The sequence below is a fragment of the Blennius ocellaris genome (genome assembly GCF_963422515.1).
Source record: "Blennius ocellaris genome assembly, chromosome: 5".
Lineage (NCBI taxonomy): Eukaryota > Metazoa > Chordata > Actinopteri > Blenniiformes > Blenniidae > Blennius > Blennius ocellaris.
This window is the reverse complement of record NC_137654.1, coordinates 7,004,955-7,129,718: the sequence shown is the minus strand read 5'-3', so window position 1 is coordinate 7,129,718 and position 124,764 is coordinate 7,004,955. Positions and strand designations below refer to the sequence as shown.

The following is a 124,764-nucleotide window of genomic DNA, read 5'->3' as shown; positions in this document are numbered from 1 at the left end:
ATCAACTAACTATGAAATGTACACACCGACTAGTTGAACATTGAACTCATCACCCTTCTTCTTGAATGACAGCTGCTGGCTGCTCAGCTCTCTGCTGCCCCCCGCTGCCAAAGTCTGGCTACTGCATTTACATTATACACATTATAAAGACATTTTTACAAGCAGATTTTTACTGTCTTTTCCCACATTTTTCTCGTTTTTCATTGTGCTGCAAATCTGACGAAGGCCCTCAAAAAGAAAAACAAATGATTTATTGCGAGCCTCCGCGTGTACATGTGTTCAACACTAAATGTCACTTTGTGCAAGCCTTCTCTTCAGCTCTTCATTCTCTCTCTGCAGCATTTTATTCTGGGGGACAAGCGAAGAATAGAAAAGAAAAGTTTAAAAACACTTAAGAGAACTTTGAAAGCATTTAATGTTTAAAAGTTTGTAATAAAAAAGACAAAATGCCTCCCATGTCCCACCTTATGTCTCAGTGCCTCCACTATCATGTCTCGGCCTCCTCTGACCGTCTCCTCCTTTTTTGAGGCTCGGAAAGCATCTCCAATCACTGAAACCAGCACGTGAGCCTGCACAGAGTTAAAAACAGAAAGATCTTCCACTCAGATTTGGCCCCACTTTGTTTTCCAAGTCGTCTACCAGAACCCCAATACACTATTGTTATTAATTTTGTTATAATACACATTCCTTTCTAAACAGGAACTTAAGTCTCAAGTTGAAGCTGCAGCCAGACTCACGAAGGCTTTGCTCTGGAACAGGTAGCAGTGGTACGTGTCTGCAGCAGGATGTTTGGCCACGAAGCCGAAGACTTTGGCCGAAGAGGGCAGGACGGCGCAGAAGGACACGGTGGTGAGGGGGCAGGAGTACAGCAGGAACTGGGGGGACGAAGGACGGAAGGCTCAGTGACTCCTGTCAAATGCAGATTTGATGTGAACAAAAGTAAAGCCACCGTCGGTCCCTCACCTTGGTTTTATTTTCCAGAACGTCGATGGCAGTTATGGACAGAAAGAGATGGACTTTGCTCTTCTTCGCTGCCTTTTCCATGGAGTAATCGTCTGCTGTCTGAGTGAGACAGTGGCAAGATGAGATGTGTTAAATAACATCATTCATTCAGACTGATCTGCCATGAGGAGTACAAATCGGCGCTTGTGCAGCACAGCAGTGAGTCTAAATGCTCACCAAGTGTTGATTAAATATAAAGACATGCAGCCCGACTATCATCTGAGTCTCTAGGTTACCAAAGAAAGTACTGGGAAAAAAGACAAGCAGGCACATAACAATCCCAAATAAGTTGAATTTAAAAAGCCTCTCAAACTCACACCAAACATAATAAAACAAAACACGTCATTCCTTATTCTGGAGAAATAAAATGATCTCTGAAGAGACTCAAATCTACCAGAAATAAAATCATTCATCCATTTATTTTTATTTCAAACATAAGTAAAGTAGGAGGAAGCAGAAGGATATTAAATTCTACCCCCTCTAGCCATTCACATATTTACAAAACAAGTGAGTAACAGATAAAATAAGAAAAGATAAAAAATAAAAAATAAAAACAAAATACTGAAAATAAACCAGAAATTTTTTTTTTTTTTTAAAGCAACCTGAAAAATAAGCAGAAATGATATAAAATCTCTAGATCATGAATTGAAAACAACCACAAATCTTTTGAGAAATGACCTAAAGCAAAAAACGGAATTATATAAAAGATATACAAAGAAAAATCCTGAAAAAATAACCAGAAGTTATATTTAAAAAATGATATTTAATAAATAATGAAAATAACCACAAATTCTAGTTTTCAAAAAATCTAAAGAAATATTAAAAACAACCAGAAATTATGTGAAAGATAAAAAAAAACAAAAAAACAACAACAATACAGACAACAACAAGGACATATATTAAAGCTATTTAAAAATAAATAATACTGGATAAACAACACAAACAACCACAAGCTTTATGTCAAGAAAGCTTAAAAAAAATACAGAAAACAACCAGAACTTATAATAAAAGAATTGAACAAAACATCCTAAATCAATAAACGATCTTCCCAGAGACTTCCAGGAACCAAACACATGTAGAAAACAATCCAAAAACTGACATGAATCAAAAGCAAAGCAATGAACGTCGGCGGAGGTGAATTCCAGGTCATTTGATGACTTTATATAGACGAAGTTCATAAAGTGAATAAAGACCTTCAGACTCTGAGCTGCTTCCTCCAGGACCTGCAGGCCTTCAGGGCGAACCGCCTCCACCCGGCCCAGGAACTACAACACACACACACACACACAGGCCTCTCTTCATTTATCTTATACACACACACACACACACACCCAGCACATATACACACACTTAAAAGAGAGCAGTTTACCTTCACCTGGAAGGAGATCTCATTGTCACTTTCTGTGTCGCTCATTTTCACCACTGAAACGGAGACGAATCAGAAGAGTTCAGGTCGCAGAACAAGTGAAATCAGAGAGAATCGTGAAGCGCGACTTACTGACCTCCAGTGAATGAAGACTGGACGAGAGAGAGAGAGAGGGAGGGAGAGAGGGAGAGAGAGGGAGAGAGAGAGAGCCACTGGGTGTAAAGTCTGGGGGGTTAATGAGTTACTGAGCAATCCTCATTATTGTTTTCATCAAACATCCTGGATGTCTCTCTCTCTCTTTTTAAGACCTTTAATAACAGAAACAAGAAGGCCGTTGCTCGGCTAATCCCCCGCCGGAGGGCTTTATATTTTCTCACAAAACAGCTCTAAGGCAGCACACTTGGTACACTAGAGGGTGTTCCATGGGTCCTAGTAGATAATTATGTAGAATCTGAAAGGTCTTCTTCATAAGCTATGTCAAAATACGTCTCCAGAGCCCAAAAGGTGTTTTTATGCACTTAGTGACCCTGTGACCTGATATGCAAATTAGGTCCTGGTCACCATGGTGCCCCTTCTCCCCAGGTGGAGTGTCCATGTGTGAAGTTTGGTGACTGTGGGCCCAAGAACTGCTGAGAAATGAGGAGAAATGTTTATATGAAAATACATGTATTGTGCAACCATGACGAGCAAACTTCAGACCCTACCAATCTTCAAGGTCAAGGTCAGGTCACTTGGTGTACTGGAGGTTATCTCTGGAGTGTGTATCATGTGTGTATAACATTTCAGAGCCCTAGCTCAAAAACCTAGGCCTCCAGAGCCCAAAATGTGTTTTTAAGCACTTCGTGACCCTGTGACCTACTTGATATGCAAATTAGGTCAAGGTCACCATAGTGTCCCTTCCCCCTCTGAGATGTATCCACATGTGAAGTTTGGTCACTGTGGGCCAAGGGGTTGCCGAGATATAGGTAGAAACGTTCGAACGTACGGACGTACGGACGTACCTACAGAGACTGTTTCAAGATCCCCCTTCGGGGCCTATCAGCCACGGCGGGGGATAAAAAACCTTTGGATCGTTTTTGGCCATTTTACATGTAATAAAAGCCGATTTTGTAAAAACCTGGAAGACTACATTAAGAAGTAGCATGAAAACAGTGATAACAGTAGCGGATGTAATAATAGAGAACTGCTTTATTACACTCAGGATGCTCTCATACATTATTACTTGCTACATATTCACACAAAATGTTTTTGATAAGCACATTCCTCAGTTTTAAATGTCCTCTTTATAATGCAATATGAGCTGATGGCAGTTGAAAATAAACATCAATCGTCTTTAATGTCATTATGCTGTCGTGCTTTTTTTGCCTCCCTCTGATTGGAACAGCCTCCGAACAGAAACCAACCTGGCTTCTTTAACAAAATCACCATTTGTTTCCAAACTTTTTACAGTGAACTAATGCACTTCAATTATTAGCTTTTGCACTTTAGTCCAACCTGGTTTTACAAAATCGGCATTTTATCGTTTAAATCCGTCAATATTCATCTGCATTGCGTCATGTTAACTATTGTATACAGTTTGATGTGTTCAGTTTTAAATGTTTTAATTGTGAGGATGTGATTGGCCGGGGCTCCTTATTCAAGACGTTTCTATCTCAGTGTTTTTATTCCTGCTTCAATAAAGGTTAAATATACACCCTTTTGTGATATAGTACAACAAAATTGAAAACTGAAGAGGGACATCCGATTGTGAAAGATAAGCATCCAGATATGTCACTGAATTGTCAAAAGTAATGTACAATTATAAAGCCGATCAAGTAAAAGCATAATAATGATCATGTGTATTATATATAAAAACAATATATACATTAAAACAATCAAAATTAATGTCTATAGACAACTGGGGCTGGAGAAACTATGGGAAATGTCACTAAATGTAGTTTCTATAACACCTTTAAATATAAAATATGCCGACTCAACGCTTTTCCATATGAAGTGTATTTATTGTTTTACAGTGAGCATCACATCGTTCAATCATAGACTTCTTGGTATGGTTGTACAGCGAGAGAGAGAGAGAGAGAGAAAGAGAGAGAGAGAGACGACCGGCCCGAGAAAACGAGAAGGAAAAAGCCTAAAAACAGACGGATGAAACACGCCACCCTTTCCAAAAGCTGCACTTTTATTGGAAGATTTCTTTTTTTTGGTCTCGTTTGAGTTTAGAGTCGTTTTTTTATTTTCTTTTTAAATCAATACAGGTGTTGGATGTGAGCGAACGATGAGGTGGAGGAAGTCCCCTGGCGTCAGGCTTGGTGGTGATGGGAGATTTTGGCGGGGTGGGGGTGGGGGGAGGGGCCTATGAGTCGTTGACGGACATGGTCTCCATGGCGGTGGGGAGCTCTCCTCCTCCTCCTCCCTGCTTCTTCTTCTTCCCTCCATCCTGCTGTTTCTTGGTTTTCTTCGTCTCCTGGTCGATGGGCGCCGGCTTCACGAACTTGATGACCTCCGTCAAGCCTGCAGGAGGAGAAAGACCACGGAGACGTTCGTGTGTGGGAATGAAAGAATTAAAAAAATGCGAGGATCAGCGACCAGAATTAATAGAAAAGTGTTTATTTTATTCCTGCTCCCACACGCGTGTGGGAGCAGGAATAAAATAAACACTTTTCTATTAATTCAGAGGAAGAACATGAATATAAGCTGCACACACCAAATTTAGAAAGAAAGTGCAAAGTTACGTGATGCACTTGAACGCATCACCCCAAACGTAACTTATCTGCATTGCAGGATTCAAAGTGTGCGAAACAAGTAGTGGCTTATAGTCCAGAAATTATGGTAATTCGTTTCTTATGGTTCAGGACATTAAAACATAAAAGTTCCAGCACTTTACCACAATTCATTTTAAATGAAATGATTCAGATGCAAGTTGAAGTGTGAATTCAAGAGAACTGAAGCCCTTTTTTCAAAAAAAAATAAAAGTAAAAATTCCTTCATTTCAAGCCGACAATGCAGGGGGTGGAGTGGAGCTCGTGGAAATCAGCAGACGCTCGCTGGGGTTTCCTCCTTTTTAACGCTCTGCCTCTACTTCTGGTTGGTTGTGAGTCTTTGTGGCCCCAAGTTGAACTTTTCCAACGACCTCCAGAGAAGAAAGTGTCACATTGGAAGGAGCTCAATCTCCTAAACCAGGGGTCGGCAACCTTTAATGCTCAAAGAGCCATTTGGTCCCATTTCCCACTGACAACTACACCCAAAGAGCCACACATTTTATTTTGACACTCCCCCAGGCAGACCATGCCAAGATGACACGACACACAAAACCTTCTCACTGCTGGTTGACAACTTACAACTAATACACTAAACTACATGAACTAAGCAACAAAAACACAACACAACACAATTATTAGCAACACTACAAACCTAATATAACCCCCAATAATTACATTTAAAACGCGACAAACAGAAGCTCCCATAATGCATTGCAGCTCTCAGCTCCTTTATTGCTACACATTATTAAAATGGAAGATAAATGTGGGAGATCTTGGATTGTTAGAACCATGAGTGTGAGTGGTGTGTCTTTAATGTCCTGTAGTTGTTGTGTAATTCACTACAATGTTCCGTCACTCTCAACAAGTCTGCAATGAACCTCCTGGAACTGTCGGCGCGCCACAGTGCAGCAGTTTTACTGTGAAAGGTACAGGAAGCTCCCAGCTTCAGACACCAGTTGAGCCGCTGTCATGACCTGCAGCCGCAATTCTACATTCTTCATGCCATTATTGTTGTGTAATGTTTACATCGCTGCGTCGTTCACGACCCTACATTTGACCACTCTTTGTAGAGGGACTGCGCTCTGGGTGGCCTTGCCTCCTTACGTCCCTCCAGGTTGAACTGCAGTGGGGCCGAGGCTCCGGAGCCGCGGGTTGCCGACTCCTGGGCTAAAGCCGTCATCCACTTTGAATGTGGACGTCCTCAAATAAAAGCCCAGTCTGCACTTCATGTCCACTATAGAACTGGTACTGGAACCTCTTTCACCAAGCGGGGAACAAAACCACCTGGTGTAAACAGTCCAGGTGTTTCCGGAGCGTTCTGGAGTTTAACGGCAGCACTGACCTGGAGGCATGAACGGCCGCAGAACCTCTGGAACCACGATGCCCTCCTCCGTCTGGTAGTTCTCCAGGATGGCGCACATCACACGGGTGGTCGCACACATGGTGGCGTTCAACATATGGACAAACTCCGCCTGAGAGAGAGAGAGACAGACAGACAGAGACAGAGACAGAGACAGACAGAGAGATAGAGAGAGACAAGAAGAGACAGAGAGAGACATGGAGACGAGGAGAGAGACAAGGAGAGACAGAGGGAAAGACAAGGAGACATAAAGAGAGACGAGGAGAGACAGAGAGAAAGACAAGGAGACATAGAGAGAGACAAGGAGACGTAGAGAGAGACAAGGAGATGTAGAGAGAGAGACAAGGTGACAGAGAGAGAGAGACAAGGAGACAGAGAGCGAGATCAGATGTGTAAAACAAGGGATATGTTGGGCTTTTCTATTTTCTCTATAACAGCAAATTGGAATGACTGTAAAGTATTAAAAAAAAAAAAAAAAAAAAGACGTGTAAAACAAGGGGAAGTGATGTGTCCCCACCCATGGTCAAAGTGTCCCCCCACCTTGTCCATCATCTTCTTGGTCTGGCCGTAGCGGATGCGGAGGCGGCGGGCCTGGTAGTCGGTGCAGTTGGAGCAGGAGACCAGCTCCCTGAAGGCCCCGGAGCCGGGGAACCAGGCCTCCAGGTCCAGCTTCTTACTGGCGGCGTGGTTCAGGGCGCCTGCGGCGACACGGAGACAGACGGACATGTTGACAGCCTCGGCGTCTGACCCCTCCCTCCCCCCCGCCCCCCGCCAGCCGCAGGACCCACCTGAGACGATGTTGACGATGCGGTACGGAATCCCCAGCGTCTGGTAGAACTCCTCGGCCGTGCCGATCATCTCGTCGAACATCTCCCAGGACTTCCCGTCGTGCGGGGAGGCGTACACGAACTGCTCGATCTACGAGGACAAGACGTTTTGGGTTTTCCCGTCGTCTCGCTCGGGGGGGGGGGGGCTGCTTCGGCAGGCGGGACACCCACCTTCTCAAACTGGTGCACCCTGAAGATGCCGCGGGTGTCCCGGCCGTGGGAGCCCACTTCCTGCCGGAAGCAGGTGGAGTAGCCGGCGTAGCGGATGGGCAGGTCCTCGGGTTTGAGCCACTCCTCCCTCAGGAAGGCCGCGATGGGCTGCTCCGAGGTGGCGATCAGGTACTTCTCGTCGACGGCGCTGTCCTCGGACTTCTCGCTGCTCTTACCGATGACCTGAGTGGGGGGAGTGGGGGGGGAGGGGCGGCGCCAGCCAGGTCAGAGGAGAGGGACACTGTGTCGTTTGTTCTACCGATTTGTTGGAGACGTTTTCCACTCCAGAGATTTAAAGGTCCTGTAAGACAGATTTTCTACTATTTCCCTTTGGTGTCATTTGTCCAACATCGTAGTTAAAGTGTATTTTATCAAATCCAGTCTTGGTCCTGAATGTCCTCCAGTTAAAAAGTCCAGGATGTGTCTGTCCACGTCCACTCCAGACCGTCTTTTTAGGAGAAGAGCTTTCTAGTTGTTTCCCTGTTAACTGGTGACTCTTTGTCCCTCGTTGCTGCTAACAACAGAAGTTAAAAACCCGACAGAAATCCGTAGTTGTCCTGACGAACGACGTTTAACAGCTTCATTTTAAAAGCTGTTAAAAGTGTCGTAGCTCTTGTGAGTCTTATTTTAATATATACTGTTACTCGCAGTGACGATGGACGCTCAAGGATGTCGGTCACCATTTACCAGGGAAAATACCTCATTTGAAACGCCAGGACAACGTGCTCATGTTTACAGTGGATTTATCGCTATGACTTGTAGAAACACCGTCGTTCAACCAGTTTGAAGCAGAACGTGACAGAAGGAGAGGCTCCTGAAGATGGTGAGTTAAAAATATTGTGTCTGAATAATTTATAGTTTGGGCGTATGTGTTTTTACAGTTACTATAGAGTAGCTAACAGTAGCGCCTGCGAACTGTTACAGTTTTTCTTAATATACTGAATTTATTCAGGATATCAGTGAGGCAGAGCTCCACTACCAGAGGGAGCGGTCATTTCCCCACATGATGTCATGAAGGGACAATCTCTGAATCTCCCGTATGAGCACTACTGTGAGAAAACCAGTCGAATGTGAATTTGCATGTCAGTATAAAACATTAAATGTTTCTTTTTCCCCTCATATCGGCCCACTTGTTATCTGCTGCATAGAAAATGTTTCATTCACTGATGCAGGTGTAGAAAAAGTACACTTTGTTCAATTTCAAACAAACGCTGTGTTTTTACCACTACAAAACACTAAACGCTGTAAAAAAAAAAAACCCAGCTTTTAATTAAAAGCATCGTCGTGTGAACCAAGCCTCTAAAATATTCAACTCAAGCAAAAAATAAATAAAAAAATCATTATGCCATTATCATGACTTGAGGAAATTGGCTTTTTCTTTTTGCTTTATGAGGCACACATTTAAAAATATGTGGAGAATTTGGAGGCCTTCTTTTCCATCCCTATTGGAATAATCATTAAAAAAACAGTTTAAATGTAATGAAAATCTGTCGAAAAGTATAAATCTGATGCAGAAAAAGGTTAAAATTCTCACTGTACGTCTTCAGAAACTAATTATTAATCCTCTCAAGTGTCCAGTTTGTTTGTTTTTTTTTTTTAAATCAGACAACTGACGTTATCAACATGAGGAATTTTAAGTTCTACAAAACTGAGAAAAAGCTGAAAGGGCCCATGTTTGATGATTTGGTAGAACGAGGGGACTACCTTGTAGAGCTCCTCGTCAAACTGGCTGAGCTGCGCCACCTCCTGCATCACCTCCTTCCTCATGAAGAAGGGCGTGTACAGCATGGTGTAGTTCTTGCTGTGCAGGATCCTCATGGCGTAGTTGATGAGGGCCTGCTCCAGGAACACCAGCGGACCCTGAGCGCAGCAGAGCAGAGGACCAGTGCGCTTTTAACAAATGTTGTAAACATAATTTGTTTGTTTTTTTAAATCAAACCCCGCAGAGCCCCAACCGCCTCACGCCGAACCTTCAGGAAGTAGCCTCTGCTCCCGGCCACCACCGCCCCCCGCTCGCCGTCAAAGCCGTCGATCATGACCACCAGGTCCACGTGGGAGTACTTCTTCTGGCCGCCGCAGTCGCCCCAGGTGCGCTCCACCTTGTTGTCGGCGTCCTGTGGAGAAGTTGGGAGGCGTGAGGCTCGCCGGCGCTTCACGTTCACAAGGGGGTTGGTGTTCACCGGTATCATGTCCATTTGATGTTTTATAGCCAAAGTTATTGTTTCCAAGCGTCTGCCTCCTGAATTAAAGGACCAATCCCCCATTCTATTCTTAGCCCTCCGCCTACCCCTTAACCCTCCGCCTACCCCTTAACTCTCCTCCTACCCCTTTCCCCTCCGCCTACCTCTTAGCCCTCCGCCTACCCCGTCGCCCTCCGCCTACCCCGTCGCCCTCCACCTACCACTTAGCCCTCCGCCTCCACCTTCCCCTCCAAAACGAGGGCAAAGGCAAAGGGATAAAAGTTTCAGCCCTTAGATTTGGGACCCCCCCCCCACCCCCCTCTTCTCAGCCCCGCCCCTCTCCCTCTGTTCAGCCCCTCCCCTCTCACTCTGTCTCACAGTTATGACGTCATAATACGGCGCCGTTACATCAGCGGAGCTGAGCCACGGATGTTTGTTGATTTTCCAGCAGGAGCGTCGTCCTGCCGTCCCAAATTCAACGTGTTGCAGCAGCTTGGCTGCTTTGTTTCGTTTTCCACCTTTCCCACATCAAGGTGAAGAAATAGAGGGAGACATGGATTACTTCAGTTTTTGTATTTTGACTTCAGAAATATTTCCTCATTCACCATGCGAAAGCGGAGGAGCTTCCTGGTTTGCTCGGGGGTCCCTGTTTTCAAAACACCCATATTAGAAGACTTTGGAACTCTACAGTGTAATAAAATGTTATAAACACGGTCTCTACCAAACAACTACACACGGAAGCTACATACGGCAGCACTACTGCCGTTCTTACTAGTATCAACGCAGCCAAAGTCTGTTCAAAGACGTTATGGTTATCTAGAACAGCCGTCTGCAACATTAATGACCAAAAGTTTTTTAATGATTTTCCACTAAATCAAATTTACCTGGAGCCACAAAACAGCTTCTAAACTCTCATATGTACAGTCGTTTTAAAACATGTACGAGAACTAGTTCTTATGTTATTTTATGAAGCTTCAGTTACAATGTAGGATGGGCAACGTGCAGTTGTTGTTTTCTACCTGATTTTAGTAGTTTCATCCTGATTTTCCAGCCAATTTCGACATTTTAGAATACGATACATTACGTATGGCTCCACACAAAATAAATGAAAAGAAAGTTGACTATCAAATGGGACAGGATCAAAACTAAATCACTAATCGTGTAAATATGTACAAGACGTAACGGTGAATAATATCAGCACAGAAAGGATGAAATGAACTGAAAACACAACAAACACTACTTACAGGGAGGAGTTATAGTCTTATGGCCACAATAAGGAAGACAGTTTAACCATTTTATCTCTTTTCTCAGCAGTTTTGCTCCCATTTTCCACCTTTTTTCCATCTTTGAATATTGTTATTATAGCATTTTTTCCCTTTTCTTGTTATTTAAAAAATGAATAGAATAAAAGATAATACGTTTGTTTCGGTATAGTTTATGCAATGCAGATCAGATGTGATGAGTGAATCTGTGCAGCGCCCTGACGGCTCTGTAGCCCCCCCTGGTGGCGGACGACTGCACCCACCTCGTCGTTGCTGATGGGCACAGACGGGTGCAGGAGGTTGCCGATCTCCCTCAGGTACTCGAAGCGCTCCGCCTCCAGCTTTATCCTCTCGCCGTCGGTTTTCTCCGCCGCCTCCTCCACCAGCAGACGCACCTTCTTGATCTGGGTCACCGTCAGGGCCTGGGACGGAGAAACGGGTGAGCTGGGCGAGAAACGTGACCCGTGGCGCGTCGAAAAGGCACCGCGGCGGCCGGCGGTCGTACCGACAGCGTCTCGGCTGTTAGAGACTCCACGTCCTGTGCTTCCTCGGGGACGGCGTCATCGTCCCCGACCGGCTCCTTCTTCTGCAGAGACAAATAGCAGGAGGTCAGAGACACGCCCACATTTCTCCAACGTGACCGCAGGAAGCAGAATCTGCTACTTTCGTCAAACAGAAACAAGGAGTGCAGAGCCGTCTGTGGCCTTTACCTTCATCTTCTCCCCGATGCTCTTGCTGCACAGGTTCTTTGCTTTGTTGAGGTTGTCTGCGGTGAAGCGGCCTGCCGGGGGAGAGGGTCATCACGGGGTGTACGTGCACACTCACACTTTTCTTTCCCAACAGAGACTTGCGGGTCAAAGTCGTGAACGTACGAAACAAACATTCACCGATCCAAATGCTTTAGATAGAATACGAGCAGGAAAATGCAATGTCTTCAATGGAAATACAGTTTCTACATCATGCCAATGCTAAACCACGTATCCTGGTGTAAAGTACAGTGAAATGTCTCTTTCAAAACTGCTGCAATGATCCCAGACCAGACCCTCTGGTGGACCAGACCAGACCCTCTGGTGGACCAGATCAGACCCTGTGGAGGACCAGACCAGACCCTCTTGGTTTTGACCAAGGACCACGTGTTTGAAGCATCTTTAGGTTCAACGAACATTACCTGGAACTTGGGAGTGTTTGAGCCTGACATGTAACAATGATGTAATAAAACCTGAAATGTAACAACTGGTCAATAATAAACAAGACGCTGAGTCTACAACTTAATATTTCATTATGGGGGAGGCAAAATATCTCTCCCCTAATAGTGTAAAAATTTTATTACATCATAAAGTGAGTCAATGATCTACAGTTTAGACTTTAACTGCTTCACTTTTTATAACATTGAAACAATGAGTTCTACTGGTTTGGACTATTTATTTATATACAGTTTATGGTATACATAAATGATTGCTGTTGCCCAAGTTATTTATAGTCTTCTATCCTCCATAATATGTAATCTAGTTCCCGATTAATCAGTACAAATTCATGTGTAACATTAAACATATTAAGATCACATTTCAACTCTTGTTAAATCTTTTAACATTATTGCCCAGCTATTACATTTTGGGTTTTATTATTACTATTTTTTTTTTTATTGCATTTCGGGCTCAGCACTTTTGTCACATTAACACCCAGGTATTGCATTTGGAGTTTATTACATTATATTTCATAACAATTCAGGTCATTATTACATATTGGGCTCCAACGGGGCTTTAATTAAGCAAACGTATGTTGAACCAGATTGCTCGATGGAATATACAATAGAAAACTCGATTACCAAAATACTCCATAGCTGCAGCCTTAGTTCCGATATAAACGATGTTGCATTTATTTTTCAATATCGATATATCGTAAATTTTGACACAACGCCCAGTCCAGGGAGAACGCATCTCAAAGAGATTGAACTGAAACATTGTGGAAATTAATTCAAGATTTTATATATAAGGATATGAGCCAACCTCTTGGACAAGAGACAAATGTGACAGGTGTCATCAATAACTTCATCTTTTCATTTAACACAAACAGAAAAGCCACAGAAGTGACAGACTTAAGGTGGATCTGAGGTTGTGTGGCTGCAATGCAGGGTGAGGATGACTCTTAAGGTGGATCTGAGGTTGTGTGGCTGCAATGCAGGGTGAGGATGACTCTTAAGGTGGATCTGAGGTTGTGTGGCTGCAATGCAGGGTGAGGTTGACTCTTAAGGTGGAACTGAGGTTGTGTGGCTGCAATGCAGGGTGAGGTTGACTCTTAAGGTGGATCTGAGGTTGTGTGGCTGCAATGCAGGGTGAGGTTGACTCTTAAGGTGGATCCGAGGTTGTGTGGCTGCAGAGCAGGGTGAGGTTGACTCTTAAGGTGGATCTGAGGTTGTGTGGCTGCAGAGCAGGGTGAGGTTGACTTGACATGTTGCTACCCGGGATTGCATCAGATTGCACGTTCACAACCGGCATCGCTAAGCTAACCCAGAGTCAGCAGACCTCCCATATAAAACTATATATGAAGTAAGAAAAAGGAGCCTGAAATCGTTCATTGACAAGTGTCTGACCCTGTAGTTAGAATATGTTAAACAGCCACAACAACGACGGTGAAGAAGAATCACTCGGTTCATTCAGATTAGCCGATGCTAACGTTAGCTCGCCCCGCTGTGACAGCAAACCATGCGTCAGTCAGATCCGGTTAGAAATCATTGTTTAACATACCGGGACATTGTTGCTGCACATTACGCACACATGGGCTTGTTTATAAATTATTGTTTGCTCAAAAATACGGCACTATTATAATACTGTTAGCAGCACGTAAACTTCTAAAATTGAGCAAAATAGAAGTGGAAGCAAAGATTTGCATCATTATGGAGACGTCACTTCATATGGTGGCAGAGCTCATAGTTAATGAGAAAAGTTGCTCTTAAAGATTACTTTATGAATAAGAATATTTTACTTTAATATGCCGAATGAAAAACAGCCTCCCTACAAACGTGAACACATGTTGAGATCTCCAAAATTCTGAAAGAATTAGGTATAATCGAAGAAGAAGTGGAAAAACAGCCAGAACTGAAACGGGGTTCGGGCTACGCTAACGATAGCAGCGCGAGCTTTGCGGATAGCAGCGCGAGCTTTGCGCTATAACTTCATCAATTAAAGAAGGGGCTCACATTTTCTCCATTCCGTGTCCGCGGCCATAAGCTTATCCACCAGCGTGACATCTTTAAACCGCTTCCTCTGTGTTTCGCGGACGAGCTCAGGGTCGCCGCCTTTGTCGGTCCGGAAAAGGTCCAAGTCGAGCACCATGTTTCCACGCTCCCTGCGTCCCTCCTATGCCTGTGGGCTCACTGTGCTGAGTGAGTGTGCGCGTGCGTGGGCTTCCCTCACAGGCTGAGCGACGTGATGACGCAACGGCCGGGATGCCAGGTCTGATGATCTGGACACGAACCCGCAATCACAGAGCAATAATGAATAAAAAACGTTTTACCAAGTGGTTTTTTTTTTTGTTTTTTTTTTATTTTTTATCTCACACCAAACGTAACATGTGAAAAAAAAAGGATAAAAGAAGATTTCTGGAAATTCTGATATCAAAAATGTTGCCCCCCCCCACCCCTTTCCAGGTGTATGATAAAAAAAGTGAAGTTCCTGAACGGTTTATTTCAGTAAAGTGCAAGATAAAACTGTGTCATGACAACCGCCAGGGGGCGATATACCCACAGAGGCATAACTATAGAGATCAAACCAAAACTCTTTTCTCCTCATCAAAACCTAAAATTCACGCGCTGTTACCTCGGACTTAAATCCAACAGGAAGTCTGCAATTTGCTTTTCGAAATAAGATTTACAAACGCTGCCTCCTCCCTATCTCAGTGTGAATATCGTATCGGCTTCAAAACTCTGTTAAGTGACAGAGGAGACACTCTTCCTCAATAATTATGTTGAGCTTTTTCACTAGTCGAGCGGTTTCCTTTTTATTAGCCGTCAATTTCCGAACGACCAATCCTTCCGCCTGCCTCATCTCATTCAAACACATGGGAAAACCAAAATGTCTCCTCAAAAAAAAGATCAGTGAATTACGTTGGTATCGGAACCGTTTCTGATATTGGATGGGATTGGCCCCATCCCTACTTTCAGTGAAATGGGATTCTGGGGGTACCTTGCTGTAGCAAGTCACATATGTAACTCCCCCAAATGATCAAACTTTACGCTGGACCAGTCCAGTGTGCAAAGTTTCACAAAAAGTGTAGTCTGTTTGGGCTGACACAATAATAATAACAACAACAACAAAATAATAATAATAATAATAATAATAATAACGATAATGATAATAATAATAATAATAATAATAATAATAATAATAATAATAATAATAATAATAATAATAATAATAATAATAATAATCCCTTCAGTTTCAATTGGGTCCTATGCAGTGTCAGTGCTTGGACCCTAATTATTCCACTATATATCAAACTATTTCTTGGTCTGGTGATGCATTTTTTTCATCTGTCAAACTTTCCCTTCACAGTCTGACTTTGACGAGTCAGTTTCACAGAAAAAATTGATTCATGACATAATTAATTAAATAGTGAAATAATTCAGTTCTTAATTTTTTTTTTTACATTAAATGAATTGGTATTTTAATGGATGGATGACACATTTATGTATTTAATTCCAATTTTAACAACGCATTTAAGTAAATTTTGAATTCCATACAGTATGTATGTATGAATTTGATTATTTATATATCTATTACATTTTTACCAGTAAAATCAACAGTATCAATAGATTTCTTTACCGTGAATGAAGAAAATTATGTCCTGTTATATCTCAGTGTTCTGGTGTACTGCTGGTATTTTGCTATAAAAAGCAACAAAAAAACACTTTTAGAGTGTATGTAGTTTTCGATATTTAATGTCTGATTAATGGCCTTTTATTCTAGTCATTTGGGTTTTAAACGTGGTCTGTTATTTAACTGAGAAAGAAGATTTTGTTGTCATTGTATCCCTTTTCTTTATTTTCACTTTGTGATTGATCATTCTACTGTGTCAATACGAGCACTTCCATGAATTTACAACGTCGCTATTTATACGTCTTGTTGAAACCTGAGGAATCAGATGCAAAGATGAGACGGAGAACAGTTGCTTGCATTTTACTTTAATAAAGTTTATACGAACCGCATGGAATCAAAACTTACAAAAATATACTGTAATAGACAAGATAATGATATTTAGAATTTTTAAAAAAATGACATGACTTACTTATACATTCTTATGCAAATTGGATATAAACAGAAATAAATAATGAATATCTGTAAACATGCAACATGTACAAAGTTAATTTTGTACTTCAAAGAGAAATATTCTCATAGAGTAACTTTGCTTTTCCAAGATTGCCATTATATATTTGTACAAAGTTGATATTATTTATAACAATATTGACGCTATTACATTACGGATGTGGACACATTACTGAGGTTGTGGGGTATACCCTCTGCAGCGAAACTGAGGATGCGCCGCTCGCGCCAGAAATCAGTTGTAAGAGATGGGTTTGAATCATTTCCCACCCAGTTTCCCATATGAGCTGCTGTCAACTCAGTGTGTGTTCACCGTGGACTCCGTCACATTCGGACCAACAGATCGGAGAATCACGAATTCTTCATGTAAAACATGCTGATGATACCCAGCAACTACAGTGCAGCTTCTCTCTCATCCAGTTTAAACATATGGGCTTCACACAGGGGGGGGGGGGACGTGGCCTATTGAAAGTCTTTTTTGCTGGTTAATGGCTCTTAATTTGAATTATCTTGCCAGTTCCACTATTAAGCTTTTTAAGAATAACTCATCTTCATACTTGATTTTAATTATCTCCATCACAGATCCAACAAATTCAGTTTTATTGAATAATTAACAGTTTTATCTTCCAATTATGTGTTTTCTATATTAGAAATTCTTCTTCTACTTCATTTTGCAGAGATTTCTTTGCCCTCGGTGTGGACTGGTTGGTTGACTCTAGCCATGGCGAGTGTCCTTCCTCCATAATTCTGAGGTGAACTGAATTCATGCACAAACAAGGCAGTAGGGGATCGGAAAAAAAGGAGCCTGTGAGTTCACACTGAGGGTAAATAAAACCCCGACTGATAAATAACCTGTCAGGAGAGAAATAAAAGTTATTTGTTTGGACTGAGATCTGAGGCCAGATGTCTACTAAAAAACAAAACAAAAAAAAAACCTAAAGTTGAGTTTTAGGTCTTTGTTTTGATGGATGAACTGTCATCACAGCAGTCCCTTGTGGTTGGGCTGTATAGAGGAATCTCAATACTACGACTGCGAAACATCTGGTTTGAAATGTTACCAAAAGAGTTTGAATCCTCATTTGAAGTTTATTGCATCTATTATAAAAATCTTCTTACACTAACCGCAAACTGAATAAGATTTCAAATTGACCACGCCCCCTTTACGCAACGTTCCAAGTGGAAACGCCGCGTTTGTTTCAGAAAAGTTTTGCGTTTACATGGAAAACACACTGAAAACGATGTAGCTGCTTTGCTGTTGCTTTGGTAATAAAACCACACCGACATGTGTGCGGAGAACAACGTGCTATAAACACAATGGAGAGAAGGAATTGGATGCTATTAGAGGTGAATCTAACTTTCCTCACTTCTTTAAGTACTTGTTTGTTTGATGAGTAGTTTCATGTTTGTATCTGGAAAGTGCTGATGGGGTTCTTTTAGTTTCACAACGGCTTCACGTGTCTAGTAAGTGAAACTGTCGCCAATGGCAGAGCGCTCTAGTTGGATAGTTGTTGGACTGGTTCTCCTTCCGCCACAGACAGCTGCTTCTTGGCGTTCTTGGCCTCCTCCGCCTCCGCCTCGCACATGGCCCACCGCAGAGCGGCTCCGGACGCCACCTCGGCGAAACCGTCCTCCGAGATGTGGTTTATCTTCAGGTAACCGCCGGGCCTGTGCAGCGCCACTCCGTGGAGGTGGGAGAAGATCAGCGGCAGGTCCCTCATCAGCGTGTAGTGAGACACCAGCCTCAGCTCCGCGGGGATGTCCGTTTCCTCGGAGTACCCGAATATGGCCGCCATGTATTTGGACAGGTCCCGGCCCCGGGCCTTGGCGCGGCCCACCTCCTCCCCAATGAGTCGGACGGCGACGTCGGAGCTGTGCGCGTCGGCCTCGAGGTCCGGCTTCGTCTGGACGTCGTCCCCGCCGCTCCTTCCTTCGGGCCCCGGGGGGTCGGGTCTTCGGTTGAGGCCCCGGGAACATACGACCAGGATGAAGTCGCTGTCCCGGATGTGGCGGCAGTGCCACGCCATGCTGCCCTCCTCCGCCACGCTCAGAGAGTCCCACAGGTCCAGGTGCACCTGAAGACCACGTCATCTCAAGTCAGCGGAACAAACGCAGCAACAGTCTAACAGCAGAGTGTGAGAACGGCCTCTCGTGACGGAAACAGACTTTAACCAGAAATGGCTTCTATACATCAATCTACTGTTACGGTTTGTTAACCAGTGTCATTTGCATGTTCTACCTGAGCATATGTAGGGTTTTTTCGTACTTGCACCAGCGTGTCTTACTCATAACCCGAAGGTTGTGAATTTTTACCGTACTGTGTCCTTGAGCAAGGCATAGGTACCATATACACCAGTGTTTTTCAACCTTTTTGAGCCAAGGCACACTTTTGTCTTTGGAAAAATCTGGAGGCACACCACCACCCGAAAATGTTAAAATGTGAACCTCTGTAGCCTCTATTAACAATATAAAGTCGTTCTCACCAAAGTTTTATCAACAGGAATCAAGTAAATACAGAAAAAAGTATTTCCCAATTTCTTTTTTTTATAGTGACTCCCTCAGTGTGAAACCTGGACCTGATGGATGAAGAGCTGAGATCCTGGTTCACATTCTTCCTTTTCAAAAACTTCTCCATCACTGTCACTGACACAGTACTTTGATACAAGATGGTAGCAGGAGGTGGAGATTAACCACACTGACGTCTGTCAGTTTCCATTTCACCGGCAAAGTTCTGTGCTGCCATCTATTGGTGAAGAGTATTTATACATGATTACTCTGCAACACACTGCTCTCACAGCTGACAGCGGCTGTGAGAGCAAATGATGTGTTTAAAAACATTGTTATATACAATACCAGCATATGCTGGTGACAAACCTGCGATGGACCAGCGTCACATCCAGGGGGAGACAGAATCTCTCACTCGCCGAGCACGAGGATGTACTTTTTTTCTTAAAGATATTGCTTAATTGCTATTGAGATCCATAAAAGATTAACCTATTCATGATGGTTACAGACTTAAATTCAATATCTGGTTGGTTTTAATGCATCTGTTGTTACACTATAGTCATAATACAAACAAAACTTAATGCCGTATTTTCCCAACTATGAGTGGCGTGTCAAAAACATGTGTCATGAAAAAAACTGAATTAGAGAACTCAGGAATAAAGGTATTTCTGTGGTACTGCAGCAGCTTTCCGCTGTCAAACAGTGGCATCTAGTGGTCACAGATGGTATGATGGCACTGATGCCAGCTGCTTATATCAACCTCGCTAACTGATCAGGTAAGCTAAGTGGCTAAGTGCTAAGCTGTCTAGCGCCTGTTGCGGTGTGGTTTCTGTACTGACAGCTGTGAACTGCGATGGCTAGTTAGCAACAGTAACTAAGGGAGGGCGGGGCTTAGCCAAAGGTCAATTATACTGAGAAATAGTCAATTAATTTACGACACCATCATCCGCAGATACGACTATCAGAGGGTGTCGTATTATTCAGCTTTTCAAAACTTTCACATGATCACGTTTATCCAAAAACATTGAATTCAAAGTTTCCAGCTTCTCCTTGATTTTCCTCCATTTGAATATTGGATCTTAGGAGCTGCATTCAGAATCTGCTGTGTCTGTGTGAGCTGGACTGGCTCCGCCCACACATGCCCATCTATGGGAAGAGGAGGAAGTACTTCCTCTCGTGGTGCCATGTGCCAGAGCAGAGCTGCCTGATTGTGGGAGGAGTCAAAGGGGAGGAGCCTACCTTGATTGTGATTGGCTAAACCCCTGATGACACTATATAGGGTTTGATTTCTGATTGGCTGGTTGGAGCAACACACTTTTTAAAACCTGGAACAAGCCAGGGAGAGGGAGGACACACTTTCTTTATCTGGGGCGTCGGTCCTGGTATGGAGACGATTAGTACTGCTGGAAAACCTTTAGAAAGTGAATTTTGCACAATTTGACCCCTAGAAAGTAGTTATGTCCTTCTATGCAGTCGTACTCTTTCCACATCAAAAATTCTTTACACGAGCCAAATTTCATACCATTCTTTCCCTACCTGAGCGGCCATGTGCTGCTGGATGAAGGCTCCTAAGTGCATGACGGCTTTGACGTGAGCCGGGCCGTCAGCGCTGCTGTAGCAAATCAGAAGCCGCGGAGGACTCGACCGGCTTTTGGACAGAAGAATGATTTCCTCCTGAGCCCCGCTCTCTTCGTGATGTTTGATAATATCTGAGCAGGAAACACAAACAGGTTGATATTCTAATATTCCCGCTATTGTATTTTCTTTGTCTCTTTTTTGACTTTGCACCTGGTTTTACGTCCGAGGACTTGAGTTTCTTCATGTGGAGCCTGGGCCTCATCCTGAAGAACGCCACCAGCATGACTACGAGTGCAGCCAGGACGATGAGACACAGAGGAAGTATCATGGCCAGGGAAGAGGAGGTGGAGCGCGTCGAGGTCCCGCCTGAGGACGGAAGCAAAGGGTTGCAGCAGGTCCCGAAGAAAAGGAATGGGAAGTTGAATGGGAAGTCAAACTGACACTTAAAGATGTCCGTCACGACCATAAATACTATTAAGATTGTGAAAAACCGAGAGAAAAGAACTATAATTGACTAAATAAGAGCGACGGTTGTCCCTCACCTGTAGTTAAGCCTGATATTTTTTAATACTACAAGCACACGTGCTATCAAGAACCACTTGGCCGATTAAAACATCCTGTGGAACAAAGCAGGAGACACAGTGAACCAGCAGATTCCTTCACCTTTGTGAATGCGCATGACCTGAACATTGAAGGTTTTCCTCACTGCGTCCACCTCGTTAGCTGCAATCTGTGACAGAGGACACGTCCAGCATTAAGTTCGTACAGAGAAATAAAGAGGGGCGAGTTTTTAACGTGTGGAGAGATAAATGACAAATGACCATCATTCTATCACATTTCTCCAACTCCGCTTACAGCCTGTGACTTGATGCCAAAATCAAGCTAAAGTGAATTATTTATTTTAAATAACATTTTAAACAAGTGTTATTTGAATGGTCAAAATCAAAATAATTTGAATTTTCGATTGAATTTGAAGAAAGAGCCGTCATGTGAGGACTTAATGTGCCAAAGTGTAATAAATAAATTAGGGGTGAGTTTGACAGAAAAATAGATTCATGAAGCAGCAGACCATGAAATAATTAATTAAATAGTGAAATAATCAAATATGTTGTTTTTTTTAAAACATTAAATCAATTGGTATTTTAATTAATTAATGACACATTTAATTAATGATCTAATGGTGTATTTAGTTAATTAATTTTGGCACATTCAGTCCTCCATACTAGAAATTAACCATATTTTATTTGTTATCGGTTATTATATGTATATATATATTATATAAAACATAACAAAACATTCTGACCAATAGAATTCTTTTTTTTTTTTTTTTTTTTTTTTTTACAAACACAGCTTGACTTTGGAACACTGATATAGTGGTTCGTGCAGCTTCAGTTTATTCACAACATTAAAATCATTGGGGTTTTTTTTTTATTGTTGTTTTTTTTTTTTTTATTCAAAGAGGAAAAAACACAAGTTTTATGAAATGGTAAAATGGTTATTTCCTTTTGGCTAAACTAATTCCAGGATGACACATCAAGGCTTAGTGCCTAATAAATGTTTTCTCTTACCGCACAAGTGTAATTGGTTCCTTCTTCCAGGCCCTTCAGCTGATACGTGTGGTGGGTTTGGTTTTGGGTGGAATTCTAGGATGGGAAAACATTTTTTTATGACAAAAGTCATACAATGTGATATAAACTAGGAGGAGGCGTCGGCGGCGGTGTTCTCACCGGCGTGATGTCTGTGTATTTCTTCAAGCCGTTGGCGTGACACAGGGAGAAGTAGCTGCTGATGCCCAGGTCAGGGGGCGCCAGGTTAAAGGTCACGGTGATGGAGGTGCCCTCCTGCTGGACCTCCACCTGGTTGGGGTACCAGTCTGCAGGCGGAGCCACAGAGAAACAACAGTCAGACGTGTGGTGGAGGGAGGAGGGAGGAGGGAGGAAGGAGGGAGGAAGGAGGAGGAAGGAGGGAGGAGGGGGGAGGAGGTGGGAGGAGGGAGGGAGGAGGTAGGAGGGAGGAGGGAGGAAGGAGGGAGGAGGTGGGAGGTGGGAGGAAGGAGGAAGGAGGGAGGAGGGAGGAGGGAGGAGGGAGGAGGTGGGAGGAGGGAGGAGGAGGGAGGAGGAAGAGGGAGGGAGGGGGAGGGGGAAGGAGGGAGGAGGGAGGAGGGAGGAGGGAGGTGGGAGGAAGAGGGGGGAGGGGGGAGGAGGGAGGAGGGAGGTGGGAGGAGGGAGGAAGAGGGGGGAGGGGGGAGGGGGGAGGAGGGAGGAGGGAGGAGGGAGGGAGGAGGTGGGAGGTGGGAGGAGGGAGGAAGGAGGAAGGAGGGGGAGGGAGGAGGTGGGAGGAGGGAGGAGGAGGGAGGAGGAAGAGGGAGTAGGGAGGAGGGAGGAGGAGGAGGGAGGTGGGAGGTGGGAGGAGGGAGGAGGAAGAGGGAGGAGGGAGGAGGGAGGGAGGGGGAGGGGGAAGGAGGGAGGAAGGAGGGAGGAGGGAGGTGGGAGGTGGGAGGAGGGAGGAGGAGGGAGGTGGGAGGTGGGAGGTGGGAGGAGGGAGGAGGAGGGAGGAGGAAGAGGGAGGGAGGGGGAGGGGGGAGGGGGAGGAGGGAGGAGGGAGGTGGGAGGAGGGAGGAAGAGGGGGGAGGAGGGAGGAGGGAGGAGGGAGGAGGGAGGAGGGAGGAGGGAGGAGGGAGGAGGGAGGAGGGAGGTGTGAGACACCAGGAGGCGCCGTGCTGCCAGTCCGTGTCCTCACCTCCTTTACACTCCTCCAGACTGTTCTTCTCTGCACACGCTGCAAACAAGGAAACCCAGAAAGTATCAGTGAGCCGGCGACATTCAACCACCGTGTTTTAATCACTAGTCACAATAGTATCTGTTATTATTGTGTTGTTGTTGTTTTTTTACTGCATGCCGTTATTACATTTCTAGTTTTATACATCTGTGAATGGAATAAAATCTGTGTGTGTGTGTGTGTGTGTGTGTGTGTGTGTGTGTGTGTGTGTGTGTGTGTGTGTGTGTGTGTGTGTGTGTGTGTGTGTGTGTGTGTGTGTGTGTGTGTGTGTGTGTGTGTGTGTGTGCTGGTTCTCACAGCGGGTGGAGATGATCTCACTGTGGTAGAACTTCTCCCACTCCTCCGGAACCGGCAGAGCCATGACGGTCACGGCGAACTGGGCCCCCAGGGAGAGACCGGGGAACGGGTCCGACCTGTACACCTGCACCACACCAGCAGGACTGGATCAATTTAGGTTTATATTTCTAAATAAGCTGGGACACTGAGTCAGAATGCAATCATTCAAAAGACCTGCGAAGCAACACTTGATTCCCATTAGAACACGTGTGATGCTTGATGGCAGCGAGACGCCTCAAAGGAGATGGACGACCTTAAGTTATTGTCCTTTTTATGTCGTTTTTAATCTCTTCTATTTGGAACAGAGTTGAAAACGGCTCCTTGAAGTGAATCATGGCTGCGTTGAGAGCGAGTTTGCAAAGAGCGAGACGTGTACTCTGACCACGTGCTTGTTGGTGGTTTGACACGACATGTTTTGTATGTTTTCTTGATTTTCTAGTGTTTCTGGATTTTGTATGTTTTCTTGATTTTCTCGTGTTCCCTGGATTTCCTAGGGTTTTTCCAGATTTTGTTGTGGTTTCTGGATTTTGTACCGTTTGTGGAATTTGGATGTTTTCTGGATTTGCTAGTGTTTTCTGGATATGTATTGGTTTCGGGATTTTCCAGCTTCTGTTGCAGTGTTTTGCACTTCCAGGCCACCGTACCCATCCAGAGAAAGTCTTCGTAATTCAGGAGGACATTGATCAACACGTCCTGCGTTCGTCACAGCGGCTCCACAGCAGCAGAGTGGAAGTCCTCACCTCACACATATTTACAAAATAAAGTCACTTTATTGTGTTCAAGATGGCACACACGTGGGAGTCGGAGTTAACCGTGTGGGAAAGACTTTAAACGATATTGGTGTTTATTGTCACGCGTGTTATTGTGCAGGATATGCCTGTTAGAGCAGGGGTAGTAAATTATACGCTTGTCTGTTGTGGTTCCTCTTTATATGTAAAGCTTTAGGATGAAATTCAGCATAAAACGCACACAGCTGTTTCCAGTAAAGCGTCTGCGCTCAGCTTGGAGGAGTTGAGAATATGGGAACGCGCCGGGAGGTGAAACATGTTGAGAAAATTACAGGTCTAATGAAATTTAAAGTGCACGCAAGAAAACTATAGATTTTTTTGTTGTTGTTTTAAAAAAAAAAAAGAAATAAAAAGAAAAATGCTTGTTAGCATTCCTGTGAATAAATCGCGTGTGTTCCTCCTCCAGTATCTTTACCTCGACCTTTATGAAAAGCTGGTCCGCACATTGGCTGTGTTCTTTATTCACCCCACATCTGGATTTTATTCTTACAACATGTTCGCCTTGTTTCAGGTCTGAATAAATATCTGGGTTTTCATTCATTTCTTGCATCAATTCCTCTTGCTGACCCTGTTGCACAAAGCATGAAGTCCGTTATCGTCACTTTAACCCGTTATAGGGAATTAATTCAAATATTAATAAAACTACAGTGTAATCTACAAATACTTTATTTCTTTAAACTCTGATGATGAAACGTAAAAATCTATTAAAACTGACAGATTCAGTGAAAACAGTGTTTTAAATATGACTTACCAACACGGCAGTAATGGGGGGGGGGGGGGTTAGCCAAAGGTCATTGGGGTCATATGTTTGGTATTTTACCAGCAGCACCTATCTGACTGTTTGACAGAACAATCTAATCAAGTTTTATACAACTGTCATCAATTTCAAGTTTGTCAGTTTGCAAATATGGTCGGTGAAGGGTGAACGGGTTTCATGTTTTGGAGTTCAGCTGTCGGCTGCACCTATGAACCAATCAATGAAGAGCGCAGCGGGCAGCACGCCAGCACGCCGGCAGTCTCCCTCAATGGCAGGAATCAGACTGATTGGCGGGCTGAACATTGCAGTGCCGGCGTCTTCGCCCCGTCCGTCTGTCTGTCACGGCCTGGGAGCCTTTTCACAACTTATCCAGCAGTCAACCTGCATTAAACACTGATTTGCTCCGTTTAGTTGCCAGGAAAGACAATCACTGTGTCGCCACTCGGTAACGACACCCGCCGCCGGCAACGTGGACCAGCCGCATGCGGACGCCGCGAAGTAGCGATCTTCCAGCATCTCCTGTGAGAAGGAATCGGTGAATAAAAGCTTCTCGGGGATGGCTGAAGTGATGAAATTGTGCTTGATGAGTGAAGTCCATTTAATATTGACTCTTTCAATTCCTCCCCTGGTGATTTCCAAAAGAGGAAACGCAATTATTAACAGTGTTTCGGATCCATGGCTAAGAAGACGAAGTAGAAAATGTGTCACATGCCCAGAAGAGGAGTTTACTGTCGTCACCATGGTAACAGAGATGTTCAGCTCATATCAACGTCTCTGGAGTCAAATTGTGTTTTTGCCCGATTGAAGCGAGGCCACGTGGTTTATTGCTAATATTGTGACAAAGTCGTATGGATTGGCGATAAAAGCTGAATGGGACATTAAAGGGGTGGAAGCTGCCTCATATCTGATCATATTGACTGGAGCAGAACTCGGACCGCTCGTCTCCTACCACCTGAGTTCAAGCTGTTGCGCAAGCTTCATGCCCGTGGCAAAGAACGGATGTTGTCAAACAGCATGCCGAAACGGAAAACACGACAAACACCAAGAGCGACCGGGTGGCTACGAACCTTCTGAGCGTGTGAAGCCGGCAGGGAGACGTTGCGGTGGAAGAGAAAGAGCTGACAGGATGAAGTGGAGCCTCCCAGAGCCTGGAGCGACACCTGAAAGCCTCGCAGGAAGGCGATCCCTGACACCAACACAACAAGACGCACATCAGCGGCCCGAGCATCACACATTCCCTGTCAAAATCTGTGTGTGCTGCATGTGTTACGATGTTCCTGTTGCATGGTCTGTTGAACGCGTGACGTGACAGCTTATCATCATCGTCGCCGTCGCCGTCATCATCATGAGTCACACACACACACACACACACACACACACACACACACACACACACCGTGGATGGGGAAGGATTCTGCAGGAGCTTTCATGATTTACGGCCCGTGACTGAATAAATCTTTTATGTGTCAAATGGTAACATGAGGAATTACCCTGAAGGGGACAAGTTGAGCTTGGGAAACTAATCAGCCTTCAAAATTGGACTGACTCTTGTGTAACCCTGGACCGACAGACACGCCATGCAATTCCACAACTACTGTGGCCAAAAGCGACCCCTGAAGCAGTAGGAGAGGGACGGGCTGTTTGTCTTTTAAAGACGTCTTAGCAAGTTTACTTTTACCGGAGACTTCTCTTATTATAATGTATAATGGAAGGCCGACCTGTTTTTTTCTTAAACATCAATGAAAACAATGGTCTTCGGGTGGCACCATTGGGAACCATAATATAGATCTGGGGGTTTTGGCTCAGTCCTCAAGACCTACCTTCATGAATCTTGAGGTTAAAATGGACCTAAAACTTGACACCCACTTGAGGGCTGTGGTAAAATCCAGTCTTTTCAACATCACGTCATCAAAATAAAGCCTCTTTGAGACAACACCTTGAAACGGACGTCTATACTGGATTATTTCAAGGCTCTATTCATGGGGCTCAGTTAGCTTCCACTGGTCAGCTCCAGATGGTGCAGGACGCCGCTGCTCACCTTCTGACTGGAACCACTAATGAGCATATCTCACTCATTTTACCGTCTTTCTACTGGCTGCCAGTACATTTTAGGATCCGTTTTAAAATCCTTTAATTTGCTTTTAAATCTGTCAACAACCGTGCTCCAAGCCACCTGTCAGAGCTCACTGAGTTTGACACCCGCTCTATCAGGTCAGCCGATCAGCTGCTCCTTAAAAGGCCTAAAACCAAGTGTAAGATGAGAGAGGACCACGCCTTCGCAGTCATTGCCCCGAAGATGTGGAACGACAGGCTCCTTCTCTGTGTCTTTTAATAACAAGCCCTGTTGGCTGTTGACTTTTTTACTCTACATCTTTCAGTGTCTTTTATATCACCCACATATCAGGTTACACTGTTTTTTTTAATAAAAAAAAAAAAAAAAAAAAAAAAAAAAATATATATATATATATATATATATATATATATATATATATTATTACCTACGTATCAGGCTACACTGTTTTTTAATATAAAACAAATTTATTAAAAAAAAAAAAAAAAAAAAAAAAAAAAAAAAAAAAAAAATATATATATATATATATATATATATATATATATATATATACATAAATAATATTACCCACATATCAGGTTACACTGTTTTTTTTAATAAAAAAAAAAAAAAAAAAAAAAAAATATATATATATATATATATATATTATTACCTACGTATCAGGCTACACTGTTTTTTAATATAAAACAAATTTATAAAAAAAAAATAATAATAAAAAAAAGAAAAAAAAAATATATATATATATAAATAATATTACCCACATATCAGGTTACACTGTTTTTTTTATTGATTTAAAAAAAAAAATCTAATTAAATAAAAAAAATTATATATATATATGTGTGGAATTTTATGGAATTTTATGGAATTATGTGGAATTTTAGTGGTTCTTTTTTTATCCTGGTCAGTGCCCCCACAAGTACCTGTGCTCTGCCGTCTGTGTGAATGGATTGCTGCCCTCTTCTTCAGAACAAATCTACCGATAAAGTCAACTTGACCTGGAACGTGATATCTGCCTGAACATACCGTAGGGACTGGGCCTCCAGGAGACGACAATCGTGTCCGATTGGGGCTCAGGGTCGTTGAGGAACTCCACCTTCACGTCGTCCGGCGCTTGGACGTAGTGCTGACAGAGTTTGGGGTCCTCTCTCCCGACCAGCTCAAAACACGGCCAGGGAATGCAACCTGAGGACGAGAACCAGCAGACACATGGAGATTATCAATCATTTCAAATGGATCAGGAATATCATCAAATATCAATCACATTTCATGACCAGTCAATCAATGGAAAGAAAAAGTCATACGGCAATCATAGTGAGTAATAATCGAGTTGTTTTAACTCGGCTTTACAAAAAGATGTTAATTCTGTCAGCGGTCATTTGTGATTAAACAGGATTGTGACTTTTTGTGTAATGAAGAAGTTGATATGCAACTTAAGCATCACAATAATATTTTATCATGACTCAAGTTATGTGATGTTAATGCTATTACAAATTAAGCTTTATATACTGTATATAGTATTAGGTTTTAATGTACAAAACATTGAATCTCAATTCTGAGGCTGTTCTGTAAATAATGTACCGATTTAAGCCCCACCCAGTTTCCCTTGAACCACGCCCACTTTCAGTTTAGGCCCCACCGGCTCCGAGGACGGATACGGATATAGATCATTTAGATGGTTGAACAGGTACATACACAGAGAGCGGTGTACTGTGGTTTGTTCTGCATGTATTCGCATCAAATATTTGCCAAGAGATTTTAAAGACTCTCTTTCCCATGTGCTGTAAAGAAAAGCAGGGTTTGCCCTTCAGGCTGGCCTGTGTGGGAAACCTCATTCAAAGAGCAAACTTTGTCACATCGACTCCTTATACCATTTTATGGTAATGTTGCTGCTGATGTTCGAGGAAACCGCATTCTGTGCTTGAATACAGGTGTTTTTTTCCAGCGGGCACAAACAACTGCAGGATGGTGAAGCCTGTCCCGGTTCCACTTACTTCCAAATGGTCCGATGGAGCTGAAACCCAAGGCCTTCCTGACGTCGCCTCTGGTCACTCGGCAGTACTCGCATGCTGCTCCACCCTGTAGAGGAACAGCAGTGTGAAGTCAGGCTGCACACTTCAGCTCCTTCCTCGCCCAAGACGCAGGTCCATCACACGTCCAATACTGGCATTTATAGTCAAGCAAGGTCTGCCAGACAAAGCATCATGAGTACACCGAGTTCCCTCGGGCCTCTTTGCAACCCAACATACAGAATCGAGGACGTGTCTTTCATTTAGGTCCATAAAATGCACCATGATCACTGTTGGCTCTGTATGCCTCACTATCCACGTCACCTTTATGAGCTCCCACACTTTCCTCATTAAATCTGACTTGTGGAGAACCAGATCTTTTCCCATTTTTACATTGAGTTTATTCTATAAAATTGTGAATGTACAAAATGTACAGATTCAGTATTTAAGATATAGAAGCCAATGATTCAGAATTAATGGACTGTGATTCAGCTCCTTTAACTTTTCCCTTCCCCTCGATCAAAAGTGTTCAAACGATTGTTCACGGACCAAAATGATTATAGGAGCCATTATTATCTGGCACTATTGGTCAGACTGGGTGACCTACCGTATTTTCCGCACTATAAGGCGCACTTAAATAACTCTAATTTTCTCAAAAGCTGCCAGTGCTCCTTATAACCCGGTGCGCCTTATATATGGAAGAATTGCTCTACTCGAGACTGCTATTTGACAGCTGAACAACCAGAAGCTTTTATTTTGAAAACTCTAACTTCGCAACCAGATCTTCAGAGCGGACGACACTCCACACAACACATTCATCACTCATGGTTGCACACCAACATTCTAACAAACCAAAATAAACTAGATGAAATAATGACTCCCTAAACTGGGGAACAAAAACACATAAACACAATCAACACAACACCAAGCCCAACAACAACCCACAATAACCTCCAACAACACAAAACATGAATTCCCATCATGCCTTGCATCCTGAGCTCCTCAGTGCAGCCGATAGCTGCAATGAATTATGGGAGTTTCTGTTTGTGGTGTTTTAAATGCAATTATTGGGGGTTATATTTGGTTTGTGGTGTTGGTAATAATTGTGTTGTGTTGTGTTTTTGTTGCTTAGTTCATGTAGTTTAGTTTATTACCGGTAGTTGTAAGTTGTCAACCAGCAGTGAAGAAGGTTTTGTGTGTAGTGTCATGCTGGCATAGGCTGCAGGTAGGACTATCAAAGTAAAGTGTGTGCACCTCTCTGGGTGTTTGAATCAGTGGAAGATGTAACCTAATGGCTTTGAGCTATAAAGGTTGCTGACCACTGGTCTATTGCATGCACCTTGTAATGCGGTGCACCTTATATATGAACAAAGTTGTAAATTATGTCAATCAATATAGGTGTGCCTTATACGGTACACTGGTCACAGCAATAAATTCACTGTAAACATTAGTGCAATGTACCGGTGTTTCTGATTACCTGGCTTTCAGCATCCGTTGTTGCTACTAGCAACAGCATATATTAAAATAAGACTCAAGCATTGGAAATGCTGATAAACAGCATTCGTGAGGACCGCTCTGGATTCCTGTTGGGTTTTTAACACCTGTTATTAGCAGCAACAAGGGATGCTGAAGGGTCGCCAGTGAACAGGGAAACCACTTAATGTGACACAACCAGAAAACTCTTCTCCTAAAAAGACTACGGCGTGGACGTGGACAGACACAGACAGAGACATCCTGTTCTCAGCAGAGGTCAGCAGAGGGACTTTTAGACTGGATGACATTCAGAACCAAGGCTGGATTTGAGGAAAAAACACTTAATATTAATATAACGTTGTTGGACAAATGGCACCGATGTGAAATTGTCGAAAAACTCTATGATGTGGGACCTCATGTCTCAGGGCGGCCGTTTGGTGTCTGTGTGATTGATGTAAAGAGCATGAAGACCTCTGAAGCAGTAACATGACACCGTACGAATGAAGTCCAGTTGACCTTTGACCGTCCCCAGGGCGTTCCCCCCCCCCCCCCCCCCCCTCTGGTCCACACATTTCCTCACATTCCCAAACACTTTCCTCACATAGTGATCAGAGCTCCTTCACCCCCAGACCTGACAGGACAAGAAAAGCTCTCCCCTCTACCGAAAACGCTCACACTCACATCCTCATTAGTACATTTTGAGTTTCCTTTCTTTTCCAACAATGACACCATATTCTCAATAGCCCGATCCAAATGGAATAAATTATATTTGTTGACGGTTTCTAATTAGAGGCGTTTGCTTTAAAAATATAAATAAATATAAAAGTCTCCGCAACCGCACACCACTGTAACATTTATTACATCTCGCATTTCATTTTGTCTGCGTAACGCCACGCCAGTTATTATTTCTAGTTCTCCCCACACATGTTCCCTCCCCCAGCGAAAACATCCCTTCTGTTCATCACACATCATGACGGTGCCAAAAGTTCTTGTAAGATTTACGGAACACATAAAACTCCTTTCTGTAGGAACGATTCACTCTTTGCCTTCACTTCGCACAAATTCAGGAATTTGCCAGACATCTGATGGAATGTTTTGCTAATTTCTGCTCACTTTGATGAGCAAACTTGTGATTTATCACAGTTTATTTTAATGCCAAACCAACATGACAAAAGAGCGGATGCAAGGATTTGTGAGTTGGACGTATTCAATGAGAAGTACTTCTGTTGGCCTACCAAGAAAAGCCCTGCAGGAAAGGAATGTTGCACAACTCAAAACAAGCCAGGTTTCATCTGTTCATGCTTTCTGACATCAGTGAGAAAAACTACTGAAAAGCCATGTGGAGTCGAAGCGAAGGCTCCTGGGAAATCGAACCGTGAGACGGCCTCCAATCGAGTTCCAATTTCCCGTCACGACAACATCATTAAAGGTCCAGGCCGCAGTGTTGACGGTATCGAACCCCCACAGTCTCATGGGAAGTCGTGTAAATAATCTAGTTTTACTCATGAAAGGTAGTCCAGTTCACGAGTTACCTGTTGATCTCCATGTGATTTCACAGTTTATTCCATCTTAATTAAATCTCAAACAAAAGGGTTAATTCAGATAATGCCACCCTCTGCTGAGTCATAAGCAACGTCTGCTTTGACTCTTCGTTCCTGTCCACTTCATTAAACATTAAAAAACACTTTGTACATCAGAGAGCTCATTTAAGTGAAAACATCTGCGCGAATAACATTCGATTTGACCTCAGGACATGCGAAAATAAAAACAGTGACGGAAACCCGAGCTACAGTAGAACGTCGCCTCTAATGAGCCGAGACCGGGCCAACAGAGGCTATTGCCTTTCAAAACATCTGCATGTACTTACTAATCCCGGTCCGAACACTGGATCTGTGCTGACGGCCCGTCAGAGCAAATCATTCCAACGTAACTCAAAATGTATGTCTTTTTCAGTCCGCACCAACAGCACAGGTCCCGTTCCAGAGAGTTTCCCCCTTCTGGTGATTAGAAGATAAAACAAACCAAAAAGAAATAAAGTGTTGAGCTGTAAAACATGATAATAATGTTGAGGTTAGGACATAGGGGATAGTCCTTTCTTTAAGCTGATGAAGACATGACCATAAAAACCTTGACAGCCGCGAGTCACGCTGCTGCTGTTTGTGTGGTTTTAACTAAACGTTGACGCTGAGCTGTGCACGCGTATTGCTCCTCCTGCGTACATTTAAAGAAAGTATTTGGCTTCTAAAAATGGCATTTTGTGTTTTTCCAAAGGTTTCGTGGTCTCACTGAATATATTCCAATAAAATGTCAAATAAATCTTTACAAATGACTAAAAATTCACTCTTATTTAAAAACAAAAAGCATTAATGAAGTGGCCCCAATACCAATTGGGGCCATTTAAGCCAATTTAAAAACCCTAATCCAGAAACCACAAACCCTTTTCTAACAACACTAATGCTTTAAAATGTAAAACGAGTGAGTCAGCCTGGGTTCTAATCATCATGGTAAAGAAATAAGGACATTGCTGAAGTTGTGGTTGTGTGAGGGACTGGTGGCCTGATTTGAATCGCCCGAATTAATGTGAATTAACTAGTTTATGAAATGAACAATTTTCAATAAGTTTCCCCTGCGACGTGCCTCGTTGGGTCTAACGTCAGCTCGCTCTTCATCCAGGCTTTAATGTGACGCTAAAAACAAATTTAATCTGCCGACGTACTGTCTTTCTGAATTTTAGATTCCCACATATCAGAGTCGCCCCCCCCCCAAAAATCCATAGTTGAAACACTGAAAGCTGTTTTCTCCGGGGTCGTTACATCAGTCTGGGGCAAACGTGTTTTCACTCGCCCACACAGTGTGTACTTCGTACTAATAACTAGGTCTCAGTGGCGCATTAGGAGGACAGCAGTTTCTTTTACTGCAGAGTATTTGCCTTTTTGAATTTTAACACTGCGCCGTCATGCCAGGCATGACCGAACACACCGGGGTGCCTCATGTTTCGCTCCGCTGTCGGCTAACAGCCACATTCTGACACAAACACATTAGTAAAAAAAAAAAAATGTATATTAATAATCTGCATCAATAGTTAGGCAGAGCCCTCAGATATACCTCGGAGCCTTTCTGTGTGGAGTTTGTATGTTCTCTCTGTGCGTGCGTGGGTTTCCTCCACGTACTACAGTTTCCTCCCACATTTGCAAAAACATGTACTGGGGGTCCCTGAGCAAGACCACCCCCCCCCCCCCCCCCACTGTGGGTCAATTCGGAGAGGAATTTCCCCTCTGGGGCTTAATACAGTGCTGTAAATATATATTAATAAAATATGCAAAGTCCTCTTTTATTGTCTTATTACGTCTAATTGGTTTGGATTATTACATTCAATGGGTGATTTCAGTTTATAAAAGTAAACAAATGTTTACTCCGCCACCGTTGGCTCTGTGTGTGCAGGGTCACATCTCCACTGACAGGTGGGAAAAATGAGTCAGGAAGAAATACTGCGTGAGCCTCAGGCGTCACCGTGCGTGTGTGTGTGTGTGTGCGTGTGTGTGTGTGTGTGTGTGTGTGTGTGTGTGTTTCACACAATGGCAGTTAAACTGTCAGGCTCAGCAATGGCCGTCAGAAAGCCTTTGTAGCCTAAATGCTTACTTTGCACGCTACGGGAGGACGTAAAGTCGCGTTGTGAGACTTACATAAATAAGATGACACGTGTGAAGTTGTACCTGCAGGCCCGCCGACAGAAAGCCACAAAAGCCACTGAAACTCGAGGTGTTCTCCTCTTCTTTTCAAGGTGTTGACTTATTAATTTCCAATTAAAAGATTATGCGATTTTTTTTTTTTTTTAATTCTTTCTTTTTAATCTTTGTCTTTTGGGTGTTTGCATACAGGAGAAGGTGCAAAACGGCGTGCCGAGACTCACACCTGTGATCAAATCACAATGTCGTGACCCGGAGCGATCTCGTGGAGCGTGCATGTACAGCATCCAGGGCCTTGTGTCGAGCCACAACATGCACCGTGGAGGGGCTCCAGACGAATTCTTTGTGCTATTTTCAGCAAAGCTGTTTCTCCTCATCTTCACAAAGACCGCTCAAAGTATATATTTATTCTGGGAAAACACTATTTGTAAAAAGATGGAGTTCGCCTGACACCTCATCAGTGAACTAAAAACTGGCCTGGCCCATAAGAACAACCGCAGATTGGGATCGCCTTCAAGGACCATCGCCTTCAAGGACCATCGCCTTCAAGGACCATCGCCTGCAAGGACCATCGCCTCGCGGTTCCCAACTGGCCAATGAAGCTGCGACTGACAACGTCCAGACTGAAGGGTTTTGGAGGCGAACGCCATTCAGGACTAAAGTGTGGATGAGTTCTACAAGACGAGTTCAAAGAAATAATTGTGGAAAGGACGGGAAAGAAGCTCCTTGACCAAATCAAAGCACAGCTGCTCCCTTCATGTGTGCAATCACGTCACAATGAGCGGATACATTCTTGAGTTACGGCCACATTTTGAATTTCTTACACCATTCAAATCCAATCGGTTCATTCTGCAGCCCTCGGGTAGATTTTGGACCAAATTTGATAGAAATGTCATCTTTCATTCACAAAATTGAGGAGCCGTGAGTAAAAAACCTTCTCAAGTCAAACGAGTTTTACAAAATATTTCCATGACTGCTTTCCATCAGTGGGGTTGTGACAGATTCCTGTAAGGAATCTTTCTCATTGGCAACACAAACATTGTTTTTTAATGGACTACATTGTGCTGGATGGAGCTCCAGTTACCAGAATGGTAGTTTAACAATCAGATCTGTTGCGAACACACCAAGAAAGGTCTTTAACTTTTTTAGAGGCAACATAAAATACGTGCAGAGGATGTGCCTGAGTCTGTCACACTAAGTACCTCCGGTGGTAAGGTGATGCAACTCCTCGCTCTAGTGTATTTTAACCAGCGAGGGAAAGCTGTCAATCCTGTTTATTAGAAATATCAACTTTTGAAGCAAGAGACTGGTGTGACTCCATTAAAACCTTCTTCTTCCCAGTATATGATAGCTGGCGAGGAGAAGAACTGGCTGGAAAATGTTAAAGCATTTTTATTTGTGTGTAGCTCAGCAGGTCCGCCTCGATGAGGAAACAGGCTCAGGAGAGACGACACGTGTAAAATGTGAAGAGGATTGGATCAAGATGTTCTTTGCCGTATAGCAGCAGGTTGTCTGACAGCGAGAAGACACGCTACTGCTGTCATCTGCAAAGACATCCAAAAATAAAAGCACAACCACTGGCCAGCCACCACACTGAGACCACATGCCTACGATCGTTTCGGTTCATTGTCGATTGTCACAACAGAACTGAACCATAAAGAAGCTCCACTCGTTCTCCGAAGGTGTTCTGACGTACCTGCCGCCATGACGCTGGCGGCGTATTCTTGGAATAATGGATTTCAGCTGAAAGTTCTGGAGGGTTTTGGAGGCCACAGGCCCACTGGAGCTCAGGTTTTAAAGCCATTTCTACCCAGTTCAGCTATATTCTGAACAACAGCAACATAATAATAATAAGACCTGGAATTAATCTGACACATTTGATGAGAATCAAATTACAGTCTTTCTGATATATACTGTATAGTATAATATTCCTTCCTTAAGTTGTCACGTCTTTCCGTGGAACATATTGCGATATGTGTGACGAAAAGTGAAACGAAACGGGCATTCTCATTGGTCGAAATCACTCATCCTCAGCCAATCACTGATCTAGTCACCGATTTTTTGTGTAAGACGCGATTCATTTCCCGTTGTTCGCGAGACAGTCGCCGAACATTTGGTTTTGATACGACTGAACTAGAGTTCTACCAACTGATTTAGACATTTGAATTTCAAATGGGAGGAAATCCACACCCCACAGATGTGAGGAATTTGAAGGCCAAGTCAACACCCCAGACTGGATGAGGTGCTCTTCAAAGTATCCCTGAATTTATTTATTCATTTTTTGACTTTATGGCAGGGTGTTGAAAGAGTCCACCAGGAAATACTGTGAGTGGACACATGTGGTCTGCAGTAAAGCTCCGGTCGGCGCTATGTGTCCACGTTCCTGGGCAGAGCTTTGCCCCGAGCGCTGCCTCAAGCGTAGAGTATGTGGATTACCTTTTGATCAGAACCAGCATGAGCTCCTGTTGGACGGGACCACGTGGGCCAGCCCTCGCTCACTATGGATCATTGAGATTTAGCTCTTCTTAACTCTGAAGCCCGTTCACTGCTCTTCCTTCACTTTTGAGAGATGCGGATCATTTTAGACCGAAACTTCCCACAAGTCAACTGTTCTGAAGAATCATCTGACGGAGACGTTCGGCGATCAGTTTGGTTCTTGTCAAACCAGATCAAATCTTCCTACATCTTCCTTGTTTTAAGTACAAAATGTTCTCTTGCTGCCGGCGATATCCCAATTCACCTCAATTCACCTCAATTCACCTCAATTCACCTTATCTACTGTTATGGCGGATTGATGTTTTCATCAGACTTTTTCAACTTCAGTACTTGAGATTCTTTAGATTCAGGCAAGACACGACATTGAAAACACTTTATAGGCCACAACAGAACAAAGTAATGATCCAAAACATTGACATACGTCTTGTTTTATAACGTCCAGAATCATGAAAATACAGACCACTTGAGCTCCACTTTCCATCAAGACAAACTGCTGTATTATTTTTCTACACATCCTTACTTCATCATAGTGTCTGTCACTACCAGTCCAGTCCAACAGTGCACTTACTTAGTTGATGAGTTTAACTTTAAGAAAAATATCCTGAAAGATAAGATAAATTTGTCATTTCATATGTTGTACACGCCAGATATTACTATTTGCTAAACCTTCTTTCAAAGATAACTCCAATGCATCGAGTGAGTCATATTAAACAATGATTCATGTCAAGATATTGTGGAATGATGGTACATAATACAGTCGAGGTAACCTGAAGGAAATCCACTGAGATGTTATTGTATTGTAGGATAATAAAGGCTTGAAATCTGAGTCATCAAATTACCTGCTATGAATACAACAACACACGATTGGATAAACAGGATATATATCCGTGCCGCAAACAATCGGAGCATTTTGCCCGTGGCTCTGATGCGTCCTGTATTGTATTCAATTTCAATGTGTTTATTTTTTTTTTACTTGGTCAAATCACACATGAACACATCATTCGGTGCAAAACGTCAAACTCAAAATGTGTGCATGTTTCACTTTCTGCAGAGGAGTACTAACCCAGGTTTTAAAACCGTTGCCTCAGACAGGGGCAGAAACAGTCTTGTGTAAAGACTTTTTGCAAGAGTCCTAAAACCGTCCACCGTCTTGTAACGTGTCCCGGGTGGCTGGAGCCAAATCCAGCCCGGGTACCTGGACAGGTCAGCAGTCCATCACAGGCTGGGGCCAAATGAAACTCGTGCACTTGGATTTGTGTCATCTAACCTCATTTTCAACCCAAATATGCAGTTATTTATTTAATACACTAATGACTAGTGGAATTTTCTACCTGTCGAAATCGAAATAGATCCTGATTTGATTCCATGTTAATTCAAATTTTCTGAAGAGGAAACAGCTGTAAATGTCTTTTAACGCATTTACAGGTTGTTGTTGTTTTGATAACCACACTTTTGGTTCAACCTTCTTCAACACAAAGGACATTTTCAAAGAACTTAAACCATGAAAGCAGTACATACATGCAAAGCCCACTTGGGTCTGATTAGTTCAACCAACCAGAGGCAAAATCATTGTGTTTGTGATAAAATAGGTCAGTCATGATGCAAGTGTGGGCTACAGATAGGACAGGTGTTGTTTTCATCGTGAATAAGTTTTCTATTTTAATTTAGTTAAAAACGCCTTGTGGAGTATACCTAGTGTTTTACTGTATATCCTTTTTAACTACGACAAGTAAAGGGAATTGAAAAACAACCAATGGAGGTCAACACTTGACAAAAAAATTCTGTCAATCAAATACATTTCTGCAAATACTGAGAGCTTTTAATGTCTTTGGGCTCCGGGGGGGTGTTGTTGTTGTTGTGAGACTAACTCGAACTCTAACCCTAAAGCTGAGGGGTATTAACCTAAATACCTCCCACCTCCTCCTCCTCCTGCACATGACAGTCAAAAGACAAACAGAGAGGGAGCTTAAAGCAGACGCCGCGTTTAATAACAGAGACGACCACACCAGATGTTTTCTCGCAGGTGAGCAATCGTGTCTTTGCCGCTGGAATCCAACGCCATAAACCCGTCCAGAGAGAGTGGCGAAGGCGCCTCCTACCTGTCGGATACAGTCCAGGCTGCAGTCCTGAGGGGTGATGGCCCCGGCCTCATCCTGAGCCCAGAGGGTCGGGGCCAGCAGCGGGAGCAGGTAGAAAGTGAGAGCCGCCCTCCACATGCTGCTACAGCCGGCACTGCATCGTCCCGCAGAGGGCCGCGCTCCACGATCGGGCAGAAGGAGACGACAGGTCTGAAAAGCCGAAGCGCTGAAGCGTAATGAGTTGTTGTGTGAGAGTAAGTGACAAGGAGGTAGAATGAGGAGGAGGAGGAGGCGGAGGAGGAGGAGAAAAGAAGAGGGGAGTGGTGTCTTCAGGCTACGGGTGGAGGTGCAGGCGGCCCCTTGAACAGTGGTGCTGCCGAACGAGTTGGAGGAGATCAGAGCTCAAACAAAACACACACCAAACAGGACAAGAGCGATGTCTTGTCTCCTCCACGTCCACGTCCAAGTGTCCAGGTCCACGACGTCTTGGGAGTCAGAAAGGAGGGGACTGGTGTCCAGGGTTACTTTATTCAGCCCAGACAGGCCGACCAGCTCACACTAACTATGTACAATGAGCGCAGGGTCATTTACATCACAGGAGAATCAGAGTGGAGAAGAACAAACATGGTCAAATGACTGAAATCAACACAACAGTTGTGTCTCAGATTCCAGAAGCTGGAGATGCTGGTCTTTTCACCGGATCTGCAAAACAAACAAGCATCCAGTTACTCTGCAGGAACGGATCCAACATCTCAGGCTGAATTAAAGATGACAGCTCTCGTATAAAATTATATATTTTGGGGGTATTTGTTGTTAAAATAAAAAAAAAAGTGATCGCTGCTGTTTAACCCTCTCTGAGGCTGAAATGTTTGGACTCACGGTGCCAAATTACTCTCAAAGGTCTTCAGGGGGAAAAAATGATTTGGGAGTTGAAGAGTCTGGAAAGAAAGCTGAAAACAGGGACTAATTATTGAGATCAATCGCTCCGTTGTTGGGAAAATCAGCAACGTGTCGTGTGGATTTCAGGCGACTGTCAGGACTGATGGCGGCGAGTTCAGCAGGAAATCTGGACGTTTCAGAGTCCCCATGAACTTGAGCTGCAAAAACCTGTGGGAGAATGTCACGATGCATTAACAATGCACTGTTTTTACCTGATCGGCAGGAGTCTGGGAAAAAAACAAAACACATTTGTATATTTCTTGGGAAATGACCTCCAATATTTCTTTTTTTTGGGACATTGAACAGTAAAGATTTTTTGAGCAATGTGTAGTTCACAGATAAATCAACAGGGAAACTCCTGGCCAAAAGTGAGAGAGGAGGGATGTCTGTTGCAGCCTGAAGACGACCACTTCTCTCGCCAACTGTAAATCACAGAGGTGGGATGAGGTGAGACGCTCCCTTGTGGAGCTGCTCCTCTGCCTCTGGGACCGGGCCATTTCCCCTCGCTTATCCAAACGAGGCTCCTTATCCAAAATAGTTTCAAGATAATGTGAGAACAGTGAAAAACTAAATACTTGTTGCTTCTGCTGAAAAGGAGAGAGGCCAGCGAGGAATACTAAATTAACCATTGAAAGTTTTTAATAGTAGTCGTAGTCAAGTTTATCACCTTCATCTGTAGACAGCTTTTGAAAAAATAGGACCAACGGCTCTGCAGTGCAGCGGACTATAGATAGTTTATATGTTAAAGTTAATAAGTATGGGACTTGAAATGATATAATCCCAGCTTCCGCCTGATTAGAATGCTCCTGCAAGAAAAAAAACTAAGTCTATGAAGAAGTGATTCAAACACAATGGTCATAGTGGTGCTGTTGGGTTTTCTGTCCTCATTTACATTGTTTATTAGTCATCCCATATTACAAAATATATGGTGTATTTGTTTTCATATGTGCTGCTATTATAAGTTATATGATTACTTCATGTAATGTAAATACCTGCCCGACTGTCGTAAATGTGTTTTTTTTTCCTCAATTTACAACAATTTCCGTCTGTGTTTCTGAAATCTGTCAATCTGTAGTCACTGACGTTCTCCCGGTGCTTCAAAAGAATGAAAGACAGTGAACACGGGCGTGTATTACGTGTAATCCTTCCTCAACATGGATGAAGAAGCAGGAGGCGCAGCATGTTATGTACCCAGGCGCAGCACAGGAGGAAGATGGCAAAGATTAGTTTTCGACGGAGATGAAAACAATGAGGAACTTTGGGAGGTAAAGTTTGAGAATAATAAGCCTAAAGGACACAAAACTTTCTGATGACCCAGACCAAGAACTGAATGCACAATGCTACGTGGAGTTTTTACAATTCCTCGACGACAAAAGCCTGTCGTTGTGTGATGAGAGAAGCGGCGGATGACGGCAGCAAAGCTCTTCAGATCCGACGGAGCCGTTATGCCGGCCAGGGTAAACCCAGAATGATCATACTGTACTGTTTACAGAACTGACATACTTAAAGAAGGAGCCTGACGAAACGATAAGCGGCTATATTATCCGAGCTGAGAGAGCAGAAACTTCTCTGAGAAATCCGAAGGAAGTTATCGGTGACGGGTTAATAACGGCTACGATTCTGAAGGGACTTCCAGAGTCATACAAGGCATTCGCCATTTCACACAACTCAGAGCGGTGAGGAATTAACGTTTCCTCAATTTAAGAGCAAACTACGAAGCCGCGGCAATGTGATGAAAGTGGACGTATCATCAGTAACCGGCTGTGGATGTGGAAACCGTGGGAACATTGCCAGACTGTCACCAACAAGGAGCACCAAAGTGGTGCAGTTACCACAGAAGCTCCACACAGTGATGAGACATGCAGGAGAAGAATTACGCAAAAACAGACCTCTGAAAGACACGACAAACAGAATGCAGAACAAACATTCGTCTTCAAGGTCAGTCAACAACATTAAAGGAATGGGGCTGACGGTCGACTGTGGAGCCACATCACATGTCATAACTGAGAGACACCAATTCCAAAGATTTGAGGACACATTTGATCCAAAGAAACACTACATAGAAGAGTATGAGAGGCTATACTACCTGAAAACAGTAACTAACTATAAACAGTGTGTTGATGCTTCAGTCAATGACATAATGTGCAGTGACAAAGTGAATTTAACTTGTGATGTCAAAACACGGCATGGATTTCTGGGACATTGCAATGTACATGATGTACTGAAACAAACAATTGTGTTAGAGGGAATGAAGATCACAGGCTGTACCAAAAGAGACTGCAGTGTCTGCACAGAGGGAAAATTCACCGACTGCAGAAGCAGGGAAACATGTGCAAAAGCCAATAAGCCACTAGAGCTGGTCCAAGCAGATTTAGCAGGCCCCATTGAACCGACCAGTCAAGATGGATCTAAATGTGCTATTTCATTCGCAGATGATTGCGGCAGAGAGGTGACTAAGCCCCTGGTAGGAGTCAGGTGTGCTGCATCACCTCTCCGCCCATAAACGGAGGAGCCGCCCGGGTGTTGAGTGTGGTTTTTATTTACTTTAATAAAAGTAATGTTTGTGAAAAGTTCAGACTCTGCGTCTCTGTGGGGGAACCCGGCGGTGGCACGGTCAATTTCTACAATGATCGTTCGGGGGCAGTATCAGTTTACTTCTTGAAGAACAAGAGCGACACGACGTTAATAACAGAAAAGTTCCCTGCAGACTGTGCACCATATGGTCCCGTCAAATGTATCAGATCAGATAATGGGGAGAGATTTAAGGGCTAAAGGTCTAAGATCCCCATATTCTCCCCATCAAAAGAGTACAGCTGAAAGACAGTGGAGGAAATGGAAAGATGTCTGTTACTAGAGAAGGGATTACCAAAAGGTATCGTGGCCTTATGTTGTTCAAAATGCAGCTCACATCCGTAACAGATATTACAACAGCAGGACTGAAAACATTCATTACTTCATGTTAACAGGAAGCAAACCAGATCTCTCAAGAATGTGGCTGTTTGGCTCTGATTGTTATGCATACAAAAATGAGAAACTGGACTCTGGATGTATCTAAGAAGGATTCAAAACACAGACTGATGAATTTCATTGCAAAGCACAATGTTGACACAAACTGATGACTGTGATTCATAAAGCCCTCAATATGAAAACAGAACGCCTGATAATGAGGGCAGTACAGAAAACACAGTCTCATTCGATAATGGGGAAAATATCAAAACTGATGTAGATGTGTCCGAACAGGACGAAAATGCAGAAAATGTGATTCAGGATGAAAATGAAAACAAAACCGATGCAGAAACTATGCATACACACCGCCGCTACCCAAAAAGAGAAAAGCAAACTCGCACATACTGAAAAGACATCTTAAAAGATCAACTTGACATAAAAGTCAACGTCAATGTTGATCATCGTTATGGGGCAGTGCGTGGAGTCCCCCAAATTGATAGCGAAGCCCGGATGTCCCCCAGATGGGAGCAAGCTGTGAAAGAAGAGATCGAATCACTCAAAGAAAACGGCACATTTGAACTTACTCCTTTACCTGAAGGGAGAGATACAGCAGGAGGAAGGTAGGTATATACACTAAAGGAAAATGCTGAAAAGGAAAAGATCTTTAAAGCAAGATATGCAGCCAAAGGATACAGTTAAACAGAAGGCATTGATTAGCATGAGACTTTTGCCCCAACAGCCAACATCACATCAGTACGGGCAGTGACGTCAGTAGCCGTACAAAATGACCTCATTATTTATCAGATGGATGTTCAAGCAGCCTATTTTCCATGCTCCAATCAAAAAATTAATTTTCTTAGAGCAGCCAGAAGGTTTTGAAAAGACATCAGAGACGGGAGAGAAATTAGCGTACAAATGAAAGAAATCCCTTTACGGCCTAAAACAATCTGGGAGAAACTGGCGCAAACTTTGAAATGATTACTTGGAACAAAACAATTATGTGAAAACCCAATCTGGTCACTGTGTGTATAGGAAAGAGATAGATAATGATTTTGTCATGGTGATTACATGGGCAGATGACCTCGTCGTTGCAGCCAGCAATAGCGACCTCCTCAAAGGATTCAAACAAACCATGAGATCAAAGTTCAACATGAAACATTTTGGGAAATATTCTGCTTTTTGTTCATTTAGTTCGAACAAAAGGGAGAAGAGATCAAAATGAAACAAACAAGGTACATTGTGAAAACTCTTGAAAGGTTCAGATTGTAAACCTCGATCCACCCCGTGCGAACAAAAGGAGACTTAAATGAGGAGGGTCATGTGAATGAGGTGGCTTATCCCAAAGAGCATCGAGAGATTGTCGGCAGCCTCATATATGCTGTGACATTTATGATACCAAACATCAGTTGGGTTGTAAGAAAACTGTCTCAAACGTTAGCACACCCAAAAGCAGATAACTGAGTAGCTGCTAAACATGTCTTGAGATACCAAAAAGGAACAAGTGATTATGGACAAACTTTCAAGAAAAGCAAGGAAGATTTGAGCCTGATTGCCAATAGTGCCTCTGATTGGGCATCGTCTGCAGAAGACAGACGCGGCACCACGGGTTACCTTTTCAGCCTGACAAGACGAGGCCCTGCAATTTCCTGGAATGCAAAGAACCAACCTACAGGGGCTCTGTCAACTTGTGAGGCTGAATATATTGGTCTAGCAACCATTATTTATTAAAGAAAGCATGTATTTGACTCAAATGTGAAATGGCATGGATAACAAAGAACACACTTGTACTAAGATCCATGGAGACACTGAAGGAGCCAGAGCACTGAGGAAGAATCCAGTGAACAGACAGAGGTCAAAACACATTGCTGTGAAGTATCACTTCATACGTGATGCACTGAGGGTGAAATAGACCTTGCTTTTTGCCCGTCGGAGGAAATGCTCGCCAGACCCAACGATCAGTACAAGTACGTCTCCCGTGTCTGATTCTATGTTCTGAAGACATAAACTGACGACGAGGCGTGCGTTCTTGCGGACGTTTGTTGATTTCGGAAGAAAAGTCCGTTTAGGAAACAACTGAGGAGGAGGTGGATTCTCTGCGGTAGAAAGCGAAGCTGATGAAAAAGGAGAGTGGAAAGACTGCATCGGCAAAACGAGGAAAGAAAACAAAAAGGGCAGAAAGTCAACGCACACACAGAAACAAAGGACAATAATTGAACATGTCTACCATCCTGGGCAATATAGGACCATGTGAAGAAGGAAGTGAGCGATGGACTGCATACACAGAGCGTTTTGAATACTTTGTGCTGGACCACACAATCAAGAATGACGTTCTTGTGCCAACTTTTCTGAGTGTAACGGGAGGAAAAACGCTCAACTTGTTGCGGAATTTAGTCCAGCCTGGCAAGCCAGCTGACAAGAGCTATGAGGAAACAGTAAGAGTTCTGGGAGAGCACTATTCCCCAAAACCACTGATTATTGCTGAAAGTTTTAGATTTCACAAAAGAAGCCAGGAGGAGGGGGAATCGGTGTCACAGTTCGTAGCCTTACTTAAAAGGTTTTCCGAGCATTGTGACTTTGGACCCTCACTGAATGACACTATACGAGATAGGTCAGTGTGTGGTCTGCACAGTGAAGCTATTCAAAAACCGCTGCTCACAGAAGCTAATCTGAGGCCAGACAAGACCATAGAAATCAGCACATCCATGGAAATGGCTGCAAGAGAAGCACGGCAGTTCAGTGCTTCAACCCAAGGTGCACAAGTTGGCATGTGAAAACAGGAAACAACCAGCAGGAGGAAATCTATGTTAGCGCTGTGGGACACTTGGCAACTGAGTGTTGGTGTAAGGATCTGGACTGCAGGAGTTGTGGTAAAAGAGGCCATATTGCGCGTGCATGCAAGAACATAAAGTTTCAACCACAGAAACAACACACTGAGACTAAGAGAAGTGGGTCTCACACATTCAAAAAGAAACGCATGAACAAGATGGAAAGTGATGAACAATTGACACTGATGAAGAGGAAACAGTGTGTGTTTTGTCTGTTACAGAGAAGGATGGTGGATTCTGGGTCACGTCACTGTTGGAAAACAAACCAGTGAAAATGTAGGTTGACACCGGAACCCGCGTCTCCATGGTATCCGAGGCTGGGTCCAAGGAAGAGTGACCATGAGAGTGACCAAATTGAAGCTGAGGACTTACACTGGTGAGTCTGTCCCAGTGTTAGGAGCAGTGGATGTCATTGTGGAACACAATGGACAAAGAATGTCTCTTCCTACTGTACATCATTCAGGGAAAGTTTCCAGCACCGCTCGGCCGCAGGAAGCTGAAACAGCTCAGACTCAATGGGCAGGAAGTGTTTCTGGTCAGAGAAGACCATGCCGACCAAATTCAGGACCTTTTGAAAAACCACACAAGAGTTTTTGATGGGAGACGGGGAAGCGTGAAGCTTGTGCTGCACACACACCTGGGTCCCAGGACGACGCTTCTCCACCAGCCTCATCTGCTCTGAGGTGAACGTCTATCCGGAGCAGTGGTCGTCATCACCAGCTGAACGGCAAGAGCAACCTCAAGAACTGAACATCGATCCAGACACACCGAAGGACTTCCCTGTGGCGACTCCCGACCTTAACATCTCCTAGACCAGAGCTCGTAGAATCTTCTCATAGAGACGATGCGACCAACGTACCCACTGGTCGTAATCACCCTAAAAGAAACCGACGACCACCGGACCGACTGACATATTGTTAATATTACTGTAGTCGGCGACTAACCCTCCTAGCTGGGGCAGAACAATCCCCAGGGTTCAGTCCGGGGGGGGGGGGGGGGGGGGGGGGGGGGGTGAGGTAGTCTACCCTCTTCCCTACGGCAGGTAAGTCATTTGTGTTAAATTAGTCATAGTAGTAATATAATAATAATAATCTGTAGGAGAAGAATGTTTCTTTGTAGTTTGGTATAGCGAGTTATTTTCTGATTGAGAGATTTTTGTTAAAGGTATAGTAGAGGATTTTCTTCTTCCGGGTGGATCATCAAAGTAACTGGTCCTCCCAATTGTCAATCATTCTGGTGATTTATGACGTAAGCCCGTCGTACGTGCTCGTCCCTGCGCGCAGTTCACTCCACACGGTCCTCATCATGCCGGTGGCCGACCCGACGCATTATTCTCTGACATTTTTACACAGTTTCACCCCCTCTGGTGCAAATCTTCTTGTAAAGTGAGCTTGTGTGAGCGATGCCGACTTGTGACTTGTAAACAGAGCGTGCACGAGGAGAACTGGGCTCGTGCATGTCTCTCGCACGCGTTTTAGTAGGCGTTCCGTCTCGGGAGCAGGTACAGCGTTGCGCATGCGCATTTTTTTCAAACGGTGGAGAGGGCGGTTCTTTCCTAAAATTCCTGAAAATCCTCCTGTATACCTTTAAGTAAAATGTTTTCTTTTTCTGATGGACAACCAAACTAAAGACCCAACGATCAGTACGATTTCGTCTCCCGTGCCTGATTATATGTTATGAAGACATAACAGTCAGGTTTTGTGTCCTCATTTACATTGCTGGTTTATTTGGAGTTATCCCATATTACAAAATATATGGTGTATTTGTTTTCATATGTGCTGCTATTATAAGTTATACGATTACTTCATGTGACGTAAATACCTGCCCGACTGTCAGAAATATGCTTTGTTTTGTTTTATTTCTCAATTTATGGCACTCTACGTCTGTTTCTGGAGCGGGAAATCTGTCAATCTGTGGTCACTGATATTCTCCCAGTGCTACAAAAGAATTGAAGACAGTGAACATGGACGTGTATTACGTGTAATCTTTCCTCAACATGGATGAAGAAGCTGGGCTTTATATCTGCAATTAGAAAGGAAAAAAGTTACCATACAGTTTTTGAGAAAATTGCATCTCAGTGCAAAAAAAACAACAACATTTGGTCATACAAATACATTCAAATAACCGCCAAATAAACGAATCTACAAATGTAAGTTTTGGACAGGAACAATTTCAACAACACTTATTATGCAATTTCAAATAATAAAAAAACAGTTTTCAGACCATTTTAGATTTCACAATAAACAGGAATTGCCAGCGACAACTGCATCATCCTAACAGCTCACAGCTGCAAAGATTTAAAAATATATTTTTAAAAAAAGCAAAAGTTGGACTGTTTTTAATTTTCCCATGTGAAACATTAGCGGTCAGTGCTACGTGAGGTCATAGTGTAAATCAGCCCCCGGAGAGCAGCTCGTGTTATTATCAGGCTCTCTGTGGAGTTTGGTGATGAAACATTCAGCAGATTCTGATGTGTTTGTGAAGGAAAACTTAAAAAAAACAATGTTTTAACTAGGGATGCTCGATATTGGCTTTTCTACCGATATCCGATATTCCGATATTGTCCAACTCTTAATTTCCGATACCGATATCACCGATACCGATATATGCTGGCTTTTTACATCAAAACTGTTAGGTAACAACAACATAAAATAACTCCTACTGTGGAATTAACACATTATGCCTAATTTTATTGTGATGCCCCACTGGATGCATATGTGAATCAAACATGGCTTTCCAAATGTACACACTGAGAAAAATAAGAGAACAACAACTTAAATTCTGGAAAAAAGTGCCATATTTATTTAGTGTTAGAGAGAAACCTCAACAACAAACTCAACAACACCACAGACAATATAAAAAAAAGGAAGAGGCATATCTGCAGTCCATTAGTTGTAAACAGTCAATGAATGAATAACTGGACATAACTTGTCAAATAATAGACTCAAACTGGGCTCAATCTCTTTTAAGAGGAACAAAATAGTGTAAATATAAAGAAGAAAGGCACAGAAATGCTCACAAAATTAAAACAGCCCTCCTTTAAAGTGCAACAAAAACAAAGACTGAAGTTGACTCGTCCATATAACTGGTCTATTTCTTTTCCCATGTCCTCATGTGTAAGAGGTCGATTTCCCTGTATGAATACAAGCATCTCAGCAATGTCTGTGATTTCTCTTCTCATCAATGATGTGGGCAACAGTGCTGAACAGTGGTTCACTGTCAACACTGGTGCAGGGTGCAGTCAGGTACTGGTACCAGTGCTGAACACTGGTTCACTGTCAACACTGGTGCAGGGTGCAGTCAGGTACTGGTACCAGTGCTGAACACTGGTTCACTGTCAACACTGGTGCAGGGTGCAGTCAGGTACTGGTACCAGTGTTGAACAGTGGTTCACTGTCAACACTGGTGCAGGGTGCAGTCAGGTACTGGTACCAGCAGGGAAGAGGGCCTGGTTGAGCCTCCAGTCCTCCACGGACATTTCATTCACCGGGCTTCTCCTTCTTAGCCACGAGTCCAGCGTGTTGTATTTGTTGTTGTTAAACGTCATCAAGCGCGCGCCCGTAAACGTCCCATGCTGCGTTCATGCAGACTCGGAAATTCCAATATCGGTTGTAAAAATCCGATACCGATATTTCCAAATGTTACATTTTTAAGTCAATATCGGCCGATAATATCGGCCCGCCGATATTATCGGACATCCCTAGTTTTAACATTTTAACATTGAAATCACAAACTAATCACTGTCTTCTCGACAGTTTTGTCTCCTTCAGAGTAAAAGTCAAAGGTAGAACTTTGAGGCTGCAGCAGATGGTGAATTTGTGTCTGTGAGTAAATTATGGCCTAAAGAAATACCTGAGCAGCAGATCTGCAACTCATCATATGCCTCTACTCAGAGACCGGTTGAGGAGTATCTGCATGTGTTTTTAAGATCCAATAAGTCTGCAAGAGGCCAGCGCTCTCAGACTGAAAGGACTTTTTGATTAATTACTGGCCTGTGATAAATCCTGCAGTGGTTCTGGTGCTCTCATGTCTCTTGACCAGGTTTTGTGTTCAACCCAAATGAAACACTTTCATCTTTGTCAAAGGGTGTGTTCACGCAGAAATAAAAAGTTGGAAAATCTCCCCCAGGCAGACGTGGAGTAGAGAGGCAGAGGTGGTGAGAAAGGAGCTCAATGATATCTGGTCTGAAGACTAGATATCGTGGTTGTTTGTGGCTACCCATTAGCCACGAGCTAACTAGCCTAGCCACCATGGGCTAAAGTGGTCAATCAATCAATCAATCAATCAATGAGCCGTGTTTCTTCTGTATTTCCTCTCTGGTCAGTGTTTGTTTTGGGCGACAGCGCCCCCAAACCAGCAGCTGTTGTAATTGCGTGACGTTTTCCAGGCAGATTGATCCGGTCTCTAAAGTGAATGTGAACGCCACCCGAACCAAATGAAGGTGTGAAAATTCTTAGTTCCCCTCCCTCCGAAGTGAACCAAGTCCTGGACTATCCCAGTGTGAATGTGCAATTGTGCTGCTGGAACTTAATATACCAAAACCCTAACAAAAGATGAGAAAGGAACCATTATAAAATGTTGAACAATTCAGTTAAAGAGATAAAGTGAGTAGAAATTACATTTCACGACCTTCTGATGAACGAGGTCAAGAGTGTTGTGCAGATCTTTGCAGATGTCCATTTACCTTTCTCAACTCCATGTACTGTAACCATAAATAACCTTTTACTCGAGTCAAAGATAAATAAATAGATTGCTGTGTCTAAGCTGTGCAACGTGATCATCCTCAGACAAAAGACTGAAGGAAATACAAAAAGAACCATGGACTGATGGAGCTTATCAAAACCACCTGACATGCTGCGTTTATGTAGGAAACTATCCATACTGAGCAGACGTCTTGTCAAACTTGCATGTAAACTACAGAGAGGTATTTTGACAGTTTCACCTTGCAGCCAAACAGCTGGTTGAAATCCGACAAAGATGTCAGACTTTGTCATTTTACCTCCCAGATTGCAGGAGAAGCTGGTTTATGTCTGCTGGTTTTTGGTTGCTATTTTTTTTGTTTTTGCTCTCCCATCGAAGTGCGTTTTTTTTTTACTGTTGGAAAGGGTGTCTGACGTCTGGCTCCTGTATTTTCACAGTATTTGAGTTGTCATAAACAGGACAAATCAGAGGTCAACCTTGACGACCAAAGAGCCGTTTTTGCAATTTTCCACCAAATAAAATTTGTCTGGGGCCGCAAAGTGTTAATAATCTGGAATACAGAAAAAAAATACACATTTGCAGCTTGTATTCATGAAGTGAAGCAACAATGTAGAAATACTTTATTCAATATTTGACGTTTGTAAACATTATTCAAGATTGTTTTTCATGGATTTTCCTGCTTTTGTCGTTTTATGCAGTTTTAGATATTTGACTATTTTTAGACATTGTGCATTTCCTAATGATAAGAGTAGTTTTAGCAATTTTTTCCCCTTTTTCCTTCTTTTTTGTGTTTCTGAAATTTATTTTCTTTTTGTCTTCATTTTTCCCCCTGTTTTTTCTTTTGCTTGAAAAAAATGCTATACTATATATTTTTTTCATTTTGTGTGAGCACTTTCCCTGTATTTAAACTTTTTTTCTCTCTCGCTATTTTATTCATTTTTTTTTAGCAATTGCAGCTCTCTTGGCTGTTTCAGGTGTTTTACTTTACTGAGCTGTAGATTAGACCATTTTAAAAAATCAGTGTTGGTTGTAAATGGATGAAAAATGATGAAGGTCAGTTTGACCTTTGTGCCAGTCCGTTTGCCTGACAGCACTTTCCATTTCATCTTTTTGTGGCTTGTCAGCGATAATTCCTCAACATCAGTGTTTCATTCGTTACCTGAGCGTAAAGCACTAAAGTCTGCAGAAAGATTAGCGCAGTCTCCAATTAATAAAAGGCTCACCGCCCTATTAACACGTCCAAGTCAAAAGAACTGTTTTCTCCTCAGGCCAAAACTAATGGGAGTGTGTCAGAGGATTGTAAATCATACCCTCTCCTGTTGCACCTGTATTGTTTTCCCATACGGGAAGCGGAACAGCTCAGCCTCTCCGACAACATCTGTCATCGGCGGCCTTATTTGAGAAAGAAGATCGTTTGTGTGCCAAAGTTATTAGAGAGAAAAAAAAAAAAAAGAAAAGAAATCCAAGCGTGGATGGTATTTTGTTGTCGCTACGAAGCAAACATACAAATCTTTGGGTGTTTCCAGTAGAGGTCTATAAAAGATGACAGGGCCAGCTTCGACTGCAGCCAATCCTGATTGATTCAGTGTGAAGAGCCGTGCGTGCTGCACCAGGAGGGCAGGACCACCATTCATCACGTTCCCTTTGAAGCACATCAACCACACAAATGGTTCGGATTTGTAGGATGAGTCATGATGCTGCCTATTGTTCAATTCCCAGTGTGGATCCACACCACCGATGTCACACCAGGAAACCGGTTCACCGAAACGAGCTGTTTTCGGCCTGTTGTCCACGTGAGCCGTGTTTTAGGAGCGCCAAGATATTGTTGTTTTTAACACGGATCCCATGAATGTTGCTCGTGCCGTAAAAAACCCCCGTGGTGTGGACGGCAAAGACGATCATCTGTGGGAAAAAAGATGAGGTAATCGCACCCCTCTTCCCCCACCGCGGTCCGTGATGTCATCAAATAACCACAACAATTACGCATTACAAGCTCCGGTGGAGCTGCATAAAGCTACATGACGCTAGCAGCAGGAGGAGCGCAGCCATAGACCTATAGAACTAGAATTATACAGAAGTTTATGTGGAGGAATCTACTTCTAAATTTCTATGTGCTTTATTGCATTATTGGTGTGTTTGGTGAGTCACAGCGCCCCTAAAGGCCCGGCATGTGTACTACAGGCCCTGAAGCCTCATGTTGAGCCGAGTTCATAGTGACGTGTGGACGGAGGTGTATTTAAGTGTCTGGGGAGAAAAAAGATTGTTTATTTTTGTCGTGGAGATGAACCCTAAGACACAGTGGTTAGAGAGGATTACTCCCTCACCCACAGAGCTCCAACCACTTTTCACTCCTCCACAAAACTTTCACACATTATAAGATACTAACATCAGCAGCTTTTGGGATCAACAGAAATTATAACTCTTCTCGTGCTAGAATAGAGAGTCTCAAGCAAATTCGATGATTCCAGTTCATCTGCAACTAATTCAGCAATGAACAACAACTGGTGTCCCAGCAGCCACGACAACAATGGTTCCCAGGAGGTTTTCTCTGGGGGGCCCCTCAAACACTACACACCCCCCTCTTTGAACACGACAGTGAAGAAAAACAGCGGATCGCTTCCAATAGTGGCAGTGGTCTACATTCCTTAAAGCGGTTCATTAACACTTTCAACATGTATAAATGTCATTCTGACAGAGCCTGATCAGGAAAAGCTGCAGGGCCCTCCCTCAGAACGAACCCCCATCCCAGGCTGGAAACCTCTTCTGTACTGGAACCTACGGCAGAACTCACTAGTCATCGTCTGCCATCAACTTGTGCTTGTTGATCTGAGTAGAGCACTAATGTGAAAAGTGTGTTTGCCCGCTAGCGCCCCCCCCCCCCCCCCCCCCCCCCCGACACCGACTTGCTGTAACCCCTGACCAATTACTCACACAACATTCACAGGTGCAAGATGTTTGAGCGGTTTCATGCGTATGCTTGTAGTTTTCACTCGACCTTGTGAGAACTTGATTAGTGGGGAAAGGAGGTGGTCCAGTGATCGATGACAAGACACAATCTGTAGTTTGTATGTTGGTGGTGGAGGAGGAGGATTGGTTTACTGTTGATCACCTCTCTGCTTCAGCCACACGAAGGACAGGCCAACATCCATCCAGACCACCACCCTCCAGACCGCCGCCCCTCCAGACCGCCGCCCCTCCAGACCACTGCCCCTCCAGACCACCGCCGCCCCTCCAGACCACCACCCTCCAGACCACCGCCCCTCCAGACCGCCGCCCCTCCAGACAGCCGCCCCTCCAGACCACCGCCCCGCCAGACCACCGCCCCTCCAGACCGCCGCCCCTCCAGACCGCCGCCCCTCCAGACCACCATCCCTCCAGACCGCCGCCCCTCCAGACCGCCGCCCCTCCAGACCACTGCCCCTCCAGACCACCGCCGCCCCTCCAGACCACCACCCTCCAGACCACCATCCCTCCAGACCGCCACCCTCCAGACCGCCGCGCCTCCAGACCGCCGCCCCTCCAGACCGCCGCCCCTCCAGACCACCACCCTCCAGACCACCACCCTCCACTGTAAGATGCTTTACTTCCAAAAGGCCTGTTCGAGCCCGATATGTAACAACGACCAGAACTGTTCTAAAACATGATGTAATAAAACCTGAAATGAGACACTGAGCACAAAACTTAAAAAAACTTTTAATATTACATCATGAAACAGGCAAATTATATTTCCCAGATTAGTGTAATAATTTTCTTTCCTCAAAAAGTGAGTCAATGATTTTTGGTTTGGACTTGAACTACTTGAACTTGAATAACAGTGAAAGAATGACTTCTAGAAGTTTGAACTGCTGATATCTACATACAGTTTATGGTAGTTATGGAGTTATGTATAGTCTAATGTGCTCTATAATCTGTAACCTCCTTCTCCAATCATTTGTACAAGAGGATGTATATAATTAAACACATTAAGCTCACATTTGAATTCTTCTTAAATCTTGTTACATTATTGACCAGTTATTACATTTCAGGTTTTATAACATTATATTTTGTAAGAATTCGGGATATTACTAGGTTATTTCGCTCCATCTGTTTGGGCGCCTGGGTGAAGTGTCCTCATAGAGGGCTGCTTCTGCTTCGACTTAAACCTCTAGACATTTGGCCTGAAGTTCCCCTCAAGCTCTCTTTAATGCAGTGCTTCTCAAATGGTGGGGCAAGCCCCCCCTGGGGGGGCGTGGTGGGGTGTCAGGGGGGGCGTGAGGCAGGCGCGACTATCAGTATTAGTGTCTTTATTCATGCTTGAACGATAAAAAAAAGGGCCTCCAGATCATTTTATTAATTTATTTTGATAATCAGGCGATTGTATGCAGAATGCTGGTGCCAGCAACTCATACAGTGGTTTATACAGATAAACAAATAAATATTATCAGGTTCTCAATGGTAGTACAATTCGGGGGGGGGGCCTGAAAATGTTTTTGTCCTCTAGGGGGGGCATGACAGAAAATAATTGAGAACCACTGCTTTAATGGAACGCAGAATTCATATTTAAGTCGTCCACTCTAGACTTGATCTATCTTGGTTTCACATTGATGCCCTGACGTGTGCACATCTGCCTGCCAACATCAGTCAACGTTAGCAACACAACCACTCAGACCAGGTGAACGAGGGAGGATTCGTCCTGCAGATCCTGTGTTCAGACACGTAGAAGTGGTTTTCTCGTTACAACCAAAGCGTCTGGCCGCTGAGAAGAAGGTTTCATAACGGCTGGCTGCACGTCCACCTGAGAGAATGTGACTGGAAGAAGACTCTGTGAAGGAAACCTACTGCTTCCTCCTCCTGACCCACTCCTGCTGGAGGGAATCTACTTTTATGGAAACCACTTCCTGGGAAAGTGTTTCATAAAACACTTTCTGTCAAAGTGTTTCATTATCTGAGTGTAGGGCGACGCTGCTAAATCAAGAGCAGAACAATGACTCCACAAATTAAAAGTTGACCCCTCTTCCATCATCACACATAAATAATCCCCCAAACATCCGCCTCCTCCTGGTCTGCTGATGGACGCCAAGTCCACAAATTACTGCATTTATTGGACTTTGGGCATATTTGAAAGCAGCGGGGGTGAGCTGCTGGTTTATTGACTCATTTTCTCTGGTTTATTGTCAGACCCCTTTTTATTCAGGGTTATTGTCTGTTGGTAATTTTGTTTTTGTAAACAAAACGCCGATAAAAGCTGGAGTGTTTATGTAAGCCTCTCGGACTTTATCGTCACTTTGATTGTTAACTTGCTGTTTGCTTTTCATTTTCAATGGAAAAAGATTATTGCAGATAAAGGGGTAGAATATATATACATTTAATCATCTTTCTGCTCCTTTTCATTGAGGAATTTGAAAGGTTTTGTTCTATATTGAATAGACAAACCTTGTCTATTCTTTTTACAATGAATGAAATAAACTAAACAAATCTTAAACATTTCTTGTTGTTATTCTATGTATAAGATGAATAATTCACTGTATTTTGATAAATAACCCCCTCGTGACCTTTTTCCTTCTCATCCTGTGACTCAGAGATACGCAGTGGAACAGAAGGATGGATTTATATTTTCATTTGTGCGAAAATGTGAAAATAAAGCAAACTTTAAACAAGACATGCTCCAAATCTTTTTGAAAAGATGGACATGGCTTTTAGATCAACGGTGAAGGAGTAAAAACCATTTCGATCAGAACTTTGTGTGGTTTTCATTCATACTAACCTTTTTCATGAACGAGTTACGACTCCTTCCAGAAAGTTCAGAGGTTGTGTTCATCTTGTGGTTTGTTGATTTGACAGGAATATAAGAATCTTTATTTAAACTTCATATCATCTATTTCAAGAATAAATCAGTGGTGATAAAACACATTTCTCTTTTATAATAACAGCTATGACATATATATATATATATATATATATATATATATATATATATATATTTTTTTTTTTTATATTTTTATATTTTTATATATTTTTTTTTTTCTGCTTTTATCCATCTTGAAGTTTCTGTTTTTACTTCATGAACATTTTTGTGTAACTTGTATATTTTGTATGAGTTTGTTCTCTAAAGCACTTTCGCATTTTTGTTCTCCATAAACAGTATTTTAACATGTATATATTATTTTTATTATTAATAATATTATTAATATTATTATTATTATTATTATTATTATTATTATTATGGTAGTATTACTAATATTTTACCAGTAATATATCATCTATAGATTGTAAAAGACGGTCATAATAATATTAATTAATAGTTGTGTGTGTATTAGTATTAATGTAAGAATCTATCTATTAAAAAATGTCATGTTTCATGACAATATAACATCAAAAGTGGTCGTCTAGTTTCACATTTCACAATGAAATTTTCACCAGACTTTGATTTTGATTGTAAGATATTAATAATGACATATAGTTGAAAATATTATAGTGTAAGAAAACAGTATGGTACCAAAAGTTTATTTTCGCCTTTTACTTTTCTTGACAGTTGTACCACATTAGTCTGAATAAAATAATAATAGCTCTGCTTCTTCATTCTGTCTTTTAAATGTGAGTAAACATTTAGCTAACATAGTCGATGGTGGTTTAAAACTCCTTCAAATGAGTGAGCCGCGGGACAAAAAGACTCGCTAAAGAAGCGAATGATCATCAAATAAGAAACACGGGGCGACCTGCCAAAGTAGTGAATTAGGGAAGTTTCACTGCTGAGAGCAGGAATCAGCTTCAACCGGATTGTTACTAAGCAGCTCTGGTTCTCGTCTGTGTGTAATTCCTGACTCCAGTCTGCATTAAGACAAGAATTTGGCCTCAAAGGTTCCGAAAGGCGTCGCCCGGCCTCCTCCCCGGTGTCGATCAGGTTAGAACCGGCTGCACGGCCTTTGATCAGCGCAGCCCATTCCTTTATTTGTCCTCCCAAGACCTTCATGTTTCCCGCCGTGTCTCTGCGCTCCTTTATTTGCAGCTGCTTGTTTACCTGCGGCGAGCGTCTGGCTGCGAAGCTGCAGAGCTCCGCCGCAACGTTTAGCTCTTTGTGCAGACGGATAATCTTTTTCATCTGAGCCAGAGCAGAGAAGCAGTGAAGTCTAGGATGTGAAATGCCCGGAGAATTCCATTGGTGTAATCATTAATACAATATTGAGAGCGATAATGTCAACCCTCAGGCTGAAATTATACCTGACCTTTTCTTCTTTTTTTTCCCCCCCCTCCGTTGGGTGCGGACAGTTTTGTTGTTTGATTAACTTCAGGGTGTCGCTTCGGTTAAAGTGAGTGTCGCTGCTCTTACTTGCTGCTGGTATGACAGGTATGAGTGGGCGGGGCTTGTCCATGTTACAAAACAACACAGAAAATTGAGGAAAGCTGCCAAAAGTGACACATCATCGTTAGAGGCAGTGGAATTTAATAAGGAAAAATATTTTCATCTTAATTATTAAAAAAAAAAAAAGGGGGGGAGTGTTTGAAGGGGAGCTGTGGCTCCGCCCCCCTGCAGGTGGTTGAAGCTCCTCACATGGCGGCGAGGTTTACGGCGAGAACAAAATCCCAACAGGATTTTGGGGCCGTCTCCCCGACGTACCCGTCTAACCTCCAGGTTCGCCGTCGAGAGGATGAGACGACCTCATGCTTCAGTTTCACCACAGCGAACGACAGCTGGAGTTTGTTTTGACGGGAAGAGACGAAAAACAAAATGGCAACGGTGACTTCGGTTATTTACTTCCAGTTGAACCTCTGACGGTCAAAACACATTGGATTCTCCATCCAATCTCTGATTGGATGACTTCATATTCTAACGGGCAAATTAATGATCATTTATCTGTATTAAAATGAGTGTAGGGCCACGAGGCCCAGATGTCATATCTTAGTCTTTTTTTTTTTTTTTAATGGCAATATACGATTATCAATATTGTTTTCCTCAATAGAGACAGTGATCAACAACCAGCTGCACAAAACAAACAGGCAAATCATCCAGAAAAATGGTGAAAAGTGAGAGTCAGTCAGGTTAAACACCTAGAAAGAGCCAGTGTGGGGATTATATATCGATGCGTGGGAAATTAAATCTCATTACTAATTTATATATCATTAAATATTCACCGGTGTGTTCGCACGTCTCTCTCATCCTGTCCTCTTGCTTATTGTGATTTTCAGTTCGTCGGGTGGGTGAAAGCCCCTCTTCCTCGTCTTCAACTTCTACATCAATGGAGCACTCTTAGTTGTTTGTTTGTTTGTTTTTTTAGCTGTTTGGATCCTCTGTCACCTTCGTTCTACTCGTTCTACCATCCCCCGCTGGTTGGTTCAGGTACTTTTGGAGGAAATGCAGCCTGTGTGAAGAATTATTCATGTGGAAAGAGTACGACACAATCTTAGAAAGGGAAAACGCTGCTGAAGATGAGACCAACTTAGTATGTCACTATGTTAAGTCTTTAAAAATGCAAATCCCATTGAGTGTCTGTGTTGAGAAGACTGGAGATGTTTTTTTTATTGTTCTCGTCTCCAAACACAAGGCGCCGTTTCAACCGTTCATTTGCTTCAGATCGTGCCGCTGCCGCTGCAACACTGACTCCAGGGGACGGACAGAAATATGGACGTGACGAATCGCTTACGACCTCCGAGCAGAAATTAGTGAGAGTCCCGTTTTAGGATTGTCACAGATTTCCCTGCCCGTGACGCTCGTCTGTATTTGCCCTCGCCGGAGCGCCGGTTGATCATAAATCAAGGTGTATAGATAGCACATCAATATTCCGAGGCCATCCACCAACTGATTACAGGCCTTCAGTGTAATGACAGTGTTTTCCTGTTATTCTGAGAGAGCATTAACAGAGTGTGGCTGAAGATGGCAGCTGCTATCAGAGGCTGAAATTGGTTTTGTAGGTTCATGGAAGTCTTTAAAATAACTGTAGCATCGTACAGTAGCAGGCACTGTGTGTGTGTGTGTTTTCAGCAGGATGCGGTCAAATATATTTTGTGGCACAAAAGATATAATTGACCTTTGGCTAAGCCCCGCCCCCCCCTCGCTAACTGTTGCTAACTGGGATAATGGCGGTTGTCAGTGTCAGAAACCACATGAGTGCAGTATAAGGGAATGCTTAACACATATTTTCATAAAATCTTTGAGTCACAACCGGAAATCTCTTTTTTTTTTTCAGTACAATGTGAACTCCTCCTTCCTCTTCAGATGAATCTGCTGCTTCACTGACATCTGACTCTACATGTACCAAATGTAATCCCATTACATTTGTACCATATGAACGCAGACCTTCGTCAACGCCACATTTGTTTCCGGAACCACGTTAGCGTCGTTAGCATGAGAGCCGTTCGCTATGCTCTATGCTAACTAAGTAGGTCAGGTAGCGACGTCACTGTGTGAAACCCTGGGCAGGGAGCGTCTCCATGGCAACAGACTCTCATCTCCGACATGAGGCGCCTCTCTCGCTCGCTTTGTAGGGAAAATATTTCCTCAGTTTTAGTGAATTTATTCGGAAACGGTTTGACGCCGACGTCCCAAAGTCTCGTCGATTGGTTCTTAGATGATGACAAATCATGTCTGAGAATTTCACGTCATTCGCGTGAGTAGTTTCTGTGAAAAGTTGGTAAAATCCATACAAACCAATAAATAAATAAATGTATGAGTGAATGAATGAATAGATAGGCGTAGATAACTAGAGTGATTCTTGTTATCAGACCCTGTTGGATGGAAACAGAAGGTGGGTGAAGCAGAGAGAGGTGGTGTTGGCAGCCAGAGCGACCCAACAGGTTGGCAGGTACAAATCCAGTCGAGGCAACAGCTTGTTGACTCGCCGCTGCGGGCGTGACTGACGGCGGTGGAGTGACGACGTTATTTTTTAAGGCTTTTCCTTGTTCGCCATCATGGGAGTGAAAGAAAAGTCTCTGAACTGTTCATCACGGTCTGTGTGGAGAGTGTTCTGAAGAGCAGAGCCATGAGGACGACCGCTGGTCTTTGCAGCTTCCTCTCTGCAGGTCTCACACCCGGTTCCACACAGCTCACCTCGTCTTTCTCCACCGTGGCGTCGTTCACCAGCCGGATGTCGTCGTGGACGTCGAAGCTGAACAGCGGCCCTGTGGGACAGAAAACACGTCTCCCGTCACAGAGAGTCTGGTTGGTATGACGATCAAACCGCTGCCTGGTTCTGGTGCTTCAGAGAAACATCCTGTCACATGGAGGGAGAATCTCAGAGCACAGAGACGTCGGTGCAGAAGAAACCCGTCGGTGATCTTTACGTTCACGTTTCTTCAGCAACACAGACGTGCAGAAGGAAAAACTCTCAAACTGTGTGAATAAAAAGAAAGCAGCTGGTAGAAACGGAGAAACAGTAAAGAACTGCAGTCTCTTTAACCTCCACAAACACAACTTGTCGTCTGTGAGGAGGTTAAAAAGCCAGTAAGCAGCGTCTCAAACCCTCGTCACTCCTGCTGCACGACGCTGGAGACACTCACCAGATTTGCCTCTGGCTTTGGTGACGATGAAGTCGTAGAAGCTGTGATGCTGAAACACACAAACAAGGAAAACCATTCAAAAACCAAACACACTAATGATCAGTCGTAAAACGCTTCAAAGTTATTTATTTTACTAGTTACCCTTCATGCTGCGGCGCTGGCGGCATCGAGACATTTCTATTTGTCTCCATTGTGTTAATGCAGAACCAGACGAGTCGGTCTGGATCTGTAACGCTGCAGGACCGTCACTGCTGTGAGCAGCAACGTGACAACGAGGATTACAAAAACAAGAGAACGTATATTCAATCTGACACAAATTTATGCCACAAAAAAAATCTTTATAGAAACTTTTGCTACTGAATGGTGTTGAAAATGAGCCGCTTTACAAACATAGAACAATAAACGAAGACAAAACTGCCGACGTGCTACATGGGGATGTTTGTGCCACGTGCATTAAAGAATTGAGGACAAAAGTACTCTGACCATCTTATCTCAACTCAAATTAAAGTTAGTTGTTTGTAGTGTGTGTGTAGTAGAAGTTAAATCCATGTGAAGAACTACAACTGAGACAAAAAAGTAAAAAAAATAATCAGAAGAAGGTTTTTATTTGGGGTCTGCATTCATCCCTGCTGCAAATTGTAGGACCAGTTGATGTTGAACGAACTGAACATAAAATATGCTTTGGTAATTTAAAACCACATAACTGGTTATGTACCTACATGTACACACGTGTATATAAGATGTATACAAGATATTGATGAAATAAGATATAATGTACTTCAGGGACCACAAACAGTCCAGTTTCATCCCGAGTGACCAGACTGGTAAAATATTGTTATAACAAACGTTAAATTTACACTTCAAAGTGTTTCTTTGATGTGGTCACATTGGATGGAATGAAATGTCTATATTTTTACAAGATCAAACAGTTTGTCCTGAAAATGATCACAATCTCAACATAAAGTCAATTTTAATGAAACATTCTGGTGCAAAATACAATGAAAAGTATAAAAAAAATCCTCTATAAGCTCTTTGCTTGGCGGAACAGGACTGGAGCTTCTTGTTCTCTGCTGTTCAGGCAAAGTTAAACTGAAGTTCACGCTGGGCTCCGACCCCCTGCGGGGATTTTCAGGATGGTTACGTTACGTTATGGAAACGCACAAAGCAATATTCTTTTTGGATGATTCACAAAGGCAGAATTGTTCAGATGAACCATAAAATATATCAGTTTTAAATATATCTTTGTCAGACGACAGATGAAACAGATGAAGAAGAAAATGGTGACTATCGGTTGTTGTTCGATACTGAAATTGGATCTAATAATTACAGAAGGCTTCACTTTTGGATTTACCAGGATGGATTACTTTTATAAAACCTGCTCTGAGACACAGATATTCCAGGAGAGACATCTCAGTCTGTGAAAGAGCGACGATCACACCAACGACCTCACATCCTTCAATGACGATGAGGTTCAAAGTTATTCAATATCTTGTAAATTATGTCTTTTGCTTGCATTTACCAAAGTTTCAACCTCATTTGTTTGTGTTGTAAACATGATTCAGATTCTGTCGCTGCTGTAATTCTACAACTTAAAGTTTGTATTTGACTCATCAAAAATCAAGCAAAGCAGGAATTTGGCAGCGACGCTGCAGCGATGAAGAAGAATCTGCCTCGTCCAACACGGGATCTTCTGAAGGGAAGCAAATCAAAACAGAGACAGGAAGTGATGTCACAATACTCACGTGTGGGATGATCAGATCCTCTTTGATATACATAAGCTGCTCCACTCCTGCAGACCTGTGGGGAGAACACATGAGGTGAGAAGGGAATTTAAACAGGCTTTAATCCTTCAGCTCCCCCTGGTGGCTGCACGAAGTACTGCAGGAATACTGCAGGACCAATTTCACTGTCACAGGCAGATATTGTCAATAACGATTTGAAGAAACCGAGTCCCACTAACATGCTCAAGCAGGAATCTCCAAAATAAAAGCATCAACAAAAGTCAATTACAACTGTTTTCAATGATCTATAGCCAAGGAAATGTCAAAATTACATTTTTAAGTCATACAAACGTGATAAATAGATAAAAAATGATAGTATTTGGAAAGAGGGCAGAATTGATCTATGTATTAAGAAATAAGTCTTTATCTGGTGTAGGCACTGTGTCACATTTTACCTTGACAGTTCTAAGATGTCCTGAAGTCTCATTTATAAAGGTTGATTTTGCAAAACACAAGTCCTGAAAGATGAGTATGCCACATCACCTGCAAAGTTTGTGATCTTAAAAAATTAACTTTGTGGGACACTGTGTGTAAAAGTACGCAAACTTTAGTTGCTTTAACTTTAAGTTGCACATGCACATTTTGGAGACGGGAACAAGGCAGAGCTGATACTTATTGATCCAAATAATCACAAAAAGTCTAGCTGGCAGTGTTGTAGATGCGTTTCTTTAGAAATCCAATCTTTTATATCACCCCACATTTGTTTTAATAGAGGACAAGTAAAGAAAATGTGAAAATGTGCTCCATTTTCATATTGTGCTCTGCACACGTCTGTGTAGTTTCATTACAAAATCAAGCAACAGCGCCCTCCCGTGGTCTGACATACTAACTACATCCTCGTCACTGTGTCCGCTGCTGCAGTGGAAACACCTTTTTTTTTTTTTTTTTTTAACGAATGAGGTGTTGTCACCTTGTAAAGTTGTCTTGTAAACGGGGCCTGACACTCAACCATAGAGGCTGCTTTTGTGTCTGGCAGTGAGCTCCGGTATGTCACTCTCCCTGGATTCTACCGTTAGTCTGTTGGCATGAGCATTAACAATGTAGATTCTTCACACAAACGAGAAGGAGTCTGTTATGGGAACCACACCTTCCAGACTCATCAACATCTTCACACAGATCTCATATATACAGCTTGATGTTTGCTTTGCAATCCTTTTACTCTGAGCACAATGAGGAGGCCACTGACCAAGAGGTTCTCTGTCAAAGAGGTTCTGGTCCAGCTTTTTGGACATGATGAAGAGGACACTGAAATTGAACCAGAGATAGAAGAGGATGTCTCGGATTTTGCTCCAGACTTTGAGGAGACTGACCAGTCAGCAGATGGAGAGGGAGAGGCACCTGAAGAACAGGCACCTGAGGAGACATTCCAGTCCCAGAGGACACTTGCTCTGGTCTTCATCCCCCCAGGACAGAGGAAATAGAGCGAGAGTGGAAAACATCATAAAGATGATGCCAGGGTCAACATGGTATACAACATCTCATGTGGATGACATCAAGTCCAGCTTCCAACTCTTTTTACCAGAGTCCGTTGAGGGAATTATACTGGAGATGACATAACCTGGAGGGGAAGCGTGTGGTTGGGGACACCTGGAGAGAAATGGACCTGGTGGACGTCCAAGTCTACATCAGTCTGTTGATTCAGCAGGAGTATATTGCTCAAACTAGGAGGCTACAAAAAAGTCTGTGGGGTGCAGAGTCTGGCAGGTCTTTATTCCAGCAACTATGTCCTGACAACAGTTTCATGTCCTTTCAATCATTATTTGATTTGAAGACCAGCCTCTGCCAGTCTGGTTAGGAGTGTGAAGCCCCAGCACCAACCCCCCCTGGCTGATCTCCCCCCCTGGCTGATCTCCCCCCCCTGGCTGATCTCCCCCCCTGGCTGATTTCCTCCCTGGTTGATTTTCGCGGCTGATTTGTATTTTCACTGCAGTTATTTTATGTCTAATTCTATAAATTCATGTTAAACACAACTTTGAGACTTTGTTCACAGCTAAAGAATGTTTGCATCACAATTTGGTGATGAAAAATGTTTTTTTTTGTGCTAATTTAAGAGTAGTTCAAACAGATCGGTCAATTTTGACGGGGAGCACTAAAGCAAGGGGTGGGAGGTGAATACGACCCGGGGGTTGAATCCAGTTGTCTGACATATGGGGACCTGGTTAGACTTCATTGTTCACGGAGTACCAAGGAGAACCTTGTTGTCGCTCTGCTTCATTTGGTGGAAGATTTGTACGTGACAGTTGATATGATGAGCTGCACTTCAGAACATTACGGTAAAATAGTACCTTTTCTGTTCCATGCGGTGTTAGTGCAGTGTACAGTACACTTACTATGTATACTTACTATACACTGTACAATACTAGGTACAGTGCAGTGTATAGTACAGTGTTTATTACAGTGTACAGAACAGTGTATAGTATAGTGTACAGTACAGTGTATTGCACAGTGTACAGTACTCAACTCAACTCAACTTTATTTATAAAGCACTTCGACAAAGTGCTGTGCATTGAAATAAAAATATAAGAGGCAAAATAATAACATTAAAACAATAAAAACAATAAAAAAGTTAAAGCAATAAAAACAATCAGATGGTAAAACAATAAACAAAACATGAAAAGTTAAAACAATTAAAAAAAAAAAAGAAGGCACTAAAACCAGAGCAGAGTCTCACGCTGAGGTAAAAGCCAAAGAATAAAAATGGGTTTTAAGACGAGTTTTAGTACCATGTATAGTACAGTCGTAGTAGTACGGTCGTGTTCCGGTCAAATCTGACCGATTTAAACTTTAAACACTCATAACCCCCCCCCACACACACACACACACACAATGAATGATGTCAATTTGGCTATAAACAGGTTAAGACTGGGGTTAAAGACTTGTTCACCATGATGAATATATCTTATATCTTGATGTTGAAATTAGTTGTGGAAACTGCAGAATTTCTCAACAGCGTGAAAAAGTGACACCCCAAACAAAGATAAAGGCAGCAAAAATTTGTTTTTGTTCTTTATTGATTGCTTCGTTAAAACACAATATTCATGGCCATTTTAAATACTAAAACCAGATATAGTATTTTTCATACAAGTAGAAAATCAATCACATAATATTTAGGCAGTTTGCAAAATGATGCCAATTAAAAAACAGGAAATACAAAAGAAAAGACAAAGGCTCACTCCCTCTTCTTCATTCCAGTCATACCAGGGTTTTCTCTCGGGGTTGGTGCCAGTCCTTGTTGGAGAGCGAGAGAGCGACCTGACTGCAGCCGAGGGCGAGGGAAGTGCAGAACGGAGAGATGAAGACGTTGACGGTGCAGATACACAGGGAGCGCAGGCAGGGGAGGAAGGTGTTGCTCAGCTGGACACAAGGAACCAGGAACCTACAGGGAGGCAAGCATGTGAAGCATTCGGTGGAAATCAGACCGCTTCGACATTCACACTGATTGTTCCCGTGGCGGAGGTCCTGCTGGCAGCGAGGGGCTGAATGAACGGATGGATTCATTTCCATTTCCTACATGTGCATGCAAATATGTGTTCATCATTTTGATGACGTGTAAAGAAAGAAAACCCGAGGACGAGACACGGGAAAGTCCCAGATAGCTTATTTCCATTGTAGCCCTCATAAAAAACAAAAAAAAATTATAATAAATTATAAAACAAAAACATATTTTGTCACAAACAGTGATATTATAGTGAACAATTAAAAACATAAAATTGTACAAAAGTATAAATGTATAAAGTTTTTCCTACGCACAAATCAAAACAAAAAGAGCAGAAACATAAATTATACATCACCGTTAGTTAAAAAGTATTTTGGTAATAATCAAGTGTTTTGCATGGATTCCAATAAAAACCTAGACGGTGTGTGTGTGTGTGTGTGTGTGTGTGTGTGTGTGTGTGTGTGGCTGAACAGCAAAGAGCACAGCCTGTGATCCTGATACATGAGACAACTTTAGAAAGTAACACTACTGCTACTACGAACATTAAGTCAGTGAGGAATGAAAATTAATTATGATTAATTATTCTCATTTAAAAAAATTAATTGTGGTTTTATAGCTGCAGAGCTCCAAGGCTAAATGGTGGGATTAAAGTCATTAAAATCAAAGTCACAATTCCAAGTACCTGGCAGCCTCCATCATTACGAGTGAAATTAAAACCGCTCGAGTAATTAAAAAGTTGTACACAACTTTTGAGCTGGAGCGTCTCCTCTGTCACTGAATAGTGTTTTGAAGCCGATCGGATATTCGCCCTCAGAGGAGATAACGTTTGCGCGACTGCCTATTTTTGAAAATTGCGGACTTCCTGTTGGACGTAGGTGAGGGGTGTCAGCGCGGGAGTTTTGGTTTGATCTTTCTACGGCATGGCAATTTCAGTGTATCTAAGTGGCACTAGAGAGCACATTTTGGCACTTTGGGGATTAATTCGGACATTTTCTGAAATTTTTCGCCAGTTTTTTGGCGAATTTGGCGAGACGCTACTACTATTAGGATCCTTGCCTCCTAAGGAGACTTGGCCTTTCGAGTGAGCTCGCTACACTCAGACGTCTGCATGTGGAAAATCAATCCACACACACTCCTTGTACTTTGTGTTGGTCCTCTTGCCATTGCGACAACCACTAGAGGGCGGTCTTACAGTATAGCCCCACATTATAATTGTTTCATTTTGGAAACGTACCAGACGTGTAGGCAGGCGAGAACCGCCAGGAAAATGCCGCACATGAAAGCGAAAGGCACTGCGAGCAGCAGCGAGAGGCAGCGGTACGTCCATACACGAGTCTTCTCGAAGCCCACCACGCTGTAGACCCACACCCGGTCGGCGCTGTGGGGCGTAGCCGGCTCTGCCAGCACATCACTGACCTCCACCTGCAGACGAGGGACCAGAGGCAGTTTAGATTGAAAACATCCACATTGTGACACCACACTGAGGCTTCCAACCCTTTTTTTATCCCCCAAGTAGCCCCATTAGATTGGCTTTATAACGGAGGAGAGTCCCCCTCAAATGCAGGATGGATGGAGGGATGGATGGATGGATGGATGGAGAAATGCATTTATGATGGATGGATGGATGGATGGAGAAATGCATTTATGATGGATGGATGGATGGAGAAATGCATTTTTGATGGATGGATGGATGGATGGATGGATGGATGGATGGATGGATGGATGGATGGAGAAATGCATTTATGATAGATGGATGGATGGATGGATGATAGATAGAGAAATGCGTTTATGATAGATGGATGGATGGATGGGTGGATACATGGATGGATCGATAGAGAAATGCATTTATGATAGATGGATGGATGGATGGATGATGGATAGATGGATGTATGGATAGAGAAATGCATGATTGATGGATGGATGAGTGGATAGATGGATGGATGAAGAAATACATTTATGATAGACGGATGGATGGATGGATGGATAGAGAAATGCATTATGGATGGATGGATGGATGGATGATAGATAGAGAAATGCATTTATGATAGATGGATGGATGGATGGATGGATGGATGGATGGATGGATGGATGGATGGATGATGGATAAATGGGTGTATGGATGTATGGATAGAAAAATGCATGATTCATGGATGGATGGATAGATGGATGGATGAAGAAACACATTTATGATAGATGGATGGATGGATGGATGGATGGATGGATAGAGAAATGCATTATGGATGGATGGATGGATGGATGGATGGATAAATGCATGGATGAGTGGCTGGATGATAGATAGATAAATGCATTATGGATGGATGGATGGATGATGGATGGATGGATGGAAGACAAAAACAAGGTGCTCTGACATGTTTGACCATGACAGACTATTATTATAAATAAATATATATAACATATAAACAGACTATAATAATAAGGAGAAAGAGGAGAAGACCTTGAGGTGGCGATTGATGCCGTTGGGATCTCTGTTGACAGGTTGGGAGGGTGGGGGCGTGGGGGCAGAGGGTGGGGGCGTGGCAGTGGAGGGTGGGGGCGTGGGAGCCGGTGTCGGAGGTTTGGGTGCTGGCGTTGGGGCTTTGGAGGCAAATTCAGGTGGAGGAGGAGGAGTGTTCATCTGCTCCTCCACCCCTCCATCTTCATCCTCACTGTCGTCGATCTTACACTCCACCAGGCCGTCGTCATTCACCATCATCATCCTGCCAACCAACACAAATACACACAGTCCAAGACAAGGGCGGACGTTGTTATATATGCAACAACAGAATAAAAAAAATTAATATATATATATATATATATAAACACAAAAGGCCTGGCTCCGCCCACACACGCCCATCTATGGGAAGAGGAGGAAGTCCTTCCTCTCGTGGTGCCATGTGCCAGAGCAGAGCTGCCTGATTGTGGGAGGAGTCAAAAGGAAGGAGCCTACCTTGATTGTGATTGGCTAAACCCCCGATGACACTATATCGGGTTTGATTTCGGATTGGCTGGTTGAAGCAACACACTTTTTAAAACCTGGAACAAGCCAGGGAGAGAGAGGGAACACTTTCTTTATCTGGGGCGTCGGTCCTGGTATGGAGACGATTATTACTGCTGGAAAGATTAGAAAGAGACATTAGAAAAAGAAGTTTGCATACTGTGACCCCTTTAATGACAATAATATAACAATGTGAAATTTGCAGTTTTCAGGCTATTTCAGCAACAAGTGTGTAAAGTTGTTTTCAAATCAGTCAAACATTTTGTGTGTCTGTTTTGTAAGATATCATAAATGGTCCAATCTGAAAGTTTAAGATATTTTTACCTTTAGAAATTCCATTAAGTGGTAGAAACATCTTCCTGTGCAGCCACACGCTGCTTGCAAATTGTCCCTCCTACCTCCTTTCCTATCCACTTAGGAGGTTTCCTAAAGGCGGTAGGGCAGACGATCACCTTGTTGTTGCAATTGGACCACAGTTTCATGAAGTGACGTCAAAATAATTGGCTGCCGGCGCAGGTTAGTGACGACTGCCATGGTGAACTTCACATTTCCAAAAATGGACTACAAAATGTGCATTTCTAACACTTTCCCATTCGAACCACTGACATAATCTCAAATATCATAAGGTTTGAATCAAAGGAAATGGGAACTAAAGTAAAATGGCTACCAGGTGAATAAATAACCAGTCAAACTGAGAATGGGCTGTACAAGACGTTTACTTTACTGTGTTCATTGCACAACATCCGCATAATATTCATAGTTGGGACCTGAGTTTTAGATTATTTAAAGTTGTACAAGGAATATTATTGCTTTGGTAACTTAACGTGATCTGTGTTGAGTCATGGTGAGTTTCCCTGAACGCTCTGATGAGCCGGCCCTTTAAATGTCGTCGCTGCAAAGAATTGTGGGGCATCATGACCTCACCTCCTTTGGTAAAGGAAGCATCAATGTTTCCTAGGCTAAAGGAGGCTCTAAAGGAAGCATCAGTGTTTACTAGGCTAAAGGAGGCTCTAAAGGAAGCATCTGTGTTTCCTAGGCTAAAGGAAGCATCAGTGTTTCCTAGGCTAAAGGAAAGATTGAGCCTCCTTTCCTTTGCTTATTGAGAATTTGAATGTTCCTTATCATGGCCGCCACTTCCAGGGGTTAAGTGAAAGTGGATAGGAGGGGATATTAGGAGATAGGAAGGAAAATTAGGAGATAGGAGGGACTATTAGGAGACAGGAGGTACTATTAGGAGATAGGAGGTACTATTAGGAGATAGGAGGGACTATTAGGAGGTAGGAGGGACTATTAGGAGATAGAAGGGACTATTAGGAGATAGGAGGGACTAATAGGAGATAGGAGGGACTATTAGGAGATAGGAGGGACTATTAAGAGATGTGAGGGACTATTAGGAGATAGGAGGGACTATTAGGAGATAGGAGGGACTATTAGGAGGTAGGAGGGACTATTAGGAGAGAGGAGGTACTATTAGGAGGTAGGAGGGACTATTCAGACGCACCCATCCTGTGTGGTGAAGTCAGGCTGTGATTCGTGACTAAACCACAAGGGGGGGTAACTCCTGATGAAAGTGATGTTTCAGATTTTTCCTGGCAAACCTTATTCTGCTTGACACAGTAGCGACAAACTTGACTTTAACATCCTCTTGCAGGTTCCTACTGTCGTTGTTTATGATCAATGATGATGTTTATTCCTTCCGAAGTTGTAAAACATCATCTTTGCTTTTAAAGACGTACCTCTGCTGAGATACTTTTGTAAAATACCTCAAATAATCCTTAAATGATTTCTCCAACGTTGGATTCTGCCTTTTGCTCACATTTCAAGTCAAGTGCAACGTGTTCTGTTTGTTTAAAACCAGAGCTGAACACACAGCCTGCAGAGGCAGCCTGCACCCTGGGGGAGTGTGAGACGGAGCTGAGCCGGGGGCAGTAACACCTGTTCCGTCGCCCCCCCTCCAAAAAAGAAGGCATGGCAAAATCTGTAAATAGCGGCCGGTAATTTTAAGATGACATTTTTAAAATAAAACCCGGTCAGAGAGAGAGACGGGATTCTGGAGCAGCAGTCCCAGCAGGCATTGGACTTAATGTAGAATTCAACCAACCAGTGCGGCTCAATAATGGATTCACTGCCTTCACAGTCGTGAATCCCGCTTGGATCACGCTTGGCTAATATTCATAATGCACCACCTGCGCAACAGTGTGTTGAATTACCAGCAACTTACCTTGATCAAGCTGCAACCGATCCCAATCCTGTGAGTGGAGGGCGAGAGGAAGCCCTGCGGAGCGGAGCGCTGACCTCCGACCTCAATCAGACCGAGTCAGCAGCTTCAACCAACAATGTCCCTCTGAACTGAGACCACACGGATTCAAGAGTGCTAATGTGATACGATGCTGCTCAGACCGTGTGTGTGTGTGTGTGTGTGTGTGTGTGTGTAGCCTGTGTAAAGAGGTTTATTTTAAGAGGAGGAGTGGATGGTGTAAAAGATCCCATTACAGCACCGCGGCGCAGTCTGAACACAGAAACAAAGACCATCACGCACGTGTTGCTAATGTGGCTAATGGACGTGGGGGAATCGGAATTAATCGCCTTCGCCGTTCAACGGGAGCGTTTAAACATGGTCAGGGGGATTTTTTTTTGGGGGGGGGGGGGGTTATTTTAAGACTTTGACAACCCGGTTCCACTGCACCGGCCTGCAAGTCTTCAAGAGATGATCTATAAGACGAGGAAACGAAGACGTTTCGGGAGGACTGGACTGAGGATTTAATGGACATTGATTGGCAGCGAGCCAGGAGACTTGGCGTTACGTGTCGGGGAGGCCGAGCAGTGAAGATGAGGAAGAGTTCCACTTTATTACACTGCAAAGGCAACCGATTCCACAGAAGGTGGGTGAATTAAGACTCATATGTTGTAGAACCTGGATGGCGGTTGTGAAGGCTCCGGTCCCAGTGTGTTTTTTTTTTTTTTTTTTGGCACGAGTGGGTGAGCGAGATATCGGAGAGGGTTTGTCCCTTGAAGGGAATCAGAGCATGAGCTCCAGGAAACCCTGTGGGAGCCGCTGCACTGCGCCACGCAGTTATTACACATCTGTGAAGGCTTGATTAATAATAGACGACGTTCATATATTCTGAAACAACGCGGACAATATTCTTTTGCAGGGAAAGCCACACCGGGTCCACGGATGCCTCGTGGACACTGCTTCCTCGTCGTTTTGTGAGAAAGGAAAGGCAAAAACAAAAAATATGTGAAGGATTAAATTATTGATAGTTTTTTTTCAGGATTTATTCAGATTTCAAATTAAAAGCCATAAAAGATTTCTTATATTATAGTATGAGCGTTCTGTATCAAGACAGAATAGAAACACGTTTCACTTTTGTCTCGTCGCTTCACAAAAGCTTCAGACGTCCTTTAAACGAGGGTTAAGAAAGTAACTGTAGTCGCGTTTAATTATTTTGTATTGAAATGTGGAATAGATTAGGAATGGTGATTAAAAAAACAACTAATGTAATTCAGTTTTGGGTTTTTTTTTAAATAAAGGACTTGGATTCCTGAGAAGTACAACAAGCATCTGTGCAACTTTGTGTTAAATTAAATTATAAGGAGCTTCTGTCACCGAGTGTTTGAGGGGGACGAGTAAATACCTTTTTATTTCTTCCTTCTCCTTTTCATTCATACAAATATCGACCAAGTGGAGTGTGTTCTTTTTTTTCTATTTGTCTGTTCAAAATAAAGGCTCATTCATTCGTTCATTGTTTGATTGTTGTTTTTGTTTTTGCCGCCCGTGTTGTCGAAAAGGAGAAAAAAAGAAGAAGCAAAAACTGATGAAACTGTATGTTTCAATTTTCTCCTCCTTGTATCAGAGTTAAGTCATCATTTATGTGTGGAGGAAAACCATTTTTCTTCACTTTGTCATCTTTATTGATTCATCTTTTCTTTTTTTAAACCACATATACAGCTGGACACAGTAAATTTAGTGACATCATCATACAGTGACCCAAAATAACAAGGTGTTTTAATCAAAGAAGCAGAATCGACTGAAAAAAATAGCTCCAACTGAAGTAAACCCATTTGCCTTTGATGATGAAATACAACAGTGGGGGGGCGTGGTCGAATCCAGAACACTTCCAATGCTTACTGATGGGGCCTGGGTGGGCGGGGCCTGGGTGGGCGGGGCCTGCGTGGGCGGGGCTCGCTGGAGAAAGCAAGGGGGCGCTAAAATGCAGTATGGATGTTTGAGACAAGCGTGTCAATCGTGGCTGGGGAAGCGTCGCGTTCACAGTTTAAACGGAGGAAGCCGCCGCCGCTGTCTCCCTGACCCCCGGGGGGGTGATGGGGGGGGGGGGGGGGGGGGGGAGGGTTGGGGGGGGTCGATGTGGCTCTTGAGACTCAGGCGCAGTTTCCCGCTGAAGAGTGACGTCCACCAAGGACCTGAGAGAGACTCTTTACTCGTTCCTGCCGAGCCAAACCTGAGTTAGCCCGTCTGTCACTCTGCAAAAGCCCTGAGTTCTGGCCCATGGCTCAGGCCTCGTTTCACATATGAAGGGGTGTGTGTGTGTGTATGTGTGTGTGTGTGTGTGTGTGTGTGTGAAATCAATACGTTTTCACCTCGTTGCAAACAGTTTTTCTCGTCAGCGTGGTTCAGATCCTCAAATTGTTCAATGTAAAAATGAAACAAACGACTCAATAATCTGCTTACTTAAGTTAATTCACCTAAATTCCTATAAAAAATCCCTTTAAAGGTGTAGTATGGAATATTTTAGCCAAAAACAACCTAAACGCGAATTCGACGCTGCAATAAATGTTAACAAGTTGCAATACCACTTTGTGCCACAAGGTGGTTTAATGAGAAGAAGGAGCAAGAAACAGACACAAAGAGGAACCGGCATTTCGGTGAGTATCTGCTGAGTGTTTGGCAACGATTGATAAAGCTATGAGGAACAGTTGCTCACTACTGCCACTCAGTGGACATAATCCCAGAACGGACCAAATTAATCTGTAAATTAAGAATAAAGACTGCTACTCTTCAACCTTGGTCCCTCGCAGCAGGAGAGTCTCAACGTTAAACGGATCGTTGGCCCATTCAGCATTTTCAATGATCCAGTGGATAAACAGAGGCTGAGATGTTACTTAAATCTTACATGTTGTACCTAGAAAGTAGATGTTCTTTTATTAATATAAAGTGGATTCCTCAGGTTTGCCTCAGCAGCAGCAGTCTGAACCATTTCAAGCAGAGATTTAAAAGAATTCATCAACAGAAGCTCAACCTCACTTTAGAGAAGCACTGAGCTGTGTGAGAACATCTGAAGAACCTCATTCAAAACCAAGTTATTTGCTCGAGAGAGAAAAAAAAAATACAGCTTGTGGCGTTAATTTGAATTTTGCAGGTCAGACGAATGAAAACCCTCCGGCAAAGCTCAAGTTATTAAAAGTTTCCATTGTGCCATAAAAAAACATAAATCTATTTTATTTTATTTTTTTAAAGACCCACTGAACTTGCCGTCATTGTCGATTCCCCAAGTTTATGGTCTTGATAGAAATCTATAGCGTTCAACAATTTGATAACTTTCGCTCTGCAAAGTGAGTGAAGCTGTAAGAAAATGTCTTAAATCAGCAATAAGTTGAAATAACAATTTGGGTTTTCATTGTGTTGGTGAAAATACGTTTCAGTGCTGATTGACACACTTTAGCTTCTCCCAGCTAAAAATGCTCACAGTCTTTATTTTTCTTTTTTTTTTTGTTGAGACGATGAACATTTTGAGGCCTGAAGTCCCACAACACAACTTCTTCAGTTTTTATGGAAAGATTCCACCTGTTGAGACTTTGTGAGAGAATAAACGAGCATAAAAAGTGAGAGATGAGAAGGCACTCCTAGACACAGGCCCAAGATCAGTCGACTTTTTCCAATAAAGCAAAAAAAAACCACTACAAAGGTGAGCTGATCTCAGACCTGCCACTAGGGGGCAGTTGGAGTCTTTTGCTGTTGATGTACAGTAAGCGTCATGGCAACCACTTTGAAAATTCAGCCTGGTGATAAATCTCTGGCGTCTTCACATCCCTGATTCTCCCCCCAAAAATTATATTTGTATATATTAAAAAAATAAAAAGGCTGGAAAACTAAGAAATAAACAAACTTAATAGAAACTGAGGGCTGGAAAACAGACACACTGGACGGACAGTAACACGGCACCGAGACTAGTGGCACTATGAGATGGCAGAGACACAATTATCATACGCGTGTCAGAAAAATAATCCCAAGGTCGTCGCCCAACGCCTTCATGGGCGTCAGTAATCCCTCCTCAGTCCACCGGTCGGAAAAGGGCCCGTCCTCGGATACCGAATCCCACCTTTTTGCAGCGGGAGCCGCTTGAGGGAGGGATGAAGAGGAAGAGGAGGAGGAGGAGGAGGAGGAAGAATGGGCCGGGGCGGTGCGGGCGGCCAGGGCGGACGGCTGCACCGGAGGCTGGCGGGACAGGAGCTCCTTGAACACGGAGTTCATCTGACGGCTGATCATCTCCTGGGGGGGGGGGGGGGGGGGGGGGGGGGGGGGGAGATGTTGTCGTCAGCCCAGAGAGGAAGAAGATGATGAAGGACCAGAGCTGGTCCAAGCGAGTGACACATCCCTGCTCTTCATTTCCTTCACTTCATCTGCACTGAGACATGCTCGTCATGAAGACCGATATACCGTATTTTCCACACTATAAGGCACACCAGATTATAAGGCGCACCTACATTGATTGACATAATTTACAACTTTGTTCATATATAAGGCACACTGCATTACAAGGTGCATGCAATAGACCAGTGGTCAGCAACCTTTATAGCTCAAAGCCATTAGATTACATTTTCCACTGATTCTAACACCCCAAGAGGTGCTCACACTTTACTTTGATAGTCCTACCTGCAGCCTATGCCAGGAGGACACTACACACAAAACCTTCTTCACTGCTGGTTGACAACTTACAACTACCGGTAATAAACTAAACTACATGAACTAAGCAACAAAAACACAACACAACACAATTATTACCGACACCACAAACCAAATAGAACCCCCAATAATTGCATTTAAAACACCACAAACAGAAACTCCCATAATTCATTGCAGCTGTCGGCTGCACTGAGGAGCTCAGGATGCAAGGCATGATGGGAATTCATGTTTTGTGTTGTTGGAGGTTATTGTGGGTTGTTGTTGGGCTTGGTATTGTGTTGATTGTGTTTATGTGTTTTTGTTCCCCAGTTTAGGGAGTCATTATTTCATCTAGTTTATTTTGGTTTGTTAGAATGTTGGTGTGCAACCATGAGTGATGAATGTGTTGTGTGGAGTGTCGTCCTCTCTGAAGATCCGGTTGAGAAGTTAGAGTTGTCAAAATAAAAGCTTCTGGTTGTTCAGCTGTCAAATAGCAGTCTCAAGTAGAGCAATTCTTCCATATATAAGGCGCACCGGGTTATAAGGTGCACTGGCAGCTTTTGAGGAAATTTGAGGCATTTAGGTGCCTTATAGTGTGGAAAATACGGTACAACAACAACCCAGTTTTCTGTTCTCTGTAAAGAAACGGTTGTCTGCGTCACAATAATGAAATGTAATCAAATATTTGTGTGTGAAGAACTTTTTTTTTCATGCACTGATTAAATATTCCACTAGATCTACAGAAAAAAAACAGAAACGTTTTGATTTGTTGATCAAGCAAGATTGCTTTTTTTTTTAAACAAAAAAATGGATGAATTTACAAAGATTTGCTCACATGACTTAAACTATTCTTGCTATTTTGAACAAATATTCTTGACTTCAATACTCGATTAGTGTAAAGATACTAACTTCAATCTTTATTGCTGATTTCACATATTCAATTAAGACAAATTTTATTTTGTAATCCGATTGCTATCTGCACAATGACATTTGTGTGCAAACCTCCATTTGTGTTTTCATAAACGTGAATGTACTTCTTTGCATTTAACGTCACTTGTGTGTATTTGCAGTTGCGCCTCCATCGACTCTTCTATTAAAAAGTGATTCACAAAGCAGCTTCTCACCTGGAACTCAACAGAAGCAGAGTCAGTGATGTTTCCATACCTTATCTACAGCAGGTCTTTCAGTCTGGACGAAGGGAGGCCCGTCTGTGGGCCTGAAGCTGCCCTGTCTCACAGTGTCCAACGTGTGTCTCCTCTCCTGAGACCTGGACCACACAGAGACGCACCGTCACGAAGACATCGACTTGCTGAATCATCAACTATGATGAATGTGTGATTGTGAAGGTCTGAATAGTTGTAGCCTGACTCAACATCTTTTTTTGTTTTAATTTGTCTAGAAAGTGTGCTTACTTCACAAAAACTCATTTTATAGAAATTAAAAATGACCACAAATGTGTATCACAGTGCAAATCCACACGCTACAAGTTAGCGAAGCACAAACACGTTTTGGGAAATTCATTACATAAAAAAAACAAAAAACATTGATATTTGGTTTTGCTGCCATGAGAACAGTGCTGCCGAGTTTCTTCTGAAGTTTTCACAAGGAAACGACTCCTGGCAGTGGCGTGACCTGACAGCTGAGAACACTTTATTGCTTTTTCTTAAAAAAAACAAAAACTGGCGTTAATGTCTTTTTAACATTTACACCATGTAAGGTCATTCTGTCGGCTGGACTGGACTGGGGGTGGTCAGTGAATGTCCGGCGGGTGGTTTGGACGGTGGGTGGTTTGGACAGAGGGTGGTTTGGACGGGTGGTTTGGACGGCGGACAGTTTGGACGGGTGATTTGGAAGGGTGGTTTGGACGGGTGGTTTGGACAGAGGGCGGTTTGGACGGGTGATTTGGAAGGGTGGTTTGGACAGAGGGCGGTTTGGACGGGTGATTTGGAAGGGTGGTTTGGACAGAGGGCGGTTTGGACAGAGGGCGGTTTGGACGGGCAGTTTGGACAGAGGGCGGTTTGGACGGGTGGTTTGGACAGAGGGCGGTTTGGACGGGTGGTTTGGACAGAGGGCGGTTTGGACGGGCGATTTGGACAGAGGGCGGTTTGGACGGGTGGTTTGGACGGCGGGTGGTTTGGACGGGAGGCGGTTTGGACGGCGGGCGGTCTGGACGGCGGGCGGTTTGGACGGGGGGGCGGTTTGGACGGTTGGTGGTTTGGACGGCGGGCCGACGTTGTTCTTACACTGGCAGGTGTCGTGTGGCCGGGGAGGTCGGCGGCTTCCGGTTGGGGCTCCCCTCGCCTCCTCTCTGTCTCCCCGGCAACGACGCGCTGTCGCTGTTCACCCGCATCCTGTCAGGACACGGACACACACACACACACACACCCACACACCCACACACACACACACACACACACACACACACACACACAGAGTCAAACGCAGCATTGCGTGTCCTAATAGTGTGTGTGTGAGACAGTGAGCGTCTGTGTACAACCATGTAGAACCGAGTGAACTTGACTCTGTGTTTACTGGTGTGTGAACGTGCTCCCATGTTGCATGTGTGTGTGTGTGTGTTGTGTGTGTGTGTGTGTGTGTGTGTGTGTGTGTGTGTGTGTGTGTGTGTGTGTGTGTGTGTACCGCGTTGTGTTCTCCATCTGTGGATCTTCTGCTGACAGGTTTCCAGTGCTGCCCCCGCCGCCTCCACCTCCTCCACCTCCTCCTCCACCTCCTCCTCCTCCTCCTCCTCCCCCGTCCTCTCTTTTCCCTCGCTCTGTCCTGAGGGAGCGAGAGAACAGCAGAGAGATATATTAAGTCCATGTCTCACTGGAGAAAGCACAACCAGTACAAGTTTAAATATGGGACTTATTGACAGACCAACATGTCTGTAGGAGGAGGAGGAGGAGTGAAACCATGTGTGTCCACCACTAAGTGACTTGGAACGTTTCGCCGGCATTAAATCAAACAGAAAGAAGCTTCTTGCAGCGCCGCATTTCGACAAAAACACCCTATAGTGTCACCAATTTATTAGGATTGATGGCAGTTTTAATGGTCACACATTTCAGCGGTAAGGTATCTATAATAATATATATAATAATAATATGTGATTGAATTGTTCCCACCGGTACTTTACATGTACAGATGTGCATGGTACCAGGGACACATCTGGAACAGTGTGAATGAGCTGCGTCAAATTCAGGTTGTATCACCATCTTTTTTTTAAATATTTCTATATATGTATAATACTACATCTTTATTATATTAATTGTCTAGTGCAGTATTTTTTTTGCACTTGTAATCCAGTCTAGTTCCAATCCTGTAGCAATACTTTATTTCACTTTTGAAAATAAATCCCGCTCCGGTCCAGAACTATGAAACAAAGAAAATGTGCATTGTTTCGATTTTTTATTTTTTATTTTTTTTTATGTTTCACAAAGACGTGAAACTCACCCTTCCAGGACGCTGATGTACTTGTGAGGGATGAGCCCTTTAACCCCGCCCACCTCTCCTCTCCACCAATCACAGGAGGCCTTGCTGTGCAGGATGAGCGGCTCTCCCTGCTTGAAGGAGAGCTCGGCGGGGGATCTGGCCACGTAGTCGAACATGGCCACCGCCTCCCACTCTGCACACACAGGACGGACCGGGGTCACCGGGGTAACCGGGGTCACCGGGGGCAGCCGACCCGTTCTCACCTCAAAGGAATCAATTATATTTTCACAAATGTCTTTTTAATTTGTCTTTATTACACCTGGTTCCAACAGCCTCTCTTGGTCAAACCTTCTTGGTCCGTTGGTTGATTAATGAATTGGTTCCTTTGATTTGAATCATGCATTGATTGGTTGTTGGTTGATCGGGGATCAGTTGACTGACTGACTGAGACCATGTTTACACATACGCGTACGCACGTTTACACATAAACGCAGTTCTGAGTCCCCACATGGAAAGAACCTATATGAGGATATATGCCCATATATGAAACCTATAAGCAGTTTATATGCACATATATGCTGTCTATATACGTATATATGTGACATATAGGCAAAATTGAGGTGCATACATGTGAATATACATGCACATATGTACTGCTTCTGTATTTCCACATATATAGGCCATATCTCACTTTGGCAGCTGTCATACATTATCAAGGCAATAACTAAGAACTAACTAAAAAACAATTATGCAAGAAGAACTTATAGGTGCATATATGCACACATATATACGTGCATATATGTATCTATATAGGTGCCTGTATGCACGTATATGTGTACATATATGGGCATTTATGTACATATAATATAAGAAAACGACCAATTTTATATATGTCACATATATTAAAAACCTATATCAAAACCTATATTAAAACCTATATGTTTATATAGGTTCTTTCCATGTGGGTCACCACGAACGACGATTCCTGAAAACTATGGCCACAGTGGAGATCTGGATCAACTCTGTGTGTCCAGTTGCATCTAAAAAGGGGGTCGGCGGAGATTTACGTCACAATAAAAAAAATTTTGATTGGCCATCACGGCTTCATGCTTGTCGTTGCACTGCCCCCTAGAGGCTTGGCTGCTCTGAACCAGCTGTATATGCAGGTCTGTCAATGAAGATCTTTTTTGTAAATGTTGCGCGGGAAAATATCAGTTTTTGTAAAAACCTGGGTAGGTGTAGGTGTAAGCGTGGCCTGAATGTGTATGTGTGTGTGTGTGTGTGTGTGTGTGTGTGTGTGTGTGTGTGTGTGTGTGTGTGTGTGTGTGTGTGTGTGTGTGTGTGTGTGTGTGTGTGTACTGACCGTCCTCACTGGGCAGATGCTCAGCTTCTCCGTCTCCCTCCTCTGTGATTGGTTCACTGCAGATGAGAAAAGAAGGAAACGTAAGTCGGCGGTCAAGAACAGTTGCGCTTCTCGAAACAGACGCTCTGTCACACGACACACACACTTCTTCTCTCGCCATCTGCTGAAGCAATTATAAATGCTGGACGATTTCTGTCAAACGACAATAAAGACCTTTGAGTTCAGTCAAATGTCAGACATAATGTTACATGAGTGATTAGCAGTGTTGGGGGGGAGGGGAGGGGAGGGGGGGGTAATTTTAGTGAGCAATCAGCTTAATAGTATTAAGCAGTTTCTGGACAAAAGCACAGCAAGAAGCTCAGAAAGGCTTTTAGGCTGGGAATGAAACTCTGAGTGAAAAGGATGAGCCAGGAGGAAATAGGCAGAGAGGGAAAGCAGCTTTCTGTACTTGGAGTGTTTAACTGTCACAAAACCTCTGGAGAGAAACAAAACCCTCAAAAATCACACAGTTCTCTATTCCTACACGTCATCCAAGGACATCAATGATCCAGACTGTGATTCAGTCATAAGACGACAATAAGTATCAAGCAGAAACACTTTTCATCACGTCTCCTGAGCGTGATGACACTACATTAGGTGTGTGTGTGTGTGTGTGTGTGTGTGTGTGTGTGTGTGTGTGTGTGTGTGTGTGTGTGTGTGTGTGTGTGTGTGTGTGTGTGTGCGTGTGTGTGTGTGTGTGTGTCCTCTACTCTCACCAGTACTCCTGCTCCAGCGTCATGTGCTTCTCGTAAACGGGGCCCGGCTGCTCCGATTGGCCGGGGAAGATGACGTCATGCTGGAGGATCATGGTCTTGACCAGGTCGTTGACCTGTGGTTGCCTGGCGACGGCGTCGTCAGCATCCAGGCCCCTCAGCAGGCTGGGACCGAAGCAAACGGCCAGGTTGTAGGGCTGCATCATGTTCTCGTCGCTGTACTGAGACACACTGTGGGGGGGGGGTAAAAAACACTGTGACCTTCTAGTTTGAGAATATATACATTTATACATCTCCCACGCCGAGTCTCTGCTCCGACTTACTGGTTGAGGAAGGCGAAAAGGTACCGCATCACGATGAGGAGAGGCCGTGGGAAGGTGGAGACGATCGCTTTAATCTGGGCGGCTCTCTCCATGACGGCCTCGATCTCTGCCCGCGACGGGAAGGAGACGCAAAAATGAGCCACGCGGCAAAGCAGCCCTATCTGCACTTTACACGCCGCCCCCCCCCCGACGGCCTGCATTAAAACACCTTGATTGGGCGGGCTGACGTCCCACGCGCCCGCAGCCGCTATGAGAACCGCATCAAACGCACAAGTCAGAGAGACGCTGTGACGGGGGCTGCGGCCCCCCGGGGGGAGGTGGCTGGGTGGATTTGTTACGCCACTGATGGGAAATCGGAGAGTTTACGGGGAGTAAACAACCTCCGGGGCCGGTTGGCAATCTTGGTGAGCTGAGCAATCTGAGCTTCAGAGTGTCCCGGAAAATTTAAAAAAAAAACAACCCGTAGCATTCACCAGCAGGAATAATAAGGAAATGCTTACGGTTGCCATCGACAACAAACTTGTCTTGTGAGTTGAGCGTCGGCTATATGAAGAACTACTGCTGCTCTAGAACATTGACGCTGAGGATGTGGAATCAGAAGGCTTGAGTGAAACGGCAGAGACAGACAGAGAAGTAGGAGGCGGGGGTCTTACGGACACACTCCAGCAGCCCGGGGTAGCTGTCGTAGGGGAAGAGTGGCGGCTCCAGGCCCCTGAAGTAGAGCTTCAGCACCCCGGCCACAGAATCCAGGTCGCACTCGCTGTCTGACAGCGGGTCTTCCCCTGCAGCGGGGGAAACGAAGCAGAGCGGGACAAGTGTGGGTCTCAAAGGTTCTGGGTGAAAAATGAGTTGGATGAGTTAAGAGGTTTGCGGAGTTTGGCACTAAAACCGTGGAGAGTCACTAACGCTGCGGAGCAATCGTCTCCGTCGGCCGGTGAACACGACAATGTGACTGCAGATGGACGACTCCGTCACCGTGTCGCACCTCCTGCTGAATATTTCAAGACAAAAAGCCTTTCTGCAGGCAGTTTTCTCCTGGTTATTTTTGGCGGCAGATAAGAGCATTTTTTTTTTTTTTTATCTGGACTGTGATGCGAGTCGCCTGCTCGGCCATTAGTGGTCAGTTATAGAGCCTCATGAGGACAAACTGAGGGACACGTGAAGCACAGGGGCTGCCGACACCGATGACGTTTGCTTAATTTGTGCTCATAATTTACCTTTGGCGAAGCCCCGCCCCCTTTTCAGTTACTGCTCCTGACCCGGACAAGACGTTGCAGCCACCATAGTTTTCTGACTTTGGCTCCATCAGACAAAAAAAAACAACAAAAAAACTGTGATCTGAGGCACAGGTTATAGTAACTTCCAATTTGTAGACTTTAATTCAATTTGTGTGCATGTATTTCTTTGCATGTATGTAGGATAGAGGTAGTATAGATCAGTGGTTTTCAACCTTTTTGAGCCAAGGCACACTTTTTTCTTTGGAAAAATCTGGAGGTACACCACCACCCGAAAATGTTAAAATGTGAAATTCTGTAGCCTCTATTAATAATATAAATCTTTTTCTCATCAAAATTTTATCAACAGGAATCAAGTAAATACATAAAAATGTACTTCCCAATTTCTTTTTTTAAATTTTGACTCCCTCAGTGTGAAACCTGGACCTGATGGATGAAGAGCTGAGATCCTGGTTCACATTCTTCCTTTTCAAAAACTTCTCCATCACTGTCACTGACACAGTACTTTGATACAAGATGGGAGCAGCAGGTGGAGATTAACCAGACTGACGTCTGTCAGTTTCGATTTCAACTGCAAAATTCTGTGCTGACATCTATTGGCGAAGAGTATTTATATATGATTACTCTGCAACACACTGCTGTCGGCTGTGAGAGCAAATGATTTTTAGAAAAAAATGTGAAATTGGATAATTTCCCATGGCACACCTGACTAGATCTCGCGGAAACACCAGTGTGCACAGTGGTTGAAAAACACTGGAATAGAGGACAGGCAGTGACCAAACGGTCGCAGGAGGCGGTTGTCAGGAAGAATGGAAGCATCCAGAGTCTCTAAATGTTGCTGATCTGTTGGTATCGTTCTCTCTCTGCTGCTGTAAGTGTGTGGAGGAAGCTGCCATGTGGCGACAATGTTCCTGTTAAATAAATAATTGTGTTCACGCTTCCCTATCTCAGGTCTGTTGTTCTTTCGCCAGCCACAGTTTTGGAACGTGCAGAACGCCGAGAGACGATGTCGTTCACCGGTTCTGTTTTGCTGTCGGTGTAAAAAGTGAGGCGTTGGGTACCTCTTTCAAACGCATCTCTGAGGAGGTTCACTTCCCTCTGTGAGCCAGGAACTCGGAATATTCCTTCATGGTGAAGGCCTGAGACACACACACACACACACACACACACACACACACACACACACACACACACACACACACACACACACACACACACACACACACACACACACACACAGACAGATTTGCATTATACCACATGTTCATATATTTCTAATGTCCCACACAAGCACACACCTCCGCCCACTCACTGGCTGTGTCCAAAGCTCGCTCAGCAGCGGCTTAGCGCGCCGCCATGCAAACTGACTCACCGTGAAGGTTTATGAAACGGATGCAGCTTTCAACCACCACGGGGATCTGCTGCCCAGAGCTCTGTGGAGGAAAGACGGTTAGACGAGGCGAGATGAGAGGCGACGGAGACAGAAGGGGAGCCCAGATACAGGCGCCGAGAAAGAAGACGGCCGGGCCACAAAGGAAGGGAAGACAAAAGGAGCAGAGGGACAGAGGAAGAGCCAGAGAAGAGCCAGAGAAGAGCCAGAGAAAGACACACAATGACCAAAGGGATCAACACTTTCACCCACGAACCTTTTCAACTATACTTCGTCTCAGGAAATCAGTTTCAACTGGCTTCACAAAACATACTAATGTACAATTGAGAAAGTTGAGTTCCAGGCTGGAAAATACAGCCGCAGTCTGATGTTTTGTCGTTTCTGAATAGAGTTAATAAAGAAATCTGGACGCGTGTTGAAATACCCAACCTTCAGTTTAAACCTCCGAAATGTTCATTTAAATACAAAACAAAAACAACTTATTCCACCTTCTACTTCTCTGTGTGGTATATAAGCTAAAAAAAAAAAAAAAATGCTAATCTATTTGTTTTAGCATGCAAAATGATAAACAAGTACAAATAAAAACTCTCAACAGTCACTGAACATCTCGGAGTCACTTAAAAATATTTACTAATAGTGAAAATTGTATAAATTGGATTGAAAAAACTATTCAACTTTAGTAAATAGAAACAAAAACAAAAAGGCAACTCTTATATACACAACACACGTTAGCTTAGCTTGTGTGTTTGAAGATCTGAAGTATGTATGAAGTATATATATATATATCTTTAAATAATAGTGCATTGTGGGACATGTCTGTTTACTTTTGGGTAATGTAATTTTTGTCCTGTTGCAATGCTGCAGATCTATCTATCTATCTATCTATCTATCTATCTATCTATCTATCTATCTATCTATCTATCTATCTATCTATCTATCTATCTAACTGTTTCATGTCTGTACTTGTACTGTTGATACTTCAGTACATTTCATATGAGGTACTTTAAGACTTTGAATCAAGTAATTATTGTATTGTATTGTAATATCCTTTTATGAACGGGAAATCCAATGACCAAAACATACAATGGCCGACAACACACGTCGGTTGTTTGTGTAATGAGTGAACAGGCCACCGGGGGCGCTGCGGTACCTGTGTCCGAGACATTCGCCTTCTTCTTCTGCGCCAAGCAGAGCGGGGACACGGAAAATAGAGAGCAGAGATTAGAGGAGCAGGGAGGGCGACAATATGACGGGAATAAAGATTTAGAGGCAGTAGGAAGAGGTGCGCGCGCACACACACACACACACACACACACACACACACACACACACACACACACACACACACACACACACACACACACACACACACACACACACACACACACACACACACACACACACACACACACACACACTCAGTAGAGGAGTCGAGAGGAGGCAGCAAAGAGGCCAGTGCATTATTTTAATCCCTTTCATAAGAGAGAGAGCGAGAGGAAGCGATAAAGCAAGGGGGAGGTGGGCTGAAAGGAGAGGAAGCCAGCAGTAAGCATGAGAATCGCCGTTATACAAAGAGGCAGCAGTGTGTGTGTGTGAGGTGGTGGGGGGGGGGGGTTGTGATTACCACTGTGTGTTGAGGATAAAGCCCCCAACCCCCAAATCTGCTGCAGCATCAGTGTGACAGAATTCTCAATAAATGTCTTTTCAGAGGGCTGGACAGCCGTGCAGCGAGCATGCAAGTGAAAGTCTGTGTGTGTGTGTGTGTGTGTGTGTGTGTGTGTGTGTGTGTGTGTGTGTGTGTGTGTGTGTGTGTGTGTGTGTGTGTGTGTGTGTGTGTGTGTGTGTGTGTGTGTGAGATGGTTACCTGTATGTAGGAGAGTATGTCTGTGGTGAAGAGTGTGTGGCAGAATTGGGAAACGGGTCTGGACTTCCGTACGCGCACTGACCGAGCACATTGCATTCTGGGGGACAGTAAATAAAATCAAAGATCCGTTAATGCCGATAAACCCTCGGTCAGCTGGGTGTCCCCGAGTCTGAGGCCGAGTTAACTCCAGATTTATCCAGCGTCGGATAGAATTTGGTTGATCTTGCTCCTCCCCGCCTTGCTCTCTCTCTCTCTCTCTCTCTCTCTCTCTCTCTCTCTCTCTCTCTCTCTCTCGTTCATTGAGCTCACTGAGGTGTGATCCCATGATTTACCTGGAGGGGTCGCTGTCAACGGCCTCAGCTGGAAGAAACAGAAAACAAGAAACAAGAAAATTGTTTATGTTTATGCACTGATTTCTCACTCCAAAGTCGAATCCCTCCAGCGGGGGCAGTATAGAGTCTCCTGCGGTTGGTGGTTCTCCATGAATATGTGTGGCACATAGAGCGACACCTAATGGTCGGCGTCAGAATTGCAGAGCGGAAAAGAATGATACAAATATTAAGCTGGGGTCAGTCGAATCCCAATAAATTGACTAAACAGCTAGAAAACGTCTCGTTCCACTTCCAATCACTTGATCCAGGTGAGTTTGTGCCACCAAGCTGAAATATTTACATGTTTTGACATTCCGATTTTTTTCACGCGAACACGGCATGCGATATGTAAGCAAACTGAAGTGTCCTCGTTGATATGAGGCGATGAGACGCCATCGCACTCCTACGGCAGGGGGAAAATAATCTCAAACCTTAAACTACCTGAACATGTTTGTATGTATGAAAGTAAAACTTAAATCATGATGGATCTCATTTTTATTTTGGTCCCTTCTTTTTTGTAAGGAGCCATGGTCACGTTTAGTACCGGGTGCTGGCTTTTTTTTAGTTCTATTTATTTATTGATGTTTGTCTATAAAATCTTTAATGTTGCTTTTTCCCCCTTCTAATTGGATTTATATCAATTTTACAGGTGAAACCGTACAGTTTTTACCAGTCAATTGTAATAATCTGTACTAATTTCTTTGAAAAAATTATAATAATAATAAATGAAAGATCAGTTACAAAAAGGAGTGAAAAAGTAAGTAACATTTTCTTTTTAGAAAAATAAGCTTTTATTTTTTAAAGATGTTTCAATGAACTGGACGTCTCTGCCCTCAGCCTTTCTCATTGGTGTGTGAGTGGGGGTGTCCAGCAGGACAGACACACTGTTTGTAAAGATCCTCCTACCTTTCTGGATGGCACCGTGTAGAAGATCGTGTTTGGCTTGAAGTTTGAAGGTGAGAGAGCTGCTGGTGAGGAACTCCTTCACTTTCTGAGGCAGGAAAGAAGAAGCACGTCGATAAAGGCGGAGCGGACATCGACCGGGATCAATGAAGACGTGAGTTTTTAATGATCTGACTGTGAAGTAGTAGGTCTCCGTCTCCTGCTGATTGGCCCGGCGCTTGGCCAGGGTCAGTTTCTGGAGGGTGCCCCCTCCTGGCGGCTCGTGCGACAGGCTGCTGGGCACGTCCAGGGACGGGTTGGAGTCGCTGTCGCACATGTTGTCCAGCAGGGCGGCGAGCGTGGCTTTGAGCGTTTTACTGACCTGTGGGAGGTGGGAAGCCCCGTCAGTCCAGGCCGAGAGCGCCGGGCGATCGGTAAATCAATACCCCGTGACGAAAACCTCACTGTGAAGAGACCAAACTCACCTCCTCCGTTTCCAAGGTGACGGCAGCGAGTCGAGACTGAAGCTGCTGGAACCTGGTTTCCAGTTCATACCTCACCTGGCTCTCCGCACTCACCTCGCACACCTAGAACACGGGACAAAACATTAGGTATTGCTTAGCTAGTAGCAGGCTGGACGCCGTTTGACCGCCAGCACTTCCTTTGATCTCGTTGGCAGAGACTTGACACATATCGCCATGCCAACAGGACGACGTGATCAAATGTTATGAGAAACACAAAAGAATAGGGTTTAAACTACTGACTGATTGAAAGAGGATATTAAACCCACATTGATTCATCCTGAAAGGATAAACACCAGAGTTCACTTTATACCAGAACAAAACAAATGTCTCCTGTGGATGAAGCTGTGTGGCAGATCACACAAAATCAACGCCAAAACTATAAACAAAGTGTATATTTGTTAGAAAGTAAGACAATGATCTTTGCAATTGTATAATATCAATCACGTAATGCAGAGGTGTCAAATACGCTTTACTTCAGGGGCCACACAGCCCAGTTTCTTCAGTAACATAGGGGCACGATAACATTTAAATTAACATTTTAAAGTCTTTCCTTGTTGTGGTTCAGTACGGAAGAGTAGTCGGGCCACTGAAGAAAAACAATTTGGAGGCTAAAAAAAACAAAAACCTTCATGCAATTCAGAAAAAGTCGAAAATCTACGGAGCCCCGGAAGGGACATGGAGAGAAAAAAAAAAAGAAGGGTGAAAAAAAAACTATCTCGGGATCTCGTAAAACTATATTGTTATATATGCGCATTGTGTATGTGATCGACTAAGTTTGTCCTTCCAGAGACACCATACCCCCCCTCGACTAAGTTTGTCCTTTCAGAGTCACCATACCCCCCCTCAACTAAGCTTGTCCTCTCAGAGACGCCGTACACACCACTGTTGTTGAGAGAAGCTTAAGCTAATGCAGGACACCCACCTGTACGAGAGTTTTATTGAGTTTTATTTTGAAATCGACCTAAAATATAAAGACATTAAAGCAGTTTTTAGTGAAAGGACATGCTTTTGCGAGATCTCATAAAAGTTATTGCGAGATATTTTTTTTTTTACCTCTTTTTTTTTTTCTCCAATTACCCTTTGGGGGCTCCGTAAAAATCGAAGTCGAGGTTTTTTATTGTTGGGGTTTTTTTTGTACAAATTCCATCCATCGACATGCCAGCCCATGTGACTGCTTCAAAATGCATCTCAGGCGGTTTAATGAAGTGGTAAAAAGACGCTTCAGAACAGGATTTAGCTCATAAACACAGTCAGTCACAGACCCAGTGCAGCTGCAGCACTGTTCCTTTGCGGAAGTTCATGGAGTACGAAGGACAAAGGCACGGATCCCTGCTGCTTATTCAATGTCTTGATATTAATCAAGGAAATCCGGTGTAAAATCACATGTCCACAAACAGTAAACAACCCTACATAGTAGGAATTAAGTAATTTAATGGTATTTCACATCCATGGACAAATGATGAGGGATGAACCGACGCCTCTCCATGAAAAAATTTATCTTGACTTTGATTTTCAACATTTTCTGAAGTGCCATGAAGGATTTTTTTTTCTTTTCTTTTTTTAAGCCTCTGAACTTTTTCTTCTTCAGTGGCCCTCATACTCTTCAGCAAACGTGATGAAAATGGCGATATTTTCACACAAAGAATGACAACGATCTCAACCTACAGCCAATTTCAATGAAACCTTCTGGTGCAAAATATAACGAAATCTCCAAAAAAACAAAACAAACAAAGAATTTTGGATGTTTTTACAAAAGTACCCTGACAACATATCCAATAGCTTAGCCGTTGTATCCGCTGTAAGAACTATGTTGAAAAACCAACATTTTCTCACATGACATTCTCATCACATGCTTGGTGGATCGTCCAGCTCAGTCGGAGCATCTTACGGTTTTGAACACGGGCCTTACGTTGTATGTTTGACACCTGTGACGTAACGCTAGCAGCGATGAGCTTCTCTAAGCTAGCCACCTAGCTTAGCTGATGACCACTGGCGTTAGCTCAACACCACTAGCTGAGTAAGTAGCTCGGTGGCTAAGCACTGACTAGCTGCTGTTGCGGTGTGGTTTCTAGCATAGATATAAACACGAGATGCCGCCTGGCCTATCAGCGCCTGTTGACGTGACGTGCCTACGGCGCCGCCATCTTGGGGAGGTCACCTGCTTGTGCTATACATGCGGATCCCAGGCTAGAAAATCCACAAAAACAGTCGTAGCTCGCTCGCTAGTCCACGTAGCAACACAAGTAATACCTCATTTTAAAGCTGAGGAAAAAAGCTCTATCCCGTGGAAACCTCATGGACAAATTATTGAGAGGAGGAAATGTCAGTGGATCTATATGTTTTGCATGAGTGGGTAACCTCACCAAGGTTGCAGCACTGTCGGCACGTCACAATTGAGGCATCTAGTGTTTTATATCTATGGTTTCTACACTAACAGCCGCCATGTAAACGTGCAGTCTGCTGCGGCGGCTTGTCTGAGCTAGCAACAGTAATTATGGGGGGGCGGGGCTTAGCTAAAGGTCAACGGTAAAACAGTAGCTGAATATTACAATTTACTGCTAATGAAAGGCAACAACTCTGAGCATGGTCTTCGAGTCGCACAGCGAACACAGCTGACAAAGGCAGATTTATGACTTACATGAATAATTATTGAATGAGCCTTTGAATTAACGCAGAAGAAGAAGGGGATTAGCTCTCAGCTCCCTTCAACCCCAGTCAGAGGTGAAATAATAGATATAGCCTTTAGTCTCCAACTTAGCTAATACACGCCCAAAAATCCACTCTCCTGCTGATTCCTTTGAAAGTGCATTGTAACGGTTGGAAAAGAGATTTTATAAAGAGGGAAGAGTGAAAGTATTAAATGCAGCAGAAGGGAGGAGAGGCACCGACAGAATAATTCATGCTCATACTGACAGGGAGGGAAACAAAACATCTTCAGACCTGAAGAAAGGTTCTGATGATGAAGCTAAAGACCACAGAGTATTCGTACTGATTATCTATCCTGGATAATGAAGTGTGTTATTTAATAGAGTGACCATTAGACCATTGAGAGAGCGAAATAAAAGTCTCCTCTACCAACCTCGAGATACTTTAGATGCCATTTCATTTTAATTTCCATCCATCTTCAATACCGTTTATATGGCGGGCAGGATAAACCCTGGCCAGACCGTCAGTCCGTCAGAGAACTGATAAACCTTTAATGCCTATATTTCTACAATATCTCGGAAACCAACCCATGCAGAGGGAGAACATGTGAGCTCCATGCAAATAGGCCCCAAGACTCCCTGTTTTTCAATCAGTTAAATGAGTTTACACATTAAAAAAAATATATATATTTGTAGCTTAATACAAGGCTGTAGACCCAATCACTACTACAGTGGCAGCGATCGTCAAGATTGTAAAGGAGGACAAGCGGCTGTAGAGCAGAGCGACGGTAAGAGGATGTTGATTCTGTGCCGTTAGCCCACAGTGTCTGACTGGTCTGTACTGTACTGGTCTGTACTGGTCTGTACTGGTCTGTACTGGTCTGTACTGTACTGTACTGTACTGTACTGTACTGTACTGTACTGGTCTGTACTGTACTGTACTGGTCTGTACTGTACTGTACTGTACTGTACTGTACTGTACTGTACTGTACTGTACTGTACTGTACTGGTCTGCACTGTACTGTACTGTACTGGTCTGTACTGTACTGGTCTGTACTGAACTGGTCTGTACTGGTCTGTACTGTACTGGTCTGTACTGTACTGTCTGTACTGAACTGGTCTGTACTGAACTGGTCTGTACTGTACTGTCTGTACTGAACGTGTTACACCACGAATCAAAAGTTATACGCCTGCTATGGACTTTGTTTTCCCACAATGTGCAGCACGCCGAATCCCAGCCGCTGAGACAAGACAGTAAACAAGAGGAGTTGGATTCACCAGATTCAATGTGAATTTCTCCGTCTGTGTGATGATTAAAGGATTATCTTATCTTATCTTATGTTAATGCTGGAATCCACACAGATCACAACCTAATCCAGGGGGAGAGCAAACAATTAATGACCTCCTGTCAGCAACAGAGTTGTATCGGCTCCAGATACATTGATCCGGCAGAGGCCGCTGAATCATTAAAGGAAGAGATGGCTCAGCACATTAATTTCAATTCATGATGTGGGATTAAATACACAAGGAACGACTGGTGGTGAACTTGTTTTCAATAACGAAACTTGACGCTGGCGTCTGAAGGTGTGACTTCCTGCTCGCCACCAGCCAGTCGTCAACATGTAAGACCCCCCCCCCCCCCCCCCCCCCCGGTGTGTTGTGGCGCCGTGTGACGCCTGTGTGAGGCGAGGCCGGCCTACCTGGTCCCCCTCGTGCGGATGGTAGTTGAACCGGAACGGGAGGCAGAAGGCGGAGTCGTGCTGCTGCAGCAGAGCGTCCCGGTCCCCGCCCTGGTCCAGCGAGGTGACGGCCGCCTCCAGCTGCTTCAGGCCCGTCTCCTCCGTCTTCTGGATGCGCCACCTGCTGGCCAGGTAGCACTTCATCACCCTCTCCACCGACAGATGGAAACCCAGGTCACAGCACTGAGGGAGCGGAGAGGACGGAGAGCGTTGTGGAACGAGTGAAAGGTAGGAGATATAAGACTTCGCATCCTTCTGTGGACAGTTCATTTCACGTTTCTTACGTCAATGAGGGTGCTGACGTCCTGCAGGTAGTACTTGTTCATGGCTGCGTTTGCGGCAGCCAGATTCAGCAGGTAGTCATTACGAGCCTTGGTGCACTTCAGCTGGGTCTCCTGCACTCTGCCATGCCTCTGTACGTGCACACGTAAGGAACATACTTTGTTTTTATATTTAATTTAACCTTTATCTTACCAGAAAAATCTCGTTGAGACAAAAAATCTCTTTTTTCAAGAGAAGACAGGCAGCAGTATATTAAACTTTCAGACAAAACAGGCACAAAAAACATCTAAGAAAAATGTCAATAGATTACAAAACATGCACATTTGCTCCAATTTCTTTTATTTTATATAAGAGTCCGTATCTATATGACTGATGTAGACGAATCAAACATCACACAAAACAGCATGAAAATACATTCTCATTAAAAAAACACAAGAAAAAATACATTGCGACACTCTTTTTATGACCGTTTTTTTTCAAGAGGTTCTGAGTTCACCAGCCAAAACACTGCCGCCTCCCGCGACCCAACCGAATGGACAGAGGTGCAGAAGATGACGCATAGATCCATGACGGTAGAAACACGTACAGCAGGAAATAGAGGAACGGTTACTGCGGCTATACGAGCTCCAGTGCTTCAAGTATTCCTCCTTTTTGCTACCGAGTGATCCCCGCCGCCATGCCGACCGGGAGCAATGCGCTCCCAGTCGGCTCTTCCAAGGAGGACATTTCTGCGGGGAAGGCCCAGGCGAACACGGTTCAAAGACTTTCTTTTGACAGATGGACACAACAGATCGTACATCCCGCCAAGATCCGGGTCACTGGGATCCGTCCCAGCAGCCGGTCCTGGGGGTTCGTCAGCGAGCGTCTGGGAGTTTGGGTGGACAATCTCTGCCTGGAGCACTTTTCAAGACTGATGACCTTCATTTGTCACGAACACAATTATACACAGTGTGATGTGAAGTGAATTGTTTTCAGCACCTGATCCAGACCGAAACAATGACTGCATTCAGCTCAGTTCAGATCACGCTGTTCTTGTTGAGCAAAGCAAAGTGGGTGTTTTAAATCGTGTTCATTCTTGACAATGTATCGTTACTATGCAGTATGAAATGTCCCACGTCTGTTAAGTACTGATACACGTCGCGGTTATATACTTCATGTGTTTTCAGTAGACATTTTATTGGCCACCACCCTACCCAATCTTGTGATTGAGTGATTTAAAGGTCCTTATGCAATTATAAACTTTCACAGTTTATAACATACTATACATTATTTTTTACATTTTAAGCTGATTTACATTTCTTTTTACATTTTTTGTTATTTTAGTGGTTTGCCCAATTTGGCTCTTTTTTTTTTTACCTTTCCATCTTTTAGTTTGTTCTATGATGATTTTACCATTTTATAACAAAATGTTTTAAAACACACTGAAGTCAAGCTGACTCTTTTTCAATTTTTTTAAGCTGTTTATACTTATACCTATTTGCTACATTTTATTTCTTATGACCATTTTAGCTGATTCAGCCATTGAAAAAAATGTAATAAAATGGTAGTGATTGTTTTCTTAGCTATTGTCTTGCTTTTTTTTTTTTTTTAACCTCTTAGGCCAGGAGATAAAAGTCATTTTGGAATATTGTCTGATAAGTAAATAAAATAAAAAATAGAGTCAAGTAGTTTATTTGAATATAATATTGTGGCGAGCTTCAGGGGATGACAGCAGAGCTCTAGACACATGCAGACAAAACAGGAAGTGGTTTGATCAGTTGAAACCTCATGTTAACACTTTCCCCCTCTTCTTACTTTTGTCTCTCTGTCTCACACTCTCACACACACACACACACACACACACACACCTTCTCCATCAGCCTCTCCATCTTCTTGACGGAGCTCCTCCGCTGTCCGACCAGCTGTCCGGGCCCGAGCTCAGCTGATTTGCCCGTGTGCCGCTCCTCCAGCCGCTCGGCCTCCTTCAGCTTCCCCTCTGCGATCAGGCAGTCCGTGTGGTACTGGTTGTACGTTTTCAGAGCCTGATTTGTGAAACAAGGCAACACGTCAAGTCAAGTCAAGCCTTTATTTGCCACAAGCGTGAATATACACAGTGCATGGACATGCAGTGAAATGTGTTCAGCACCTGTTCCAGACCTAAACAAATATATTTATGCACACAAGGTGAAAGTAGTCAGTCTATTGCTCCATGTTCAGCAGGAGGACAGCCTGAGGAAAGACATTCCTAATGAATAAATGGCTTCATTATGTGTCAGGGTCCGAAACTCACCATCTGCATTTCAGTGGTGACCTTCAGTAACTCGTCCTGCATCTGGATCCCAACCTCTTTGCTCTGCAGCGCACGGAAGAGCAACGTCAGGGGAAATGATTCCATACATGTGCTCATACGCTGGTAAATCATTTAAAGAATCAACATGTAAAGAAATGTTTCACTTCGAAGATTGCACACAGTTTTCAAGACAGTTTGACCAATGTTGACGGGAGAAATGTAGCAGAATTAACATTTTATATCACCAGACTTATCTAGATATTCTTCAAATCAACACTTAAAACCTAACGATGTCAATAAAATCAGGAGAACTTATCCCAAATCAATCTAAAGCTATCTATCACCTGGTTGTGGAGAAATTAGTATCGTAAACATGTATTTCTTGTAAGGCTTGTATGTGTTTTTAAAGTTAGTATACTAGAAAAAAAAAGTGCCAAGACGTCAACACACCAGGTACTTCCCACAAAATATAAATGCTGAAAACATGCATTTATGTGAGCGTGATGATGTTCTTCAGGAAGGTATAACAACATATTAGAGAAATACATCAACAACTAAAACTGGCTCCTAAAAGTTCAAATGTTCCCCGTGTGGATTCTGGTAGAGGAACTTTAAAACCCTGACACATCGATGCCCATTGGGATGTATTTTATTCTCTTTTAATTATTATATCAAAGTTTCCGACTTTTGGTGAATAATGTTCCATTTCATCTGATCGTATTTGAATTCATGTAAATAACAATAGTCTGAAAAATACCAACGTACAAACGTATAGGGCACAAGAATTTGACTTTTACAGGTGATCAATCTATATCTTTTGGTTGGTTTTGGCCACAGTTCATTAAAAATGTTTAATACAAAACTTTCATCCTTCACTGATGGAAACTCGAGTCGACAGTGTCATTAAACAATCAATTTACGAAGCTGCATTTCTTCCAATGCCAGTTGGTTCCGAGGAAAAACTAAAAACCATGTGAATTGGATTCCTGACCTCCGTCTCAGGCTCGCTGGTGGTTGTAGAGTTGGAAAAAAAAAATAAACAAGCTCGCCTTGTTTTTGAAGCTTAACAAGCCACCGATAAGAGATTGGTGAAATGAATATGAGCGCAGAAAACTTTTGGGAGGAATTCTATCATGGCGTGGCTGAGTTGTTTCCCACAGCAGCTAAAGTAGATCAAATAAAGCCGCTGTCAGCTTTCCAACAGCTGCATCATCCAGAAAGTGATCAGCTGGGAACTCACGCCTGAGGAGACACATTCATTCTGCCGCGCTTCATTTTCATGTCTGAAGACCTTTGTTTCCTGAACAACTTGCTCAGGCATGACTGTCCACAAACAGTGAATTCCTCTCTGGGACAGGAACGTTCCTGGGAAAACTGGGGGGGGGGCTTTTCGTGACCTCATGCTTTGGTTTCCTGAGTGTATAGTGAGAACATTTGGGATTCACATACAGGATGTATGCAATAGTGACATGAAGCAACTGAATTTAATCAGCGGAAAGTTTTGCTTGGCTGATTATCATTTCCCCCTCGATTACCGACATGACCAGAGAACCGGAGCTCCAGGTGTGTGACAAGCTTACATGCATCACTGTGTATGGAGCCACGAGGCACAGGCAGCAAAAAACACTATATAAACTGAAAATGATTCTGTGCTCTAAATGTTTATCATCTCAGCCTTAAAGGTCCCGTATTATACAGTTTTCCTACAATTTCACATCAGTGTCATTTGTCCAACAACATTGTATTAAAGTGTATTTCATCAAATCCAGCTTTGATCCTGAATGTCCTCCAGTCTAAAAGTCCCTCTACTGAGAACAGGATGTCTCTGTGTCTGTCCACGTCCACTCCAGACCGTCTTTTTTGGAGAATTGCATTCTGGTGTTTCAGATAAAGTGGTTTCTCTATTAACTAGTGATCCTTTAGCATCTCTTGTTGCTGCTAACAACAGTTGTTAAAAACCCAACAGGAATCCGTAGATGTCCTGACAAACACCGTTTAACAGCTTTTACAGTGAAATTTCCGATTGTTGTTCCTTTTATGAATATATGTTGTTACTCGCAGCAACGATGGACACTAAAGGAAGTCGGTCACCATTTAACAGGGAAACCAGGTAAAGTGAATCACCGGTACGATGTGCTAATGTTTACGGTGGATTTATCACTATGACTCGTTAACGCTTTCGTTAAACCAGTTTGAACCAGAATGTGACCCAGAAGCAGACAATCCTGAAGATGGTGAGTTGAAAATATTGTGTGTCTGAACATGTGACTTAATTTGGTCGTGTCGTTACCAAGTAGCTAATGCTAGCTACTGCTAGCTGTAAGAGGGACTGTTACGGTTTTTCATATCAGTGTCGCCGCCAGCCGGAATCCTGTACGCACTGTGCGTAGAATTATTTTGAAGGTGTGAACTCGAGTCAGGAGTTTTTTTTGACGAGAGCATTGGTCCCCAGTCTGCGTTACAGCAAAGCTGTTGATAGCATTTTTTGTGCAGCTTGCATGCTTTTCTCATCAGGAGACATGGTTCTGAGAACAAAGCCACTTAATGACTGGAGGAATACAAAAAAAACCTAAAGATTGTTTCCAGACACGTGTCAACTCCAGGGCACAATGTTGCTTTAGGAAAGAGTCAGTCTATCTATTAGAAGTTGGATCGCTCACATAAACAATCAGCAGAACGCACTAAGCAGTCATTGATCTGATCGCTGTTTGTGGACAGCAAAACCTCCACATTCGTGGCCGCACTGACGAGCCCAGTAATTTCCAGGTGCTTCCGAACTACCGCGCTGCAGGAGATGAGAAACTGAAAGAGTATCTCGAAAAGGCACCAAGCAATGCCAAATGCTTCAGTCATCAGCACCAGAACGAGCTGATTGAGTTATGATGTGGGGAAACAGGTTCAGGTTCAAGACACAATTCTGAACAAATGCAAGGATGCAGAGCGGTTCTCCCTTTTGGCTCATGACACTTCTGATCTAAGTAATGTTGAGCAGGCAGCTCTTGTAGTGAGACATGTGGACTGTGTTCATTGTGCACGAGGACGTTAGGGATTTTTTTCCCACTGCTGTGCCACTCCAGGCGAGAACTTAACCCAACTCTCCTGCGTTTAAGAAAATCAGATCTGGACCCTGCTCATATTGTTGGACCGGGGTATGACGGGGCTGGGAATGTCAGTGGAAAGGTGCGAGGCGTCCAGGCACGTATCAGAGAACAGTATCCCGTGGCATGGTATGTGCACTGCAGAAATCATGCTCAACCTGACCATTGTGAACTCTACAAGAATCCATGTGGCCTGCAACACTCTGAATACAGCTCAAGAGTTGGTGAGCTTCAGTACAGCCTCCCCAAAGCTGGCGGCAGCGTTTGCTGAGCAACATTAAGAGTAAAAAAAAATGCCTTCAGATGTTTTCAGACACGCACTGGTCTCAGCATGATGTGTGCCCGTCGACAGTAATGGAAACTCACTGCCTGACGCCACTGAGCAACGGCCTGCAGAACCCACAATGTGAACTGCCTATGGCTGCGCAAATGGCCAGAGATCTGGTGACAGTGCTTGAGAGAAAAAAAGAGAGAAGAGACTCCACATACGGCAAAATGTGGGGAAAAAGCATGCTCGCTGGCAGCGCTTGTTGAAGTCGTCCCACCATTGCCTCGCGTCGCCAAAAAAAAGCAGGCTCAAAGGTCTAAGACAGCTGCAGAAAACCACAAGAGTACTGGGAAAGAACCATTTTCCTGCCGTTCGTCGACCACCTGACCACAGAAGTGAGAGATAGAGTATGCCTTGCGCTTAAAGCCCAGGACCTTCTCCCCGATATATTGCCACTTTGACAGACAACGTATGGATGGAGATAAAGGAGGACTGTGGTGCGCTGATGCCCAGTGTGACACTGCAGACATGGAGCTGGATCTCTGGAGGCAGCACCACAAGCTGAGCGACGATACGCCTCTCACCAGTGACGTTCTCCAAGTTCTGAGACCAACCGCAGACCGTAAACCAGGGGTCGGCAACCCGCGGCTCCGGAGCCGCATGCGGCTCTTTGGTCCCTCCACTGCGGCTCCTTGAGCCTCGGTCCCACTGCAGTTCATCCCGGAGGGACGTAAGGAGGCAAAGCCACCCAGAGCGCAGTCCCACTACAAAGAGTGGTAAAATGTAGGGTCGTGAACGACGCAGCGATGTAACGTCATTACGCAACAATAATGGCATGAAGACCGTAGAGTTGCGGCGGCAGGTCATGACAGCGGCTCAACTGGTGTCTGAAGCTGGGAGCTTCCTGTACCTTTCACAATAAAACTGCTGCGCTGCGGAGCGCCGACAATTCCAGAGGTTCAGGCAAATTCTAGTGAATTACACAACAACTACAGGACATTAAAGCCACACCACTCACACTCATGGTTCTAACAATCCCACATCTCCCACATTTATCTTCCATTTTAATAATGTGCAGCAATAAAGGAGCTGATAGCTGCAATGCATTATGGGAGTTTCTGTTTGTCGTGTTTTAAATGTAATTATTGGGGGTTACATTAGGTTTGTAGTGTTGGTAATAATTGTGTTGCCTTGTGTTTTTGTTGCTTAGTTCATGTAGTTTAGTTTATTAGTTGTAAGTTGTCAACCAGCAGTGAAGAAGGTTTAGTGTGTAGTGTCGTCCTGGCATGGTCTTCCTGTGGGAGTGTCAAAATAAAATGTGTGCGGCTCTCTGGGTGTTGTGTTCAGTGGAAAATGGGACCAAATGGCTCTTTGAGCAGTAAAGGTTGCCGACCCCTGCCGTAAACCCTCGCCCTGAGGAACGTTCATCATGATATTCCCGTTGATTGTGAGGCCGTTCTGCAAGAGTTCGATGCAACGGGGAGGCGTAGACTTCATTTCAAATAGGTAGGAGCGTTGTTAGCCTACTTTTATTATTATTCTGCTTTTTGTGTGTTTTTACCAGGTGTCGCTGCCTGGTCACCATCATGTTTTGCTGGGCTGCTTTCAAACTGATCTTAAAAAAATTTCTGACCTACATGTCGCGGGTTCAAATGCATCAAACTCCCACGTCCAGTTCCTGCTCTGGCAGCTGTCCAAGGTGCTGAACCGGGTGACAGTTCCAGTACTACTCTGGAGCCCGGCGCTCAAGGGGCTTGTTTGCGAATCGCGTGAGCCGGGGCTCAGGGACTGGCGGCCACACATCCAGTGAACGCGGGGGGGGGGGGGGGGGGGGGGGGGGGGGAATCCCAGCTGCGCCACTGTTTCATATTATACCAAATTCTTTAAGTATATCAGTAAGACAGCGCTCCACTACTCCAGTGAGTGATTATTTCCCCTAATGATGTCACGCAGGGAAAATCTCTCAATCACCTGTATGAGCACGCATTTAGTGAAAAATGGAGCAGGTGAGGGAGACGACAGACTTTCTTCGCTTCTAGTGCCTCATAGACAGGCTGTAGAAAATTACTTACTTACTTACTGTTAGAAAATCATTAGAAAGTAAATTTTGCATAATATGGGACCTTTAACAGAAGCGTCCATCTATGACAGCGTTAGCAAATAGTAAGACAGTAGCTATATTGTGCAAAGTATCTTTATTCATCTTGTGACTTTTGTGTTTGTAGCTGCAGTCGTTTTTGCTCCGTGTGAAACCTGCTGTCTGAGTCCTGTCTGAAACTGCACCGTCATCTGATTGAACCACTTCCACAAAGCCTTTGCCAGTTTTCTCAGACGTCTGGATTTCAAACTCAGAATGACGTCGCTTCCAGTCAGTGGAAGTCGAAGAACTTGTGTGAACACTGTTGTTGTGCTCTTCCTGAGTAAAACAAAAAATCATTTAGACGCGTTTCAGTCACGAGAACATCTTAACTTGATCGTCACAAAGCAACTATAGCACAGTGTTCCGCAAAGTTTTTTGTGGCATGGCCCAAATTGTTTTGACACAAACCAGCGGGGGAAGGCTTGTTCTAGCAATTTAGAAATAGGTCATGTAAAATCATGTCCTGCATGTTCATGTTTTTTATTATGAGGGGGTTTGATGGATGTGGAGCGCTTCAATCTATTGTTATAAACCCATGATTTGAGCAGAACGTTTTGGTATTTTCTGTGAAAGGAAGCTTTGATCTTCTTCAAAGTCTTCAGTGCTCTTTTGACAGTTTGAAAGTTCATTCTTTCTATTCCTGGTACTTAATGATCCCAGTGTGGGTCTACAGACCAGTGGCTGGGCACCTCTGCCGTGGTTAACAAGCAACGGTGGAATTAAAACAAAAAAGAAAAATCAGACTGCCTGCTTGGTATAAAACCTAAAAAAATCTAGAGCTGCATGATATCGCTGTGAGATCACTTCAACAACCTGACAATACAATCTCACTGTGGTTTTCGTCTTGATAACTGATGACTTACACCAGCTATGACCAAGCCGTGTTTTATTTTCTTTAAAAAATGTATTCAAATATCCAGACTCCCGAGGTCCTCAGGAAGAGGTTTAGTAAACGTTCCCAGAGTCAGAAGAAACAAGGTGAAGCAGCTTTTAGTTCCTACCTCCTCACCTGTGGAACACCTGAAGACTGCTGACACTCACTTCCGTTAAGATCAGGACTTCAAACATTCTTATTTGCACAGGCTTTCAAATAAACTATAGACTTTACTTATTTGATCACTCTTATCTTAATAAAGCTTTTACTGTATTCATTCTCCTTCTTCATCCCCCTCATTAATTTTCGGCAGATTTGGGGAAATACCCTTTGAAGACAATGCTGTTCGACCGCTGATGGGCTCTCTATCGCCGTGCCGGTTTCTCATCTGGCCTCTTCGATAGACAAATATAGAATAATTATCCCACCATGGCCTCAGGAAATTTCTAATATTCTCAATAAAATTAGGCCAAAAATATGTTTTTCACATTACAAAAAAAAAAAAGTGAGCGAGGAAATCAAAAATGCGGCTATTTTTCTTCCCTTTATAAAAAGCGAACATCTTACGCTCATTCTGTTTTTCTCTTTGCTTGTTGACAGTTCGCTCGGACCACAATGACTGGGTGCCATAACGTATCCAGACAGGAGCTCAGAAGGTCTCGCTCCGCGTGGCATCGGGCCAAACAACACCTCTCCGCCGCTCCGAGGCGACCGCGGCGGCCTAATTAAGATTCTGCTCACTTTCCAAGCGTGCGAAGGTACAGCAAGCGTGTCTGACAAGCAGTAATTTGAACACAATGAGTCTGTGTACTTTACAGAATGAATGAGGCTGCAGCTGCCGCCGCGTGATCAGGACAAGCACATGACGGCTTCCACCATGCGGAAACTCCAAAGGAGACGCTTTTTTCTCCTTTTTTTTTCCAATGGAGGCTACAAGCAGCTGGAGTCATTTGAGTGTTGTGTTGCATTACAACATTAATCTAACATCACCGGGAGGAGAAAAAAAAAATCTATTTTCATGAATTTAAGCATGTTGTTTTTGTTTATCAGAGATGATTTCAGTATTAGTGTCACTCGATATTAGTGCACTGAGCCATTTTTCATGCTCCCCTCAGGCTAAAAGCAGTCAAAACAAGAGGAACAGGCATAAAATCACCTGTATGTGATTTAATTGTCAAATTTGAAATATGAAAGTCAAAACAATCTTTTCTGACAGCCATAGATTAGCGTAAGAACAATACAAATCTGATGACATTCAATGTCTCAAATCTTTGGGAATTGTGAAGAGGGATTTATAATTATTAAAGATCCCACATTACATTATATAGTTTTATCAGCAATTACACATCGGTGTCATTTGTTCAACACCATCATGTTCAAATTGTTTTTCCCTAAATCCAGCTTTGGTCCTGAATGTCAATCAGTCTAAAAGTCCCTCTACTGAGCTCTACTGAGAACAGCATGTCTCTGTGTCTGTGTCTGTCCACGTCCACTCCGGGCTCGTCTCAAGGAGAAGAGCTTTTCCGTGTTTCAGATTAAGTGGTTTCTCTGTTAACTGGCGACCCGTCATGTTAATAACAGATGTTAAAAACCCGATAGACATCCGTAACGTTTCGTGACGAATGCAGTTTAACAGCATTTACAATGAAGTTTCAGAGTGCCATATTTTTTGTGACAAGCATTCATTATGGATCCTATAGGAAGTCAGTGACTGTCACACAGTGAAACCAGTGAGTCTCAATGTGTTACTTAAGCTGTGGTTCCAGCGCCCAGTACGTGCCAGGGCGGGAGGTTACGGTACGGCAAAACACAACCAGGCCCAACTCTTGTCTCGCGGTCCCAGTGCAGGGGGTACGGTAAAGTTGTGAATGGCACGGGTATGCGTCAGGCGAAGAACACGGAAGCGGCCGGCGGTGGACAGTCGTCTGAGAAAAAGCCTCGAGCCTCCTTTCTCCGTGACACAACTTAAACTACTCATTGTGAACCGCAGCGTTCAGCTTCCGCTGAATCTCCTCTCCTGTTACTGAGAGGAGCGTCTGAACCTCGTTGAAAGACCACGGTGCTGTGTCGGGTGCCGACGTTTCAATAAACTCAGTTAGCGAAACAACCAGTGAGCGCAAAGTGGCGTATATAAACAACAACCGGAGGGTTTATGGCCGAAGAAAAATCATCATCACAATTCAGCAGACGGCTGCGTTGTCAATCCTCAGTGCTCGGTTCCTCAGCGGAGGGGTGACGAAAAATGGTAACCGGTGGTTAAGGTTTTTTTCCGTACTATCTACAACTTTTGTCAGTGGGGCCACAAGAAAACCCGTCCCGCCCCGTTCTTTCCCGGCACAAACAGCGTGGTGACACGGCGGCTTCAGTTTAGTCTAATGCATTTCTACAGTTACTATCAAGTAGCTAATGCTGCTAACCGCTACGGGTATATTATACTGAATTCATTCAGTATATCAGCAAGGCGGAGCTCCACGACCAGAGGGAGTGGTTATTTCCCTGCATGGTGTCATGAAGGGAAAATCTCTGACTCGCTTGTATGAACAGACATTTACTAAAAAGTGGAGCAAGTGAGGGAGACGACTTCACTTCTGCGGTCTCATCCACAGCTGCGGTCTCATCCACAGGCTCTGGGGACAAATATTACTGTTAAACTAATAGAACTAGACTTGATATATTTCAACCAAAATGAATTATTGTCGGCAGCTGATTCATATGCAATAGTGGTTCTAAATCTTTTGTTTATATTTTACTGTTACGAAATATATATATTTTTTTTTTTGACATGTCTTTATATTTGTACGAGACCCTCCACTGTGAGTTTGTTCCTGTTTGCTCCTGCATGCGCTCACCCGCTTGTGCAGGCGGTGTGTGTCCTCCGTGCTGTGCACCAGCCTCTGCGTGAGCGTGTTGCAGCAGGTGTCGCCCAGCGCCGCGTGTTCCCGGCTCTCCAGACGGGTCTGAGTCAGCAGAACGGACCAGACCTGACACACAGACTGACCCCACTGCTCCTTCCTGCAGAACCACACACACACACACACACCCTTCTGAGAGCACGCTCGCAGCCTGTGAGTAGAGTAAATAAAAGACGGGACAACCCTTTGCGCTCACTTCTTGGTCTTGTGGGTGAATCTCTCAGTGAGTTTGTCCAGCGCACGAGCGTACTCGGCCTCGATGTCGCCGCGGCGCCGCAGGAACTCGGACAGGTCGGAGAGCTGCTGCTGCTTCACCTCCACCTGGGAGTCCAAGATCTTGATCTGGTCTGTGAGCTGGGCCCGCAGGTCTGACGGGAGGACGGGTACAATACATCAGCAGAATATACACATCAGTCCAACCAGGGACGCGTCAAATCAAATCCTCAGGTTACTGCATTATGACGCCTCCTTTCAGTGTGTGTGTGTGTGTGTGTGTGTGTCTCATCGACTATGAGAACAAAGTGTCACAAGCAGACAAATGGAAACATGTAAGGATAACAGTGTCAGTTCACCGTCTGTCCCGTCCAATCCCGTCAAGTCTTGTCATTTGTCCCTGTCTTGTGTGTGTGTGTGTGTGTGTGTGTGTGTGTGTGTGTGTGTGTGTGTGTGTGTGTGTGTGTGTGTGTGTGTGTGTGTGTGTGTGTGTGTGATTCTCCTCAATAATCCAATCGTCCTTCCTTGCTTCTCCATTAGCCTCATGTGCTGCACCTGTGTTCCTTCTGCCTCGTGGTCAGATCGTCTTCCTTCTTGTGACTGGACGTCCCGTCTCTCCTGTCCCCCCCCCCCCCCCCAGTGTGTCTCTCGTGTTTAGATCTTCCGAGTTCTTTGGACCTTGGCTTGTGTTTTTGAGATCGCTCTTTGGAGAACTTTGCCAGTTTTGAATCAAGCGAGTTAAAGAGAGCCTTGCTATTGGTTCCTGCCTCGAGTCGTGTCAAACAGTTTGACGACGGAGCAGCACGGTTGTGTTCTGGTTCGTGCTCTCGCCTCTTGCACATGTGAACTTTCTCGAAGTACTTCAGTTCTGAGTGGAGGTTTTAAGTTTTCCCTGGGCCTGACTAGAGTTTCTTCCCACAGTAAGGTTAATTTATCTTTGGCTAAGGCCCCGCCCCCAATCACAAACAAACAAATAGCATTCAGTGACTGACTGCACGGACTCGGACCATCACAGCGCTGGGAGGACGGCTCGTTCCAAGCACACACAGTCCTCCGGATCAATCTGAACGAAAAGCACCATCAGCTTTCACCTCATCAAGCCGTCTTCCTATTGTACCATAATAATCACACCCGTCTGCAGAGGACAAGGTTTAATAGAAGGCTTTGCTTTGATTGCCATCATTTAGACAGTAATTTGACACGGACGTATGGATTATTGCACTCGGTTCCCTTCTCACCCATTGTCACTTGATATTATCCACATAAGCCTGCATGCACACACAGGTAAGCCAATAAAGCCCAGCGAGACACTTTACTATGACAAACACCACTCTCTCAGATGAGGCGGCGTTTGTTTTTCACCTCTCCCACTCCAATCCTCTTTCCTATCCACTCACTCACTCTTTCTTCTTCTTTTGCCTCACTCATTCCCCCCCCCCCCCCCCCCCCCCACACTATCTCTCTCGCCGCCCGCTCCAGCATTCCCCTCTTTACTCTTTTTCTGTGTCTTTGTGTGAGTACACATCCCGGGGCTGACTGGATGTGAGGAGACAGCATCACTAATACCGGCTATAAATACACCCTCGTAGTACAGTACACACAGCCCGGCCAGCCACTGCAACACACACACACTAACACACATTGTCACGTGTGAATGTTGTCATGCCAGAATCGATTATGTTTTTAAAAGCTACTGTTTTACAGGATCTACAAGTTTTTTTTGGAGCAACGGCGATCGAGCTCCAAAAAGAAGGCTTTTTTTTTAAGCATCTGGCAACACACATGTTCAGAGAGAGGGAGTAGTGTGTGTGTGTGTGTGTGTGTGTGTGTGTGTGTGTGTGTGTGTGTGTGTGTGTGTAAGGCTGGATGACTATGCAGAGCAACTGCACATATATTAATACATGAACGCACCCCACGCCGTCTCACAGCATTCATGCATGCAGGTGAGCGCATGTGTGCAAGTAGAATGGTGATAAAGGTTCACCCGCACACACACACACACACACACACACACACACACACACACACACACACACACACACACACACACACACACACACACACACACACACACACACACACACACACACACACACACACGGCGGGCTTACCTTTCATCTGCGATTCGTACTCGGCCAGACTCCCCTTCTCCCTCCTCAGCTTTACATGTGATGTCATCATCTTCGATCTCTTGACCCCCGGCGTCCTCTCTCAGCACCGCCCGCCCTTCGATGAGCCTCTCGACCTCGCCCGGGCGCCCTCTGACCTTTCACCCCTGACCCCCCCCCACTCCCTCCCTCCCTCCCTCCCCCTCTGCCCTGCTTGCTCTACTAATCTGCGCGGCGCCTCGGCATCAGCGTCGGTCGGCTGCTCTCGACGGGGACGTCACTCTGATCGATGCAGCCATGGAATCCCCCCGAGTTGCTGATGTGAACGCCAATCCATAGGTGGACAGGGCCTGAGCGGAGGATGGAGAGAGAAAAAAAGCCATGATGACAGGAGAAAGAGCAGATATGGGGGGGTTGGGGGGGTGGGGGGGGAGGTATTAAGACCAGAGAATAAGAGGAGTCGGAGGACGGAGGACAAGTGAGGGCAGGGTGACAAGAAAGAAAGGGACAGTGACACCAAGGGAGGGAGATTTACTGGCGGGGATGGCGAGACGGAGGCGGTGGACGGCGAGGGGGCAGAGCGACGAGGATGTGAGTGAGGGAGGATGGAGGCTGGGGGAGGGTGAGAGGTGATGAGTAACGGCGATAATGAAGGGCACTCTGCGCCTCGAGGTCAGTAGCCGGGGACGTCCATAAAGGTAATAGTCAAATAGAAACATGCGAACGCCCGGGGTGGTTATTCCCACAGACGGAGTGGTAAATGCCGTCTGGACACCATGAACCCACTCAACCTGCGCTTTGTCTACTTGTTTCTCACTTCTCCTGCTGGGACACACGGTGAGACGGTAACGTCGTCGCCGTCGCGACGACGTCTGTTAGCCCGTAATGAAAGCAGCTGCTCTGCAGGGAACATTTCCCTCTTTGGCTTTCTGGCACCAGAACGAGACTCGAAGATAAGAAACAAGGTGATTTCATCAGGATTGAAGAGGAAAAGAACAACATGTCCAGTCCAAATGTTTTCCTCTTCAATCCTCGGTTCCCTCACCCGCTCCCAGCCACCCACAACAAACAGCAATGAAAACGTGAAAAATAAAAACAGACCCTTCAGTGACTAATAACGTGCAACTCATTTTGTCAAAATCACACCAAGTGACTCAACTTTTTCCTGTATGTTTTGGGTTTTTTTTCTCCTCGCGATCGCTTATAAAGTCTACGGAGGAATGAAAACACCAGACGAAGTCGTGCGGTGAGAAGACGGCAGTTGAGCTGCCTGCCACATCCTGTGTTTGTCTCGGTGAAGTGTCTGCAGGCTGCGCAGGGTTCACAGCACTCCGTAATCAAACCACAGCCTGAAATATGAGAATGAATGACTTCACGGGGCAAATGAATTGCATTATAAAAGAGCTGGGATTTGTCTTCCTCGAACAAAACCTGCAGGTGCAGAACAGCTTCAACGAAAGAGCAAAGAAACAAATGACTCAATGACGTAGCGATGATGTGGTTTTAATGTTTTTCTGAATAGTTTTGTGAGTCGCTTCCATCAAGGAACTCCCAAAGAAACCCTCTGGGACCCAGAAGGACACCAGCAGCACCTCAATTAAGAAGTAGAAAAAAAAAAACTCAAAACTAGACAATAGAGAGTCGCTGGGCAGACGGATACGTGTGTCGGCAGAAAAACAAATAAACAAAAACTGTTTTTGAATGTTCGACTAAATAAAATCTGCCTGGGGCTGCAAAATATACTAATTATAGAGAATGGAAAAAAAAGTAAAAAATGGAGACTGCATTCATGAAGGACCTACGGGTATCATTTAGATATATTTTGTCGCATTTTAGTTTTGTAGTCATTTTAAGGTTTTTTTATGATTTCATTGGCTTAGCCATTTTATGCATGTAAGCTATTTTAGTATCTTTAGTGATTCATTTATTTATTAAATTTATTTATTTTTCTCTTTTTTTCAATTTTTCAATTTTTTCTTTCCTTTCTTGTCTGTTTTAAAAAAATATTTCTCTTTTTTTCTTTTGTCTTTTTTTCTGTATTTTCGCCCCGTTCACTTTTCCCATTACTCTCTTCATTTATTTATTTATTTTTAAAAAAGCTATTCTACAAATGTATTATTTATTTACGTTAATCCAGCTGCTCTCGCTGGTCTGGAGGTTAGGCCATTTCTGAAAATCAACCTGAAATGCATATAAAATCCAAATGAAAACAAAACGACCATTTCCATTACCTATTGTGGGAGTTCCACGGAGGACAAGAGGAGCTGAAGAGCCACTTGTGGCTCCAGAGCGGCAGGCTGCAGACACCTGAAGTGAGCAGTAGCTGGAGCAGCAGCACTGAACCACCACCTGGTGCCTTTTGTTGGAAAAATTCTAATATTGAAGCTAAAGTTCCCTGCCTGGCCTTCAAAGCCTCACGTCATTACAACATTACACAGTTTTCAGTTTGTTCAATACATCAGACTGTGAGGTGAAAAGTTGAATAAAAAAAAAAAAAAAAAAAATAGAACTCGATAAATTAGAACAGGGGTGTCAAACATGCGGCCCGGGGGCCATAAGCGGCCCGCCAGACGATCTAAACCGGCCCGCCATGGGATTTTTTTGAAAAAGTATAAATATGAAAACTGACAGAGGCTGATCTAAAAACACGAGATTGGCAAAAATGACATTCAAAACCACCCTTGGTCAGAATTTGACTCCCGACATTAATGCATCTGTGGAGGTCACATAACGCAACGCCTTTCACAATAATTTTTGGGTGTTTTTTTGCAAATAGAATAATATCTGATTTCCTTTAATATGTATATTTCAGAATAGTCTGGCAAATTCTTGCAGTTACAAAAGAATCAATAGAAGGAAAGACTTTGCATTTGTCCATATCTGCAGTTTAATATGTTCTGTTTGACTTGTTGGGCCTCCAGAGGTCAGAGGTCAGATCAGGTTGATGTGGCTCCTCAACTGAAATCAGTTTGACGCCCCTGAATTAGAACATAGAATCTTGGTTCAAATGTGCTTCTTCTTAGTGTTTGTGGTGCGCTGAGACCAAGTGCCTGACTGTGATCCATACAAGGCATTAATGAGCTCCACTTTTTCTGTACAAAAACACAACTTTGATTGAGCTGAAGGAGGTTAAAGCCCCACCGAGCTTCAGCGGCGAGGACTCCAACATCACCTATGGGAAAAAACAAATAGGGCGCCTGAATTATCACCTCCCACTTCTTAGCTCGGGACCAAGTTTGGGAATCATCCCCCCCCCCCCAAAAAAAAAACAAACAAACTCGGGCTGTTTATCAGAGGGAAAGCGAGGCCATGAAAAGAGGCATTGGCTCACGTCGAGGCGAAGTTTAAGCACGTTGGGGATCTGGCAATGCAGAGAGCAAGAACTGGGAATAGAAATCAGGCCATCAGCCTAAAACTCTCAAAGCTCAACTGAAGAGGAGTCAACAACATGTCAGAAGACGAGGAGCGTTTCTGGAAACCAATTATAGAGTTTAAAAAAAAAACAACCCAAAACATTTGCTTCTGCACTGCTCATATCTTACCTGTTACACAGCAGGCAGTCTTGCACAGAGACGAAGACACCGACATGGACAACTTGACTTCCCACATCCTGTGTCAGTTTCTCAACAAACTTCAACACTTTGCAACCGGCGCCGCAACGTATCTCTGGACACACCGTTTCTCAATCAGCCTCAAGAAACCGCTTTGTTTGTAGCAATAACCGAAGCCAAATGTGACCGTAAAAACAAACAAAAAAAACCCTTCGTATGAAGTTTCATTCATCTTACAGCAGCAGGAAACGTAGCAACATGACCCAGTTTTTAAAAATAAAAGTTCAGTGGTTTCACACCGTTGTTACTCTGGCAAAAGTCAAGCGTTGAAAACAAAGGTTGCAATAACTATACTTTTAAAGTTACTCCACCAGAGTCAAATAAAATATTTAAAATATACTTCCCATAAAAGGAATCACTTCTGCACAGGCAATAAAAGCAAAACACCAAAACAAAGACCTTCACCACTCATTTCCACAAAATTCCAACCCGTAGTTTCCTAAATCGATCAAAGTCAATATGTTTACAAACAAACAGGAATTTGTAGCCATCAAACTGTGTTTAAGTTTTTCAAACTGACGTCATCTTAGGAATCCTGCCTCAAGGGTTTGTGGGATATCAAAGATGGCGTCGTGCCAACGCAAACAAAAATACCAACGTGTGACTGATTCAGCCTGAAAGAAATCCAGACTTTCTCAAAGAAAGAGTCTTCAAGAGTGTGGAATGTTGTGAAAATGATCATTGATCCTTTTTCCAGTTGCAAGTTGCGAAGTCCTGCCGAACAAAATGACGTCATTTCCTTCGTCCGGATCCTTTTGGACGAACAAATTAGTTTCATCAGTTCCAACCGTCCTGCTGAACTTCAGCAGTGACGTGTTCTGCTCATGGTGTTCCAGCTCACTAATCACTATCAGTCATATTCTAACCATATTTAGCTTCTAACATCACTACTGTATGAGCAACGCATCTCGTTAAAATATCGTGATGCCCCTGAACGCATCACTGAAAGCGTCAGCTCCTGCAGTTAAAACCAAACCAACATGGCGGCTCAGACACAAACTTTCTCTTTTATTACTGAAACAGTTCAGAGGAAAGTTTCTGACAACACTGGAGGAGAGAAATAAACTGTGCAGCTGAAAAGTTAAAACGACACTTCAAAGAGATGTGGCTGCTGTGAGGGGGCGTGGCCTGCTGTGAGGGGGCGTGGCCTGCGAGCTTGACAGCTTCTCCTCAGAGTAAGAACAGTCCTGCAGAAAGAGCTTGTTTTTTCAGCAGCTTGCTGACGTCACTGCCGAACCTTCGTCTTGTTCTTATGTCTTACCATAAGTTCTTATGGCTTTGTTTAGACGGCAACAAAGCCAGGGTGGATCCGTGAAACTGAACAAATGGAAATACGTATTTGTACAAGTGTAATGAGGAATTTTCTTCAAGAAGGCATTGACAACCTATTGATACATCAGCAACTACAACTGGGTCCTACATTTAAAAAGAGTACTTTTAGCAAATTTGACTGTACTGGATTGAATGTATGATGTATATATTGAATGATGACTTGTTACAGCGACAATAAAGATATCCATCCACCCATCCATCGCAGAAGGACGGAGTTGATTCAGCTATTCATAAGCGAAGTCACTATGGTTTTTGGACGTGGAGAGAAAACTGGTGTTTCCAGTGGAAACCAAATCAAAAGTCATTAAATTTCCGACATCAATCCAGCGTCGTATTTCAAAAATCCACAGAGTATCTATTTTTTTTTCTGTATTGCAATGCAAACATGTGTTCATATACAATGAGAATACCACAAACTATGTCAAATAGAGGCGTTCCCAAACCTTATACTTAATCAATACCTTTCATTTATCGATCCCGTATGACCTAAATTGAGACAAACTGTAAAAGATGATGAAATTGTGTCTGTATTTGTACAGAATAAAATTCCTTTACAACCACTCTCAGTCATAGCTGGCATACCAGAATCAAACTGCTCCATCTCTGATGCCAGATTGACGACTGGAGGCTTTCAGAAGCTCCTGCCAAGTGTGCGCCAAAGGGATGAGGATTTTTTTTTTTCTAGGCCAGCATGGAAATTAACATCAGTTTAAGTCCCTCCTATAAATGGCTGTGCGAGTTTTCAAATGGAGTTTCATAAAATAAAATCTGACTTTCAATTTTGTCAGAGATCATGATTTCACATTTAGCCCCAGGAAGGGATTTGCAGGGAGGAATCACACACACACATACACATATTTATATTATATATACACATATTTATATATATACACACATTTATATATATATATATATATATATGGAAAAACATGAGAATTAATAACATGACATTTAACTTTCTTGATTTTTTCCCCCATGTTAAATCTGAGCCTGTCTATGTTCTCGTCGCATGTTCCTGCATGAGTTTCCTCCGGGTTCTCCAGGTTTCTCCAACAATCCATCTACGTGTATGTTTGATTGATCTTTGGCTAAGATCAATCAACCCCCCCCCCCCCCCCCCCGCCCTTGGTTACAGTTGCTAACACTGACAAGAACGGCATACACTCGCCGTCTGCAACTTTTATGAACAATAGAGCTGTTTTTGCCAATTTCCACCAAATAAAATTAGTCTGGAGCCACAAAACATGCTAATGATCTGAACTGATAGTCTGAAGTTTCTTTCCTGGATTTTTGCTACTTTAGCCATTTTGTGCATCTTGACCATATTTAATTAGATAGATAGATAGATAGATAGATAGATAGATAGATAGATAGATAGATAGATAGATAGATAGATAGATAGATAGACAGCATTTCCTAATGGTAACGATAATTTTAGCGATATTAGCAATTTTAAGCTTTGACTATTTTTATTGATTTTCTCATTTGAGCAGAGTTTTTCTGTTTTGTTCCTTTCCTTTTTTCCTATTTCAAACTATTTTATCCATATTCAATGATTCCTACTCTTATATTTTTTCCCTCATTGGCTTGTTTAAGCCAGAAGATGAGACAATTTTTTTGTGGCATGCACAAAATATAAAAATGAAAGCATGATTTTAAATTGCATAGACTTTTCTTTAAGTTTCATGCAGCTGCCGCGGGGGAGCTGATGAGCCACGTGTGGCTCCGGAGGTGAACGGGTGTTGTGCTTGTCCACGGCGGGCCTATCAGCTGTTTTCCTGAATCAATAGGTCGGTGGCTCCCCAGAGCTCGTGTTGCCCACGACACTGTCGCCCGTCGACCCCACAGACGTGTCTCGTGTGTGAGATGGTGGCAGTGATACAGGTCGCCTGCCCTCCAGGACCTAACATGCTTTCATTTCCTCTCCCGAAACTGATCCAGACGTGCTTCTGCGGCGGCTTCATGGAAACGTGGCGCGTGAACGTGAAAGCGTGACAGAGAGAGAGAGAGAGAGACGCTGAGAGAATCTCACAAATTAGTGTGGAAGGGCTCCGAGACCTCCGGAGGCCTTCATCGGCGTGCGACCTTAATCTGCAGACAAAGCGAATGTAAATGATCTGAGAAAGAGGGAGAGGAGGAGGGGGTTATGGGAGATTTAGCAATAAGACCCATGAAGACGGCCCGGCGAGGAGGAGGAGGAGGAGGAGGATGATGGGGGGGGAGCAGAGCAAAAAGGGCAGCCAGGACAGAAAGACGAAGGTTATAGGGGAGCAGTGCTTCATACTTAAAGTCAAGGTCGCTGGGAATAGGAGTTCACGCGGTGCGCGGCGTGAATATAAAGTAGATGGAAGACAAGAGAGGTTGCATGTGGTGGACTGTGATAAATGTTTACGGCTATCAGGGGGAATTTCTTTCTGTTTCGTCGAAGCAGAAGAAATACAAGTGGGATATTGTGTTAGATGTTATGGCTGATAATGGATGGGGATTTCCTGACACTGCTCAGGGCCAAGCAACACTCTGTTGTGTTGACCCCGTTACTGCACACGACTTTATCTTGGGTTGGGTTTTTTTTTTTTTTCCCTGAAAAAAAAAAATACAGCTGTGTTCATGGGAAACAGATCTAAATGAAAAAAATTCCAGAAGCAAAGCGGCAACAAATAATACAAAGAATTTACTTGTCCTTGATGTGCCTCAGACGTGCTGTGGTTCAATTTCCAATAGTGCAGCGTCTTCACTGGACCAAAGATTAATATTAATAAAGACATTGATCCAAATGTGACCGTTGCAAAGCTTCAGCCACATTACGACACGTTGTGGTTCCGCCCAAAGGTGTACAGTTTTTGACAATCTAGTTTTGAGACATTCTCTATAATATGTGGAACAACAGTAGATCCTTCTCCAATCATCTCACCGTTTGGTGTGGCTCCGGGGGCCCCGGGGGCCCCTGCTCCCCCCTGGGGGCTTTAGAAACATGATGGCCTTTGGCCACCTGCGAGCCAGGAGACTTATTTTACATATGGCCAATGGCTTAGAGAAGTCATTTATTGAGAAACAATCAGATATACCATGAGGGGGTCCACCAGAACATTCTATATTACCTCTTTTGTTGAAAACATGGCAGCTGCCAATATTGAAACATAACCCAAGTGACTATGTACCTGTTATTTCTAAAGTTTTATTTTCCCTCTTGTTGTAAATATGTTTAAAAATGTGCTGACTAAGCTTATAGATGGTCCAGTAACTGTGGGTGGGGGTTGGGGAGTTATTGAGAAATTGATGTAAAAGTTCTGTGTATATATTGTTTTGTTATATTTGAAAATAAAAAGACATTGTTCTGTGTGAGGCTGGGAAGGAAGCCCAGCGGCTGCCGCGGCGACGTAGGACCAGTCAGGGATGAGAAGGTGGGTGTTTTGCAGGATCCCCCCCCCCCCCCCCCCCCCCCCGGCCACATGGGCTAAACTTCCTCAGAGGCCCACTTTTTTGGGGGACAGGGTGAGGCTTTCAGTGGTGTGTACAGGTGCTGAAGTAGTGACTCCAGTGAAACGCCAGACAGGAGCACGAGAGGATCTTATGCTGATCTACACACACACACACACACACACACACACACACACACACACTCGCCGGTCAGGTGGAGTAAAGTGTGACACTCGGTGGGCTGACAAGACGATTGGAGAGGCTCTCGAAGGCGCACACACACACACACACACACACACACACACACACACACACACACACACACACACACACACACACACACACACACACACACACACACACACACACACACTGGATGCAGGAAGATGGCGAGCCTGGTGCAGTTTGTGCCGCAGGACTCGTGAGTAAGAGACACAACAGTTGGTGAGACTGTTGGGCTAAACGGCTTTTAAAAATATATGGCACGCAACAAAAAAGACAAGGCAGTGATTCACACTGTCTCTGGCCGGCGGCCCGTGATATGTTACTGTAGGTGGAGCACCCGAGTGAGGAACAGACAGAATCTGTGCTGTGAAAGCTGCCAGAATCAGACGTCGGCGGTCTCATGAGTACGTATATACTGCGGAGGGAAGAGGCTTTATTACCGACATAGCAGGGAAATAAAACACTGTATTTGGTCAACAGAACATTTTTTTTATTCATCCTATTCAACTTCATCCATCCATGTTCTCTATCTACTTTATCTAATATGCCAGGAGAGCTGGCACTAACTGCTAGACAACAGATGATCGGTTACCGTTCGATCACGAGTCTCAAGGGCCCTGCATCACTTTTCGAAGCCATAGGAACAAGAAGAAAGTTGGGCTGTGACGTCAGCCAGCTGGAGAGCCCAGGCCACGCCCCCTCACAACAGGCCACGCCCCCTCACAGCAGCCACACGTCTGTGAAGCAGCACAGCTTATTTTTCTCCTCCAACGTATGCAGAAATACATTTCTCTGAACTGTTTCACTAATAAAAGACAAAGTTTGCGTCCCAAGCCGCCATGTTGGTTTGGTTTCAACCGCAGGCTTTAACTGCAGGAGCTGACAGCTTTGTGCGATGCGTTCAGGGGCATCACGAAAAGCCGCCCTCCGACCTGTTAATGAGCTGCGCGGCTCCTACAGCAGCAAGGCTACGTGCTAAACAGGATTAAAATATGACTGGTAGTCATTAGCGAGCTGGAACACGCATGTGCAGCACACGGCGGTGCTGAACTTTCGGCAGTGTGGCACCGACATACTTCACCGAACCAATTTTCTTCGGCCAGAGGGAGCTTCCTGGCTAAAATGACGAAATTTTGTTTGGCAGGACGCCGAAGTGCCCAACTTTCTTCTTGTTCATATAGAGTATGAATCAGCCTTTAGGCTTAAGAAAAGTCTTGCGTTTACACTGAAGACAAATGATAGTATGTTCGTATGCCGGGCCATGACGGAGCACTGTTGCTTCTTTTTGTAATGAAACCACACACAAGTGTGCAGAGAACAATAAACGTCAACAAAATGGAGAGTACCTGACATTCGTATGGATAGAAGAGGAACTGGATGCTATCAGGGGTGAGTCTCAACGATAAAACGACCAATATGGGCAATAAAACCTGAACACGGACTGGGAGTCTGGCCACTCTGGAGGCCACCATGTTTGTTACTCGCACATGAGCAGAAGGAACTATTTACTTTCACTCAAACCACTTCCTCAGGTGGTCTGGGGGACGCATCCGACCACAGAGGCTCTGTAGTGTGGACAGCTTGCGTCGCGAATGTGCTCCGAGACTGTGGCTTCGCGGGGAAAAACGTAAATGTCATCAGTGTTTTCATTTAAGAGAATACGCTGGCCTGAGTTACACAGTCTTTAAAACTTCCCAACTTTCCAGAGAAACTCCGGAAAAGAACATGGAAGACGGTGCGTTTGAGCAGAGACCATCCAGTGCAAGCTGGATGACTCACAACCGGAACGGTAGTAACACTACCTGAACTCTAGTTGTTGGCCGAAACACACGGTAAACAGTCATCGCTCGCCACACGTGATCTGATCACCAGAAATGTATGTTAACGTCCACTCAATACAACCACTTTCCTATTATAGATACATGTACTGATAATACCAGTGATAAGAGCGACCTGCAAGTTCTGGAGTTGAAACTCACGGCTTGTTAAAGTGACAATGGGAAACCTTCATTGGCGGTTCAACAGAAATGTTCTAAGTGTCTGAAAATAACTTTTTTTTTTTTCAAATAAGCTTTTAAAGTGTTTGTCTGAACTCTGAAAATGCAACTTTGCTGATCCTCAGTGCTGCACATCTGCCCTGTGGTTGGAATCAAAAGGTTTTTCTCCATATTGAGGAGAAGATCGACAATAATATCAGTGGAAGGCTTCAGAGTCATCTTATTTATTTAACAAAGTGTAATACAGTAAATTACACCATCTACTGCACATGTAGAGGCACATTTCTAACACTTAATGGAGACTGAGTTAGCTTATAAGGACACGTTTACGCGTACCTGGGTATCTGAAAAAACGGTGATATTTCTTTGTTTGGGCTGCGCGTTTACACATGAATGCAGCTACGACTCACCACAAACAATGATTCCTGAAATCTCCGTCCACAGTGGAGATCTGGATCAAATCTGTGTCTTTGTTTGCATCTAAAGGGGGGAAGGCGGATGTTTACGTCACAATTTATGACATCCTGTTTTTTTTTTCCCCCAGGATTGGCTATCAGGGCTTTTTGCTTCTTGCTGCACTGCCCCCTACAGGCTTGGCTGCTCATAGCAGCTCTGAACCAGCTGTATATGTAGGTCAGTGTAAAAAAATTTAAACTTAGAGAGGGAAATATCAATTTTTTAAAAATAAAAAACTAGGTGCATGTAAACGTGGCCTAAGACAAACAAAGACAGATAAAAGGAGCCAGACGGTTTACACTGTACTGCTCTCTGCGTGCACACCAGGTTGCATCGACATAAAGAACACAGCGCCAACCAGTGGCCTGGCATGCAAACTGCTGTTTTCACCGTTTCTTTGTACGGCGATCATTATTTTAAAGGTTTTCTGAAAACAAAAATGTGGAAAAGCAACACTGCTTCCCAGCAGATTGTTCTCATGTCAACAGAGCCCCGGGCGTCTAGGAAACTTCCCGTGACATCGAAGCTTTTCTTAAATTTGCTCTGAAGGTCAGTTTTGGACAAATCTGCCTTTGTTTGAACTCTGCACTGCTCGCAGCTAATCGTGCTCACTTATTAAAAAAAAAATAAAAAAAAAAGAAATGTTTGAACCTTTTCTGAATTGTGACTCAGGGGCGCCAACAACCTTTCCTTAGAAGTCTTTAGAAACCACTCACTTCTATAGCATTGCATCTAAACCATGGTTAACCCCTTGAATCTTCCATTATTGAACATTATGCATATTTAATTTTTTCAAAAAGTGGATGTTGTCAGTTCAACAATATGTCATTTCGACGAGGAGGAGCTGCTTTTACTGGATAATTGTTGGTCAAAGTAAACATGGAACATAGGAAAGATCTATAGAAGTTCCCATTGACTCAAGTAAGTCAATTTAACGTCAAGAGATATAAAAAATATGGAATGACAGCATCTGCACAAGTCACAGCGATAAATCCACCATAAATTTCACACCTTTACATCTAAAGTTACACTTTAAAGTCTCACATAAACTTCTGACGTTTCAATGTTTTCATGGCTCTTTGACTACACACTTTCTACATCCTATGGCTTTCATGTACCTCCAGTTTCTGTAACTTGTAAATATGTTTATACGTCTAAATTAATGAATGCCATATTAAGAAATCCAAGTTCAGACAGAAAACAATAGGCATTGTATCATTTATATTTGAAAACAATGTACTTTTCCAGCACTTTTTTCTAAATCAACAACTTTCTATGCCGTGACGAGTAACTTGTATTCCAGTACTACATGTGAGTCCTTTGCTACTCAGTGGAAGCAGCTCAGACTGCAGCACAACAGGTGGAGTGGCTCCATGCAAGCTGCAGCCTCCGCTTTTATTTGACGTGTCATGAGATTCAGAGCGACGACAGATAAGCTCTGCAAAGTCGTCAAAATTCAATCCAAATTCACTTCCTGTGGACGGTGTTTCTCATCGCGGGGCTTCCCTCCAACGTGCAGCAGCAGCCGCGGCAAAACAGGAAAACCGCAGCACATCGCCGACGCCGTACACCTCAAGCTTTTTACTCCCTCACAACCGATCTGTGGAGGATTCGCTCCGTACCGGAGAACCTCAAGCAGCCGCCTGAATCCTGGCTGGCATCGCAGCCAACACACACACACACACACACACACACACACACATAGAAAGAGCGACTTCAAGGTGGCTCACCACGTAAAGGAAAGCAAGGCCAATAGTGACTTACCATTTACAGTACATGTACTGAGGAGTGTTTTATTGGCCCTTGGCAGCAGCACAGTCGACGCTCTATACACTCAGCACACCTTCTGGATTCTGGCACGCCAGTTAATTGCTGAAGCGATTCAGCGTCAGACAAGGCTGCAGAATGGAGGCCAAAGGAGCATTACCAGATTCAATGTGGAGGATTCTTTTACGGGTAATGTTTGCAGAACGCAAACCTGAATGTCTCGGCATGGGGCTAAAAAAAAAAAAAAGGTGAAGTGAAACAGTGGGACAGTGTGAGGGGGGAGGCTCCCGGGCTCTCTGCTCAGACTGGAGCTTTCATATGGTGGGTTGAAGTTTGGTTCAGAACTCTTCCTCTTTTCCAGTGTAGGATAGTTTATGCAGACGTTTTTCACTGTGAGAATCCACAATTCAGAGCGCTATAAAGACGTTTTAAAAAGGTCAACTGACTGAATGAATTCTATAATATGCTATTTTATAATCACTAAACTACATTTTTAAATATTAAGATTTCACAAAATGTATGTTAATATAAATCTATAATACAAAATGTCATTTTTTAAGACATTTTGTATTAAAGAATGTAAATAATTTGAATCAAATAAAAACATTTTTTTTATTGTGTTCTAAATGCCATTTTCAAATGCATTACTGAGAGATCACTTGAAAACATAAAGTCATATTTAGAAATATAACAATCTATTCTTTTCAAATATAAATTATAAATCAAACCGAAGTAATCCAAACAAACAAACAAAAAATCTTTAAAAATAGTTTGAAAGTGATTTACAAGATCCCAAACCTCATCATCCATCCATTCATCCATTCATCCATTCACCCATTCATCAATTCTCAAGGGTCCAGTGTCCACCTTGAACAAGTCTGATATAAAACCCCAGGTCTCACGCTTACAAACACCAAACAGCCCCCAGCAATGGCTCTGGTCGTCCATATTCCCTGTACACCTTCCACAAGACCTCCCGGGGGACGTAGGGACGTAGACCTTCTCCAAGTCTACAAAACACAAATAGTCTGGACTGTTAAGCTCTGCTGTCCGTCAACAATGAAGAGCTGGTTGGTTGTTCCTCATCCATGATGGAATATGACGTGTTCCTCCTGTATCAGAGGTTCTACTGTCTAGTCTTTTTTCCCAGTATCCCCACGTAGACTTCCCCCAGGATGCAACTCTGGGCACATTGCCCTCGCCACCAAGGGGTATTTTGATGACCCTGGTGACGTCCACAAGGGAAATGGACGAGGTCTCAGAAGTCTCAAGCCCCACCTCCTGTTAGGCAGGGGGGTTCAGGAGATCCTCAAAGTGGAGGATCGCTGGAGGATCTCGTCATTCGAGGTCAAATGACGTCCGCTCTTGCCGAGCACGGATTGAGGAAAACCCCTCCGACCTCTTCTTAGCCCCTGGGTGGTGCCCCGGAACTTTGAGACCAACCAAAAAAAACCCCCATGACCTCACTAAACGTCTCCCACATCGTAGATTTTACTTCTTTCACCCCGCCGATACCCGTCTGCTGAGTCCATAGTCCCCAGAGAAAGCCCGGCCGTACAGGCCTTCTTTTTACGACGTCCCAGACTCCTTCCTTTGGCTGCTGCCAAGGAATTCCCCAGAATATAGATCAATAATCCAAAAATTATATCACAAAACTAAGTAATTTTAATAAACACTAATATTCAAAACATACTACACATGCAACTTGTACATCAAATTAATGTTATTATACTCAAATACAAATTATTGTCAGAAATATTAATATTAAATCAACTATTACAAAACAGTGAATAAATTAATTTGCCTAATCAAAGCTAATGTCAATATTTAGAGAAAAATTATTGGAATATAAAAATGTCCAAAAACAATAAATATGCTGAAATGGAATAGAAGATAAGGCAGAGATCAAGAATAAAACAAAAAAGTAATACTACTACAAGAATTTGATGTACAATTCAATATTATATGATGAAAATGACGAGTGTCTACGAGTGTATCAATATTCACAACAGTATCATGTGAACATGTTTGAAACTGAAGTGAACCACCTGATTTCCTGTAATGTTACTCAAACAACAGCCACAGCTTACAGAAAAAAAAACCCGCCACACAAGGGAAATACGTTGCTTTGTGCACCTTTGTTGATGTGAAAGTTGAGCTGATGTTCATCAAATACATCAAAGTCGCATGTTTCCTGTCGGCAGGAAGTCGCTTTAGTGTTTCTCAAACGTGTGTATTGACAGAAAGACGGCGGCGGCTCAAGCGCAATCGCACTATAGCACCATATAAGGCAAAAGATTGTCACATGAGACCCTCGAACTTCATGACGACATTCTAAATAACTGTAGATCTTCAACGCACAGTAAAGTGTGCTTCATGAGATTCAATGGCTCCTCTCCAGTTCAAAGAAAAGTCAAGAAAGGATCTTTGGTAGAAATTAGCATCAGCTAGTTCAGCACGTTTAAGGCTACGACATTGAACATTTCTGATCTGAAAATTCAGAAACAACTTTTGCAGTTTGCATTAGTGATGAAGATTTTTAAGTTAACCAGCGTTGCAATGCCACACTCTACCACATGGTGGTGTAATGAGTTCCTCTGACACTTTCTCGACGAGAAGAAGCAGAAGCAACAGGAAGAATAACATGACCTTTGACAAGTGCTGGACGGAGCAACACCCAACAGAAAACTGCCGAAACCAAGAGGAACTGTGACTCACTGCTGCCACCCGGAGGACAGGTGTGGAATTACTTGAATTGTTTGTACCCTGAAACAGCACATTTTGAAAAAGACTGAAAACAATTTACAGTATCAGCCAAAGTTAATCATATCTTGCAGCAGAGGTTTGACTGCTAGAAACAATACTTGCAACTTGAATTTGTACTTTTTCGATATTTTTTTTTAAATGACATTCATGCTAATGCTAATGGGGAACCTGACAGTGAGACTAAAGCACTCTGTGAGGAGAAAGACTTTGCACATAATTAGCTTTAATATCATTTCCTATCTATTTACGAGGCGGCTGTGGCTCAGTTAGTATAGCAGATTGTCTTTCAGTTGCCAGGGTTTGAATCCCTCCGGGGAGGACGTCCAGCTAATACACACATCACGTCTACGCTGCAAATTGCAAAGACTTGCTGTGGTGATAACTGTAGGATACAAGCTAATTGGAGCCGTAGTTGATGCTGTTGATCGAAAAACAACCGATATTTTCTCGGAAGTCGAAGCTAATGACGTCTTGGCACGTTGAAGTTGGATGAAATGGATCACAGCAGTAATGGAAGCTCCAGCAAAAAGACCCAGAGCAAATTCCGTTTGATTCCCGAATAAAAGTTGTTCCCTGTGCTTTCATGCGCTAATCAACCCCCTCCTGCAAAAACATGCACACCTCCCATCACAAGTACTGGGATTCTCTTTTCAGATGGTTACATCTCTACTGCATTCAGATGTGCGTTTGACAACAAGATGCAAGGGGGGGCCGGGAGGGGGGGGGGGGGGGGGGGTGGGGGTCTTTTTTCTTTGCCAAGGCTGCTCTGTCACATTACCATCACAATCTATGATGTTGCACGGTATTAAAAGAAAAGAGCGCAACAAAGGCAACGCTACTTTGCAGACGAGATTCTTGTTTATCAGAGGCGCTTTAACAACATAATGTGAATTAGCTGTCAGTACAATTGTAGGGGGGGGGGGGGGGGGGGGGGGGGGTAGGGGGGGTGTTAAGGTTTACACAGCTCTAACAGACCTGGACTGTTGAGTTACATTTATCATGGCTGTAAATCAACCCCGCCATATGGTCAAGGCAGTGGAGCCGAGCTCTACACATACACACCCTCATAAACACCCCAGTAATTACACAAACATGTAAACACACTACACACACACACACACACACACACACACACACACACACACACACACACACACACACACACACACACACACACACACACACACACACACACACACACACACACACACACACACACACAGCATCAGCAGTGGAAATGGTGCACACGTATTACATAATTCAAACACTCCATTTGTCCACTTAGAGAAAGCCAAGTGAGACAGTGTCCTTTTAGATATATGAAAAACAAACAAACAGCAAACTATACACAAACACACACACACACTGTCATGCACACCAGACGCACACACACACACACACACACACATGCACAGGTTGTTGTTGTTCTAGCAGCGTGACAGGCGCACATACCTCACTTTGTAGTCCTCCTCTGTCTCTTTCTGTCTGTTCCTCAGCTTTTCATTCTGTTACAAACACACACACTCACACACACATACACACACATACACACACGCATGCACACGCGCGCACACACACACACACACACAGTGAGCAGTGTGCGTTTGAATCTGACAGATTCTCTCAGCTCAGTACTCTCCTCCCTCTCTCTCTCTCATTTCTGAGGAACACACACTCAAAACACAGCCCTCCCCTTCCTCCTGCCTTTCTTTCTTGCTTCCTCTCTCTCTCCTTCTCTCTCTCTCTTTCGCTCACAAAGCCACGCCCCCTCAGCCTCCCCCTCTCTCCTCTCCTCTGGGCGGCTATAAATACCGCTGCTTCTATGAATATACCGTCTTTCTCCCTCAGCATCCCTCTCTCGTGCAATCTCTCCATCCCTCCATCCATCCATCCATGCATGCATGCATGCAACCAATCATGCATCCCCCCCCTCCCCCCCTCTCCTGCACTGCTCTCCCCCTCCATCCATCCCTCGCCCCCCCCCCCCCCCCTCCTTCGCGCGCTAAATGTTTTTCTGATGACCTTGTATTATTCGCCCTCGACCGCCGCCACCGTCACATGACGGCTCTCGCACGCGCATCGGAGGGAGCGCGTGCGCCTGTAAACACGCACACGTGCACGTTGCAGCGGCAGCAGCATCCCGCCTCGCGCGCTTCCTGTCGCTTGGACGCGGAGCGAAAACCGTCAACGACGGACAGCAGCTCTCTCAAACACACACACACACACACACACACACACACACACACACACACACACACACACACACTGCACAGAGAGTAGAGCTCATCACTGCGTGCACGTGTGGTGAGCGCAAGGTGCAGAAATCAGTGCGGTCACGCGCTCACCGGTCCCACTCCTCAGAAGCAGCCAATCACGTGGCCAGTGGACGGCGGCAGGAAACAATGGCCGCTTCTCAATTCCAAGTGTGGACAAGTACGTGTACTGAGAAACGGCATGCAGCTGAAGGTTTTTCAGCAATTTCTTCCCATTTTAAAGCCATTTAGCAATATTTTGTCCAGAAAAACCAATCGAGAAGGTCACAGTAGTTTTCTGAACATGGTAGTAGTAGTAGTGCGGATGTCTAAGACTCCGGTTACACTGCAGGTCTTGGTACTCATTCAGATTTATTTTTTTTTGCTGGATCTGATTTGTTTGCATGATTATTCACATTACATTTTAAATGCG

The 124,764-nt window shown here is 43.8% G+C and overlaps 4 protein-coding genes across 5 annotated transcripts; all 4 read right to left on the bottom strand.

The window, feature by feature from the left end:
* Positions 1-4,373: 4,373 nt before the first annotated feature.
* sars1 (seryl-tRNA synthetase 1) lies at positions 4,374-14,331 on the bottom strand. Its single transcript, XM_080497100.1, has 11 exons — positions 14,160-14,331; positions 11,674-11,744; positions 11,469-11,549; positions 11,227-11,385; positions 9,492-9,635; positions 9,226-9,381; positions 7,483-7,704; positions 7,273-7,402; positions 7,025-7,182; positions 6,467-6,596; positions 4,374-4,876 (listed from the first exon to the last, which is right to left on the bottom strand). The coding sequence occupies exons 1-11, from the start codon at positions 14,293-14,295 to the stop codon at positions 4,719-4,721; spliced, it is 1,545 nt and encodes a 514-aa protein (XP_080353226.1). The 5' UTR covers positions 14,296-14,331; the 3' UTR covers positions 4,374-4,718.
* A 1,866-nt stretch (positions 14,332-16,197) lies between these two features.
* LOC308130148 (interleukin-17 receptor D) lies at positions 16,198-63,598 on the bottom strand (the record flags this gene model as incomplete). The annotated part of the gene is made up of 16 exons (XM_080496346.1): positions 16,198-18,353; positions 20,320-20,492; positions 20,572-20,727; positions 21,025-21,091; positions 21,930-22,004; positions 22,089-22,234; positions 23,101-23,139; positions 23,437-23,560; positions 26,088-26,206; positions 28,115-28,273; positions 29,083-29,167; positions 38,852-39,040; positions 60,263-60,333; positions 60,712-60,760; positions 62,454-62,508; positions 63,552-63,598. The coding sequence occupies 16 exons, from the start codon at positions 63,596-63,598 to the stop codon at positions 17,775-17,777; spliced, it is 2,133 nt and encodes a 710-aa protein (XP_080352472.1). The 3' UTR covers positions 16,198-17,774.
* Positions 63,599-65,664: 2,066 nt separating this feature from the next.
* cav4b (caveolin 4b) lies at positions 65,665-71,333 on the bottom strand. Of its 2 annotated transcripts, XM_080497233.1 has the most exons (5): positions 71,145-71,333; positions 68,876-69,039; positions 68,384-68,645; positions 67,163-67,350; positions 65,665-65,868 (listed from the first exon to the last, which is right to left on the bottom strand). In XM_080497233.1, exons 3-5 carry the CDS (start codon positions 68,642-68,644, stop codon positions 65,685-65,687), a joined length of 633 nt encoding a protein of 210 aa, XP_080353359.1. In that variant the 5' UTR covers position 68,645; positions 68,876-69,039; positions 71,145-71,333; the 3' UTR covers positions 65,665-65,684. The 2 variants fall into 2 exon arrangements, with proteins under 2 accessions (XP_080353359.1, XP_080353360.1); XM_080497234.1 differs by lacking the exon at positions 68,876-69,039 and having other exon boundaries at positions 71,145-71,175.
* A 1,481-nt stretch (positions 71,334-72,814) lies between these two features.
* arhgap4b (Rho GTPase activating protein 4b) lies at positions 72,815-106,660 on the bottom strand. Its single transcript, XM_080496508.1, is given in 24 exon segments — positions 72,815-75,275; positions 75,278-75,434; positions 76,992-77,094; positions 78,071-78,178; positions 78,468-78,605; positions 79,278-79,449; positions 80,620-80,675; positions 81,375-81,602; positions 81,695-81,800; positions 82,348-82,476; positions 83,991-84,068; positions 84,302-84,362; positions 86,184-86,280; positions 86,516-86,543; positions 87,461-87,545; positions 87,633-87,818; positions 87,922-88,023; positions 92,306-92,527; positions 92,629-92,757; positions 94,474-94,647; positions 94,896-94,958; positions 104,125-104,287; positions 104,384-104,555; positions 106,512-106,660. Coding segments are annotated over 24 exon segments (2,886 nt in total). The 5' UTR covers positions 106,582-106,660; the 3' UTR covers positions 72,815-75,216.
* Positions 106,661-124,764: the final 18,104 nt, after the last annotated feature.

Bases quoted from the DNA above. Each gene is read 5' to 3' on its own strand.
- sars1 (XM_080497100.1), bottom strand. From the start codon at position 14,295: ATGGTGCTCGACTTGGACCTTTTCCGGACCGACAAAGGCGGCGACCCT. The intron at 7,705-9,225 runs GTAGTCCCCTCG...CCCCCCACTCAG, and splicing joins TTGACGAGGAGCTCTACAAG to GTCATCGGTAAGAGCAGCGA. The intron at 4,877-6,466 runs GTCAGTGCTGCC...CTCCTCCTGCAG, and splicing joins GCGGCCGTTCATGCCTCCAG to GCTTGACGGAGGTCATCAAG.
- cav4b (XM_080497233.1), bottom strand. From the start codon at position 68,644: ATGATGATGGTGAATGACGACGGCCTGGTGGAGTGTAAGATCGACGAC. The intron at 67,351-68,383 runs GTCTTCTCCTCT...CCTCGTCTGCAG, and splicing joins GCATCAATCGCCACCTCAAG to GTGGAGGTCAGTGATGTGCT. The intron at 65,869-67,162 runs GTACGTTTCCAA...GCCTCCCTGTAG, and splicing joins CTCGCCTGCCTACACGTCTG to GTTCCTGGTTCCTTGTGTCC.